The sequence below is a fragment of the Cydia amplana genome, chromosome 7, assembly GCF_948474715.1.
Source record: "Cydia amplana chromosome 7, ilCydAmpl1.1, whole genome shotgun sequence".
NCBI classification, from domain to species: Eukaryota; Metazoa; Arthropoda; class Insecta; order Lepidoptera; family Tortricidae; genus Cydia; species Cydia amplana.
The window spans coordinates 1,429,097-1,573,275 of NC_086075.1; the positions used below are offsets into that span (position 1 = coordinate 1,429,097).

Sequence of the window (144,179 nt, forward strand, 5' to 3'; positions counted from 1 at the left end):
ACACGCATCAGCTTTCAACTGCTAGTGTATTAATTAATATAATATAATAATAATATTTCGCAACTCCCATTTCTTGTAACAGCTAGCTTCTACTGCCCGCGACTTCACCTGTGTGAAATGATGATGATGATTGATAAAATAAAAACTACCCTATTCTGTCCCTATGTCCTTTAATTTTATCTCGGTTCAGCGATTTAAGCTTGAAGGGGTAACAGACAGACCGGCAAATAGACAGTTACTTTCGAACGTAGTGATTTAATCGGGTCTCTAATGTTTCCCAAATAGTTTTAAGCTATAATGTCGGTATTGTTTGCCCGCATTTTCGTTAGTCATAATTCATTTGGTTCAGAAGCGAGTCACTTTTCAGGATTGCCATAAAACAAACCTAACCTAAGGATGGAGGATAAACCTAACGAACCTAACGAAAATCCTGAAATGTAAACGGTTTCAGTTTTATGACTAATGATAATATGACAAACAATACATTATGATTATGATTAAAACTTTATGGGAAACAACGGGACCCCGGTTTAATTCTCTTTGCTTTCGCACTTATGATGGAATTTTATTGTATATGGAATTTTATTCTGAAATAAATTATTTGAATTTGAATAATACCTATTAGTAGTAAGAAGTACGGTTACGAAAACAAACAAATAATGAAAAGGAAATCCGCCAAACTCGCCCCAAGATACAAAGGAAGGACTACTAAATTAAGTACCTACGTGATAATGATAACCAAATGATAACGTCCATCGGGGGCAAAACAGCTAGGCCGGGGCCTTAACTATTGCGCCATGGCGTCTGGGCGCGAGCGCGCATGCGCGTACATTTTCCCGCCATACGCCGCCGAGCGTCCGCGTCCACAAACAAAACCTTTATTTTTTTAATTTAAAAATGTAAGATGTTATTGTTTTAATTTATTTTTGTGTTTTTGAAGTGCTGTGTCGTGATGTAGCCATGTTGTTGGGAGTTCTGCTGCTGCTGAGCGAGTGCACCGCACTGGCTTTTAATACCAGCTATGTTAGCCCTCGGGATATGGTAAGTGTATTATTTTTTAAGACACAAGAAACTATATTGTCTATAATAATAGCAAAACAATTTCTCATTTGAAAAAGGCGGCAAATATTTAAAAATATAGGAGCGACTAGACTTGAATTTCGCGCCATTTTCTACAGACAGGCTTGCAAATTTCGGAGAATTTTTATTGCAGTGAACTTATAAATTACCTACGTAAGTTTATAACTCCATAAACAATATTATACTCTTTAAAAAAAACTGTTCCAGGAACTTGAACATACAGATGTGCAAAAAAAAAAGTTGTGGAAAGTTTCCAAAAAGTTGGAAATGCTCTCGGGTTTTTTTTTCATAGAAATTATAAGAAATTTCCATTTTACGTTACGGAAAGTTTAAATCCACATACAAAAATGTGAGAAATTCCTTAAACCTAGTTCTTAAATATTAACGTTTCCGTTATACAGTAGTAGGTATAATACCTATAATTAAGCAATTTTATTACTACATTGATTATACTGCATGTTAGGATAGCAATATTAAATGCCGTTTATTAATTATATTTTATGCAACAGTAGGTAAATAATAAATTATAGGTAATAATTTAGTACATATCTAATACTAGGTAATTACTGTAATTAGTAATCGGAATGTATCGATAATTCAAGTCTAAATCGAGTGCCATATACAGGGTAGTCCAAAAAATTTTGGACGTCTATGTTTGGACCAACCTGTATAATCATGCTCAACTTTGCATGACATCAAAAACAGAGATTCCCTAAAAAGTTAGGTATTCTGGCATTTTTTATTTGTTGTAGATTTTCTTTTATCGTCAAATGTTGATAAAATTTGGTTGATAAATAGAGTTCTGTACGTACACAATTTCACCGTATGTCCCAAAAAATAAAGGAGGATGGGCAGATGTGTATGGATACTGGCCTATGAGCCAATAAGAATAAGCGACATACCATTGAAAAGGGTTTTTTATATACTCCATTTTTTTATATGACGGGACTTGTCAAATCTCTGTTTTAAAAAAAATTATGACACAAAAAACATAAGAAAACGAATAAAAAACTAAAATATCGTGACACCAAATCATCCACAATAACAAAACCTTAATGACCTGCGGCACAGGAACTTAGTATCGAAAAAAACTATACAGTCACGTTTAAACTCACACTACTTTCTGCGGGTTACGAAAGCCATTGATGTTTTGGCCTAGGTATATTTTTTTTGGCCATAATTAAGATTTCATATTCATTCCGCCTAGAACTAGGAGCTCTATAGCTTTTTTTATTTGTATCAAAAACTGTCGAAAAAAAAACAACTTATAAAAAATAGTCTTCTACATATACAATTCGTAATTTTCGTCGTCATTCTCTCATTAGGCCGGGCAATGTTTGGTAATGGAAAATTTGAGCAAGTTTACGGATTTTAGCTAGGCGCCTAAAATATAACGCCAACACTAGTATTTTATTACCTTGTCTAAGTGGTTCAAATCTGTCACATCGCAACAAAGTAAGATGCGAGAAAAACTACAAGATATCATTACGACATGCCATTTCCCGTGTCACTAGAGTCACTGGATTACCAGAATCTACAGTGTGATGTCACACAGATCACTCACTTCTAGATTGAGTGGTTGTAGTATAAGAGCGCCATCGCGTTTATGAGCGGTGGCTGCGTATGTAACTAAACTACAAATAGCAATAAAAAATCTATAGCGTAGGTAGAGAGATTCGCGGCATAGTATAAATTGGCTTGCGAAGACTATATGAAATCTATTTTTCATCACACTTGCTCATAAAGGTTGGGTACCTATTGCATGCGGGCTTAGCGTCAGTAATAGCAAATAAAATCCCCAGGGAGGTAATGGATATAAATCAAGCTGTAAGTGAGTTTTATTTTCAAAAATAGTGATATTTCGATTCTTGTATTTATAATTTAAAAAGTTAAAATATAATGATTTAACAGCTAATTAAATTAAATACATATATGTAATTTAGACCCAATTTTAATATACTTCGGACGACATTGTTAATTTAACCGTAATTAGTGCTAACCGTAATGTTTAGTTTTCACGGTTTAATTTCAGTTTTCAATGATGTTGAGAAAAGAAAACTGTATGACAGTTTTTACGGTTTAATTTCAGTTTTCAATAAGTTTTTGGCAAGAAAATCATTTTTGGCACAAGTTTTTATTGCTGTCTGTACTTTTTTCAACAAGCAACTAATACTCATCGAAACAATTCTATAAAATAACCCCAAAAACAACTAACATAACAGGGCAAGTTAAATAAAAGCTTGTAAAAATAGAGCATACGTCGGAATTTACCTACGTAGCGACGCAATGCAGTGTCTACGCGAGGCGGTCCCCATGATGTCATAAGCGGTTGCCTTGTAGGCTAGACCCGCAGTTTATATGGACAGGATAGGACAGTCTAAGGCGTAGAACGGGTTTCAATTATATAAACTTTATGAGTAGGGGACGGTGGCCTAATTTTATTCTGGTACGTGGTTATGGGTTTGATAGACATCTGGGTACCTACCTACTGGTTGAAAATAGAATGCTGTTTAATACCTAATATGTAGTATCTACATAAAAGACGTGGACAATGATATAACACTTGAGAATTACTGAATATGTTAACAGTCAACCTATGTGTTATCATAAGTGCTTGTTGCTAGGCCTACATGAATAAAGTATATTTTGACTATTGACTATGTATGCGTTTCTCCAGAAACTTTCTGCCTCGCACAGCTAAATTGTGGAATGAACTCGCCCGCGGTATTTCCGGACCGATACGACCTTCAAACCATCAAGAAAAGAGCGTACTCCAAATAGGAGTCTCCCATATTAAAGGTTGGCAGCGCACTTGCACCCCCTCTGGTGTTGCAGGTTGCAGGTGTCCATGGGCCACGGTAATTGCTTACCATTCGTCTGCTAGTTTACCCCCTAATACTTTTGGTGTGTTGTCAACTCCTATTGACGCTGACTGAACATGAACATGGAATCACCATCATCATCATCATTGGCCACAGCATCTTTGCACGTGATAGTTGCAGCTACTAAAGAGGTATTTTGAGGAGGTAGTCTAGAGCCAACAAATGGAACATGGAAACATGGAATAGGTGACTGAAAATGGATACCTACACCACCTATTAAGAGCCAACAGGAGCTAAGATTTAAATATTTTAGGTAAATATACCCGTCTCGCTAACGGAAGCGGCTCCTAAAACTAGTGCGATAAGGACAAGGCGAAAAAACCTGCGTAAAAATATCAAAAATCGAGGTTTCGTACTCGACTGTTTCCTCCTCCAAAACTTAAATAATCGTAACCAAATTTGGAAATCTAAATGATTATGACATTATCTGTGTCGGACAGTTTTGCTCTTTTGACTAATTGATGTCAGTTTTGAATAGCACGCCTCTCATTGCGGCATAGTCAATTAGGCCATTTTTGAAGGGCTCTAACGCCTTAAAAAACAAAAATATCAAAAAAAGCAAAACGGTCCGACACAGATATTGACAATATTAATCTGTGTTGAAAAAATCATTGCTCTAGCTTCAAAACCCACGGAGGAAACAGTCGAGTACGTTTGTATGGAGAAATGACCACTCCTGTTGGCTCTTAAACTAAAGTCTATTTTTTTATTCGGTAGACTAAAATGACATTTCATAGTATGAAATGACACATGATGTTCATACTATGAAATGTCATTTTAGTCTACCGAATAAAAAAGTAGACTTTACGTTATGCCATAATTTACCGATACCGTTAATTGGATTTGGTAGGTTAGCCTGACGAAAAACGTAAAAACACGTTCATAGTACAACAGTCCCGATGCATGTTCGGTGGGTAATTAAAATAACGTGAATTTATTATTTACAATAATTATTACGAATCGGCAGTGAACAGTGTGGACGATAGCACCAATATTTGGATGGATGGAAAGGAAAATCCTTGTTGGTTCTCTGACGAAACTGCCTTCTTAAAACTACTAAAACGTCAACAGAAAAGCCCGCATCGTAATCGTAAAGCCTATATTTCGTAACTCGAGATGACTAACAAACACTAAAACATGTGTTGAACAAGTCTTAAGTGATTCGCGGTTGGCGAGCCGTAGGCGAATAAAAAACACGGGATAAGTAATGGATGGAAGTAACAATGGATGTCCCCCCCCTAATATTTATTTATCACATTTTGCTTAATAAGCGCACTCGCAATGCAGATTGGATCAACAAATTGGACAGGTGGAATACCGCCCTTAAATAAATATGCGTAAATAATCTAAAGACAATATAGGTGTAGCTAGGTAGTAATCAAGAATATTAAACCCAGTGGATTTCTCATCGTCTGCGTGACAGGTTGATTGTCACCTCTCTTATTTATTGTCTGCCCTTTTACTGTAATTACACGTTGCTTCGAGATATTCTCATTTTATAAATGCATTTTTGCAGAAATTAATCATCGATATAAATCTGTTCTTACAAAGTATAAAGCTCCTTTATATATTTTTAGGGTTCCATAGGTACCTCAAAAGGAAAAAACGGAACCCTTATACCCTCCTTTATCTCCGAAACTACTGGGTCTAAAATTTTGAAAAAAATACACTAAATAGTTCTTTACCTTTAGATGGCAGGAAAACCTATTAGAAATCTGCAGTCAAGCGTGAGTCGGACTTAATGTACAGAACCCTTGGAACGCGAGTACAAGTCGCACTTGGCCGGTTTTTTAAGTCTGTTTTCACCAATATATCAATTTTATTCTTAATAATTACATACAGTAAACCCGAACTAGTCCACTACAACTGTGGTCCACGATTTCAATATTAAATTAAGTATCAATAGCAACGTTCTTTTTGGTTATTTCTATATTCTTCAATTTATAAAAATAGTTTGCTGTAGAACTACGACATTTCAATGATAGTCACTCCTGAACAAAGATACCTATTCGAAATTATTTTGGACTTCCTTGGTTGATACCTGGTACCTACCTCAATTTTTTGTCAGTACAAAAATATGAGTAGGTACCTAAAGTTGCTATCCTAATAACTAGTACAAACCTACCTAATGAATTTAATTTAATTTTTATACGAGGTATGTATTTTCTGTTATGCAATAAACATTAAATAATTAAACAAATAAGCGCGATACTTCTGGAACATACCTACAGCGATTTTAGTTGACGACCAATTACTTTAACTACTAACGAATAGTTAAAACTAATATTAATCAACACGTTTAAGATTGCGGATATACGCTATAAAATTACGTAAGATAAGATAAGATTGTAATATCCTGTGTAAACGGTGTCATACTTGTACTTCTTAAAACTGACACATATTATACCAAAAGACGTAGTTAACTATGTACCTTAGGTACCTCTCGCGTCAAATGGTAGTCTCGACTCCCTATGACATTTCCGTCAGATCTCTTTCGGTTCGGCTTAATTTAAAATAGGTAATTAAAGAAAAATGTTATTACCGTATTTTTAATACTTAAATGTTACATTTCTAAATAAATGTCGAAGACATTTTATGATTGTAGAACCGTACACTTTTTTTGAAATTCACTCTTACATTTAATTTCAAATTTATATATTTTAATCTCAATTCACTCTTACTTTAATAGGTACCTACATACTTTATTAAACTGAAACACAGTATGTCATTTTACAATACTTAACCGACAAAAACTAAATATTGGACCTTTATTTAGGAGTGCCTATCATTTCAATATCGTAGTTCTAAGGCTAAATTAATTAATTGGTCGAATCATCCAAAAAATGTCTAAAAACATTTTACGCCATATAAAAATAAACTGTCATTGGGACCATCATTCGAGGCGAGAGTTATGTCATTATTGTCATTAATATGGTACGTAGATGTGACCCTTTGGATGCAGGTAGCAGAAATACTAAAATAGCTTTTAACATGGGAAGTGTAAATTGATTTGCCGATTGAAGAAAAACTGGTTTGATTGAGGGCAGCAGAGGGCAGGCCGTGCTTCCAAAGTCATTCATGATTTCCCGTCGAGTGGTCCGAAGCTTTCGAACTTAAATTTGATCTTCAATTGATATGACATTGGAAGAAGCAAGAAAGCTGCGTGAACAACAAAGAATATCAAATCAACATTAGATTTTTATTCTTCGAACGCCGCTCCTGATCATCACGATCGATAAACGTATGGTTACGTTTGATCACGGGATGAACGAAAGCACCAACCATAATACCTATACTATACCTATAAGACCTACTTACCGCATACTTAAGACGTTTTTTATCGACTATACCTGAGAAGATTAATTAGAATTAAAGGCCAGAGCACACGGGCTGTGTGTGCGTGACGTGCACGTGCGCTAAAATGTTGGAGCCACACACGCACACGTCACGCAAGCGCTGTGCCGTCTCTCATATGGATCTGTATATTACAACGCGCCCGACGTACACCTACGCACACGCAGTCATTGTGCACATTTGCTACACGTTTGCTACTAAACGCAAGTAGGGAATGCTCCTGGTACTGAGTTTGTAAGTTTGTATGGCGAGAACCAGGAATACCCGGTTCCTTTACTGTATTTTTATGGAAAACCAGTAGGTACCGGGAACACTCTCTAAACGCAAGTAAATAGCAAATGGTTAAACTCTAACTATAAAACCGGCCAAGTGCGAGTCGGACTCGCGCACGGAGGGTTCCGCACCATCAACAAAAAATACAGCAAAACAAGAAAAAAAACGGTCACCCATCCAAGTAGGTACTGACCCCGCCCGACGTTGCTTAACTTCGGTCAAAAATCACGTTTGTTGTATGGGAGCTCCACTTAAATCTTTATTTTATTCTGTTTTTAGTATTTGTTGTTATAGCGGCAATAGAAATACATCATCTGTGAAAATTTCAACTGTCTAGCTATCATACAGCCTGGTGACAGACGGACGGACGGACGGACGGACGGACGGACGGACGGACGGACGGACGGACAGCGGAGTCTTAGTAATAGGGTCCCGTTTTTACCCTTTGGGTACGGTACCCTAAAAACAGAGCTTAGTGAGCTTATATTTTTCTTTTCTATTTTGTAAAAATGTTTGTGTCTCTTGTTTCATTTTGTATTGTTTGTGTACATATATTGTAGCAAACAAATTATCTATCTATATTTTTCCGTCTTTTAGGTAAAGGATTGACCTTTCACTAAAGACGAAATAGAAAATTTGAACAAGGCTGCGCCTGAACCTACGAATTAGATTAAAACGCGAGCCCTATGATTTATATAGCAAAGTAGGCTTGTATTGAACTGTCTCGGCGATAACAAAGAGAAATGGCACTGTTACACGCACAATGCCTAGATTTATTGTAGCTAAGCTGCGGAAAAGGAGCACTAGGTATACTAGGTACATAAACCTAAAATCTAAAATGTAAAAAATGAAAGGTTCTGCACGTTTATTGCCAAACCTTACAGTTAGTTTCGATTTCTATGACACTTGAAATGAAACAGTCGTCAACAGTTAAGAACATTAATAAGAACAATCCCCAATTTGAACGGGATATTTCTAAGTGGAAACTTGACTTAGAATTTTCTCACGAAATTCTCGAAATTTTTGAGAATGATGTATAAGTTCTTCAACTTGCATATTGCTAAGTATAGAGGTATGTGTGAATGACGTGAGCGAAGTCAACCTTCAGGAGACTAGGTACATTTTCGTACTATTTATCAAATGTAAAAGAGAAGACTGTTATCAAACTTTTAGTGCATCCAAAATAATACCTAAATGTTGCATCAACACATGTCATTTCATTTTACCTCGTCTACCTACCTATTAGATTAGATCGTGGTTTGTTGGTTGCCTAACTATTTATTGCCTAAATACTAGCCTTAATCATAGGTAGATACATGAAACTATTGTCATGTAGCCTCGTGGTTAAGACGATATTCAACCATAGTATAAGTAATAGTACCTACTACAGAAAGGACACTTCCTACAAAACCGAAGTATGACAGCGATGCAGGGTCGAATCATGATATCACTTTATAACTTATGGCACTATCCTTTTCGTGGTCGAACGGAGCCGAGTTTGCCCAAAGTCTGGAGTGTCTCCCCACTGATTCAACTTGAAGGTCCGATTGATATATTTACCAGTCGCTTTTTGGTGAAGGAAAACATCGTGAGGAAACCGGACTAATCCCAAATAATAAATAATATATAAAATATCCCAGACTGGAACCAATAAATACATGTATCTATTATTTATAAACGGTAATGAATGATCGTACCGGGTAAGCATACTCTACCGATTAGACTAGGAAGCGGTCAACACGCGCAATAGTTCAATTATTATGACCACATATTATGAGTAAGTGTGACTCGACACTTGACCTCTTGCCTCAGTAACAGCGAGTACAGCGACTGATGGAACCTCGCGCTAATTGAAGTTTACTTTTTCTAATCTTTACCTAACCTACATTTCGTACGTATTTCGCGATTTTTTGCAAGCAAATATGAAATTACTAAAAGTGCTCAAGTCAAGTTGCCGTAAATTTGCTCAACATTGCATCATGCCAAATAGCTTTTAAATATAGGTAGTGATTCTATGTATTTTCATTCTAATTTGTACTTTAAAGCGCAACTTAAGTCGCGTTTTATAGTAACGTGTAACCGTCACATTCCTGACAAAACGTATGGAATTTGACATTGACCGTCAGTTTTGTGACGATCAGTTACCTAGTGAAAATGACCGTATATTTTAAGACTAATAATTGGCCTTTCTTTCTTTAGGTATGTTTACAAAGGATGATTCATAATGCATGATTCATGAAACTTGACATGAATTTTCTTTGTAATTTTATGCTAAATTTTCTTTGTATAACAATTTTTAGCAACGAAAATGCTGCTGCTACATTTCGGCGAGTCAATGTTTTCTATAGAACAGCAGATTTTTTTTCTTGATTTCGGGGTTGACCTCATAGTAAAAGTTGTTCAGTATGACCTACATATTCACCCCTCAGAGTTTGGTCAGAAATAATAAAATTAACCTGTATACCTTCTCTACTGTCACTGGGCCAAGGACTTTGGTGTATTAACAAATAAACAAAAGCAATAGTTATTTGTTTTACAAGGGGGCAAAGTTGGTGTTTAACCGCTCGTGCTATTAATTGATACCCAAGCAAGCGAAATATCCCAAAATTGAACCATGAGCGTAGCGAGTGGTTCGAAAAATGGAATTTTGAGCGTTGCGAGGGTTTCAAAGCACGAGGGTTAAACAGAATTTGCCCCCGAGTGAAACACAAAATTTTTCACCACACCAACCCGAAGCAAATATTAAATGTAAAATATCAACAAAATCAAATCCAAATGAATGTTATTAAATATTTATCATCCAAAATCATCATTTAAAAGTCAATTCTACCAGCAAAGCAAACATAAGAAAACAACTCAAAATTTGCACTTGATTACTTTGCCTCACATGTGAATAAAATACAACTTTGCTATCAGTTTTTGAATTGCAAAGTAAGCCGTTCCGAGCTGGTGTGGTGAAAATAAATATCTCAACAAACAATAGGTAAATAAAAGTTAATTAAGCGTATATGTACTTAAGTGTTTGTACTGAGAACTCGTGTGTTAACTTTACATCAAGTAGGTAAGCCCATTTCAATATTTACCGTTCATAATTGTATGGCTAAACTGTTTGTAAAAGTCGATTTTTAGCAACGAAATCTATAGTTACCTTCGTACACACTGTTAACTAACAGTTCGTAAGCCTTATTACAAAAGGCATAAAGTCCACCGATGGACAGTAGACTGTTGCTGTTTGTACCAGACATATATAGACTCATATAGCGTTGTGTTCCTCCCGGTGAGTAAGGTTGCCAGAGCTCAACGAGGGTGCGGAGTGTTAGGGCTGGCAACGGAGTTGCAGGCGTCCATAGGCTACGGAGTCTGCTTACCATCAGGCGGGAAGTATACTTGTTTGCCACCGATGTAGTATAAAAAGCGGTCCTACATACAGTGACTGCCATTTGCACAACGAGTATAAAAAAATTAAGAAACAAGAAACAAACGGTCATTTACAATGTGCGTGATAGTTAAACATATATTGCAATATTCTTCGTTACTTAAATACGAATTTAATAATTGTAAACTTGTTTGTAGCAAACACGGTTTTAACATAATTATGATTTAAACATATATAATGTGTTTTTGAATTGCAACAACATAAATCTCACGAAGGGAAAGGTGCGAGCAATGTTAAAGGATGACTCACGCCTCTCGCTAGACCGCGCCGTGCCCGGGCCGGGGCGTCCGACATGTCATTTTCTATGACGGCTGATCGGTGATCACGTGGTGCTTTCCATAGAAAACGAAGCGCCGGAAGCTCCGGCCCGGCCCCGGCTCGGTCTAGCGTGAGTCATACTTAATGCCCAATGGATGACATTCTGCGGTCACCTCTATTGCTAATACCTGGTATAATGATGTAAGTAAGTTTAAAAGTTACTTGTACCACAGAATAAATAATAGTACTAAGTACAAAAGACTCACTCTCTAAAAAAACGCGTCTGGTACGATCAGCACAGATATGGCCGCTAGGTGGCGACAGCGCCACGCGCGGCTTATGGCTTTCCCCAAAATTGGGGCGGAACTAGGGTTTGAGATCCGGATATCCGGATATCCGAAATATCCGGATATCCGTCAAATCTAAGATCCGGATCCAGCGTCTCAAAGGATCCGGATATTTCGGATCTCACGGATCCGTTAAATATTGCATTGGTCGCGTTATTGGTACGCGATAACGTCATAAAATAAATACAAATATTGCTTAAACTAGACAGTAGTAACAATAACAGTCTTAAAATTAGCTACCTGCATGCAGTGTTGGCCGAACGTTAATCCCAATTACCATTAAAAATTAACCATTGAAAAGGTTAATTCGAATTAACCATTAACCATTGAAGGAAAATTAATTGTCAATTCGCATTAACATCAATTTGCATTAATATTAATTTATTTCGAACCATTAAAAATTAAAAAGAATTAATGGTTAATGCTTCACAAACCATTAAAAATTAAATCAATTTTTAATGACAATTAAAAATATTATTGATAATTATCAATTAACAAAAATATATCGTAATTTTATAAAGGCGCCCGTAATTTTTATCTAGCTAGTGGACCTCAGGTTTGGTGCAACATAGAAACACGCCGTTTGGTCATCCGACTCGTCTTGATGAGCACTTGGGAGACCAGTACACAAGATAGAGCTGATGCTGAACCCTGGGTGTACCTAGTGGAATTCAGGTTTGGTGCAACATACACACACGCCGTTTAGGCTATTCGACTCGTCACAATGAGCACTTGGGTGAGCAGTACCCAAGATAGAGCTCATGCTGAACCCTGGCAGTACCTAATGGAACTCAGGTTTGGTGCAACATAGACAAACGCCGTTTTGGTCATCCGACTCGTCTTGGTGAGCACTTAGGAGAGCAGTACCCAAGATAGAGCTGATGCTGAACCCTGGCTGTACCTAGTGGAACTCAGGTTTGGTGCAACATAGACACACGCCGTTTAGGCTATTCGACTCGTCACAATGAGCACTTGGGAGAGCAGTACCCAAGATGGAGCTGATGCTGAACCTTGGCTGTACCTAGTGGAACTCAGGTTTGGTGCAACATAGACAAACGCCGTTTTGGTCATCCGACTCGTCTTGGTGAGCACTTAGGAGAGCAGTACCCAAGATAGAGCTGATGCTGAACCCTGGCTGTACCTAGTGGAACTCAGGTTTGGTGCAACATAGACACACGCCGTTTAGGCTATTCGACTCGTCACAATGAGCACTTGGGAGAGCAGTACCCAAGATGGAGCTGATGCTGAACCTTGGCTGTACCTAGTGGAACTCAGGTTTGGTGCAACATAGACAAACGCCGTTTTGGTCATCCGACTCGTCTTGGTGAGCACTTGGGAGAGCAGTACCCAAGATAGAGCTGATGCTGAACCCTGGCTGTACCTAGTGGAACTCAGGTTTGGTGCAACATAGACACACGCCGTTTAGGCTATTCGACTCGTCACAATGAGCACTTGGGAGAGCAGTACCCAAGATGGAGCTGATGCTGAACCTTGGCTGTACCTAGTGGAACTCAGGTTTGGTGCAACATAGACAAACGCCGTTTTGGTCATCCGACTCGTCTTGGTGAGCACTTGGGAGAGCAGTACCCAAGATAGAGCTGATGCTGAACCCTGGCAGTACCTAATGGAACTCAGGTTTGGTGCAACATAGACAAACGCCGTTTTGGTCATCCGACTCGTCTTGATGAGCACTTGGGAGAGCAGTACCCAAGATAGAGCTGATGCTGAACCCTGGCAGTACCTAGTGGAACTCAGGTTTGGTGCAACATAGACACACGCCGTTTTGGTCATCCGACTCATCTTGATGAGCACTTGGGAGAGCAGTACCCAAGATAGAGCTGATGCTGAACCCTGGCTGTACCTAGTGGAACTCAGGTTTGGTGCAACATAGACACACGTCGTTTTGGTCATCCGACTTGTCTTGATGAGCACTTGGGAGAGCAGTACCCAAGATAGAGCTGATGCTGAACCCTGGCAGTACCTAATGGACCTCAGGTTTGGTGCAACATAGACAAACGCCGTTTTGGTCATCCGACTCGTCTTGATGAGCACTTGGGAGAGCAGTACCCAAGATAGAGCTGATGCTGAACCCTGGCTATACCTAGTGGAACTCAGGTTTGGTGCAACATAGGCCCACGCTATTTAGGTCATCCGTCACATCTTGAACCTGCAGGTACTGCCAGGGTTCAGCATCAGCTCTATCTTGGGTACTGCTCTCCCAAGTGCTCGTCAAGACGAGTAGGATGACCAATACGGCGTGTGTCTATGTTGCATCAAACCTGAGTTCCACTAGGTACTGCCAGGGTTCAGCATCAGTTCTATCTTGGGTACTGCTCTCCCAAGTGCTCATCAAGACGAGTCGGATGACCAAAACGGCGTTTGTCTATGTTGCACCAGACCTGAGTTCCATTAGGTACTGCCAGGGTTTAGCATCAGCTCTATCTTGGGTACTGCTCTCCCAAGTGCTCATCAAGACGAGTCGGATGACCAAAACGGCGTTTGTCTATGTTGCACCAGACCTGAGTTCCATTAGGTACTGCCAGGGTTTAGCATCAGCTCTATCTTGGGCACTGCTCTCCCAAGTGCTCATCAAGACGAGTCGGAAGACCAAAACGGCGTTTGTCTATGTTGCACCAGACCTGAGTTCCATTAGGTACTGCCAGGGTTCAGCATCAGCTCTATCTTGGGTACTGCTCTCCCAAGTGCTCATCAAGACGAGTCGGATGACCAAAACGGCGTTTGTCTATGTTGCACCAGACCTGAGTTCCATTAGGTACTGCCAGGGTTTAGCATCAGCTCTATCTTGGGCACTGCTCTCCCAAGTGCTCATCAAGACGAGTCGGATGACCAAAACGGCGTTTGTCTATGTTGCACCAAACCTGAGTTCCATTAGGTACTACCAGGGTTCAGCATCAGCTCAATCTTGGGTACTGCTCTCCCAAGTGCTCATCAAGACGAGTCGGATGACCAAAACGGCGTGTGTCTATGTTGCACCAAACCTGAGTTCCACTAGGTACTGCCAGGGTTCAGCATCAGCTCGATCTTGGGTACTGCTCTCCCAAGTGCTCATCAAGACGAGTAGGATGACCAATACGGCGTGTGTCTATGTTGCATCAAACCTGAGTTCCACTAGGTACTGCCAGGGTTCAGCATCAGCTCTATCTTGGGTACTGCTCTCCCAAGTGCTCATCAAGACGAGTCGGATGACCAAAACGGCGTTTGTCTATGTTGCACCAAACCTGAGTTCCATTAGGTACTGCCAGGGTTCAGCATCAGCTCTATCTTGGGTACTGCTCTCCCAAGTGCTCATCAAGACGAGTCGGATGACCAAACCGGCGTTTGTCTATGTTGCACCAAACCTGAGTTCCATTAGGTACTGCCAGGGTTCAGCATCAGCTCTATCTTGGATACTGCTCTCACAAGTGCTCATCAAGACGAGTCGGATGACCAAAACTGCGTTTGTCTATGTTGCACCAAACCTGAGGTCCATTAGGTACTGCCAGGGTTCAGCATCAGCTCTATCTTGGGTACTGCTCTCCCAAGTGCTCATCAAGACGAGTCGGATGACCAAAACGGCGTTTGTCTATGTTGCACCAAACCTGAGTTCCATTAGGTACTGCCAGGGTTCAGCATCAGCTCTATCTTGGGTACTGCTCTCCCAAGTGCTCATCAAGACGAGTCGGATGACTAAAACGGGGTTTGTCTATGTTGCACCAAACCTGAGTTCCATTAGGTACTGCCAGGGTTCAGCATCAGCTCTATCTTGGGTACTGCTCTCCCAAGTGCTCATCAAGACGAGTCGGATGACCAAAACGGCGTGTGTCTATGTTGCACCAAACCTGAGTTCCACTAGGTACAGCCAAGGTTCAGCATCAGCTCCATCTTGGGTACTGCTGTCCCAAGTGCTCATTGTGACGAGTCGAATAGCCTAAACGGCGTGTGTCTATGTTGCACCAAACCTGAGTTCCAGTAGGTACCTACTGCCAGGTTTCAGGGTCATTTTGTTGTCTCATTTTAAAATATCACGACTCGCGGGCTCAGCACGGATCCATTTTTATCCACTATCACTAAGCCCGTCACTTTCGCACTTACATACTTGTTAGAACGTGACAGGCATGGTGATAAATGATAAAAACGCGACCGTGCTACTAGGGCTGATAATTCACTGAAGCTTGTATTCATATGCATATTTTTAATTTTAATACCTAGCTCCAAGTTTCTAAGCAATAGTAACATTAATTATTAGTTTATGAAAAAATTGATTTAATTGCATTAAACGTTAATTTAGATTGACAATCAATGTAATTAAACGTCTCAAAATTCAATTCTAATTAACTTAATTTAAATTGATGCGTAATGCAATTGACTAATTGCGGATTTAATGGTTAATGGAAATGATTAATTGTTAATTAGAATTACACATTACGGCCAACACTGCCTGCATGCCTCCTGACTGGAATAAGGGTAATTATTTGTATGTTTTAAAGTAATTGTTATCAGATTTTCGCTCAGTCACCTTTGGGTCGTCTACCTGGAACATCATTAGTGCTTGTGCGTGTTGTTGTGTTATCGTGACTTTTTTGTGTTATCGTGTCGGTTCCCAGTCTTCTGTTAACATAAATAACATGTGCTTGATGTGCTGCTAACTGAGTAAGTAATATTGATATTACACACGGTTGCTGCGTCGCCAGTTTCTTTTTCTTTGAACTTGGCTGGACACGCTCCCGCTTGTCTAGATATTTTCTTCTCGTTATCTGTCTGCTCCCACGGCTCATATATGAGCCAGAACGCTTATGGTGACGTCACATCGTGGGATTTGACAGGTTAAGAAGCTGTAGCCCAAATTTCTTAATTTCGCGAAACTTTTGTAGTAATTTTACATTATTTTGCAGTAATTAACTGGATTTATATAAGTTTTATATATACCTATAATGGAAGATTGTTGTAATGGGGACTGAATAAATGAGTTAGATACTTTTTCTAAGCCATTTTTCTCAATCTAACGACTGAAGGTATAGCTATTATACCAAGGTAAAGTAAGTACGTTTTTTAATAGTATAATTATATCACATCACACAGGTATAAAATAATAAAAGTACATAAATGTAACTTTTTCTCCATTTTCTATTTTGTGAGCTTATAATGGTAAATTTAAGAAAAAACGCCGAGGTTAAAGCGGTGTTTTTAGGCACCTTTAGAATTAATTCTTCTGAGCAGATATATAGAAATAAATTTGCTTTAATTACTTCATTTTTGGCGTTTTCGGTTACAAATCGACTACGCGGCCTCCTAAAAGAAAAATGCATAATATTATTAATAGGAATACCTAATTAAGACTACACTGAATATATTATTATACTTATTTATATCGTTTTGAGATAATAATAATTATAATTAACTAAAATATAAACATTTTACATTTTACTAGCTGTTCGTTGTATGTAAGTTGTAAATTTCGTCACCTTTCTTTATACAGATCCGTATTATCCGAATTATCCGGATATCCGGATCCGTCAAATTTTAATATCCGAAATATCCGGATCCGAAAAATTGACGGATCTTGCAAACCCTAGGCGGAACGGACGTACTTTTAGCTACCTGTAGCAAAGCGACGAAATCGCGGAGTGAGCCACGCCTGCTTGTACTTGGGGTAACATCACAGGCACTCCACTTAAGTATTTGATTTCGTAAGTAGTTTGTATTCATATGAGAGCAAAATATCCTCTCTAAAAGTTATAATTTTCCCACGTCCTAGCTATAAACTTTGTGGTTTACTGTGAAATTAAGAAATTATGTATTGGGAATATTCTCAAATAATAAAGCAGTATAATAGCTGGTTCGTTAACCCTAGCTGGGGGTTGTGAGAAATATTACTTATGTCTCACGTTTATGTAATAGGTAGGTACTTTATTAGACATTAAAACAATGAAGATGTGAATAATCTATTATGAATACCTGCGTCCTGTGTATTTTTCTGTAGACAACTTACAATTTAGTTTTAGTCTTTTAGAATCTAATCATTTGTGATATAGGTACATTTTCTTCATCCTAATCAGCAGGAAAGCCACAGATTTTCAATAAAGGCCTCTATGTAGTTATAATACTATGTGAAATTTTTCATAAGTACCTAATTATTTGTAACACTAGAGGTGCACTATGATTTGTAATAAAGATTTACATACGCACTTACTTACTTATAAGTAAATAAACTTCACCAATAATTGCATGCGATTTGCATTGAGCAAATTGTTATTGACAACGCAAGCCACCTCATTATTCGGGTAATAAATCCCGCCGGCAGTTAATCGTCGCGACGAGTCAACGTGTCTCGTGTCACCGATGAAAGCTAATTGTCATGCAGATTGACAATCAGGCGCGACATTGCAAACGCTTATCGCATAGTCAAACCATGCTAAGTTGGCACTGACTGTTAACGCGATACTGGCGTTAACTATATTCTTGTCTTTGTTGTAGAATTATTGAAACAAGTTTTATGATGATAAATTAACAATATTTATTGTAGTTTTTACATTAAGATGTTGACATTAAGATGGTAGGACCTGTAGTTCAAGACGATTTACTGTCCATATTACTACGATTTAGACAAAATACTTATGTTGTAACGGGAGATATAGAAAAAATGTATCGTCAAATAATGGTGGACGAGTCTCAACGTCATCTTCAATTGATTTTATGGAGGGACGAGGAGAGTCAGCCACTCAAAATACTTAAATTAAATACCGTGACTTACGGCACTTCGTCTGCTCCCTACCTAAGTACAAGATGCTTGGTGCAAGTTGCTAATGAGTGTACGGACGATATAGTAGCTAATACAATAAAACACGATTTCTATGTTGATGACTTGAATACTGGGTCTGATTCAAAAACTGATTTAGCTCAAACTGTTAAGGGTGTTATTGACGAATTGTCTTGTGCGGGATTTCCATTGAGGAAGTTTAGGACAAACGCCATTGACATTTTTGACAATATCGATAGCGTACGAAATAATCCTCAAGACTTTTGCAAGCAGTCAACAGTGCTAGGGTTGAAATGGTCACCTACAAATGACACACTATAGTTTTCTTCAGAATTTGAAGACATTGAAAAGGTGACAAAACGCAATATCCTGTCTCGCTCATGTAAAATATTTGACCCGCTCGGTCTTCTGTCTGCTTGCACTATATTTCATAAAATACTGCTTCAACGGTTGTGGTTAAACAAATTGGATTGGGATGATTCAGTACCCAAGGAGCTTGAGATTTCATGGCGTGAATTCGTAAATGAATCGCGTCATTTTGCGGATCTAAACGTACCACGCCACGCTCTTTGTCACGCACCTGTCACGATTGAGATTCATACATTTACTGATGCTTCAAAGGATGCTTACGGAGCATGCCTGTATATGAAATCCATTGACAGTCAAGGCAACATATGTGTCCGCCTAATGTGCGCTAAGGCAAGAGTGGCACCACTCAAACCTGAGATGACAATTCCTCGTTTAGAATTACTAGGAGCATTATTAGGTGCTCGTTTACATGCCAAGGTTACGCAAGCTCTACGTGTGACGATTACTAAATCTATATTTTGGTCTGACAGCACAATTGTCTTGGGCTGGCTTCAGACGCAACCGAAAACATTGAAAACCTTCGTATGTAATCGAATAGACCAAATTCGCGAACTATCAGATCCAAATGCCTGGCGTCACGTGCCAACAAATTTGAACCCAGCAGATCTGGCTTCAAGGGGGGTCAAACCTCAACAATTACTCACCAGTGTTTTGTGGTGGGAAGGACCCTGCTTCCTTAAAAACCCAGAGTCTGAATGGCCGGCAGCTAAACACGTTGATACATTATTACCAGAGATTAAATCGTTTATGACTGTACAATGTGAATCTAATGTTATTCCATTTAACAAATATTCAAAACTACAAACCTTGCAAAGAATATTCGCATTTGTGCTACGTTTTCTTAACAACTGTAACAAAAATAAAGCCAAAATATCCGGAAACTTAAATGTTACTGAATTACAATCGAGTATGACAGTATTAGCGACTGCATCGCAAAGGGAATCCTTTGCTACAGATATTCATTCTCTCAAAACGACAAAGAATCTTAACCGCAAATCAAGACTATTAGGATTAAATCCATTCCTTGATGAAAATGATATCTTACGTGTTGGTGGTCGCATTGTTAATGCTTCTCACTGTCCATATGAACAGCGACACCCAATTCTCATTGATAGCAAGCATTTATTCACGAGACTTTTATTCGAAAGGGAACATATCAGGTTGTTGCACGGAGGAGCTCAATTATTGTTAAGTTCTGTGCGAGAGCGATTCTGGCCAATCGGTGGTCGGATTTTGGCAGTTAAGGTTGTAAATAGATGTATGAAATGTCAAAGATTTAAGGTAAACCCTATGCAACCAATTATGGGAAACTTACCCGCTCCACGTGTTACTCCTGCTCCACCCTTCACAAACTGTGGGACCGATTTTGCAGGCCCATTTCTGATTTTAAATAAGAAGGGTCGTGGGGCCAAGACTTCCAAATGTTACCTTTGTGTATTCGTCTGCTTTTCGACAAAGGCTGTTCACCTCGAGGTCGTTAGTGACCTAAGCGCAAATGCCTTTATCATGTGTTTACGTAGATTTATCGCTAGACGTGGTAAGCCAGAAAATATCTATTGTGACAATGGAAAAAACTTTGTAGGGGCTAAGAATGAATTGAACAGAATGCTACAAACGTGTAAACGGCAAATCGGAGAATTCGCCTGCAGTGAGGAACTTCTCTTTCACTTCTCTCCGGTTTACGCTCCTAACTTTGGTGGAGTCTGGGAGGCAGCAGTAAAATCTGCAAAATATCATTTGAAACGTATTGCTGCTAATACCAGTTTGACTTTCGAGGAATTAGCTACTCTGTTTACACAAATTGAGGCTATTATGAATTCACCTCCCCTGACACCTTTGTCTGAGGATCCATCTGAACTAGCTCCACTCACGCCTGGGCACTTCCTTGTCGGGCGACCATTGATGTCCTTGCCATCGCCTGAAGTGAAGACGATGACGGTCAATAGATACCAGCTCGTACAGCGACTTCGGGAACATTTCTGGACGAGATGGACTAAAGATTATCTCGCTACTCTCCAGCAACGTATCAAGTGGAAAACCAGTAAGGGATCCATCAAGATCGACGACCTAGTCCTTGTCATGGACGATCAGCTGCCACCAATGAAATGGCTACTAGGGCGCATCGTGAAACTGTATACTGGAAATGATGGAGTCTGCAGAGTAGTCGACCTAAAAACGAAGAACGGCATTATCAAGCGAGCCGTATCAAGGCTATCAGCCTTAGAAGGATTAGGCTCCCATGAGCCTCTTGAAAGCTAGGCTTTCAAGGCGGGCAGAATGTCAATGATCCAACCTTTATACATTAGCGCCGCCAGAAGAATCTACGATGCGGCGCGCATTCTAATTTTGAAATACTTGAAATATGTCAAGGACAAGAAAAAACAATTTACTTAATGTCAACATCTTAATGTAAAAACTACAATAAATATTGATAATTTATCATCATAAAACTAGTTTCAATAATTCTACAACAAAGACAAGAATATAGTTAACGCCAGTATCGCGTTAACACTGACTTTGATGTGATAAAGTGTGGCGATTTCATAATAAACGTCATCACTACACCTTAATAAACTAGTGGCTCTGTGAGCTGTAGACCTCGCGACTCGCGAGCATAGCTTATTGGGACCGTGCACGATGACAGCGCCACACAGCGGTTTGAACAATTGTATTTCTTTTTCCTTATTTTCTCGTAATGCATGTTAATTATAAGATGTAATTTTTTTTTTGAAAAGATGTCTCCCGCCGAGTTTGTTGCCGGTCCCATATTGGGATACCCTCCTCCAATTGAGGGGGGATTTAAATCTTCTCGGGGCAGAGGTGTAGGGTTGGAGCCGGTCTACCTAGCTTTATTTGACGTTCATAAGCGCATTGTAATTATGCCTACTTGAATAAACTATCTTTTATCTTTATCTTTAACAATACAAAGATTTTAATTTATTAAAAAAAATACGAAATTTAAGTGAAAAAAAAACAAAAAGTTATGTCTTACTGGGGATCGAACCCAGACTTTCTGTGTGCAAACAAAAAAAGCGATTGTTTACAAAATGCGCCATGATAATAGTTATTAGCTAAGCTGACGAAATTCAGCTACTCATTCTCGAGTACAAACTAAATATCTAAATACCGCCTAAACCAGCAATACAGTTTTTCTGCATTTTTTGCCATTTACTATGTAAATATGTCTCAAAAAGAATATACCTACTCTTATGATATCGATACGACTATTTGTTTAAGCGCGAGGTATCACAACTCCTCAATTTTTGAAAATTTCCAAAAATGGGATCGACAAAAAAATGTATTTACCTACTCATAGAATCTGGTCACAAAATTTCACAAGAATCGGTTGAGAATTGTGACCTGTAGAGGAGAACATCCGGACATACAAAAGCAAAATGCCCGAGTCAAAACGTAGACCTTCGCTACGCTTCGGTCAAAAAGTCCCCCGCCGCGTCTGTCTGTTTACTGTGTTTGTATGTTCGCGAGAAACTCAAAACCTACGGAACGGATTTTCATGCGGTTTTCACCTATCGATAGAGTGATTCTTGAGGAAGGTTCGTGTATAATTTGTTAACCCGTGCGAAGCCGGGGCGGGTCGCTAGTATTTTTATAGAAATTTGACATTTAAGTTTAAGGTACTCTTCGGATTAGGTACACCAGCTGTTGCCTGTAGCTGCCGCAAAGGTTAAAAAATCGGGCAGCAACATCGATTTTAGTAATGCAGTCGGCAAATGTCCCGCTCCAATACCGACTGCATTATAGCAACGTTAAAAAGTTCATTTTATCGAGAAATTGATATTAAATGGAGTATTTATGGCAGTAAATTCAGTCAGCAGCATGTAAGGATCTTGAGATGTAAGTACTGCATACTTTGTGTAGATTGTGGCTAAGACTTTAAGCACTTGGAATTGCATAGTGAAGTGATCAATGGAATTTACAACCGTGACGGAAGGGGAATTAATGGGATGTTAAAATATACGCAAATTGTTGCAATTAAGTTTAAATACTAGGTCAAACTTAATTACTAAATACTATTAGTTAGTATTACATAGTCACTAGACTATGACTATCTTAAACATAAGAATAGATATGAGCACTAAGAGCTGGTACCCGTTTCTCAAAAGCTTACACTTGTAATATACAAATGGAAGTCCCTTTCTAACAAAAGCTGTCAAAAAGTGACATCCGCTTGTACCTATTATAAGTTACAAGCTTTTGAGAAACGGGCTCCTAAGAACACAAACACGCAATGACAGAGATTTTTTGATTTTAGTATTCTTTTTTCGTACCGATATAGCAAGTTGAACCGCCAACTGCAAGATGGACCAAAAAGTTTCTTCAAGGTTTTTCTTTGGCTTAATACGAGTATCGTGCGCTTAAAGTCATATTCACTCGTTCATTCATTCAATACTGTTTTTAAGATTAGTATATACTCTGTATAGCTGCGTGTGTAATCATTCACCTCAACTCGCGGCGATAGGTACCTATCATACTAATCTAATATTATAAATGCGACAGTATGTCTGTCTGTCTGTTACTTCTTCACCTTAAAGAGCTGAACCGATTTAGTTGAAATTTGGCACATGGAGATAGTTTGAGTCCTGGAGAAGGACATAGCGTAGTTTTTATCCCATAAATCACCCTTTAAGGGGGTGAAATGGTGAAAAGGGGGGTAAAAGTTTGTATGGGGAATCGATAAAAAGCAGATTGGATAAAAAAAAACCCAAATTACTAACTCCACGCAGACGAAGTCGCAAGCAAAAGCTACTATGAAATAATAGCATACCGAATTTTCCATGGACACTATTTGACACGAAATAAACCATTCAGTGGTCAATGATGTTTCCATTGACACGGATCCACCGAACAAGGCCAACTGCCATCACCACACAACTTACGCCCTTATGCACATAGCCATAGAAGTGATAGTTGCATTAACGCGTCATCGCGTGCATTGTTTAGTAATGTCAGTTGCAATGTGCGAGCATTCGGAATACTGATTGATGTTATGTCAGAGGTTTAAACTTGGGTTAATTTATAGGCTACGCTTTAAGGTTTATTACTTGTAAGTATAGGCATCGCCAGGAGAGTTGAGGTGAATGATTACACACAGCTACACAGAGTAAGTACCTACTAATCTCAAAAATAGCATTGAATGAATGAATGAGTGAATGTGACTTATGCGCACGATATTAATCTAAAAAAAAACAAATTATGGTTGTCTGTAAAGTCGGTTTACGGACGATAATTTTGCGTGATAACGTCATAGGAAAACATTGCATACTTTTATACGTTACCTACCATAGAGATTTGTCCATAACGTTACCATGGAGATCCGTCCACAACGTGACACTTTTTCGTGCATGCTACCGGTGTTCATCGATTTATAACTTTTATAAGATGTTATCAGTATCACGTCAAAAAAACCTTGAAGAAACTTTTTGCTCCATCTTGCAGTTGGCGATGGCGGTTCAACTTGGTATCGGTACGAAAAAAGAATAGGGTGCATCATTCGGGATAACTACGAATGCGGGATAATTTTGAAAACGCACCTAATTTCAAGATCTCGCTGTCATTACATGATTTTGTTCTTATATGTGCTTGACTTACTACTATATTTATAATCTTTGATGATGAGTTCGTTTTCTATAGGTACCAGATGGGGCTTGTAGTAGAGTTTAAAGAGATAAGGCCTATCTCGAAGAGACCATTTAAAACTTATAAATAAATAAAAAGTATACCTACAAATATCAATCACATACATATAATATATTCTTTAATTTCCAATGCTAATACGATTGAAAATGATAAAGGAATAAGAAATGGAAGCGAAGTGACCATTTTATAATGGGGTGACATGAGCTATACGAGGGCCTAAAGGCCTGGGGCCTAGCCTAGTGTGATATTTCATAAGATTTCGAGTTAAAATAATGGTATTCAGTAGGTAGTGATTAAAAATATGATCTGTGTATACCCGAATATTTGTTAATTAATCTGTCGGTCGTCGCGAAAATGACCCTTCTCTCCTACCCGCAGATTGTAATGATAAAAGAGTATAAATATAATGTACCATGGGGTGGAAGGCTCATTCTCGCTCGGCGCTGGAACGAGTAACACTAAATTTAGCACGAAGGTTACTGCTTGTGAACTTAAGATTGTTTAAGAGTGTACGTAGAAGTAACTAGTCGGAGTAAATTAAAAGTAAATGATTGTACCAAGGACTTTGATTCATTACACTAGGTATCTAGACCTATGTTCTAGGTTTAAAACCATTGTTAAATGGTTATTTTTCACCCAGCACCTTTAAGACCCGTCCTATCCTCATAAGGAAATAAACAAATCTTCATAACCAACAACTAACATGTTAATACGCCTAATGCATAGTTTACACAAAGCGTACAATGTATCAATACAACTATTCACGCAAAATAAACAAACACGTTTTACATAAAATCCACTGTTTAAACTAACACGTCAATAAAACAAACAAATGCCGATTTACGAAACAAACGCGTACATATACAATGTGAGAATAAATAAATATTAACTATCAGTTATACAACGTTTGCCGATGTACGTGAGATACGCGTTTTCTGGGTTACTGGGTTTGGTATGGTGCTGCCAAAATGTTGCCATGTGTGTAAAAAAAATATTGCGCAAAATACACAAAATATTTAATGAAGGCGCTCTTTGTAGTCACCGACATTACCTACCTATGTACACTGAGAGAAAATTTGTTTGCGTAATAGTAACAAAATATTTTGTTTGTTACTTTAAATTTACATAAAATTATATGGAACTTGCGGATTCGTGACATTTGAATCGGCAATTCGGCACCTGAACGATTGTACTACTAATAAAGTAAATTATTAGTGCATGATATTTTCATATTGCTACGAGGAATCCAAATACAGACAGGTTTAGAGTACCTAGGTATCAATATTTATAAGATAGAAGAGGTAATAACAGGCGGTCTTATCGCTTAAGAGCGATCGTCTTCAGATTTTTTTTGAGTAGGGGAGACAAAATTAAAATATGCAGTGGATGGTGCTGTGATGCCGTCCAAAAAATATAAAAAAGCCGAACTGAATACAAACACAAAACATCAATATGAATACACAATTACACATACATAAACATACATACAAATTAGGAACATATTAATTATAGAAACAACAGTGTCAATAATTAAAACTAATAAGGAGACACAAATCGTGACTGTTTTGAAAAAACCTCGTATCTTGTTCTGTCAATCAAAAGAAAAACGTGGTAACTATGTATGGGATGCATACCTTACTGCGTTTAAACTTTAAATAGCAGTGCGAGATACGATATTTTTTCAAAGTAGTGACGAAATACTACACTTATTCTTATTTGCACAGTTACAGTAAATCAGTTACCATGGCAACACCGTCAAAGACACCAAAAAGTGTTGCGACTCGCCCAGTCGTCATGGTAATTTTGTCGAGTTAATAGATTCCACGGTTAACTTAAAACTTTTATGTCCGTACGCAATCGGAATCTTGGTCAGTTGTCAGACCGCCTCTGTTGTAAACTTCTATAAATTAACGGAAATATGATAAACATTCTTTGTAAAATGTGAATGTAACTTTTTGTTGGTCATAAGTTCATAACACGTTGTATATATTGGTTGTTTACTCAGAGCAACGATTCCTAAAGAAGCTACCAAATACTGTCAACATCTTTGACCTCTACCATTGATGATTACTAACAATGGTCTTTAGGTACCAGAGGTCAAATAATCATTGGTAGTGCTGTGCGCCCAAAGATTATAGCTTGCCACCAAATTGCTTGCTAAATGAGCACAAAATAATTACCAAAAATCTGAACGTACACGTTTTTTTCTACGCGTGCGTATACATACTTTCTAATATTCTTACTCATACGAGTATATATATTTTTTTAACATATGATATATGAAGTTTAGGTATGTAATTGTATCACGCCGAAGAGCAATCTTAAGAGACGCTTCGCTGTCATGACACACTTGCTTTAGAGATGCTTTAACTGTTACAAAAGTTCTATTAAATGTTGTTGGTGCACGCATTTGCAATACTTGTATACCTAATGTATATTCCTACAGTTATATACGTAAGTAAAAATACGTCCAATGAAACACCACGACAAACGATAATTATATTTATTTTGTAGGTACCTATATACTTACCTAAGTAACTATTTTTATTTTCCCTTCCGAAATGTTGCTAATTTAGTATTGATCTATTAGTTTTCCCTGTTCATTTTTAATAATGAAAATCTTTTCCCAGTGGTCACTGCGCTACCCGCCGCGGAAGTCCCACGTGCGGCGCCAGCGCACGATCCCGGCCAGCACTCCGTTCTTCTGCCAAGACTCCCTGGCTTTTGGCAAGAGCAGGCAGCCTCCGACGTCGGTGCACCGGCTCCGGCCCGGCGACATCGATGTGGTGGCTGCTTTAGGTACCTATAACTATAAGATTAATGTTTTGAAAAGATGTTGTCCCGCCGAGTTTGTTGCCGGTCCCATATTGGGATACCCTCCTCTAATTGAGGGCTTGTGGGGGTATTTAAATCTTTTCAAGGCAGAGGTGTAGGGTGGAGCCGGTGTAGCTTTATTTGACGTTCATAAGCGCATTGTAGTATGCCTACTTGAATAAACTATCTTTTATCTCTAGCTTTAGACCTAAATAGATAAACCCGTCTAGCACTAACGAGAGCTAGTAGAGGTAAGCTAACTACGATTTGATCGATCTATTAAATTGGTCGCACGTCAGTAGTCGTACCTATCTATCAGAGCGTTTACATTTTTTGCCGGTTAGGTACCTATTAGTACATAATATCTGGGAAAATATATAAAAACCCAAAAATGCGCGTTTTCCCAAATCGATTCGCCTCCCAAAACCCCCATATAGGAAATTAGAGTCATCTAAATCGTTAGAGCCGTTTCCGAGATCCCCGAAATATATATATAAATAAATGAATGTACAGAATTTAATCACAATGTACAGTTCTACTTAAAATAGTACAAAAAAAGACATTAAATTGCTCGTTTAAAGGTATTAGATAGATAGATGTAGTGTTTACACACCATGACATGGATTCATTCACGATGAAACGAGACCAATCTTACAATGCTAAAGTGACGAACCTTGAGTAGGTAATGTTGACATTTGATGTGTATATTTGTTTTACAGGAGACTCGCTGGTGGCCGGGAGCGGTGCCTTGGAGGAGTTTGCCCTGGGAGCTTTTGTAGAGTACAGGGGAGTTTCATGGTGTGCAGGTAATATTCATTTCCATCGGTCTGGGTTTATATGAAATCGAAAAAAGGATGACTCACGCTAGAATGGCCGAGTCCGGGCCGCGGTGTTAGTAAAAAGGAGTTTTATTTGGCTGTTTGCTGTTTCATACATTTTGGCTGGTCCACTTTCTATGGCACAGTAAATTCTTTTTTTCGCTCGTTCTTGGTTGCTCCCATAGTAAAAGTTGCTCAATGTAAATAGTATAATCCCAAAACCTCCCTGGCAACCGGGAATGCAGTTATTTTTTAGCCACTGTGTATACTGGTCGTTAAATTCGTCTAAACAAAATTAAATCAGGGTTCATATGCTAATTTAAAAGATTGGCTCTTGATTTGTATTTGTACGTTGTAATTGTCATAAAAAATCGGGAGGCCGATTCAGATTTCATAACTTGTTACGGGTTTGATCTTATTTTGATACGACCTAGAAGATCGCTCATGCCGATTGGTGCATGCGAAATGAACTGAATGTCGTGTGTCAGATGCGCGCTAATCACCAAGGCAACCGTTAAGGTCGTATCGAAATCAGGTTCCAACCCATAATAAATTGTTAAATTAGAATCGACTTGCAACCTTTCGTGAGTCAACCTTTTCTTACCGCCGTGATTATAGATAAATCATCTAAGTATTTGGGTTATAAATTAAAAGTTAACCAAATACTAAAATAATATATAGTAATAGTAATAATAAAATCATCAACTTCTGTACAGCTAGACAACGCATAGATATCTCAAAGCCTAAATGAGTCGCTGTGTTGTGGAGTATTACAGGAGTAAAAATTAAAAACGGCTTTCCTGGTTTTAGTACAAGTGTAATGTCTAAATTGACACATACATAGAATAAAAAGAAAAAGCGCCTGCACGTTTTGCAGAGCAATATTACGTATCAGTATAAAGTAAAAATGAGTTCTTAAATTTAAACATGCCCCCGGGGTTGAAAGGAAGCCTTTCAAGCAGAATCGGTAGCCACAGGAAGAGGACAAATCTTGCTGAAAGCGCGTCGAACGACTCCTCCAGCTGTCTTCACATCAGCCACTCGAGATATGCCATCCTGTCCAGGGTGAATGGCTACAATGCGTCCCAGTCTCCATTTCAACGGAGGAAGGTTGTCCTCCTTCAGAACAACGAGGGTATTATTCTTAAGGGACTCATGGTTGAGTCTCCACTTGATTCGTTGTTGCAGTTCTGGAACGTACTCTTTAGTCCAACGAGCCCAGAAATGTTGACGGAGTTGTTCGATTCGGTGGAATCGGGACAGATGCTGATAAGTATGGTCCCGCAGATCCTGCACCGGCAATGACGTCAGTGAGCGTCCGACAAGAAAATGTCCAGGGGTGAGCGCTGAGAGATCGTCCGGGTGTGATGACAGAGGCGTGAGTGGCCGAGAATTCAACAAGGCTTCAATATTGATGAGTGTAGAGTTAAGCTGTTCATAAGTTAAGTTACAGTTGCCCAACACTCGTTGCAAATGGAATTTAACTGATTTGACACCCGCCTCCCAAAGACCCCCGAAGTGAGGTGCATAAGCAGGCAGAAAATGAAATCTAGTATTTTCACTAGCTAACGTCTCAGCCAAAGAGTTGCAGTTTTCCTTCAGAAATTTTGTGATTTCATTATAGGCTCCGACAAATGCAGTGCCGTTATCGGAATACACGTTATCTGGCTGTCCCCGTCGAGACATAAAGCGAGACAGTGCTAACAAATAAGTTTTACTAGTTAAATCTCCCACCAATTCTAAATGTATCGCCTTGGTTGTGAAGCATATAAAAATAGCAACATAAACTTTTACTAGTGCGCAACCACGACCTTGACGGCTGGCTGCCATGAGTGGACCTGCGTAGTCCACGCCCACATTCCTAAACGGGTAGCCTCCAGGTGACAACCGAGAATTTGGCAAATTCCCCATCAATGGAGCAATTACTTGTCCCTTCATGATTTTACATCGCACACATTGATGGTAGCAAGCCTTTGCCAAATTACGACCCCCTATGGGCCAGTAGGTTTCTTTAATTATTGCTAACAACAGCTGGGGCGGTGCATGGAGAAGCCTTTTATGTTCCTGATTAAATAATAATTTTGTGAATCGATGTGTGGACTGTATAATAATGGGATGTTTTTTCTCGTATGGAAATTCTGAATTGGAAAGACGGCCTCCTACACGAATTAAGTTGTCGTTGTCTAGGAATGGGTTGAATTTCAAGAGCTTGCTCTTTTTTGGTAAATTTTGTTTTTTGGATAATATATCATATTCTGAAAATGATTCGCTCTGACTGAGTTTGGTAATTACCTTTAATGAATTATTTAATTCGTCATGATTGAGGTACGTGGACGACGTCGACGTTGCATTTTTGCGGCATTTTTTAATGAAACGGAGAGCGTATGCAAAAGCACGAATGAGCCGCGAGAGGTTAGAGTAACGATTGAAATCTATTAATGGCTCATTAATTATGTTGACGTGCAATGAAACCTCAACGCGGGTTTCAGGCAGCTCATCGCATTGTTTTGTGATAGGATTCGAGGGCCACTGAGCCACGTCTTGTTGCAAGAAACTGGGACCCGACCACCACAAATCTAATGAGTCTATAACGCTTGCATGCAATCCACGGGAAATTAAGTCCGCTGGGTTTTGGTCCGTTGGAACATGCCTCCAAGTACAACTGCCGGTGATTTCTAAAATGTCCGACACTCGGTTCCTAACAAAGGGTTGCAACCTACTTGGCATCATCTTCAACCAACCTAACACTATAGTCGAGTCGGTCCAAAATATCGTGCTTCTTACCTGAGCTCGAAGTGAGGTCATGACCTTATCATACAGATGAGCACTAACCAGAGCACCACACAATTCAAGTCTAGGTATAGTCGTAGGTTTAATCGGACTGACTCGACTTTTTGCGATCAATAACCTAACCAACACCTGACCTTCCTTGTCTACACTACGTACGTACACACAAGCGCCGTACGCGCGTTCAGATGCATCTGAGAAGATGTGTAGATCAAAGGCTACGTGTGAGTTGCAAATGACATGACGAGGGACTCTCACATCATTCAGCGCCGGCAATCCTTCCAAGAGTTCGAACCATTGTTTAGTGATCTCTGGAGACAGTTCTTCTTCCCATGTAATCTTTTGCAGCCATAATCGCTGCAGTAGCATTTTCATGGTGATTACGAATGGAGACAGAAGTCCCAACGGATCAAAGATCTGAGCAATCACTGAGAGCATGTCGCGTTTGGTATTTCCTTTGGAAACTAGTTTTCCTATAGGAAAATACAGCTCATCGGACACAGGATGCCAGCCTAAGCCTAACGTTTTGCTGGGCTCATTTGATCCCATATTCAAATCCACGGAGGATTGAGAGGGTTCACCTAGAAGGCGAGGCTCGTTTGACTTCCACTTACGCAGGTTCATTCCTGCGGAAGAAAGTGCTTGAGTCACTTTATGGCGAATCTCTTCCACCCCAGTAAGCTCATCTCCTCCTGTCAGCAGGTCGTCTACATAAAAATCATGAATGATGATTTCTTTGACTGTCTCATCTTCACAATCTAAGCCTATTTGCTTGAGACACCTGGTGGCTAGGAAGGGAGCACTGGCTGTCCCATAGGACACAGTATTGAGCTCGTGCACTAATAGTGGCTTGGCCTCCGAGCTGCGCCAAAGAATTTTTTGGAGGTGGCGGTCGTCAGGATGCACCCATATCTGACGGTACATCTTCTCCACGTCCGAAGAAATGATGTATCGGTGCTGCCTGAATCTGATAAGGATAGACAGAAGGTCGTCTTGCACAGTGGGTCCGACCATCTGAATGTCATTCAGACTGATACCTGAGGTAGACGGGCTGCTAGCATTATATACGACACGTAGCTTTGTCGTGGAGCTGTCACGCAAAATACCATGGTGGGGTATATAATAACCCTTTTCTACCCTTAAAGCCTGCCTACCATGCGACATGTGACCCAAACTTTCATACTCTGCCATGAAATCAGTATATAAACTTTTAAATGAGGGCTTGGTTTTAATTCTACGTTCCAATGATAGCATGCAATGCTTTGCGCGTTGGAATGAGTCGCCTAAAACACTTTCGCTTTGTTTTAAAGGAAGCCTGACACAGAATCGTCCGTCGGCTAGCCGCGTAGTATTTTCAACGAAATGTTCTTCGCACATTTTCTCCTCAGGTGAATAATGAGACGACTTATGGCTAACCTCTTCGAGTTGCCAAAACCGCGTTAATTGGGTTTGGATGTCGTCGTTACATTTTAAATCATTATTACCTGTGTGCGAGAGACCAGAAGCAAAAAAGCACTGCATACTGGAAGGCAGAAAGTCGGTAATTGCCCGACCAGCAACCAAAAAGCCAAACCGAGTTTCACAGAGCATCGGCAGTCCGGTACCTAGTCTGATGATCTGAGGCTGTGTAGGAAACGAGTCCCAAAACACTTCAGCTCCTAATATTATGTCGACAGGTGCAGGTTTATAAAAGTTTGGATCGGCCAAACAAATGTCGCTTGGGATATTAAGATCCGTCAAATCAATTTGACGACATGGGACGTCATCAGTAAGAGATGGCATGACGTAACAATTTACTGTTACTGAATATGTGTCATTTAAAGATTTAATAGGAAGTAGACACATTTCTGCTATTTTAGTAGTCTGTTTATTTATACCAAGAACAGACGTGTTAATTTGATTCGTTGGTAAATTTAATTTCTCACAAAAACTCTGAGATATTAGACATGCAAAACTACCATTGTCTAACATGGCGCGAGCGACATGCTCTTTATTGTTGCTATCGTAAACCTTTACTAACGCAGTCGCAAGCATACCATGTTTCCCTTGTCGCGAATTTGAAACCATTTGGGCCGATAATGCCTGTACAGAGGCGGGCGAGGAATCATATGAACAATTTCCTAAGCCAGAATGAGATGCGACGGGCGCGGCAGGTGATAATTGATTACCAGGAAAAATCGATTTATTATTTTTAGTTGAATTATCCTCCTCGCCGCGGCCGGACGCGTAGTCACCGCTCGATCTAGATTTGCAATCGGTAACATGAATTAACGTGTTATGTTTTCGCTTACATAACTTGCATCCCGGCTTTTTGCAATGATTAGCATAATGTCCACCGCGTAAACAGTTATAACAAACCTTTAAACTGGGTAACAATTCCAATCGCGCAGCGTTGCTAAGGGCGAGAAACTGTAAACAACTAGGTAAATAATGTTCACCGCTGCATTTTGGGCACTTAGCGACAGTGTTCTGTTTCGTATCTTGTACGGACATGGTTTTCAGTTTCGGAGTGTTTTTGTGAGAAGTGTTAACTCGACCGGCAGTGTTATTTGTGGACAGTTCCAACGTTTCTAATAAATCAGAGCGATTTCGCATGAATGTTAAAAACGCTTCGAGAGTGATTGGCTTATCTTTATCTAAGCGACCTTTGTATTCTTCCCATTCCCGATACGACTTAGCGTCTAACTTATGTGACACAATGTAAATGAGTAACGTATCCCATTGTTTTACTGGTTCGCCGAGTGATTCTAAGGCAAGCAAGTTTTTGTTCAATTGGTCGATCATACGTTTTAACGCAAATGAAGACTCCTTGGTAATTGTTTCGATATTAAAGATTGCTGAAACATGATTTTGTAGCAATAAACGCTTGTTATCGAAACGATCACATAGGAGCTTCCATGCAGTTTGATAATTTTTAGAACAAAATTCGACCGATTTAACAACCACTGCCGCTGAACCATCCAATGACGATCTCAAATAATGAAACTTATTTATCTCGTCAATTTCGTCATTTGAATGAATTAAGCTTAGGAATGTGTCGTGAAACTCGAGCCAATTTTCGTAAGAACCTGAGAATTTTGGCAACTGTATGACGGGAAGTTTAACTAGCTTATGATTGCTAGCACTTGAGATACTTGCACGTTCGCTACCCAGGTCTTCTTGATTTTTATTAAATGAAGTTAACATATCTTGCGCTTTAGCAATTGCACTGAAGTACTGGGTTTCGAACTCAGTTCGCTCAGATAACTGAATATCAATGCTTGCCGCCAAACATTCTAACTTTAGCTGCACTTCATCGTACTCACTAAATAAGGTTTCCATTCTACTTATTCTTAACTGCAACTCATTGGCGGCAACAGAGGTAAGTGAAGAACTTTCCAAAGAATTCATGTAGTTTGAAAAGTTAGTTAGCCGGCCTTTGTAACTGCCACGTTTTTTGATTAATTCCTTTTCTTCGGTCATTTTGAGAGGCGTGTGTTGTCAACTGAAATGTTATACAATGCAAAATTAACTTAAATGTATAAGCAATGTATGAAAGTACAGTTGTGCCTAAGTTTTACTACGTTAACAGTTTATTCACGTGTATATTGATTTTATTTACTTAGTTTAAATTTTAACACTAATAATTGTATATAAATTTAATGTTTTGAAAGAATTATTTAATACGATTCGAGGTGAAAGCTAACCTATTGTTTTATTTAACACCTACATAGGTATGTCTAATCGTCCAGTTAAATAATGATTTACTTATTTCACAGTTCGTAGATTTATTAGTTAATTAAAAGCCTAGGCAAATATCAGTGAATAACTAATACAGATTAACTAATTACGAAATAAATTTAAAGTGAAGTAGCAATCTGACGTGACAAAGGTTAACCTATCGGTTAGTTACGTGGTTAAATTAAACAATTAAAATGATACTAACCGTATTAAATCGTATCCTTATACTTAATTACTACCTGTATGACGAGTGATGGGTGAAAATTAAGAACACTGAAGGCTTAACTCTGTCTTCAAGTCCGGCAAGCCCACGTGAACACGATCCTCCTTTCCCAAGTCAGCTTGATCTCTTTATTGTCGGACGAATTTCTTAATTTATTCACTCGTCAACTCCTTTTATCATATAATCTGGATTATTTTCTGTATATTCTTAATCCGGCTCGTTCCAGGACCATGTTGTGGAGTATTACAGGAGTAAAAATTAAAAACGGCTTTCCTGGTTTTAGTACAAGTGTAATGTCTAAATTGACACATACATAGAATAAAAAGAAAAAGCGCCTGCACGTTTTGCAGAGCAATATTACGTATCAGTATAAAGTAAAAATGAGTTCTTAAATTTAAACACGCTGAGTAAGACTAACTACGAAGACTAACTAAGATTGACTACGCAACAAATAAGTAGGTAGTAGGTAATATCTTTAATTGTAACCCTCCACTTTTCCGCATATTAATCACTTAATTGGCATGTTTGACAGTTATCAGAGCGTTAAATACTATAAGCGGCAGGAGATGCCACTTGAGATGCAAATCCAAACATCCTGGCCTACGCAATAGTTATGCTTTCATACCTGGGGCTGCGCCGTAATGATTCATAGCTAGAGTTGGTACGTAGTTGAGTCTTTTGAGTTGAGTCTAAGTTAGAACTGGACTCAATATTACGAGACTGTTTGAAAGACTCGAGACAATTATGCTGACGAGGCTGGCATCAAAATTTAAGGTTTTACCTAAATGTACCTCGTGAAAATTGTAGTACCATTGCCCACACTGTTAACTGAAAGTTCATAAACCGTATTACAAAAGGCATAAGGTCCACCGGTGGACAGTTAAGAGTGTTGCTGATTGTGGGTAAATAAACTTTGTTTATCAAAAGCACGAATTATGTGAGCATTCCGGTTTTAAAGAAAACTCATGTTTTGACATAATTTAAGATTAACTAATGGCCGATTCGAACTTACTAAATGATGTCAATTTGATCTCATTTTGTGCATCCGGCTATTTTAGCTCGTACTTATATATTGGTCCGAGTGAGATGCGACGTTATGATACTTATGATAACATATCAAATAAACTGAAAATGAAAACAAAAAAGAAATATAAAACTTTAAGCTTCAATTAGTTAATTTATGTTGCATCCCTTTCTCTTTCTTACTAATAGGTACATAAGTCAAAATGACAGATAAAAATAGGTAGGTAATTCATGCTTGTAGCGCGTTTATTAATAACACCATAAGTATACTCTGAGGGGTCCCAAGACTCGTCTTTCCCAACACTATTCAAAATCGCAATGTGCGTTTGACATTTCTACATTTGACGACTGGGCCATTCCTCTGATTATGGCACATCAAATAGCGAGTCAAGTAGCAACTTTAACCCGTAACAGTCCCCCTGGGACAATCGTGATTGTAGGGCAATGCATTTATGCAACGTTGTACGGTGGATGTGTTAACCTTTCTCATAAGAGTGTGTGTGTGTGTGTGTGTGTGTGTGTGGTCAACATTAAAATCATAGATCGTCTACAAATCCTGTGGGGATTTTATTTATCAGTACTTTTATCAAAAGAAAACCTAATGCCTAGCTATCGCAACGCTGGAAGATCGACCTTAAGCAACGTTACGTTTGATATTTACAAGCACTGCGATTACCTTTTAGTTTTACCTAACCTACTGCCGTATTCGAACTTCAAGATATTCACAAGAGACGACACGTACTAGATCCATTCTAGATACGTTATAGTTTAGATTTCAACTAGTTCTCTTTTGCAGCGCAATTCGGGCAACCAATGTCACTTTTACGATAGATCGTGTTAGATATCTATTAGATGTGAATTAGATCTCTAAGTAATATCTTGTGGAAATCGTTCAAAAGTATCTCCAGAATCGCGGAAATGTCAAATTTGACAGGTTATATCTTAAACATATCGTTATGGTATCTTGGCGATGTCTATTAGATATCTATTACAAAATCCGAATCGGGCCCCTAGACTGCTTAGTATGTTTTATATTTCGTAATTAATATAAATAAACGCTGGCCTTGTCTAATCTGCTGGTCTTGTTTCTTCCCCCCTATCCCGTTCCTGCGTTTCGGTTGTGCCGGCCTGGGGTTTCCGCGTAGGCACCCGATCCGCTTCCCGCCTATCCCGGTCCTGCGTCTCCAGGATCGTCCTGTATACCTATCCGTCTTCATCCCCCTTACCCTTTGGGGATCCCGAGTATCCCAAATCGCGTGTAGCGTAGGGATCGCGTGCCGTAGTGACTAGCCGAGTCACCCCGCGCCGTCTTAGCCTAGGATACCTAGACTTAAGCCCTAAATAGTTTAGATTCAATAAACCGGCATAAAAGCCCGTCGATTTGCATTTTGCATCTGTGTTTCTATTAGCTACCCTGTACCCCTCTCTCCTCTGAGCTAACTAGGAAACCCTGGTTCCTGTCTGGAACTGGGGAGTTGTATGAGGCCACGCCCGCCCCGGCGAACGTGACCCCATCACATTTGGCGCCCAACGAAATAACTCACGTAGGAGTCTAAACGGTATCCTGGAAGGAACCGGTGCTCGAGAGGGACAGGAATAAATAAATAAATAAATTTTTGTACCGTAGGGCCCTTAAATGTGCCTTTAACAAGTTTATTTCAGGGTTATCCCGTTCCTGCGTTTCGGTTGTGCCGGCCTGGGGTTTCCGCGTAGGCACCCGATCCGCTTCCCACCTATCCCGGTCCTGCGTTTCGGTTGTGCCGGCCTGGGGTTTCCGCGTAGGCACCCGATCCGCTTCCCGCCTATCCCGGTCCTGCGTCTCCAGGATCGTCCTGTATACCTATCCGTCTTCATCCCCCTTACCCTTTGGGGATCCCGAGTATCCCAAATCGCGTGTAGCGTAGGGATCGCGCACCGTAGTGACTAACGGAGTCACCCCGCGCCGTCTTAGCCTAGGATACCTAGACTTAAGCCCTAAATAGTTTAGATTCAATAAACCGGCATAAAAGCCCGTCGATTTGTATTTTGCATCTGTGTTTCTATTAGCTACCCTGTACCCCTCTCTCCTCTGAGCTAACTAGGAAACCCTGGTTCCTGTCTGGAACTGGGGAGTTGTATGAGGCCACGCCCGCCCCGGCGAACGTGACCCCATCACATCATCGCGTTATTCCCCTTTTCTTTTCTTTTTTTTTTTACTTTCTTTTTTTTTCTTTTTTTTTTTTTTTTAATGTAGACATCTATACTAAATGTATGTTTATATTTTTCCTCTTCATGCTATGTTTTCTCTTTTCCCTTATGGTTGCTTTCGGTGCTTTCATTTCTGTAGGTAAGTAATGTAGATACCGGTTGGTTTTTTTATTTTTGTTTTAATTTTTCCTCATTTTTGTATTTTGGCGTTGAGCCTTATGTCGCCTTATTAAGGTTGGTTTTTGTTCGGTCGTGTTGTATTTAGTTTTATTGTGTTTTTTAATTTTATTTTATGTCAGTTTAATAATGGTATGGTTTGATATCTTTTATATGGGCGGTTATGATCTTTGTTCTTCTCGTGTTATCCCGTAGTAGGTATATCACTGGTGATTTTTGTTGAAACACTACGTATGGTCCTAGGTATTTCGGTGCTAGTTTTGCGGAATAGTTGCGGTTTGCGTTTGATAGGGTGAAATTTCTTTTTAGTACAAGGTCGTTTACTTGGGGGGTCCACTGGCGTTTGTTTCCGTCGCAATACCCTTTTTGTTTTCCCGATGCTTGTTTTTGATTTTTACGTATGATATTGTATATTTCCTGTAGTTTGGCGAATCCTTGTACTTGTGGCGTCGGAAAATCGTTCTGGTCGTCGGAAAATTGTTTGTTATGCGGTAGTTCTGTGTTGTGTCGGGGTGGTTGTTTGTTTGCTTCCACATGTCCTTTCTTGAATAATTTTACTAGCGGTGCTGTTATCTCAGAGTAGTTTGGTATGAATTTGCGGTACCGGGATGTCATCCCTATGAATGTTGTTACTTCTTTAGCGGTTTTCAATGTGTTTAGGTTCGTGATTGCTCTGATTTTTTCTTGGTTCATCTTGATGCCTTGTCTTGTTACTGTGTGTCCCAGGTATTCGATTTCTGTCTTGGCGAACTCGCATTTGTCCCTGTTTATGCGTAGACCTGCCTCTCTTCTCCTTTTAAATACTTCTTGTAGGTGTTTGATGTGATCCTGGAATATCGGGCTGTGTGATCTTTCGATTACTCCCTGTTGTAGCATCTCGTTTACTTTCTTGTTAATAATTTCTTGTTGTTTCGGGTTTCTCGGATAGTATCTTTGTTTTACAGGTTCTGTGTGTTTCAGTTTTATTTTATGTTGTACCCAGGTGTTCCCTTTTGGGCTTTTTTGGCAGAGCTCGAACTGTTGTTGTAGCATTTCTTGCAGTTGTGCCTGTTCCACTTCTGTGAGTGGGTGGTCTGGTGGCTGCTGCGCGGAGTCTAAGTTTGTGGACGTCTGGCGTTGCTCTTCTGGCTGTGTTTCGTGTGTCTCCTCCTTGTCCTCTGTGGCTTTTCCTTCTTCGCCTCCTCCGGTCTCCTTGTGTTCTGTCTGTGTACTCTTGCCATCGTGTTCTTCGGGTTCTTGGTGTGCTCCTGGCCATTTTATGGACATTCCGACTCGCTTCAGGATGTCCATGCCTATTATGATGTCCGTTGCTGTCGGTAGCACTCTCAGCCAATGTTGTATTGTCACTTTATTGATTTTGAGGTCAACAAGTAGGTTATTGTGGGCTCGGGTGCGGGTTCCATTCGCTAGAATTATTTCTCTTGTTTTTACCTTGTCTTGGTACGCGATGTGTCTGCATTCGTTGTACACCTGTTGGTTAATGTAGGAGTTGGTAGAGCCTGTGTCTATGACGCCTCGGTATGGTTTTCGCATTATCTGTATATCTACATACAGGCGATTGTCATTCGGTTGTGGGCTGTTTGATGCTCCCAGTTTTTCGTGACCTTTCCAGGTTGTTTTCCTGCAGCAGGCCCTGCTGAGCACCCCCAGCTTTCCACACTGGCTGCAAAATATCTGGCGTCTGCCTCTGCATTCGTCTGCGTTGTGGCCTGGCTTCCCACAGGACCAGCAACTGGTTTTGGAATCATATCTCGGATGCACTGTTTGGCTCGTACTGTCTCGCTGTTCGGGTTTTGGTCTCTGGTCGCTGTGTCGTCCGTTGGTCCTACCTTCGGTCGTGTGTTCCGGTTTTTTCTCATCCCTCCACTTTCCGTATTCGGTGGTTTGCCGCCACGTTTCTGGTGATGACATGGTGTCGTCCGTAGATGTTGTTATATTTTCATACTCCTTTCCTAACTTTAATAGTTCCGGTAGGGTCTTGTAGTCTTGTTTTTTGATGTATAGTTTGTAGTTACGTAGCATATTCTCATGGATGCGGTGTAATTTTTCTGATTCGTCAAGGTTCCCGTACCTGCGTACTAGCGTCTGTATGTCTGTGACATAGTCGGTGAATTTTTCTCGGACCCTCTGTTTTCTTGCTATGATCCTGGCCATTAAATCTTCTTCGTAGTTGGTTGGGTAGTAATACTGTTTAAATACCTTTAGGAATTGATCCCAATTGTTCCAGGTTTCCGAGTTGTTCCTGTACCATAATAGTGCTCTGCCTTGCAGGATGCGTGGTAAGGCGGGCAGTATGTCTCCCTTTTCGACGTTACTGGCGTTAATGAGTTCCTCCAGTCTCTCTATGAATTCAACGGCGTTGTCTGTGGTCCTAAATGACAGGTTCCACTCTTTTAGTAACTTATTTATTACCTTGGCTTTGTCTTCTGCCATGTTTTCTTCTTTCAGGATGTCTGCTAGGCCTTTTCGTATCTCCTCCACGGTTAGACCCTCGGTCGGGATGTCTCGCTTCGTAGCTTCTTGTATTAGTTGGGGCTTCTTTAGTCGGTATATCCAACTTGTAGGCATTTGCTGTGCCTACCGGTATGGTTGCCAGGTACCTGACGTCGTTACCTATATTCTGGTGCCTTCTGGGCTTCTGGTGCCTGCATATACAGGCCAGTTGTAATGTTCGGACGGGTAGCTATACGGGCGGGTAGCTGAACGGGCGGTTCGCTGAACGGGCGGTTCGCTGAACGGGCGGGTGGGGCGCAATATCTCCCCTGAAATAAACTTGTTAAAGGCACATTTAAGGGCCCTACGGTACAAAAATTTATTTATTTATTTATTCCTGTCCCTCTCGAGCACCGGTTCCTTCCAGGATACCGTTTAGACTCCTACGTGAGTTATTTCGTTGGGCGCCAGATGTGATGGGGTCACGTTCGCCGGGGCGGGCGTGGCCTCATACAACTCCCCAGTTCCAGACAGGAACCAGGGTTTCCTAGTTAGCTCAGAGGAGAGAGGGGTACAGGGTAGCTAATAGAAACACAAATGCAAAATGCAAATCGACGGGCTTTTATGCCGGTTTATTGAATCTAAACTATTTAGGGCTTAAGTCTAGGTATCCTAGGCTAAGACGGCGCGGGATGACTCCGTTAGTCACTACGGCGCGCGATCCCTACGCTACACGCGATTTGGGATACTCGGGATCCCCAAAGGGTAAGGGGGATGAAGACGGATAGGTATACAGGACGATCCTGGATCTAGGGTGCCTACGCGGAAACCCCAGGCCGGCACAACCGAGACGCAGGACCGGGATAGGCGGGAAGCGGATCGGGTGCCTACGCGGAAACCCCAGGCCGGCACAACCGAAACGCAGGAACGGGATAGGGGGGAAGCAAAGGAACGGGTGCCTACGCGGTAACCCCAGGCCGGCACAACCGTGGGAGAGCCGTGCTCACAGCAGAAGGCGGCGAGGACGACTGCCGACGGGCGCTCGTCTGCTTCTTTCATACCTCCCGAAGGGAGGTATGAGATGCCTTCCCATCCCTTTTGGGGATTTATGGCGGTTTCAAATCGCCGCCCGTGACTACGGGCGGGTCTTTTCAGTGCCCTATTCTAGGGCGGTGGCTTCATGGCCATAACTAGCCGACTGGCCTGTCATGGCATTTTTTCTCCTCTTCTATGTAGCCTCTCAGTGGCTTTGTGGCTGTGGGCCTCGTAGCTGCTGTGGGCTGACTCCCTCTGCCTCTAGCACCAGAGTCCCGGAGGGGAATGCTGGCGCCGACGGCGGCTGTCTGGTGGGCGCGCGTGGAGCGGCGCGGTGCCCGTTAGCTGGTGTCTTCTCCTTCGGCTTCTTGCCCCGGTGCCCTGGGGGCACCGGCGCTGTCGGTGGTTATCCGGGGGGCGTGCGTGGAGAGGCGCGATACCCAGTAGGCGGCAGGGACGCGAGCGTTCGGCGCGCTCAGTCGTTTCGTTTAGGCGCAGCTGCGACGGTTGCGTGGTTGTTGCCGGGGGCTGCGGGTGTAGATGCCGGCGCGGGGACCGGGGGAGCAGGTACAGTGGTTCCCGGCTTGGGGGCCACTGTAAGTGCTGCGTCACGGTTGGGGGGCCCTTTTGAGGGGCCTTGGTGGGGCTGCGGGGCGGCTCCGGGGCTGGCGCGGGGTCGCGGGTCCGTCGGTGGCGGGGTGGTGTCACAGGACCATTCCTGGTCCTGCTTGTCGGGCGTGCTGCACTCCGGCTTCTCCTCAACTGCCGAAGGTTGTGGAGTGACAGGGTGCTCGTCCTGGTGTCGTTGCGGTTGGGCTTCTTCCTGGGACGGCTCCACTGTCCCAGTGGCGTGCCCCGACAGCCTAGGGAAGGCTGTTGGCCATACTTCCGGGCGTGGAGGTATGTGACCGACTTGCGCCAAGCTGGCAGCCTTGATACGAACACGATCAAGTTGCCCGCGAGGGGAAAGTCGGTCTGGGGCTACCCATGGGGGTGGTGCGTAGGGGCGTCCGAGGGCTTCGATGAGGCCATCGAAGTCTGGTTTCCACGGCTCTGTGGGGCCGTAGGTGGGTTCCGGGGTCTTGGCTTCGTCGGGTACTTCGTAAAACTCGCGTTGCGAACTACCCACCCTATCCGAAGGGACCGGGGGGGTCGCGAGTTTTACCGTTGTGGCTGCGGGTGGATTGCGAAATCCATTTTCTTGTCTACCCACCCGCCCCGAAGGGTCGGGGGGGGACTTCGGAGGCTTCTTGTTCATGGTGCGGGACCTGCGCGACGCGTCACCGTCAGTCGATCCTGTTGGGCAGGGCGACCATCGGTGGATGGGTTCTCGGCGCAGCTGGGCTTCCCCTCCGGCAGGGCCGGGCGCGTTCCGGCTTCGATTTTCGCAGAAAATCGTCGGTCGGATAAGCAGGTGCTGGTGAGGTGCGTCCGTGCGAGGTTCCAATGGCTTTCCAACTGCTGGCCAACTGCCGACGGGCGGACGCGCGCTCGCGCTTTTATAGTGGCTCGCGGGGTGCGGTGCGCGGCGCGGCGGGGGGCCGATCGTCGTGGGTGGTCTGCGCGGCGGTGAAGCGCGATGGCTCGGTGCGTCGCGCGGCGGTGAAGCGGGATGTTGTGTGCGCGCTGTTACAGCGCCATCACAAATAATTAGTCTTGACGCTCCTTCTCTTTATCCGTCTAGTTGACCTTGCTTTAAATGCTAATGTTTTAACCTCTAGCCACGCAGAGATCTATAAAAAGGTCTCCTGTTCCATTCTAACAAAATAAAATTTCATTTTGCTTGGCAAGGTTTGACGTATGGGCTAAAGGTTAAACATCTGTCGTTTAGGATGCACATATTGCACATGCATTAATTGCATTGCGTTAATATTTCTGGCACGCAAGGACTTATTTTAATTAAACTAAACTTAAATAATTAGTTTAGCGACTGACTATCGATGTGTAAAAAAAGTATATCAGGGTGATTAGCCAACATGCCAATCGTTAACGCTCCGTAGCGTAGCGTAGTCATTTCTTTCTATCACACTTCCATATTAGTGTGAGAGTGACAGTTGCGTTTCGTTCGCTACGGATCGTAAACGATTAGCATGTTGGCTACGCACCTTGTACGGCTACCACCATGAGTTGGCATGGCGAGTTCACGCAGTTGCTAGCGTAAACGTCAAATGTCAACTCATGGTAGCCGTATTGGGGGAACATGACAATCAAATCGAAATTATCACGTGACTTTTCCACATTTTCATTGGAGTCTGTACCTAACGATTGTCATTGGTTACATTCACTGCTGACCATAAGAATAAACAACCAACGCAACAAGACCGCTTGTTGTAATAATTAAAGAATATTGAATTGTATTGTAAGAAAACTATTTTGAAACGAGATCGTCTGCCAATGGTCAGTTTCTAGCCCTCAATGTACCAAACCCTTCAACTTTCAGGAGGCGAAGGCACCTGGCGCGAGTACCTCACTGTACCGAACATCCTCAAAGTGTACAACCCGGGGCTCCGCGGCTACTCGACCGGCACGGGCGAGTGGCTCGAACGTAACGCTCGCATGAACGTCGCCTTCCCCGTGGCGTCGGACCAGGACGCGCTCAAACAAGCCAAGGTACATCGTGATTTGATCTTTCAGGGGGCGAAGTCACCTGGCGCGAGTACCTAAATGTGCCGAATATACTCAAAGTGTACAACCCGGGGCTACGCGGCTACTCGACCGGCACGGGCGAGTGGCTCGCACGTAACGCTCGCATGAACGTCGCCTTCCCCGTGGCGTCGGACCAGGACGCGCTCAAACAAGCCAAGGTACATCGTGATTTGATCTTTCAGGGGGCGAAGTCACCTGACGCGAGTACCTAAATGTGCCGAATATACTCAAAGTGTACAACCCGGGGCTCCGCGGCTACTCGACCGGCACGGGCGAGTGGCTCGAACGTAACGCTCGCATGAACGTCGCCTTCCCCGTGGCGTCGGACCAGGACGCGCTCAAACAAGCCAAGGTACATCGTGATTTGATCTTTTAGGGGGCGAAGGCACCTGGCGCGAGTACCTCACTGTACCGAACATCCTCAAAGTGTACAACCCGGGGCTACGCGGCTACTCGACCGGCACGGGCGAGTGGCTCGAACGTAACGCTCGCATGAACGTCGCCTTCCCCGTGGCGTCGGACCAGGACGCGCTCAAACAAGCCAAGGTACATCGTGATTTGATCTTTCAGGGGGCGAAGTCACCTGGCGCGAGTACCTCACTGTACCGAACATCCTCAAAGTGTACAACCCGGGGCTCCGCGGCTACTCGACCGGCACGGGCGAGTGGCTCGAACGTAACGCTCGCATGAACGTCGCCTTCCCCGTGGCGTCGGACCAGGACGCGCTCAAACAAGCCAAGGTACATCGTGATTTGATCTTTCAGGGGGCGAAGTCACCTGGCGCGAGTACCTAAATGTGCCGAATATACTCAAAGTGTACAACCCGGGGCTACGCGGCTACTCGACCGGCACGGGCGAGTGGCTCGCACGTTACGCTCGCATGAACGTCGCCTTCCCCGTGGCGTCAGACGACGCGCTCAAGCAGGGCAAGGTACATCGAGATTTGATCTTTCAGGAGGCGAAGGATGGAAGAAAGATGAAGGATTCCCCGTGGCTTCAGAGTCTTCAGACCAGGACGCGCTCAAACAAGGGGCCAAGGGCTTAGAACCGGTTTTTTTTTAAACCCGGAATAGCTCAATATTTTGAATTATTTTATGCTCTTTACGTAGGACTGAATCATGTATTTAGGAAACAACTTCGTATTATTAGATTCTCCCATAAAAAAATTAATAACAAACCAAAGAACGAAAAAAACGTAATAATACCGGTATTTTTAGTAAGATTTTAAAGACGCAAAATACCGTCCCATGTTTGTTCATCTGTCCCACACAAAACGTAGGATTATTTTTCGCACATGATACATTTTGTGAATGGGAATTAGAATACACACTCAAAATTACTGAGGCCCAAAATTACCTATAACATTTGTGACATAGTTAGGTACCAAAACGGCCTTTATATGTAGTTTTAGCCTAATTAAAAATTTTGGCCATTATTTTTACCATTTGCTTGCTTCCGGATCGAAATAGGACCCGAATCAGTGTACGACACACAATTTGTATTCGGAAAATAGGACCTAATATCTAAATAATCGAAACCTGTCCATTTTCGTTTATTATTATTATTATTATTCTTCTCTTTATTTGTCTTTAAGCATTTTATAATATGGATATAAAAATAGAATACAAAAACACTTACAAAAACAATACAAAATACATATAAACATATTATAAAAAACCTAACCTAGGGTGCCGCCAGCAGCTGGCAAGGCCCGAGCTGCCGGTGGTCAGGGCTGTAGATAGAGGAACCGGCGGACTATCCGCGCCGTGTCCAAGATCACCGCCTTCTGCATCTGACCCTTGACCCAACCACCGGTTATTATTATTATTATTAAAGCCTTTTTATTTCCTTAAATGTGTTAATCTCTAATTTAAATATATTTAGTTACATTATATATATATATATATTATATTAAGGACCCCTGTCGGGTCCTATGCCTCCTCCATGTTTTTCCATTTATCTCGGTCTTTGGCCTTAATTGCCATGCCATGCCATGCCATTTTCGTTTATCATCTCAATATTATGGTTTACTCACGAAAGAACCCATTACATACCATTACCTAGCATATTGTGCTATGTCGGTCAACCACTCACGAAATCTATACAATTCGCACGACCCATTTGTCCACCGCACTATTCGGCTAAACGCTTTTGTGAACATGTGATCGTCTTACTATTGTGTTGCCCATTTTGTAAGCAATGTCAACTGTCAGTAATTTTTGTAAGTGATGAAAACGTTTAAGAAATTTTGTAAGAATGTAAATAACCTAAAGTGCTTATTTGTATAAGTGCAGTTCATCCACTTTTAGTGGCCGTATTGACTTAATGTTCAAGTTTTTGTAAACATATTTAAATAAGGTAGATTCGGTGAATGTTAAGTAGGTACAGTCAGTATTAATAATAACAGATAGAACGACACGCCAAAAATACCTGCCTCTCTAAATGATCTATTAGATATTCTTATGTCTTTTTTGTGTAACACGTAAGAATAGCATATATTTTTAAGAAAATAAGTAAACTCAATATCAATATACTTAGCAATTTACCTCTATTTTTAGGTCAACCTAAATTTATTGTCCTAAGAGTATTAAAAACATATTTAAAAAAATTACAAGTTCGAAATGTCACGGACCGTGTAGTGTGACTTCCTCGGATTTTGTGTTTTTTTTTTTTTAATATGATGTTAGATGTTAGAGTGATTTTGCTAGAATTTATATCAAACACAAAACACTAATCTCTGTTCTACAACATGGTTTAAAAATTGTTTGGATATATAATGACTTTATACAATTTTAAACAATATACATTTTGCGCTCAGTTTTCGTGTCACCGCCGCGCGTGGTAATATAAACATGCGGTACTCGGTAGAAAATTATCTTTACTACTGGCAGCCTATTTAAAGTTTTTTAAGAACAGCAACACTGTGTTGTTGTCAGATTTGCAAATGGCTGATGGGAGAAGTTGTGACGAAAATTATTTATTTGTGTTAATTTGTAAAAATGGTCAACCTTAACCCATTCATGGCCACGAACCGCCGAGCGTACACAATACGCCAGGCCACCATACAAATCGTTTTTAGCTAAAACGCATGACTCAGCTTATGGGTCTCGAGCCTGGCGCGAACGGTAAATAAATCGCCGCTTATGAAGCCGGCCAGTTGGACAGCATTATGCAACATTTTTACTAACCACCGATTTTCTGTGCCTATCAAAAAAGAAACTAATTATTGCAGTTTGTAGGAGTGAATATTTTTACTTTCTACAAGCGTTTAATGTCTGACCAAGCTAAGTTGGTAGCAAATTTTATAGCCCAGCCTGTGCAAGTGTTCAGGGTTCCAGAATTCGTAGCCAGGTCATTCGGATGAAGCAGGTTCGGGGTCCAGTTCATAGCACAGTCGGTCAGGTTAGGCGGGTTCAAATTCCGGTAATCCATAGCCATGGTCACAAAATACGAAATCACTAAACAGCACAGGAGGAGTATAAAGTCGCCAACGAATAAATCGTGACTAAATAATATTTCCCATGTTACTCCAAAATACATCTCTAATAGGGGGGATGGGATGAATCACATCTTGAACTCTTGTGACAAATACCACATGAAAGATAATACCGCCGCCGCCGTTCGGATGCATTCCTTGTTTATTGTCCAAGTGTGTCCGATAAGCTTACACCTGGTCGGTCATTATCTTTGTTTTGGTAAACGCCATTATATTAGTAACAATAGAGAACTTAAAATGTATTATAGTACTTACTTACTTTCTAATCTGCCGTAGAAACCACGATGTTTGAAAAAACTTGTAAATATTTGTCACAAACTATTTGTTATACAATACATATTAGTTAGTGGTGACTGTTTCAACCGCCTTGTTCTATATTGAAACGAAAAAAAATTAACTTTAACATCATTGTTAGTAGGTAATTGCCTAAGATACAATACAACGATCACCAAATATTATGACATAAAAGTACAGTGGGAAAAAATCCTCGTTGCCTTACCCCTCATACAAAACAAAATATTATTATACTACGGCTTGGTTCCTACAAATTGTTGCTTACCATCATCCAAACAGTAATCAGTTGTAAAATGGTACAATATCAAACAGCTTCAACATGAAATAAGCTTTAAAACCAGCCAATAAAGTTTATTTTAGCCTGCTACGGAAACATTAGCAGTTTTTACAAGTAGCGCCAGGCCACGGTGACCCATACCTTGAGCCCTGTCAATAACTTCTGAAATATATATATTTTTTGTATTTTTTCAATATAGATTTTTCTGTTTGCTTGCATCGCATTATGTATCTAGAATTTCAGTATATTTACTATATTGCACTGATAGTAAACCAAACTTGAATATTCGAGACCCTGTTTTCATTAAAAAAAACGTGTTTATAATTTTTATCCTAATATGCCTTATAGAAATGATTGTTAGCTTATATGTTACTTACGTTATTACATCAAATTACGTTTCGTTTAAGTTTAAATCAGAATTTATTCAGGACTCACATGTGAGTCACTGGCCCTGCGGAACTGTTTGAGCATGACCCATACGCTGAGTCGCTGGCCCTGAATGGGTTAACGCGTCACCGCCGTGTTTGAAATTTAAAATAAGTAGCAGTTTTACGTTATTGTTTGTAACATAAGATATACGTCATACATTGAAGATTAAGCTAGTTATTTAACATTTGCAAAGTAGAAGGTAATTTTGTTGACATCAGTGGCCTCAAAAATCTGTCACCGCCACGGACTTTTGAGTCCACGTTTGTGACATATAGACACGTGGTCGTGAAATTCTTAATTCGTTTGATTAATTTAGAGGGATATATATATATATACTCTTTAGAAATGGTATTTTATTAGCTATAGATCATTTTCTATTATTCTTTATATTATTATATATATTTATTATCTATTATTATTTCTTTCTACTATTCTTTACCAAAGCAGAAAAATGTTTTTCGCGTGTATGTATGTATGATGTGTATCCACTTCTTTGTCACGCTCTACAGCATTTATAGTTTGACATATTTCAATGTATAAGCTGTCATTAGGTTTGTCGTAGTCATGGTAGTAACTTAGGCTATGTTAAAATAATTATATATATCAAAATAGTGGAATTGGCCGCCAAAATGCCGAAATGTCATGACTGAGGGACACTTTGTTACAACCGTGTTTATGTACTAAATTTATTTACCTATCCTGAGGGTATTAAGCTTAATCATATACTTACATCAAAAATTTGCTTTTTGTATATTCTTTTGATATATGGAACAATATGTGAAAAATAAAAACTTTTGTGAAAAAATATATTTCTGGACACAATTTAAGAATCACCCATATCTCTACATTCTCTACAGTTTGCTATCAAAAGTGTGCGCCAGATTCTAATTAAAATTGCACACGATTAATTAATACACGTCCCGAGCTCGATCATTACATAAAGACGGTGCAGTGCAGTCAGTGCTCCAGTCCAAGATCCTCAAAAATGGATCGAAACATGTCAAGCGTTTATTTTATTCGATGAGTAATCCGTTTCAAGTAATTTTTATATGTTCGAATGTCGCGGAAGTTTTATAATTTATATTATAATTGTTTTAAGTAGGTATATTAGTATTTTGATTTTGAGTATTTTGACTAACGTATAGACTCATCGGTTTCTATTACTACTGACTATAGTCAGCAAGGTATAGGTAACTTATGTGATAAAATTGCGGTTTGGATTGCGGTTGCGGCGTGGATTCTTCTTAAAAATAAAAGAAATCAATTAATAAATAATAAAATAGGTACTTATAAATAATTAAAGTTGAGTAAAATCTTGAAGTAAAATCAAACCCGGGGTGGCGGCAAACCTCGACGGCGATGGCGAGCGAGATGACCGTGACGCCTTTGACAGGAACTGGTGGGAGACGAGACGGGTCAAGACCGGGATACGTGGAAAGGGAGGAGGGAGGCCTTTGCCCAGCAGTGGGACACTCTAGGCTCATATAAATAATATAAATAAAAATCTTGAAGTACCTACTTCAGGGTCAGGTCATTGTTTCTTTATCCTTGGGTAAGTATTACCTAGTAGCTATAGGTACTACTCGTTGCTTGGTCAAGTAAAGCCTATCGGACACAAATAGATGATAACCACACGTTGAAATCATTGGCAAAGGCGCGCACGCGCACATGCGAGACGGCGTGATAAAATCGAAACTTGTTTTCGTAGTTTTCATTCAGTGATTCACGAACGCAGTCATTTAGGTTATCGTGTTTTGTTACTAATACTTAGTTTGCGAAACGCAACTATGTTGTACTGACAAAGACACATCGCTAGTGGATTAGCGTTTAAGTTAATTATTGTATCCGTGACTGCCGGTTTCGTAAAGAACGGGTCTTAAATAGCAATGTGCTGAAGAGAATTTTCAAAAATTGCAAATTTAACATGAAGTATGAATTCTCGGTATTTTTTTCTGCACATTGCCAAACCATCTTAGTTACTCTAGATTTCTATGACAGTTTGAAATACACGCAATGAGTGACGTAAACATTAAATAAAATAGTCGTGAACAGTTAAGAACATTGATTAATAATCCCTATTAGATTCTATTCTGAACGGGAATTTACTAAGTGGAAACTTGCATGGGATTTTTTTCATGAACGCTTCCAGTAATTTTGAAAATTTCATCTATCTCAGCACCTACCGCATCCTACAGTAGTAGGATAAACAATAGTTAACAACAACAACTATGTACGACTGTACATAGTACCTACATACGAATTTAAATGTGAAAACACCAAAAGTTATTACGCTCTCTTTTAGATTAGACTAGAAATAAGAATCACTACTTATTCTTATTTGTAGATACTATACTCAAAAAACATCTCTTGTCCTTCAGATCCTGGTGGCTCGCATGTTCGCAGCCCCCGACATCGACGTCGCTCAACACTGGAAACTAGTCACCATTTTTCTGGGCGCCAACGACCTCTGTTCCGCCTCCTGTTTGTCACCCATAGAGTGGTCACCGCTGGCACATGCCAAGAAGTTGGCACGAGCATTGGACTACTTGCACGCCAATCTGCCGAGAACTATAGTCAATTTAGTACCTGTATTAGGTAAGATTTCATCAGTCATCGACGTAGTTCAACGCTGGAAGCTAGTCACTATATTTCTGGGCGCCAACGACCACTTTTCCGCCCATCACCCATCGAGTGGTCACCGCTGGCACATGCCAAGAAGTTGGATCGAGCGTTGGTCTACCTCCACGCCAATCTGCCGAGAACTATAGTCAATTTAGTACCTGTGTTAGGTAAGATTTCATCAGTCATCGACGTAGTTCAACACTGGAAGCTAGTCACCATATTTCTGGGCGCCAACGACCTCTGTTCCGCCTCCTGTCTATCACCCATCGAGTGGTCACCGTTGGCACATGACAAGAAGTTGGCACGAGCGTTGGAATACATTCATGCTAATCTGCCTAGGACTATAGTCAATTTAGTATCTGTATTAGGTAAGATAACCTGATCCCCCGCCTTGCATAGAAACTTGTTTACAGGGTCAGTTATCTCTGCAGCTTACTGTACATGTAATTTTGCAGACGTATCCGTGTCCGTGCGCGTGCGCCGGCCCGCCATGTGCAGACTGATGCACCCGCTGTTCTGCACGTGCTTCCACCGCGGCGGCGGCGAGCTGCGCGCGCTGGTCGCCATGACCAGGCTGTACCAGAGGGCGGAGACCATGCTGGTATGCGCTTGATGTTGTGTAGGGACGCCTGGCTGGAAACAGGCAGTCGACCGATACTGACAAGAGGCGCTATCATTCCCTTTGGGGTGTCCATTGAGCGTGTTGTGACCTATGATATTACGGTCAGTAACCTCAGAGTTCAGGCGGGTACCATACTAATGTAGGATTGCCATACATCCCCGTACGCATGTCCCCGTTTGAAGCTTGGTGTCCCGGTGTCCCGGCCAATAAACCGGCCGGCTAAGAAATAAACATTTGTATTTGTATTTGTAAGAAAATTGTCCCGGTGTGAAAGTCACGGCACATGTCCTAGGATTATTTTAAAGGATGGGAAGAAGGAAGAAAAGCTTAAGAAAACACTAAAAATAATATTTAACAGTATTGTACTGTATATATTATACAAATACATGTATGATGGTACCTAGAGGAAATATACATATATATTCAAGAGCAAGACCTTGAAAGCGAAGAGAATGGTAACCAAATGGTACACTAAAAATTTTATTGGTCATAAAGTTAGTGTACAACTTGTAAATTATGTAAATAACTTATTATGAAATAGTTCGTGTGGTCATGTTTGCAGATCTGCGATATGTGAATCTGCGGTCCGTGACTCGAATGTGGATGGCGTGGAAAGTTATTTGGCAAACAAGAATATGATTTAAAATTTTCATTACATTCATATTTTGAGAACCATCGAAAACTAACGTATGAAACGTTTCCCATGCACATGCCATGCCCCCATGGATGTAACACGGAAATCAATAATCTATAGGATTTTATTATGCTTGGAGTTACGTGTGATATATGTACGAGATATTTCGTTTTATTAGCTACCTAATCTACCTATATTTCAGAGCAGGCAAAGAAAGGGCGGTACAAAAGTTGCATTCTAAACGAAGTAAATGGCCATGAACATATTTAATTTCTACTTTAATAAGTTCACCAAGTTGCCTAAGGACTGTTTTTGGACGATATATAAGTCATAACCAGAAATTAACGCCCATAACTTCCCTTACGTACAGTAATTTTTTCCATTTAGGGATCTCGCTAAATTGGACATTCCATAGCGTAAGTATGGAACAACCAATTTAGCTAGGACCCAAAATGGCGTAACAATCCCGTGTGGTGACTGTACCTATCCATTTACATACCTTTTTCAAAGTGTCGACATTTAAGGAGTTAATACATCCACATGTGGTATTTCCAGGTGGAGAGCGGCCGTTACGACACCCGCCCCGACTTCACAGTGGTCATCCAACCCTTCATGCGTCTGTTCAACGCGCCCTGGCCGCCCTCCGCTAACCTGCCACTGGTCATCCACCAGTCCTACATCACACACGACTGCTTCCACTTCTCGCAGAAAGGACACGCTCTAGGTACTGTCACGCGATAAGAAAGAAACAGTATTTAGGTAATGTGACGACACAGGGGCCCGAACGCCTCGAACTCAGATGGCCGGAACTACAGCACGCGCAGAGCGCCACAAACCGCTCAACATATTGAAGTGACGCCGCATGAACCCGGCGCTGGAGCGCGCGTGGTGCGACTCGTATGTCGGGCCGTGCCTAAGTTTTTTAATATAAAGGAGCCGCGGGTGCCCGACATTGGAGCGCCGGAAGCGCGCTCCTAACGTCGTACTTCGCTCGGTTTTTGATAATGAAACTGTAGGTGGACGGCGTTGGAGCGCGCGTAGCGCACTCCGAACGTCAGTATCTATTTTCTTATGCGAAATGTTATTAATATTCTCCCTATTATTTCAGCGGCTAACCTCCTATGGAACAACCTGCTAGAACCAGTAGGCAACAAGACCGACGACGCTGAACCTGTCTTACTCCGCTCATTCCGTTGTCCCACGAGAGAAGCTCCCTTCATCTTCACACACAACAACTCTAGGACGTACCTCGAAACTGGACGCCAAGAGGGATACGATGAGTTATGACAAAGGCGCGAAGATTTTAACACGAAAGGACTCTATAAATAAATAAATAAATATTATAGGACTTTCTTACACAAATTGACTAAGCCCCACAGTAAGCTCAAGAAGGCTTGTGTTGAGGGTACTCAGACAACGATATATATAATATACAAATACTTAAATACATAGAAAACAACCATGACTCAGGAACAGATATCTGTGCTCATCACACAAATAAATGCCCTTACTGGGATTCGAACCCAGGACCGCGGCTTCACAGGCAGGGTCACTACCCACTAGGCCAGACCGGTCGTCAAACCAACTCTATGACCAAAAAGTGTGAGGAAATGAGAATCAGTCTAAGCTTCTTTAACTATTTAGACATAACCGCCGTCTGAGTAAAATGGAAGGGTGTTTAGGCGCGCTCTCTTTTTAATTTTCTCTAGAACGTGCTGGAACTAGTTGACTACAAGAATGTTGCAAAACGTTTCTCCGTTTTCGTTGCTCGAGCAAAGCGCAGCTTTCCTCTGTTCACACACAATAAAAAAGTATCTCGCAACGGACCCCGATGAGTTATGACGAAGGGACTCAATAATGAGCAGTTTGGAGGACTTTACTCACACGAAATATACAGTGGACCCCCTAAAATCAAAAAGTGTGTGAGTAAAGGATGACTCACGCTAGACGGGGCCACACCCGGGCCGAAGCTTCCGACATGTCATTTTCTATGACGGCTGATCGGTGATCACGTGGTGCTTTCCATAGAAAACGATGCACCGGAAGTTCCGGCCCGGCCCCGGCCCGGTCTAGCGTGAGTCATTCTTAACATATAATAATAACTAAATATGCACTGTTTAAAAAAATGAAAATATTCTTGATAAATTGTTTTTGTTGACGACTTATTTTGTTTACTTAGGTAAATATTATTTTCTACAAAATAATTATATTGTTACCAGCGTAATGTTACCTGAATCATGTGATTATACATTTAGTTAGTGCGAGTGCCATGAGTGAAGCTTTTTGAAAGATAATAGAATAAGTAAGTACAATGAAATTAAATGAACGTGCTTGTGAAAAAATTATGGAATTAAATTAATTGTGTTTCATAAAGAGTCTTTTATTTTCTAAAACCGAAAATCCTCTCGGCTTTTATCCAAAAAAATCAAGAAAGGAACTCAAGTAATCTTTATTAAAACTAAAGACGCCTACATCTATAATAACGGCAAATTCTTATATCAACGTTCGAAAATCGTGGCCGAATGGGTGAATGTTACCACTACTACTGTTGCGCCGCAGATATCGTCTCTAATTTGTCTATTCAATACCATAATTCTTTCGACCATAATTTTGATACGGACCAAAACTACGTTGGGGTCATATTTTTGCCGCCATATTAGGTCTCAGCGTTTAGGAATAGAAACAGGAATAGTAACAGGTTGTAAGTTGGTTTTCTAAGTTACTTCGTGAATATTGGGTTTGCCGCAGCGCTGAAATGTCAAAAAACGCATAATAAACAAACGCAAGTAAAAGTTAAGTATGATAATGTATTTCAGTTTATGAAACCGATAGGTATGCGGTCATCATATTCCTCGCATTGTCCCGACATTTTGCCACGGCTCATGGGAGTGGGGTCCGCTCGGCAACTAATTGTATGCGGTATTAATTGTTAATGTTATTGTAATTAGTTGAATGACCACGAGCTAACAAGTTTAAAATTATGCATTCATGACATAAGCATCACAGATACCTACAGTTAATCAAGAAATCGTCAATCATCAAGTTATTGGTGGAGTACCCTGCCTAGCATTGTTTCGAGGTGCATCAATTTCACGGGTCACCGCGAGACGCGCCTTACCGAGCCTGTCGGCGGCTGTGGCTGCTTACAGCTGATATTTATGAACTGTATTTATCTAAATAAATATGTAGATTAAGTTCAACCAAAGGTTTCTCCAGTCGATCAGAAAAATATAGGTAAGTACCTACTACATAACCATACAACAAATAATAAAAATTGGCCTTGTTTAAGGAAAAAATACTTTGTAAAAAATGTGTGTGATGTGATGAACCTAGAACTACTTAGAGTTCATGGGTCTAAAAAACATGAAAAAAATGTGAATGTAAAGCGTAATAAATACTTTCAATGAAAAATATAGCGATCATCATCACTAAAGCCGTTTTTGGGTTACCTATCGCAAATAGTCTCCCCTTCTTAGTAAAACGACGTACAAAGCGAAGGTACTCGCTTTTGCTTGCTGTACATGATATTTACTAAAATCCTCCGATCAAGGCAGTTTATATATTATGACGGACGGGTACGGAACCCTACACTGAGCAATCTGAGCATGGCTCGACATGCCCTTGGACGATTTGTAGAATCTAATCGAGTCGAAATTTATGGAAAACTGTGATCGTTAGTGGGTTCACAACTATTTCACATATAAATAATAGTGTCTGAAACCGGAACCGGAACTTTGGTCGGATACTACCGAAAATACAGTTTCGACATGAAAGGTTTGCCCAAACCGAACCTTCGGCCGAAGCATGATTTTTATGCCGAACCCTGCCTAAACCGAAACGAAAACACTAGTAAATAGTGCAGTTTGAAAGCAACATGTTATTCAGCTGAATTGGTTTTAATAGTCCAATCGTTATAAAATTATGGATATTAGTATATTACTGTAACAAGCAGTAGTTGTTTCTGCAATTGACAGGCCACCGTCGTTATTATAAATCAATATTCGTTTCTAGATCGTTCTCTATTTTAGCCATCTATCAATTCAATTAAATGTAATTAAGCTATAGGGTTCATTGGCATATAATTTAGTACAGTCATCTGGCATATGTTACTCTTCGAAGGCCGCAAAAATATGTGACAAGCTCGTATGGCTCTACAAAAAAGATCGTGTCAAATATATTTGCGGCATTCGTTGTGTGACATATTATTGCAGGATTTGCAGGTGACTGTACAGAATATTTATTCTGTAAAAAGTTGTAAGCTTCATTTGAAGCTTACAACTTTTTTGAACTTGGTGACATTTGAACTACAACTCTGTTCTCAATTTAATGAGTAAACTCAATTTAGCTCTCAGTTAGAGATATACTCAGTGCAACTTTAAATCTGTTGCTAAGTGCGGAGTCATCACCTAAATATAAATATATGAATAAATTAACGTAAGTTACGAAATAACCGGTAATAAAGCACCAAAAACATACAATCATTTGATATCGGTCAACAAACTAGGATCCATCTGGTCAGCAACTCATGCTACTTAGCCGTAGGGCACGACAATGCGTGACCGCCCTGCCCTACATACTTACATTAATAGTAGTCATACTTAATTCGGGTGAATTGTTCTAAAAACTAGTGCGTGGGCCGCCCAGGGCGCCTAGACTGATTCAGGTCTTTGCCCGGCCTAGCAACGCGGGATATTTTTACTGAGTTTAATAAAAATTTGCAAAAGAAGCGTATATATTTGTTATCACAAATACGCAATCGCAAATACTTGACTTTCCCAACTAGGCACTTCCATCAATCAATGAATGCAAACTACCTTTAGGCTGAAGGCCATTTTTAAGTTTTATCAAAAAAAATATTTCACAATAAAATGTCGTATTTAATTAAGTGCCACGATAAGGTTAAGGAACCAATACATGTCATATGACCCAACACGTACTTGCCCGGTTTTTTATACATATGTTCGCAGTCAGTCTTTGCAGTTTGTGTTGAACTACGGCTAAATTTTTTGTATATGTAAATTAAAAGGCATTTTAGGATTAGTCATTTAGCAGTCGAATTAGCCCTCTCATGCAGTCTCCCAAAGCTACGAAAACTCGGACAGTGCAGGGTGAATCAGCTTGCCTATTCTGAAACAGTGTAGTAATACGATTCCTTAAGAAGAATGAATAAAATTGGTTGGGAAAAAAAACTGAAACTGTGAAGACCCAAAGATTGTAAATATAAATTAAATTATCAAAACAGCCCCTCATCCTTATTTCTATGGTAGGTAATAAAATAACGCTGTGTTACTGATGCCATTTTGGCTGTCACTATTTATTAGATGCTGTCTGTACCATCACCTCCGTCGTGAGTAAACAATAAAATTCGACAAGAGCTAGACTTGTAGGAAACCAAAGATCACCAACAAGGAGATCCAGGTTTCCTAGTAGTCTGGAACACGGAATACCTAGGTCCGCGGCGTTTATAAGGGCGGCGCGGCGCGCGGCGCTCACAGTCCGGCTCGGCGCGTTGCATAGCGAGCTCGCCACGCCATACTTACCGTCCGCTCTTCCGTCTCTCGTAGCACTACCACTTTTACCCGGACAACATGGTAAGTGCACATCTTACTATATTAAAATTCAAGTGCTTGAGCATAAAAAAGTTTTGTCATCGGGGGTGCGAGAAATGTATGACAATTTTCCCATAATTATCAAACTTAGGATTAGGGTGGAATCACATCTGTCAGCATCGAGCCGCATTTTGTATATGAGAAATTGCTCGTTAGTATGAAGATGCGTACGCATCGGAAAGCTGAAAGCACGCGTACGCATCTTTATACTAACGAGCGATTTCTCATATATAAAATGCGGCTCGATGCTGACAGATGTGATTCCACCCTTAGGACATACAAGGGGAGGCTGAAATATTCGCGGCCTAAAAGCTAATAGAAAAAAGAAAAAAAACTATGCTACTTTTACCCCCGCCTCTTTGGCAATTTAAATATTGCCGCGATTAATAATTAACATTTACTTTCATACTCTTTTACTTTTTTTTTCTAAGGCCGCGAACTTTTCAGTGGCCTCTCGTACGTAAAACTTGTAGTAAAACACTTTATTGTACAAAAATCAAAACAAAACAGGAAAAATAACATTAGTCATTAGTACAAAGGCGAACGGGATAAGTTCGCCTTTGTACTAATGACTAATGTTATTTTTATAAGGGATCTCTTCCAGTTAACTTAAGGTACTCGTCGTATTGTCTTCTTGTCTTAAACAGACAGACAGACAGACGCACGAGTGATCCTATAACGGTACCGTTTTTTCCTTTTGAAAATTTGAGGTACGGAACCCTAAAAATAGAGTTTTTTTTTTCTGTTGAGCCAACTCTTATGAATTTGGTTGAAGTCTGCCCTTGCAAATATAGTCTACATAGTTCCCATATTTTTTTATGGCTTTTGACCTTTATTAAAAGCTGTAACAGTTCGTTAAGGAATAAGCTGAAACCGTGCGTTAAACAAAAAGCTGAAACCGTGCGTTAAAGAAAAAGCTGAAACCGTGCGTTATAGAAAAAGCTGAAACCGTGCGTTAAAGCTACAATTTTGCTGTAGCACCCTCTTAATTTATGACCCCTTTCGGCTAGCAATCTGAACTTCTGAGAAATGATGCAAAGTAGTCTTAGACATTTGACTTTGCGAGTGCAGTTCAGAAATACTAAGCTCTTCCTCAGCGCCGGCCCGAGCATTCGATCAGGGTAGAGCGAGATTAAGTTTTGGCGCTCCATGCACAGTATTCGGTTCCGTAGTTACCCGTCCGTTTTCACAGTATTTGCCATTTTGGCGCCCCCCCTACCATTAGGCGCCTAGAGCGGCCGCTCCACTCGCTCTGCTCTTTCTAGTTGCAGTAGGTACCTAAAATGAATCGAACGCTAGGTACAATTATCGATGCATCGAACAGGCAATAATCGATTCCAAAAAGTAAAGACCATTGAAATGCAACCTGCGTTGTTGGATAATCATTAATAGTTAATGTTTAACCAGTGGCATGTCACGATCACGATGCAGAGTTCGTTTACCTATCGCGAATAGAATGAACAGGCCCCTAAGATGAACTATAGCCAATCCACAGGTCTAGTCTTACGCTAAGATAAAATTGAAGCGTGCAAAAAGAAAGTCATCACTTTGATGATATGTTAAGCAGACTAAAAATCAAAATTGTATGCGAATCAGATAAATAACATTTATTAAGTTTAACTACATTTATTAATAAAGAATGTGATCAGATAAAGAAAATAAAGAATTTTCACAAAAAAGACTCACTAGATTCTTCCTTAAAGTTGACCTGATTCTGAGCCTTATCTATTTATTGCAATAGGTATGCCTGACTTGACTTTTTGTTACTACACTTTGTATACCTACCTAATTAGTGTCATATTTATCTGGACTTTAATCTGGACACTCCAGGACACAGGAGCCACCTTGTCACCCTTATCACTAGGAGCGGTATTGCAACATGTTTTTGTCGAACGTTCCTTTGTCTGAACAACTTAATATTTTGTATGATGGACAGAATCATCATGTCATCAGTACTTAACAAAGTATCAAATAGACAAATTTTAAAGTTCATAGTCGGTTTTCTCCAGTCCTCCATAGAAATTCAATTTTGCAGCTTCAAAAACAAGGACAATAAGTTTCAACTTTGCGGAATTTTCACCGCTACGGCGGAAAATCTGCATAGAGGCATTAAGTAATTGTGCATACCTAGAGGCATTAAGTACTTACAATTACCATTATTAAACTAACTTACGAATACTTATTATATTCTGCAAAACGATCTTTGTCTAACCCACGCACCTTTCATCAAAATACCCTATTTTCAACTAATTCTAGTATAACTAGACCCCTTTAATCATAATAACTTCTAGTAATCAGGGGTCAGGCTTGGTGTTTTATGAATCTTAAATCCATCCCTGCGATCTGCCGATAGCATAACATACGGACAATATAGACGTGGGCGAGATGAATCACGAATCATTACTGATGAAAGCTAAAATACAGGGTTTGCTTGTATAAATAAAGGCTATCGAGGATCTGCATAGGCCCTAGGATTAAGACTAAACAGAACCCTTATATATAAAGCGGTTACAAACAGTGGTAGGTATATTTAATTTCACAAACGGGTCTACCGCGATATAATTTCATTGTTTTTACCTTAAATTCCGACGTTTCAGCTGAGTTGCACCAGCTGTGGTCACGGAAAAACTGACAACCCAGCAAATGTCAACAGAGATATTAATAAAACACCACTAAACTACCCGAAATTATTTTATGAAAATGTTCGGGGTAGACAAAGAAGAAGGGGGGGGGGGGGGTTAGTTCGGAGTAGTGGTAGGTAGTAGGTATTCATACATTGCTGTGATCATACTTGTGAATAATTTAGGTACCGTAGTATACGTACATTATTTATACATTTTAAATTTCGAAATTTTCCTTTTAATTGACCGACGTTTGTCCTTCTACATTTCATACTATCCCAAATGCCCTTGAAACTTAATAACCCATAAATTACCGCCCCACCTTACAAATTACGTTACATTATTAAACAATATCACCACAAAATTACGTGACATATCTTGACAAATGTGTCATGGTAATAACTTTAATTCGGAAATTGTTTTAAGTACTGGCCGCACCCGCCGCGTCGTATCGACTTGTATAATTGCTGAAGCGGGGGTGAATGAACTGAACCCAGGCGTATGGTGACTAGTTTTTTGGAAGATGGCTGAATACCTACGATGACAGTTTACCAAGTTTTGCGAGTGCGTTTAGCGACTGCTAAACTAAAGTACCCATGTTTGCCTAATTTGTAAGACCTAGTAGGTATATTCGCCGGGTCTCTATTGTTTCCCAAATATGTAGTTTTAAGTCATAATGTATTGTTTGTCCGCATTTTCGTTAGTCATAATTGATTTGGTTCAGAAACGCGTCACTTTTCAGTATTGCTATAAAACACACCTAACCTAACCCATCTATAGGATAACCTGACGAAAATCCCGAAAAGTTAACGGTTTCAGTTTTATGACTAATGATAATATGACAAACAAAACATTATGACTTAAAACAAAGGGAAACAAAGGAACCCCATATTCGCCTCCTCCCCCCTAGCATCTTTTGAAAATCCGAGTTAGTGTGACAATTACCTACCTAAGTACTTAAATGTTGTTAGTTATTTAATTATGTTTTATTTATAGTTTGTACCGAAATTAAATTCCTTGACAGTAAAAAGAAAACAGACAAATATAATATAGCGTGTACGTAAAAACTAGCCAAGTCAAATCCTGAACTTTAATTACACCCCAAGCGAACTAGAACATGGCACCCATATATGTATATTATTTTTCCGCTAAAGTTAACAACGACGACGCATATTCTTAAAATTTAACTTGGCTCTCAATTCACATTTGTGTTTCTGATGGGTCTTCATTACGTATTGAACTTGTAGGCGTGTTGTAGTACGACTAATAATAGTTGGGTGGTTTTGATGGAATATTTTCTAAATGTCTACAAAATATATTGTCACGTTTTCTCAGAAAAAGTAGCTAACCAAATTTAAAACATGGACTTCTGAGTAATCCACGATGTGAGTCACAGTGAGGCGAATTGTGTCTGTTTATACATTTTAAACGAAATGAATCAAATGGCTATCATGAGCCGACTGAAAAAGGAAAGGCTCAAGTTGCAGTCTTGCACATACAGCTGCCGTGATGAGATCATATTAGATATGGATATATATCTTTACCTAAATAAATATGTATGTTGAAATTAGATGCAAAAGTGCAGATCTAGGTATATTCATACGGGTCTTTATTGATTCACAAACAATTTTAAATCATAATGTATTGTTTTCCCGCATTTTCGTTAGTCATCATTTATTTGGTTCAGAAACGCGTCTCATTTTACGATTGCCATAAAACAAATACATAGGACCTATATATAGGATAACCTTACGAAATCCTGAATAGTTAACGGTTTCAGTTTTAGTACTAATGATAATATGACAAACAATACATTATGACTTAAAACTTTTATGGGAAACAAGGGACCCCATAATTGTCATGATTTTTGGTAATTATATCAAAAAGTGTAAGCAAATATGAATTTTACTTGGCAACTTTCTGAAAATACCTGAATTTAATATTAGGGTAATGGGTAATGTTTAATGACTTACCTGGCAACACTTGAGTTAGCAAGTGGTAGGGGTAAGTGGGAGTTAAACGGACGGTTGTGCAGACTCGTTCACTTGGATTGGGGAGTCAAAGAGAGAACATCTTGATGGTAACGGGTGAGCAAAGTTAAAGAGGCACCACCATTTTATAATTAGAGCAATCATAGATAAATTTATAATATTTCAGAAGGGTTAACGTATCACTAACCCACAATAAGATTTTTAGATTCGATCGGTAGAATAAAAACGTAAGTTGTCTTTATTTTATTTCAATAGTAGGTACCTAAGTGCCTACATAATGGATTGATTTTATGAACCTCGAGTAGTTTATGTGTTTTGAATGCAGTTTTGTAGCTGTAAGAAGCTTAGACTTTCTTTACATTGTTGCTTTGTAGTGTTGTTTTAAATTATCAAGATATTTTAATGCAAAAAAAAAATATAAGGTAGTTTTATTATACATGAGTGGTAGTTGTATAATCAGCGACAAAGTAAAATTTTACATCAATTCATTGTAAAAGTATTGAGTTTAGTTTGGTTTGTTTTAATGAAGGTAGGTTACCTACATTTTGCTAACGGTAAAAAGTTATATATTTAATTATATACTCTTAGATGGATGAGTAATTAGAGTATCTGATCTAGGTACGTGTTCTTTGCAAAAGTATTTGGAATATAACCATAATTTTCGATATCATTTGAATGGTACAATTATTTTAGTCGGTTGCTATTACGACATCTACCTACAATGAAATTATAATTATTGTATTAGTATTAAAGCGGCAGACTTTTGATTTTGGAATGAGTTCATAAGTTAATAGTTATGTACCCGTCGATTTAATGGCTATTTAGCACAGATTATTGTTTTATATGTACCTATTATCTACTATAAATGATCAAAATTATTGTCATCAAATTGCAACGTCGTAAGAAAATTGATACATTTATGAGTAGATAAGTACATATTTGAAATGCCTATTATTTTGATCTTTTTGTGTTTTATGATTACAGATTGATGTGTGGGCTTGTGCTGGTGATCAGTGATCGGAAATTTGTGCTATTGAATTATGTCTTATTTATTTCATAAAATATAGTACATGTGTAGCATATCGCGGTTAATTGGGACGGAATAAGCCTTGTTCATTGAAACTGAACTGATTAACTATAACCTATAGTTTTTGTCCAGCAATTTTTAGTGACAACGGTACTTTGTTCCTCTCGGTTAAAGCCTATTTGATTTTTTTTTGTCATATGCAAACTAATAATATTTTATGATACAATATAATCATTACAATTAATTTAAATGAGTACCGTATAAGTAGTATTGTGCAATGCAGTGCATTTACGAAATAAATATGACATTAGTAAGATAACAATAGCACAGGGATACTTTGATACCTGATACTTTAAATCGACGTTAATATGAGCTTGTGTCATTTGTGTTTGACGTGAAGGCGTCTTTTGTGTGACGTGAAGGCGTCTTTTGTGTGACGTGGAGGCGTCTTTTGTGTGACGTGGAGGCGTCTTTTGTGTGACGTGGAGGCGTCTTTTGTGTGACGTGGAGGCGTCTTTTGTGTGACGTGGAGGCGTCTTTTGTGTGACGTGGAGGCGTCTTTTGTGTGACGTGGAGGCGTCTTTTGTGTTTGACGTGGAGGCGTCTTTTGTGTGACGTGGAGGCGTCTTTTGTGTGACGTGGAGGCGTCTTTTGTGTGACGTGGAGGCGTCTTTTGTGTGACGTGGAGGCGTCTTTTGTGTGACGTGGAGGCGTCTTTTGTGTGACGTGGAGGCGTCTTTTGTGTGACGTGGAGGCGTCTTTTGTGTGACGTGGAGGCGTCATTTGTATGACATGGAGGTGTCATTTGTGTGTGACGTGGAGGCGTCATTTGTGTGACGTGGAAGCGTCATTTGTATGACATGGCAGTGTCATTTGTGTGACGTTGTGGCGTCATTGATGTTGTTTTGTATGACGTGGAGACGTCATTGAAGCTGAATTTTTGACGTTGGGGCGTCATTAAGGTTAAGTTCTATATGACACGAAAGTGCGTCATTTGTACTACTTAAGCATGCGTTATTGGAGTTTCGTTTTGTGTAACGCGGGTATGCGTCTGATGAAGATGACTTTTTATTTAAATTTGAAAATTTAGAGATGTTTGGAACAAGTAAAATACATAGTATAGCGCGCGTGTACGTTATTGAAAGTTAAAAAATAAACTGATGTGGATCTGACAGGCTAATGTTGATCATTTATTGCAGATCATGTTAAAATGTTTATAGTGGGAAAAAAGTAGGCATAGATATCGTGAGAGTGCAGAGGATTTATGTCGTACTAGCGACAGACCCACAGATTTTTTTATTAATATTCTGGTAGTTCTTGTTGTGTTTTTGTGATAACAAGCATTTTGAATCTATGTAAAGACATGAAAAGGGTTTGAGTACTTACATTTCAAGTATTTTAAATATTTCACGGATAAGTACGTGTATTATTTCGATCGGGTTGCGCAGTAAATGTTAATGTCTTATTCCTCTTTTAAAATGTCGACGTGGTTAATGAGAGATACGGCAAATAGTTTCAACATAATGAACAAATTGAAATAACATTAACAACAGTATGGGAGTAATTCTCTTAAAAAGGACAGAAGTTAATGACAAGTAAAACTTTACCAACCATATGACTTGGTCAGTCTAATAGGATGAGTTCGGAGTTGATTTTTTGATCCCTGTCTTGTGCGAGTGATCTGTTTGCACGGAAATGTAGTTAAGTTTTCATTAACGTGTTTTGCAAAGTCGTATTAAATGTATTGAGAAGGAAGTGTAAGAATTTTGTTTATTTTAAAATGATTATGTGCTGGAGTACGAGGTGGAACAAACGAGATACGAGAAACGTTGAAAGCATCAAAGGAAGTTGATATTGGTTTTGACCTGCTCAAATAGGAGTGAGGGGTCAAGGTGACTGAGAATTGTTGAATGAATTGTGAAATGGGGTCAATGAAAATTTACAGAGTTAGTTAAAATGTCACATTTGTGCTAACTTTATAACAAAGGTTAGAGAATATTTTTTTTTATACCAGAGAACTCTTGTCATTGGCGGAAGATTGAAAAGAGTAGTTGGTTTTTACCTCATCGGGTTTTTCTAATGAATATATTTTGACTATGAAATGAATTCAATAAAATAATATCTGTGTTGAATATTAAATACAATGATCTTTTTGAAGCTATAGTTGACTGATTGATGTCAGAAAACTGTTTGATTTAGAATTTTTCACACTAACGCAATTGGCAATAACTTATTGTATAAATTAAATTAGTATATGTACATGCCATAAGTGAGTGGTACTATGAAGCAGTAAATGTTCAAAAACTAACTATAAGTAAACATTTTTTTTTTAACATTACGAAATAGTCGTTTCAAAATTAGTGGTGATAATGAATGTAATTTTTAAAGTGAAAACTTCTTTGGCGGCGCCGAGCATTTTTTGTGATGAAAAAAAAAATGTTAAACTCGCGAGAGCGTAAGACGTAAGATTCGTAAAACGTGGGACGGGCACGTGGCCTGGTCGAGGGACTGTTACAATGTCATTGAGTTCTTCTTTGTTGATTTGAATTGAATGCCATCTGGTGACTTTCCCTCTAGCTGGTACTGGTATGGCTCGAGTACTGACAGCGATGTGTTTGGGGGTTTCAAGTGATGAGACGAAATAACGCTGGATGGCGCTGGCCTCAATTGAGACAATTGTCATTTTGCACTGGTCATTGAGTTTTCGCTGCTGGCGCTCCCTGGGTGCAGCCCGTTGTTTTTTTTTTGTCTTATACTGTATGCAGTTGTTTTTTTTTTCTTTAAGGTGCGATCGAGTTTGGTGTCATGTAGGGGTTGGGCTTGATTTCCTCTCTTACAAAATAGTATTTAAGTATCGTTACATGCGGTCTCGAAATATTTTGAAATAAAAATGTACTTTCTCTATGATTGAAAGTTTGATGCGAGTTTATTTTTGAAACTTAGAATATCCAAATGAAAAAAAAAAGCTTTAGTAAATTAGATATCAATGTCAAAAGGTATTTTATTTTTAGTTGTGTGTACGTCTATATGAAGAATATTTAGGGTTATATACAGTTACAAATCACGTTATAAAAGCGAAATTGTAGAAATGGCTGAGTTTGTGAAGAAGTTTAGAGCTACAGCCTCTAGATACGTAATAATATGTTTGAAGCATAGAAATAATAAAGTACATGTATAGTCGTAAATTAAAAAAAAAAATAGTTGAATTAGGTATTTGACTTAGATTTTGGTTAGAGACATGAAATAGGTAACATTCATTGCCTATGCGTGATTTCAGTAACTGATTTGCTTTTAAATTATGCGAATTGTGAGTTTAGTCGTATTTATGCCAGGGTCTAACTCTAAACATACTCTGCTTGATTATTATTGATTTGTTAATCGATTTAAAACAGTGTCTAGAATAATAGTTTATCTAAATGATGGGATAGCATTAGTAGTTGTTAATAACTGTTCTAGCATATCTAGAAAGGGTTATATAGGGTAACATATACATCAATGATCGAGACATCCAAAATTAAAACCATCCTATCTCTCTCGTATTCAAAGTTATGATTGTGATGTTTCGTTCGTATCAGGATCAGGATAAAAAAAAATGTAATTCAAAATTCATAATTTTCATAAGTTGTAGTTGGTATATCACATGACTTTCCACATTTCCGCTTTTAATATCTAGTTTCTGTATTATTTACGTTCTACTTTCAAAAAGTTAATTTCGTGTCATTGTGTCGTGGTTCATTTATTTATTAATGAAACACTTACATTTTGAAGTTCATCTTAACAGAGGTAATAAAATAATATTGAAACGGTTATTGATTAGGTACTTAACATATGTCGGTACGCTTAAAAAATGTATGTCACATAAAATTGATTACTTCAAATTGAATTTTAATACTGTCAATAGAGTTGAATATTATAATTGCCATAAATGGCTTTATATGCACTATAGATAGGTACTTAAAATCAATTAAGTTAGTATGAAAGAAGAAACCAATTGCACCAATAAGATTGGTTTCGTCAGAAATGTTTGCATTGATTTCAAAAATCTGCTATCTTTGCATGATTGCTGTGAGAAATAATATTGAAAGAATGTGAAGAAACATGTTTTTTTTTTGGAAAGCTTACTTTGATTAAAAACAAAAAAAAAAGATAAATTGCCATCTTTAGAAGACTGCTGTAACGAATGATATCAAAAGGGTGTGTACAAAATGCAAATCTTCCGTTTGGTCCGACGAGTTGATTTATTTCTGTTACAATAGATGAAATAAAATAAATCTTCAAGAAAAACTGGTAAATTATTAGATATATTGGGTGTCAAATAGACTTTGAAATTTAGAAAATGCATCAAAATATTGGACATTATACAATTATTTAATATTATTTGCAAAAATAAAAATCTACAATTATGCATGATAAAATTGATAAAGTCTGCGTTTTGCTACTGAAACCTGTCTCAAGTGTTTCTGTCGACTTTGAGTTTAATATTCGGAAACAGGTTAGCAAGGTTATATGCTAATAAAATAAAGAAAATATGTATATCTTAAGTAACAACACCAATAGCTAATTTATTTGTCAGGTCTGTTTCAGAGAAATAATAAAAAAAAAATAGTTTGTGTTCATAATATTAAAATTTAAACTTTTAAAGGTACAATATCATATTTTACTTGAAGACTATCGAATTCATTGAATAAAATCTATTTATTGCATAAACTTATATCGCTGTATGATGAAAAATGTTTTAAGCGTTTGTAAGACACGTAGTAAACATCAAGTAAATAATTAACTACAAGTCAAATTCTCATAAAGCTAAACATATGCAATTGACAGTAAACATAAAGAAAGGAAAGAACTGAAGGCCGAATGTCATGATAGACGCGAGCTCAAACATATTGATTTAAAACAAAGTTTACACATTTAATGTTATTGTTTACAACTAGGTATAAGAAGCTGAATAAGCATTTCGATCTCAGGGGAATTTCATGGAGTAGGTACGATTTATTTCGGTGTATAAGAAATGTTTTATAAGTGTTTCTAAAGGAGCTTTCTTAGCTATTTTCTTTTCAACCTTAAATTGAGTTTCGTGCGCCGGAGTCATGCACGAAGTAGGATGGCCGAATGTCATGATTTTTGGTAATTATATCAAAAAGTGTAAGCAAATATGAATTTTACTTGGCAACTTTCTGAAAATACCTGAATTTAATATTAGGGTAATGGGTAATGTTTAATGACTTACCTGGCAACACTTGAGTTAGCAAGTGGTAGGGGTAAGTGGGAGTTAAACGGACGGTTGTGCAGACTCGTTCACTTGGATTGGGGAGTCAAAGAGAGAACATCTTGATGGTAACGGGTGAGCAAAGTTAAAGAGGCACCACCATTTTATAATTAGAGCAATCATAGATAAATTTATAATATAATCATACACATTTTTGAACTTGACTGGACAAATACCTCCGTCGGTACTCTGTACTTGACTTCACGCTCACTGGTCGCAACGCAACCTTTCGCGAATCTCTTCTTTAAATTAATTCAATTATTTGGCAGTTTTAATTACGATGAATCGTTCCTACCAGGGATGTTGCGAACATCCGCATCCGCATCCGCAACCGCGGATATTCCGCATTATTTTCAACATCCGCATTTGCATCCGCATCCGCATTAAATCGATGCGGAGCTTATGCGGATGCGGATGTCAAACAAGTCGGTACAGGAACGTCTTAGCGGCGGCGTAAGTGCTAGGTAATTTCGTCATTACCTATAACGAAATCGTCTAGATCCAGAAAAGTCGGCCAAGCTACTGTTTATTAAATATAACGCACCTATATTCTTGCTCAAATACTAAACGTTTCGTTTTTTTAAATAAAAAAATACTAAAAATGTAGTATTTGACGTTTTCTAAGTACCTAATCTTGACATCCGCATCCGCATCCGCGGATGTGAGCCTTTAAATATCCGCATCCGCATCCGCGGATGTCAAAAAATCTGCATCCGCAACATCCCTGGTTCCCACCACGGATTGTCTAAAGTCTAAACTGTTCAATTATTCCACTTTATTTATTAAATGCCGGCAAAGCACTTGCAAGTCCAATACCGTCTTTACCATAAGGGCACACAGGGCCCCCACCCCCTTTCCTCAGGGGCGCCGAAGGACACACAGAGACAGTATATTTGAAAAGTAGAAAAATGTTACTTTACCTACTTAATTCGCTTTCTTTACTTTCCAAAAGGGCCCCAAATTCTTGAGTGCCCCAGGGCCCCAGCATAGTTTAAGACATACTTGCTTGCAAGTCTTGCAACTCAGGGGCCCGTTTCTCAAAAGCTTGTAACTTGTAATACGAGTGGAAGTTCCTGTCTAACAAAAGCTGTCAAAAAGTGACATCCGCTGGTATTACAAGTTACAAGCTTTTGAGAAACGGGCTCCTGGAGTTACAAGTGTCCACGGGCGACGGTAATCCCTTACCATCGGGCGATTTTTTTGTGGTTTGCCTCCTATACATCATATAAAACTCGCCGGAGCGGCGCCACAGGAATGTACATACACAGTCGAGTGAATAAAATTTCCTCCGTATAGAATATTTTTTAGAGATGCCACAAATATTCGGCAACTATTCGGTATTCGGCCTATTCGGCCACTTTGCCGAATATTCGGTATTCGGCCGAATGTTACCTACTATTCGGCCGAATACCGAATATCTGTTGCCCCTAACTAAATAGAAAATTTACACACAAAAAATAAATAATTAGGTATATTCAATATTTAATTAAAAAGTACATATTATTGGAAAGTTGTTAAATAAGAAGACCCTTTTTTAAGCATTTGTTGATTATGAAACATTGATATAGTATAAAGAACTGGATACCCAATCAGCCGCCAAAAATGGCCCCACAAAAGTGATGTCAAAACAGATCATGCATTACTTTTTCGTTTAGTCTTGTTTGAAACGCTCAAATGTGAAGTTGTCAACAATTACGAAATGTGCCGTTAAAATATGTAAAAATAACAATGATAAAACAAGGAAAAAGGATGGAATGTATTTCTTTCAGTTAGTTCTTTGGATAGCATTACATAATTTATGTAATCTGGTGGTAATTTTATGGTTTTGAATAAATTAATTTGTTAGTACCAAAGAAGGGATGTCAAGGAACAAAAATCTAATGAGTCGATGTGAGGTCAATATTTTTTTATATTATAATATTATGTTTAAATTCAAGATTTCCAAGAAAACCTATGCGACGTGCAAAGTGGACTGCTATTTAATTATAGCAAGAGATAGGGGTGATGCAGTTTTAAACAAGGCAAAACGGCACTTGTGTGTTCGGCCCATTTCCCTGTTTCCGACATATACACCACCAATAAGGGCTTATATCGACTAACTGTAAATGCTAAACCTGTCTGAACACAGTGACAACCACAGGATTTTTTTTATAAAGTATAGGTAGACTTTATAAAAAAAATCCAATCAGTATCTAAATGTCCCCGTGCACCCGTGTTATGAGTAAATGTAGATCTTAAATACACAGTTATTTAATAAGTAGAATTTATTTCAAGGAAATTAGTATTTAAAGACGTATACTTACGAATTAAAAATTTAATTTGTTTGAATTTGAACCACGAATTAATTTTATTTGAGCTCCCGATTAAATTAAATTTGTTTTCTTACTTCAATTGGTCTTCCTGTACAGTAATACATATTAAAGTGTACCAAAGTGACTCCATTCGTTCATTATTCTCGTTTGACGTTGTTTGACGTAAATACGTTACGTTTAGTGCCATCGGACTAAATTTTTTAACAGTGTTGGTGCTTATGTTTGCAAATTTGACACTTAATTCTTACGACATTAAGCTCTTTTCTGTACGAAACATTTATCTTGACTCAATATTTATGTAAGCGTTTTTATCATAAATGCAAATGGTGCGAAACGTCATTGGGATCCACATTTCTTGACGTTTTTGTTCTGCTTTGTGCGTCTATTTCTTTTATATTAAGTCAGTGTTATGAAATATTTTATTTTTATCATAGGTCTGATTTGATTGACTCTAACTACATTCATTAGTTCTGTTTTACAAAAAATATATCTTAGCAAACGTTGTGCTTTGTTGGCGAACAGTTTTCATAATAATTGTGACTCAAAATGTTCGCATCTCATGCCGAATATTCGGTGTTCGGCCGAAAGAGTGGCCGAATATTCGGCATTCGGTATTCGGCCAAAATCACTATTCAGGGCATCTCTAATATTTTTGTCCTGTAACATGAAGGTCCGGTGGTGGTGAGTCACGCAGGGTGATGTCACCCGACCCTCCCTGTCCTGTCTGTCCCCGATATGACACGATTGTACCATGTTATTGCTTACATTATGTCAATTTCGTTAATGTTGTGCAAAAACTATACCTCTAACACGCCTCTTCGTCCGTCCGTCTTTTTTCCAGTACAGTCAATTTCACTGAAAAACTACAAGAAGTTCAAGGCTACTTCAAATTTGAACGAATAATTAATTATTTAAACTGAAATAAATGTCATACTTATTCTAAGAAACAGTGACCAAGGCCTCCCTATGCTATGCCGCTGTGGCCCGTTGGCCGAATGGCACAGGCACCTGCCGCGATTGGTTCGATTTCAGTTTGGGGCATATGGAGGCCTTGGTCACTTTTTATTAGTATACTTATTACTTATGACATTTATTTCAGTTTATAATTTATAAATATAGTAATGTTCTACTTGAAATAAAAACAAATTCAAATATTTTCTGAAAATAAATAAATTTGTTCTAATACTTGTAATAATAATTAATTCGTTCAATTAAACTCATTAAGAGCTCTACATTTTGAGATAAAAATCTCATATTCCGAAATAAGTGACTAAACACGTTCTTTCCGTGTACCCTACCCTTCAATTATTTTCTCTTCTGCTGATTCAAATAACCGAAACTTGGAGGATACAACTAAACGGAGTAGCCATTAACAGGCTTTCCCCTCTGTCGAAAATAGGCGGCCAACGGTCATACACAATGTATGGACTGACGTTTATCTGACATGGCTATTTTTACGTTACGCATACATTTGACGTTCCCCTCCCCCGCAAATATCGGCAGACTGTTTTGTACAGAAAATTACAGACATGGCGTCTCCGTTTGATTATATCCTCCAAGAACCGAAAGGATAAATAGTTTTTATGTATAAAAAAGAAGGTTTAGAATCGATAATATTTAATTACATTTTGAACTTGATGTGGGCAATATAGTTGGGTGGTTTTACAAATAATTAAAAAGCAATCTAAATATTTTCGCAAAAGGCCGTCCTGTATTGATTAATCGATGTAGCTTTCCTTTATTGTTCATTCCATTAGCAACTACCAAACCGAAATGGATATTTCGATACAATGCAACACTTAACACGAATATTGCCCCAAATTACTCAGAAAAAAAAACATAATAGAGGCTCCACTTTTTAAATAAATTACTTTTATATAATTTTTTGCCACTAGCGGGCGTCATCGACACCTATTCGACAGACGTTCTATTGATTGTTTGATGATGTTGATTGAGTGATGGCAACATTTTAGAGGCGGTAGCTATGAACTGATCTCCTGCAGCGTGGAACTTATAGGCGAAAGTGGTTTAAGATTGAACACTTGAAAAAATGCTAAGTAGACGCTTAGATAGATACAGCTTATTTATGAGGCGCGGCGATGTTATCTAATGTGGTTATCGTGCGGTAAACCGGTTTCGGGAGTTGTTTACGCTAAAATGTACGAATCTAAAAGAATCTTCAAATCTAAATTAAAATATTGTCAAGCCAATCAAGATCAGATCCGAATGGATATTATTGCGCAGCTACATTCTAGTAAAAAATTTGGCAAATTTTGGAAATCAACTAATAAATTAAACCCGAAGGCCGCCTTGCCTGTGAGCATAGCTGGGCTGCATGAGCCGAGTGATATAGCCAATGCGTTTCAGTGCCACTTTAAGGTAGAATCACCGCTGTCGCCCCCGTCTCATATGTGCGGTGCTGAGAAACATTCCGAAGTTAATATTGTGAGATTCTCTGCTAAACAGGTAGCTTCAGTTATTAATAAGATGGTGCGAGGGAAGTCTCCTGGCAAGGATAGCTTAAGCATAGAGCATTTGAAGTACGCGGGTGTACACCTACCAAGAACTCTTGCATTGTTTTTTAACCTTTGTTTAAGTCATAGTTACCTGCCGGATGAACTTATGCATACAGTAATTGTCCCGATTGTTAAGAACAAAACGGGCGATGTTTCTGACATGTCCAACTATAGGCCCATCTCGTTGGCCAATGTAATTGCGAAGGTTCTGGACAGTCTGCTCGACAAACAGCTGGCTAAGCATATCCACCTCCACGACGCTCAGTTCGGCTTCAGACCTGGCCTATCCACCGAATCTGCCATCCTATGTCTGAAGCAGACTGTCCAGTACTACACGGCAAGAAAAACGCCTGTATATGCCTGTTACTTGGACCTGTCAAAAGCATTCGACCTCGTATCTTATGACATGCTGTGGCATAAGTTACAAACTGAGACTGATTTGCCGTATGAAGTTACCTCGTTGCTTAAATATTGGTATGGTAACCAAGAAAATAGTGTGAAGTGGGCTGGAGCGTATTCGGAGTCGTATAGGTTGGAGTGCGGGGTGAGGCAAGGGGGGTTAAGTTCGCCCCGCCTCTTCAACCTATATATGAATCAACTGCTCGAGGAGCTCAGCGGTGCCAGTGTGGGATGTTCCATAGACGGAGTGCGCGTTAATAACATCAGCTACGCGGATGACATGGTGCTGCTGAGCCCCTCAGTGGGTGGTTTAATTAGTTTGTTGCGCAAATGTGAGTCGTACGCGGAGGCCCATGGGCTCAAATACAATGCTAGCAAAAGTGAGATCATGCTATTTAAAGCGGGTAATAAGACCTATAATGTGCCCTCTGTGAGTCTTTGTGGCACTCCTTTAGCACAAGTGAAGCATTTTAAGTATTTGGGCCACTGGGTCACTGATGACATGTGCGACAATATGGACATTGAGAGGGAACGCAGAGCGCTGGCTGTGCGCTGCAATATGCTTGCCCGTAGGTTTGCACGATGTACAGAGAAGGTGAAGGCTACGCTTTTTAAAGCATATTGCCAGTCCTTCTACACGTGCAGCCTATGGATCAGCTATACGCAGCGAGCATACAGCGCTCTGCGGGTCCAGTACAACAATGCGTACAGGGTGGTATTCGGGCTGCCGCGACACTGTAGCGCCTCGGGTATGTTCACGGAGGGACGGATCGATGGCTTCCACGCGATCATCAGGAAGCGGTGTAGCTCGCTGTTGAGGCGGTGGCGCGCCAGCTCCAATACCATCCTGTGCACGTTGGCCGACCGGTGGGACTCACCGTGGCTGAAGCACTGGGTGCAGCTACATGCCCCAGTGTGTCAGAATTTGTTTTATGATTATGTTTGTACTAACCCTAGTTTTAAGAATTAGTATTTATGTTACTAACACATTATGGACTTTTGTTCGAAATAAATGATTTCAATTTCAATTTCAATTTCAATATGATAGATTTTGGTTACTATTTTGGGGATAGAGTAGCCTTGTAAAAATAACTGCATACGAATGTTGACTCTTTCTGTAAAGTAATTTAATGTGAATTACTTAAATTTGTTTTTATTGCTGTTTTTGTAATTGGCTTAACTGCATACGAATGTTGACTCATTCTGTAAAGTAACTTAATGTGAATTACTTAAATTTGTTTTCTTGCTGTTTTTGTAATTGGCACTTTTGAAAACTAACTTTAGAATATCATTATGTATCAAAACAAAACTAAACCAGACTTTTTTATAATTATTATGTTACACTTTTTACCCTATACCTATTTAGGTAACTGAACGGCGTACCTAACTTATCAAGTAACTATATTTACGTCGCAGTTTTTTATTGACTGCTCTCGCTGTTAAATAAGCTATGGTGACCGTGACTCCGACAAAGCCTGCAACATCTTCTTATTAGTTTTATTTTATTTTATTATTTAGACGCTAGAGTTCCGCAATAGAAAATGTCCGCAAATATTTTCTCCTATATCACATTGTACTTCACGAAAGTAACAAAATGGGTATAAAAAGCCACTATATGTATTGCTTGAACAATATAAATTATATAGACTTTCATAAGCTTAATATCTTTCACATTGATTTCAGAGCAACCACTGTACTATACTTTTCTCAATAAATTATTTGTATAATCTTAAGATTTTTAAGCTTTTTCTTGCGTCTGAATTATCTAAGTAACTACCTATATCTAGCTTCTTTAGAGGTTCAGGCGGAGCATGTCACTTTCTGACTTTGTCACTTTCTGAGATCGTCACATTCTGAGTTCGTCACTTTCTGACTTTGTCACTTTCTGAGATCGTCACATTCTGAGTTCGTCACTTTCTGACTTTGTCACTTTCTGAGATCGTCACATTCTGAGAACGCCACTTTCTGAGGACGTCACTTTCTGAGGACGTCACTTTCTGAGAACGCCACTTTCTGAGGACGTCACTTTCTGAGGACGTCACTTTCTGAGTTCGTCACTTTCTGAGTTCGTCACTTTTTTAGCATAGGTACGATTTAACAGTATAATATACCTGCACAAAAGATGTATACTGCCAGCAACCAGATTAGCTGTTCGACATACGGTTGCTTTTATTATATCCTACATACCAATACCAATCTCTGTTTGCCTTACGCCTGACTGGTAGAGAATTCCATTTGGAAAAACGTCCTATTTGTCGCGCAATAAAGTGAAAACAGAGAAATAAATAATAATAAAAAACAATCTAATTATGTTTAAATCAGAGTATTTAATTCAGAATAAGTACTTAGAAACTACAAGCACCAAAACATTTAGCCACAGATTGGAGTTAGGCCGGCAACAGCTTCGATTCAATACGCATAAATGTTTCGCACAGTAGGAACCATGATTTTATCATTCGTCGCTGTGATTAGCTCGTGAAGGTATCACGGCAAGCTCGCTGACACCAGTGGAAGGTCATTCCCACATATTTACATTTAAACGGACTGCCGCTCCTTTCGTGACAACATATTCTTCATACCGCGTCTTCTGTCATGTCTCCATAAACTCAAACGTCTTTTTTTCTGATGATAGTGTACATTTTGGATATAAAAATATGCATTAGCGTATAAAATCAGCATTGCTGCAGTTTTGTTTCAGACAATATTTCTTCTCGTGTCATCTGTGGAGAATAGGCGTCAATGGATTTTTTCTTCAAAGCGTTGCCGAATTTCAGAATATATGTTCAGCCATCAATCACTTCTGCGTATGGAGTGATCCATACTCTCATAGTTCTCATGTTCTTTATTTGTTTGTTTTCTTCCTATATACTTAGGTTACACGATGAATTTTTAAATTATTATTACATTATACTTTTAGCCTGACAATAAAAATCTTGCATGTCGCCGATTTGACATCGCTGATTTTTTTTTTCTATTTAAAATGCGAAACTACAAAAAGGTTATACATATATACCTAGTTTGTCAAAGGACTGTCTCATTTCAAACATAGACAGAGATAATCATACTATCTTTGTCTTTCTCTAGTACTAGTACCCAAAACAAAAGGATGAGTATAGTTTGTAGGTATTGTTCTCAGGGCTTGTTAACGTTACCAATTCACATTATAAAGTAACGTTACTTAACGTTAAAATCATAAAGTTACCTTATTACCGGTAGTAAATGGTAACGATACTTGATAACTTAACATTATTATAACGTTAGCTAGTTAACGTTAATTTTACCGGTAATTTTACTTTTTATTGCAGGGCTTGTTAACGTTACGCAATTCACATTATAAACTAACGTTACCAAACTAACGTTAACACTATCATTCTTTAAGCTGATATTTGCTTGTAATTTCATACACAATTTTAAGGCCAGTAGACCTTATTGACCATAAATACGGCAGGGCTTCTGTCAAATTGAAATAGAATCAGTCAAAATACATTAAAGATAATTATGTACGTTAGTAAAACTCAACTTTAATTCTAGTAGTTAAAGTTCATAGTCTTTTGTCATTATTCTTTTCTGTTTATCAAATGAAAGAGGTGGTATTCTACTTGTTTAAGATCTTTGTCCAATATGCATTGCGTCTCACTCTCTCATTAAGCAAAATGTGAGACGCAAATACACATTGGACCGAGATTGGACAGATAGAATACCACCCGGCTGTGTCGGAATATATTTGCCAAAATAAGAAGGTTGCAAAACGTCATAAATTAGTTTGTTAAATATGATGGTATAGCTAATTCGTTACTTGGTCGGTTTATATTAGGTACAGGCGTCTTTGATATAATATACGTCAAGATTATATAGGTTGGATAATGTCTTGATTTATTTTGTGAAATATGGAGGTGTTGCTGAAATGTAATTTAGTCGAATTATATTAAATAAGACACCTATTTATTGATGTTACTGCTTGCTTGTAAAAATGATTCGTTTTTTTTTTTTTTTTCTATTTTTGTGTGAAAATATTAATGCGGTTCACAGAATACATCTACTTACCAAGTTTCAACAGTATAGTTCTTAGTTTCGGAGAAAAGTGGCTGTGACATACGGACGGACAGACAGACGGACAGACGGACAGACGGACAGACAGACAGACAGACATGACGAATCTATAAGGGTTCCGTTTTTTGCCATTTGGCTACGGAACCCTAAAAACACGAAAAACAAAAAAAAATTAAAAAAAAGAAAGAAAAATGTTTATGGGTTGTATCTCCTAAACCGTGCGTCGTAGCGCAAAAATAATAAAATGTTCATTCCTCTGTAAAAAACCCCTAATTAATATTAAAAAAAAAAGAAATTAAAAGAAAAACTTTATAATGCTGTATCTCCTAAACCGTGCATCGTAGCGCAAAAATAATCAAATTTTCGTTCCCCTTTGAATCTTGCAAGTAATATTTAAAAAACACGAAAAACAAAAAAAAAATTAAAAAAAAGAAAGAAAAATGTTTATGGGTTGTATCTCCTAAACCGTGCGTCGTAGCGCAAAAATAATAAAATGTTCATTCCTCTGTAAGAAACCCCTAATTAATATTAAAAAAAAAAAAACAAAAAAGAAATAAAAAGAAAAACTAAAAAAACTTTATAATGCTGTATCTCCTAAACCGTGCGTCGTAGCGCAAAAATAATCAAATTTTCGTTCCCCTTTGAATCCCGGAAGTAATATTTAAAAAACACGAAAAACAAAAAAAAAAGAAAGAAAAATGTTTATGGGTTGTATCTCCTAAACCGTGCGTCGTAGCGCAAAAATAATAAAATGTTCATTCCTCTGTAAGAAACCCCTAATTAATATTAAAAAAAAACAAAAAAGAAATAAAAAAAAAACAAAAAAAAAACGTTATAATGCTGTATCTCCTAAACCGTGCATCGTAGCGCAAAAATAATCAAATTTTCGTTCCCCTTTGAATCCCGAAAGTAATATTTAAAAAACACGAAAAACAAAAAAAAAATAAAAAAAAATAAAGAAAAATGTTTATGGGTTGTATCTCCTAAACCGTGCGTAAAAAAAAAACAAAAAAGAAATAAAAAGAAAAACAAAAAAAAAACTTTATAATGCTGTATCTCCTAAACCGTACGTCGTAGTGCAAAAATAATCAAATATTCATTCCCCTTTATGAAACTCCTAAGTCATATTTAAAAAACACAAGAAAAGGAAAAAACTAATAAATAGAAGAAAAAAGGAAAGAAAAATCTTTATAGGGCCTGGATCTCCTAAACCGTGCGTCGTAGCGCAAAAATAATACAATTTTCGTTCCTCTTCAGAACCACACGCACTGAACAACCTATCGTATCACTTCCTGAAACGTATAAAACGACATCCATGACGACTTTTATGACATACTGCATGGTCGCCATCTTGGATTCCAAAATGGTCATTTTCGAAATCCTGCACACCTGATTCAAATACGGTGCATCTATATCTAATAAGCCAACATCAACAACATATTATTATCTACTATCGAAATGTACTTTTGATAGTAGGGGCATTTCACGCCAAGCGGGCAGCGAAAAAAGTGTCAGGTCATAGAATTTGCTGATATTTGGAATAATCATACTACTCGATGTTTTAAAAATACGCATTGTTTTAAAAAAAAAATATTTGGCACCGTTTCCGGTTTGGAAGCATTTAAAAAGTGGACGAAATTTGAGGAGAGCATTTTTCAAAAGCTGATGCAGGTATTATTTAATAAACTGAAAAATAAGTTGAATATTGGTTTGTATACAATTTTAATTGCTCTTTCTTGCAGTTATAACAATTTTGTTTTTTTTTTTCATACAAAAAACCGGAAATGAAAATTTTAAATCGAATTTATATTAATTCCGACACAACTCATTTCCTGTCAAGAATTCACAACAATTCTTTTAAATCTTGTGACAATTGTCAGAAACTTGGTAAGAGAAATATCTGTTTTTTTTTCGATATAATAAAGTTTTTTTAAATAATACAATGATGGTGGCAAACAGGAATACGGCCCGCCCGATGGTAAGCGGTAACCGTAGCCCATGGATGCCTGTGACGTCAGCAACAGTGATGTTTTACAATTGTCGCACCTGTCACCGTGGTGAAATTGGGGCCTGGTCTAACGTTAGTTAGAACTTAACGTTAAATCTGTCACCTTGTGATTGTTCTTATTTAATGACAAATTGCTTTGACCAATTATACTTACAGTCCGTTAACTCCGTTAACTCTCAGAATGAACTTCGTTTTTCGGGTAAAATCGGACGTAATCGCGTAATAGAAAATGACAGCGTCGTACTGATTTAGTTGCAATCCAAAATTTTTTTTAGATTCCTCATATCGGAGGCTATTAGAATATGCCCCATGTACTTTTTTAGGTAGGTTTTTTTTTAGGTTTTTTTTTTATAGTACACCAAACGAACACCAAAAATTGCCAATCGGGGGAAATAATACATTTATAAGCCAATTTTGGCATAGTTCTAGAATCTAGGGAATGGTGTATTCAGTTTCAGTTTCAGTTTCATTTATTTTATTAAACATAGGTAACATGAAAGATGGTAGATACATTAATTTATACATTTGATCTCTATGTTTTACCCACTATGCAGGACACAAGACAAGATACTAAAAGTACCCGGGGGTGGGGGTGAAGCTAACGGGTGGGGGAGGGGGGGTTGAGGTCCCTTTTTGGGTCAATTTTTGAAGAGGGTGTTTTTTCGACATTTGTATGGCAATTTTTTATTTTTGGAAAATTAGATTTATAATCATAGATTTAGGAAGTATTCTTAACAACAAAAAATATACTGTACGAGGCACCACTCTACTTTTTATAGTTAGCTAGATATGGACGTTTAAATATCAACATTTGTATGGCACTATTTAGCAATTTTTAAGGCACTTTTGACATGTATATGGCATTTTTTCGACATTAGGTATATGGAAGTATCAAAATGTTTATGTCACTATTTATTAATTTTGTGTCATTTGTAAGACCCTGCTACTTTTTTTCGCTAGGATCAACATTAAAAAAGATATTAAAGGGAGAAAATAAATTCTAAGGTCCCTTTTTTAGTATTTCGTAAATAACCCGTAAACGATAGCCAATAGCAAAAAATGTGTTATTCAATTAATTCAATTATTTATTTAATTCGAATCCGTAGGTAGATCCATAATTGTTAGTACAACAAATCTTAAAATTAATTAAGGTTAGTGACATTAAAATACAAAATAATAATAATAAATCAAATAACCCAGGGCAGCTTGTGGCGAGCTGTTGGGGAGTAACGACCCCACGTATCCGAGTGCTTCAAAGAGTCGGTCAGGGTCTCCGTCTCCGGCGTGTCTTCGTCGGTCGGAGTGGACCCCAAGGGGACCCGCAGGACTCTCGGCTCTGGCTTGCCTTTATTGGCCGTCCAGAGAGGAGTCGTTACGTCGTTAGAGCTATATGCTCCAGGGGTGGAAGTGAAAGATGCATAAGACGCGAGTTGGCACAGTGGCTGTTAACAGCCACTGGGTAGAAAGCGGCAGAATATTGATCCTATCGAAAAAAGTAGCATTAATTTTATAAAAAATCTCAAAAAGATTATTTATGTAATTATTTATTTATTTATGGCCTTTCAACCAGTTTTGTGTGCTCGTGGCGTAGATAAGGAGGGGGGAATGGTCATTTTTTGCCTATTTTCTTGAATAACTGCTAAACTATTTATCCTAAAATTATATTAAAAAAATATTTGAGATTCTTACAATGAGCTCTTTCATTTGATATGAAACACGATATAGTTTAAAGAACTTTATTTTTTAATTTTCTCATTTACCCCCCAAAAATGGCCTCCATATTTAAAATTCATTTGTTTACATTACACGTCCATCTTTGGGTCACAAACTTACATATATGTGCCAAATTTCAACTTAATTGGTGCAGTAGTTTCGGAGAAAATAGTCTGTGACAGACGGACGGACAGAGAGAGGCACGAGTGATCCTAATAAGGTTCCGTTTTTTCCTTTTGAGGTACGGAACCCTAAAAAAACGACTTCAGTGGGGAAAGCCGGTAAAAGTTAATTGTAAATTGGTGCTCTTCTAGATTTCATACAATACCATCTAATAAATATGTAATAATTAATATGGAAACACAATCCGTAGCGACTCTATTCATTCCATATTCGTTCGCTATTCGCTTTTGACGTAAGTCATTTGGATATGTTACAATTAAAGTCATTGGAATAAAAAGCTTTTACTGTATCGCAGTTCTTTTTGCAATTTTGATACTTAGTGTTAAAAACAGTATGTGATTTGAATGTTTTTCTTTGAAGTGAGCGTTATTACCATCAACAGGAACATCGTAGAAAAGTATTTTGCTGCCATACTTTTTTGTTTGGCTCTAGACGTCCATTTATAAAATGTCATTCATTCCAAATTCATTCTATGTAATGGCGTGGGATGTGTTGATTTGGTTTAATTACTCTTCAACTTATTCTCGTTACTAAGAAGTGTCCGTTGGAATCTAATATATGAATGACATTCTAAGAAATATGATTAAATTTATCGTATATACATATAGCATGCTTATCGAATGGTAGGCCAAATTCGGCATGAATGATGAAGGTCGAAGCTAGCGCACCATATTATCTAATTATAGTTGGTCAAAGCCATTTGTCATTAAATAAGAACAATACCTACAAACTATACTCATCCTTTTGTTTTGGGTGCTAGTACTAGAGAAAGACAAAGATAGTATGATTATCTCTGTCTATGTTTGAAATGAGACAGTCCTTTGACAAACTAGGTATATATGTATAACCTTTTTGTAGTTTCGCATTTTAAATAGAAAAAAAATCAGCGATGTCAAATCGGCGACATGCAAGATTTTTATTGTCAGGCTAAAAGTATAATGTAATAATAATTTAAAAATTCATCGTGTAACCTCTAAGTATATAGGAAGAAAACAAACAAATAAAGAACATGAGAACTATGAGAGTATGGATCACTCCATACGCAGAAGTGATTGATGGCTGAACATATATTCTGAAATTCGGCAACGCTTTGAAGAAAAAATCCATTGACGCCTATTCTCCACAGATGACACGAGAAGAAATATTGTCTGAAACAAAACTGCAGCAATGCTGATTTTATACGCTAATGCATATTTTTATATCCAAAATGTACACTATCATCAGAAAAAAAGACGTTTGAGTTTATGGAGACATGACAGAAGACGCGGTATGAAGAATATGTTGTCACGAAAGGAGCGGCAGTCCGTTTAAATGTAAATATGTGGGAATGACCTTCCACTGGTGTCAGCGAGCTTGCCGTGATACCTTCACGAGCTAATCACAGCGACGAATGATAAAATCATGGTTCCTACTGTGCGAAACATTTATGCGTATTGAATCGAAGCTGTTGCCGGCCTAACTCCAATCTGTGGCTAAATGTTTTGGTGCTTGTAGTTTCTAAGTACTTATTCTGAATTAAATACTCTGATTTAAACATAATTAGATTGTTTTTTATTATTATTTATTTCTCTGTTTTCACTTTATTGCGCGACAAATAGGACGTTTTTCCAAATGGAATTCTCTACCAGTCAGGCGTAAGGCAAACAGAGATTGGTATTGGTATGTAGGATATAATAAAAGCAACCGTATGTCGAACAGCTAATCTGGTTGCTGGCAGTATACATCTTTTGTGCAGGTATATTATACTGTTAAATCGTACCTATGCTAAAAAAGTGACGAACTCAGAAAGTGACGAACTCAGAAAGTGACGTCCTCAGAAAGTGACGTCCTCAGAAAGTGGCGTTCTCAGAAAGTGACGTCCTCAGAAAGTGACGTCCTCAGAAAGTGGCGTTCTCAGAATGTGACGATCTCAGAAAGTGACAACGTCAGAAAGTGACGAACTCAGAATGTGACGATCTCAGAAAGTGACAAAGTCAGAAAGTGACATGCTCCGCCTGAACCTCTTTAGATATATGTATTTCTTTAAATACATATAGAACATGCCAATCGAAATTAACGATAAACTTTTCACATCTGTTTTCAATATTTTTACTCTTTGATTGGAGTTTATCGAAATTTTTTTGTCATCTTAGCTTCTCGGTACGAAGTGAAACATGTCGAGCGTTTTTCGACTAAAAATACGTGAGTGACCCGTTTCTAATAATATTTTATCGCAGTTGAAAAGGCATGCAATTGTTTATCGTGTTATTTTTGAATAAGTTCTTTATTTTGACGATGTTTGTTATGCAAGTAAGTAGGTAGGTAGGTACTGCACATACGATAAGCAGGGCGGGGGCCAGTTTCTAAAAAGCTTGTAACGTGTAATACAAGTGGAAGTCCCTTTCTAACAAAAGCTGTCAAATAGTGACATCCGCTTGTATATATTACAAGTTACAAGCTTTTGAGAAAAGGGCCCCAGGATGTACGTACCTACATGTTTTTATGCATGCATGCAAGTTTAATGTATTGGCTACGGAACCTCTCTCCTGTAACCTCTGCGGTTAGACGTTTTTTGCTGCTATCTGCCGGCACGGTCAACGGCCGGAACATGCAATGTTGTAATCAATGCGGTCGTTGTCTGCTAATTACCGCACTTTTGGCTTTGGATGTCTAACTTGAACCGGGCCGGGCCCGGGCCGAAGCGTCCGACATGTAATTTTCTACGACGGCCGATCGATGATCACGTGGTGCTTTCAATAGAAAACGATGCGCCCGGTCTAGCGTCTAAGCTGTCATCCTTAATGGTGGTTGTATTTTTTTTAAGACTCATACGTCGTCGTTCTCGCGCTTACATGGACATTTATGGCAAGTTAATTTATGTAACCCAGTAACCTAACCCTAAGCCTAGGGGTTTCGAAAACGGAAGTAGCTGTTAAACGGAAACGCTAAGGCTTACTAGCCGGAAAGCCTAGATTCTAGATTGACCGTGAGGCACCCTGCCTATAATTATATTGCCACGGTAATTCAATTCCTAAGTTAAGTAGCTGTTGGGTTTGAGATACCCCTATTTTGGAGGTTATTATTATTGATATAGGAGGCAGACGGGCAGACGATTGCAATGAATTGCCTGATAGTACGAGCAACAATTAACGGCCGTCTATGGACACCTGCAACACCAGAGAGGTTCCAATTGCGTTGCCGACTTTTGAGATGGGAGTAAGCTCTTTTCTTGAAGGTTTGAAGGCTGTATCGGTCCGGAAATACAGCAGGCGACAGTTCATTCCACACAGTTTAGCTGTGTGAGGCAGGAAGTTTCTGGAGAAACGCACAGTTGAGGACTGCAAATCATCCAAGCGGTGAAGATGGTAATGCATTGGTAACGCATTGTAATTATGCCTACTTGAATAAACTATCTTTTATCTTTATCTTTAATGTTGTTGAATGAAGTTGAATGAACGGTATTTACATAATCGATTTTATCAGTAGGTAGAGTAGAGAGTAGATTTTATTCTTTTGCTTCCGTATTTTTTTAAATACCAGCAATATATACATCACAGCAAAAACTTCGTCACATTTTGACGCCACTTTGTTCTTAAAAGTACCGAAAAAGAAAAAATATTATACTTAGGACAATTTTACACAGATCAACCTAGTAATCTCGATAAGGCTTGTGTTGCCGAAAGCAACCTAAATTAAAAATAGTAGTAAAACTATTTCAGATATTATTGAGACATTTTATAAACATATTGAGCCTAGGTACTTATCCATCCCAAAACAAAAAGCCAAGGCATTCCCGATTAAGTGAAGGCAATAAAATAAAAGCGACTTTGGTTTAATTAAATTAAACAAGTCCAAATTGTCCATCTATTTCAATTAACAAAGACAGTTTGGTCCAATGAGATCGTTTTCCAATAAATAGCCCCAATAAAGTTTGTACCATAAATGTTCTCCGAAGATGGGAGTAACTAGCGTGGGTGTCTAATTGGCTATTACAACTTGTGTTTACAACAATGTCCAGTTTCTCCAATCAGAACAAAGACTAAAGCGCGGAACACTCCAGAGGGCCTACCTATCTATCTACATACATAGGGCCTCTCTATCGAATATGCAAGAGCGATAGAGAGGCAGATAAAGAAATTTCGTTTTTCGCGGTAGGCCCTCTGGCTCGGTCGCCCAAGACCATCTGATCCATATTTTTTTTATAAATTAATCAATTGACATCAGAATCAAAATCAACTCAGAAGGTAGTTTTGACGCTAGTACGCTACAGTGGAACACGTTAAGGATACGAACATTCAATAGTCCATATACCTAGAGTCAGACCACGCTAAGTTTTCATGACTAGTGCTACGTCAAATGTGGAGCTTATAGGGATATTTATGCATTCTTACTCCCAAGTTTGTGCTAAATAACTTAGGATGGATTGGATTGCTAAAATCATAATCATAACTGTCACTTTTCGCTTCCATTCAAAGTCAGCACTACTTAAAAATAACTTTGTAACCATCTTTAAACACCCACGACATTAACTTAAACTTCCAATTAAGTACTGTCGCAATTGGCAGAAACGAATGGAAGCCTTTTGCCATCTTAGACCAAAAGGACGTAAGTTACTACAAAATACCATAAACATTAAGACTTTTCTGTCTAGGAAGAAGAGATTATGGCTAACAGCTGCCGTTCCACTCGAGAGGCCAGAGACAATGCTGTCGGATGGATGACCTAATGAAGCGTTTCGGGATTTGTCGACGATCTATCGGCATAAATCTTGCCTTTTTAGGAGTTAGAGCTTAGCCCCGAGGATTCTATCTTATTCAAGTACTAGCGACCCGCCCCTTGAAACCTTTCTCTTGAATCACTCTATTAAAAAAACCGCATCAAAATCCGTTGCGTAGTTTTAAGGATCTAAGCATACATACAGACAGACTGACAGACAGCGGGAAGCGACTTTGTTTTATACTATGTAGTGATTTAACAAACTTATGCTTTTTCGCACGTAAGTTCGGAAAGAGAAAGGCGACTGTCAAATATAAAAAATTATAGATATACTTAGACAGTTGTTTTGTATAATAATCAATGTTATTTTCAGCCAGGCAAAGAATTGTTAAGAAAGTTTATGGTATTTTTGTTACACGCACCTTTAGTGCAAGAAATGAAAAGCTTAATTAAAAACTCGTTTAGTTATTTACTACATATTTGACACTAGGTAATAAAGGAAAGGATTCTCGTGATTAAAAGCTTTCAAATGATTCAGCAACAATATAATATAAAAGCCAATTCCAAAATCAGTCATTACACACCATAAATCACTGATTGTTCTATCCAGGTGGTTGTTACTGATCGCTACTCGCTGAATCTGAATACCGCTTTCCGATCAAAGTATTCAGGCTATTGCTAACAATTTCACTCATGTGAATTTCAAACCTAAACCATCGCGGTAAAGTCTAGTTTAGGATAAAACTGATTTACGAACATGTGGATGTGGAAACCCTTTTGTACATCATTTCGCTAAACACAATACGTGATAACGAATTATAAATTTTTTAAGATACGTTGCATTTAAGATACAGACTTTGCAAAAGTTAATCCATAGATCCATACGCACGGTGCTACCGAAAATGCATTGAATTTTAAGCCTTATCTCTTTACGTTACGATCAAGGTTGTAGTCATATTTGTGTACGACTTTGTGAAACATGTAACAACATAATTTTCATAGTAGGGTATAGTTGATAAATGAACGTTCATTTACGGAACCGTGCCATGCCGTATCGCTCTCCGATTTTTCAGTTTCGTGCTCAATATCGTGAAGGCTTAGTTGGCTATTAACGATCTTATGAATCTATATTTTTACTTCATAGAAAGCCTATAAATTAAACTCAATTTGTACAAAATGGAACTAAGTTGAAACGACATGATCTCTCGGAAGTGAAACTTAAATATGAGTAACTCCATCTTTTATCGCTATTTTACAAGCTTTTATTTAGTTTCACCTGTCCCGTCGTCTGTAATAAAATCTTACAAGTTAAATTTGATCCACTTCCCGATTTACGATTGAGCTGAAATTTTGCATACACATGTAAGTCGGGTGACAATGCAATATTATGGTACCATCGAGCTGATCTGATGATAGAGACAGGAGATGGCCATAGGAACTCTGAGATGAAACAACGCAACCTAATTGTGTTAGGGGTTTTTAGAATTGTCTTGATGAGTATTAGTTGTTTGTCGTAAGAAAAGTACAGGCAGCGATAAAAGATTGTACCAAAAAAAAAACAAATAATATTCCCTCTTTCGCTTGACTGCTAAAATATCTCAGATGAAATGGGTCACATTCAACAATTGGCCTTGGCTAACTAATAGCAGATTGATCATAGTTCAGCTTTGTAACTACCATACGTTTCGTGGATAAATTCTCAAGAATTTATATATATACCTATACCTGTTTTTTTAAATCCATTTTGGGCTGATTAACAGATGATTTGAACTTCCAGTAGATATCGAAATAGCCATAAAAATCTACTACCTACATAATATATTTACATTTTCACAAAAAATATTCCACGACTGCTCACATAATGACCCAAATAATATTTTAGATATTATCTTTTTTATTGCCTATTGTTGTTTATTTAGGTACATACTTGCACGAAAACATACAAAGTACCTAAACCAGGATAGTAATGATCATAAAAACAATGGGAATACGAAGGAAGGTCTATGGTATAGACAAACAGGGATGGCGTGACGGATAAGCATTTAACAAACGCTAAAAGTCTTCAGCAAACTGTGTTTTATTGAGAAAGTTGACGAATAAAGAACTTAGTAGGTACCTAATTAAATGGCAAAACAAAAAATATTTATTTATTTAATTAACTATCGACATAAATACCAACACATTTTCCATTTCAAGTAGGTACCTAAGTAGGTCTATCAAGTGTTTCGAGCAGAATTTATTTGCTTGCACATCCTGTAGATTATGTAGTTAAGCTAGAGTAGTTTGTCTTAATCCCGTTTTTTATAAATTAATATTAGGAGATTTCTTACGGCTATAAGATCAATGCTCGTTGGTCTCGCCCAAGTTTCTAAATAGATGTAACAACAGCTACCAATTCATCTTACTGCCTAATCTACTTATTACAGGCCAGGCCGACCGTGCTCACTCGTGCGTATCGAAAACTATAAAGATATAAACTACGAGTACATACCTACGTACAGGATTAAATCACGGCTTATTACCATCATTACTATTCATTACATTCATCATAATTACGAGAGTTATAAACTTATCTTTGTAAGTATAAGAACATGTCGAAAATAACAATAAAGTTTGGTAGTAGAAGTTTCAGATTTAATCAAAGTTAGACTACGTTTGAAGGCTAGGTTCATCAGTTATTTCCTTAGCTCACGATTTACTAATGTCTTGAGTAACTTTCGTATGACTTGCTTGTAGTTCTTTACTGAGTAATTCCATGCAGTAGATACCAACATGCGCTGTAGAAAATTGGCAAACATGTAATAGGTCCCTATTAGGTATGAAGGGATTAATTGTTGTTTACTTAAAACCTTACAAAATAGATTAATTTCTGTACCCGAAAGTTAAGAATTGGATGAGAGAAATATCAACAATTTTGATACTTCCCAAAATTACATCGGAAAAGGTCTTGCAACTATAAATTAAGCTACTGTATTTTTAAATGATTTTTAACATTATTTCTGTGTATGGTCATCGCCCTAATATTATTATAGAAAATTTTATGAAAAGGGTGAAGTAGGTATATTTATTCCGTCTTAATTTCCATAATTACCCTATCATTTGTCAAGTCTGCCTTAACAAAAGTTCGGATGTGTAATAAAGAGGTCACGGGGTGAATTTGTGTTAATTTATGGCATAGTTCAACCATTTTCACCCTGGTTTCTAAGGGCGGAACAATGAACGTTGTTGTGAGACATTGAACCATATAAAATACTATGCGGTGCTACGTTGCTGCTTTTAGAATGCGAAATAAGTTTTTATTTATTAGGTGTTTTAATTATTTCCTGACTCACTGTAATTAAATACAGAAATTAAGTTAAAACCACATAGCTTTTCAACACGCCAGTGCTTAAAAGTTAATTACAGCAATATTTTAAAGTAATTTCCCCGCTATTCACAACTAATCAAGTTTTAACACTCGACCGAATGACTGGCTTATTTTCGCCTGAAAGCAAAGTAGTGAGTCACCCCGAAAGCATTAACTGTCTATTGAATTTTATACCTTTTGCTGGTTTCTAGTTGTGGTAAAATAGCATAGATAAAAGAACGTTTATTATAAATGAAAATGATTTAATCTTTCTGTGGGCCCTTTCCTGGATAATCAGGGTTTGTATTGAATTACTTCCATTTTAAACACATTTTTGTAAAAGTGTAGTATTTACAGATCATGATAATGTAAAATAACGAGGTCATACGATATCATCTTCCTCGCGTTGTCCCGGCATTTTTTTTGCCACGGCTCATGGGAACCTAGAGCCCGCTTGGCACCCCAACGATATAATATACGATATAATGCCATCAAAATCTACAGCAAATTCGGATAAATTGTGTAGGCGACGAAATGATAGGAAACTAGCAAGTTCTTAAGATACAGAACAGATAGATAAAGTTGTAAATTTGTTTGTCTTCTGTTTCCAAAAATTCCTTGTTGTCCCGATTCGCGATGTAATTTTGAACTGTACTAAAACTGTATCCTAATTATTGGCTATAAAAGAAAAAATCAAACCTTAAATCCATATAAAACCTAGTTGCTAAGCACCTGCTTTTTCCGGGATTATGTTAACTTATCTTTTTTCCTTCCAGAGGGAATGCATCTCAGTCCACATCGGGCAAGCCGGCGTGCAGATCGGCAACGCCTGCTGGGAGCTGTACTGCCTCGAGCATGGCATCCAGCCGGACGGTCAGATGCCGTCCGACAAGACCCTGGGCGGAGGAGATGACTCGTTCAACACCTTCTTCAGTGAAACCGGTGCTGGCAAGCATGTGCCGAGGGCTGTGTTTGTTGATTTGGAACCTACTGTTGTCGGTAAGTTTTTTATAATGCCCTGCTGCAAGATAAAAGGCCCTTGACTTCTCTAGGTGCTGAATAAGATCAGCATATACATATAGATCAGCCGATATATAGAACACATCTGTCGGTCTGCTTACCAACACCACGCTATATATAGACAAACTTTGGCCTGTCATATTACAAATGGCAGACATATTTTGTCTAACCATCCATCCGACATCAGCTATTGAGTTTAGCCTGTCATGTCATAATGCATTTAGACCATCTATAGCGTCATTCTATGGAACTTGCTAACTATGTACACAAAAGTCACTAGTCAATATTTTTTGACAGTTTCAATATGACGGTTTGTTTACATACTTATAGTTAGCAAGTTCCATAGAATGACACTTTACTAGACATTGATGCTGACTGTACTTCACAGTCAACACATAACTATGTTTCAGTCTTTGTTATTTCCTGTTCCTGTCATTAAACTATAATTGGAATCTCGATTCTAAACTCAGGCTAGAACTAGGTATTAACTGAAATTGCTGTCGGTTGCGGACGTTGAACCCAATGAACCTGTCATTATGGATTGTTAAACCGTTAGGCAGAGTCGGGTGAACCACCCTGTTCTATGTTTCACAATAGTCATCATAAAATAAATTTGACATTTACGAGTACATTTAAATTACGAGTAAGTAACTTTAGAATGGCGCCAGACTTCTTTCTGGAGTGCAACAAATATTTTCCCATAGCTATCGCGATCGTGGTAATATATAAAAATAGTATGGAATATATGGGTTAGTCAAGTCCCCTTGTTTACGACTAGCGACCCGCCCCGGCTTCGCACGGGTTACACAAAACCTTAACAAATTATATAGACAGGTGGAAATCGGCCTGTTTCGAGAAAAGTCGTCGACATCTCTTCTAAATACCTAAAACTGGTATGGATGTGTTCCTCGTGATCTCTAGAATACGAAATGACCGGTTTTAGTTTATGGAGTGGGGGACGGGTTGAAAAAAAGGGGGGCAAAGATGGCGGCCGACCATTATTGATATTTGTTCACATCTTGAGTCCTATGGGACCGATCGGTACGTGTGAGGTGTCGTTTGAAAGAGTATTAAACGTGCTATTATTGTTTCATAATAACCGTAGTCATAACTGTAGTCGTTTACAAAATATTTTAAAATATTTGATTTTATACCGTGCATGGATGGCATAAGTACTGATTAAATATGCGCCAACTCAATAAATTACAACAATACCGCAATTATTTTATTACAAAATATACGAGACATTTCATTAGCTTACCAAAAACATAAGTTTTATTGGCGTATGATATTATATAACCAATTAATAACGAATTTTGTTCAGCATGGGTCACTACGCACCGTCACGTAAATGGCGGGCGACCGACGTAAACTTTTCATTATTTCTCGGGTTCTATTTTATTGATCAATTGCTGATAGGTACCATTTGAAAGGTTATTAAACGTACAATAAATGGTTTCTAATAGCCGTAGTCATAACTTTAGTAATTTACAAAATATTTTAAAATATTTGATTTTTTTACCGTGCATGGATGGCATAAGTACTGATAAAATATGCGTCTAACTCAATAAATTATAACTTTACTCCAATAATATTCTTACAAAATGTACGTGAAATTTCATTAGCTTTCCAAAAATATAAGTTTTATTGGTGTATGATATTATATAACCAAGTAATTACGAATTTTGTTCAGCATGGGTCACTAAGCGCCGTCACGTAAATGGCAGGCGATCGGCGTCAACTTTTCATTATTTCTCGGGTTTTATTTTATTGATCAGTTCGTGATAGATAGCATTAGAAAGAATATTAAACGTACTATAATTGGTTTTCAATAACTGTAGTCATAACTTTAGTCATTTTCAAAATAATTGAAAACATGATTTTTTACCGTGCATGCACATAAGTACTGCTAAAACATGGTTCTAACTTAATAAATTATAACTTTATCGCAATTAATGTATTTACAAAATATACGAGACATTTCATTAGCTTTCCAAAAACATAAGATTTATTGGTGTAAGATATTTTATAACCAAGTAATAATGAATTTTGTTCAGCATGGGTCACTGCGCACCGTCATATAAATCCCAACAAACAATTAGGCGACACTTAGCACCTATTTTCTTACCTAAAGACAGCCTGGCTCTAGAATAGCTACATCTATAGTCTTAGTTTACAGTTTACAGGCTCTGGTGAGATAAAAGTGTTTAAAAGGTTCATCTAAAGATTTAAGATCTACAGTAGCTGTTTTGGGCGCTATATTGCATGTTAAGCTGCTAGTATTATAGCTTATAGCTCAAAGTGAATTGAACAACCTTAACATCTATATGAGTAATAATCTGCAATTTGCACTTAAGGTTCTAAACGTGTGATAAAGCCTTCTACTTATAGATTTTTATATCGCAATCGCTACTTAACTCTCTTGTATGACTTACAGTCGAACAGAGAAGTTATGAGTCGCTATTATAGATCTAAGATCATGTAGTTACAGACGAGCGTTATTTAAATACCGTAGTACATCTTATAACTGTCAATAGAGTCATACTTACAAGCTAAAACTACAATGCCAAACGCCAATGAATCAATAGGTAAGCAAAAACTATAAATTAGACCGTAAAATAAAATAGTAAATAAATATAATATAGATAGTTTACTCAATATTGACCTTATCTTACTATTACTATACTTAAAACCGGACTTCACGGATAGTTATTATGTGGACATACGCTGCTACTCAAATAGTAGTCACTTATTTTGCATCCTGGAGCGTGCGGCGACAAATATCTCTTTAACGCCACAAGCCTCAGATCTCACTAAAAAGGTGATTTTAAATTATTAACTACGGAGTGGGTTTGAAAACGTTTTACGTGTAGACGCGTGAGTCAAATAACAACACAGATATTAAGTACTTCATATGCAGTGGTTTTGCAATCATGAAAGCTACGAACTTAACGATGTTATGAACCTAGAACTGGGCTTTTGTCAAAAGAGTCAAAATATACTTAAGTTTCCTGTGATAAAAAAACAAAACAAACAAACCATCATTTATATCGATATTTTATCATTTTGGATACCTACATTATAAAATGTACTGTCAAACAATAATAGAATGCTGCTGGTCTACCAGGCGCTCGCCGCGCCGTGTGTTTGCTTGCTTGGCGAAATTGGTCCTGGCATACCTATATAGTTGTACGGTAACTAAACAATATTTTTGGAAAGTTAATAAATAGTTTGCTGATTTTACTCTAAAAATTTCACGCTATATTTACTACATTATCTCTTTCTCAAATTATTTCAGTCACTAAGCAAACCTCTAAGGTAAAAATTAAACATTTTCTTTAATATTTTTAAAATGGTTATTTTGGGCCTCAGATTTCAAACAATCGAGTATTCACAAAAAATTTAATATGCTTGCAAATGGTATCCACCATGTATCAGAAAAATAGAACCTGAAATATAATGAAAACTCAACGATGGCCGGGCTCCATTTACGTGACGGTGCACAGTACCCATGCTGAACAAAATTCATGATTACTTAGTTATACAACATTATAAAGCAATAAAACTTATATTTTTGGATAGCTCATAAAATTTCCCGTATATTTTGAAAATATTTATTGCGGTAATGTTATAATCTATTAAGTTAGAAGCATGTTTTACCAGTACTTATGTCCATGCACGGTAAAAATCATATATTTTCAATTATTTTGTAAATGACTACAGTTATGACTACGGTTATTAGAAACCAATTATTGTACATTTAACATTCTTTCTAATGGTATCCATCACCAATTGATCAGTAAAATAGAACCCGAGAAACAATGAACAGTTGAGGTCGGTCGCCCGCCATTTACGTGACGGTGCGTAGTGACCCATGCTGAACAAAATTCATCATTACATGGTTATATAATACCATACACCAATAAACCTTATGTTTTTAGAAAGCTAATGAAATTTCTCGTATATTTTGTAATAACATTAATTGCGGTAAAGTTATAATTTATTGAGTTAGACGCATGTTTTGTCAGTACTTATGCCATCCATGCACGGTAAAAAATCATATATTTTAAAATATTTTCTAAACGACTACAGTTATGACTACAGTTATTATGAAGCAATAATAGCACGTTTAATACTCTTTCAAACGACACCTGAAACGAACCGATCGGTCCCATAGGACTCAAGATGTGAACAAATATCAATGCTGGTCGGCCGCCCACATTCCCCCCCTTTTTATCGACACGTCCCCCTCTCCATAAACTAAAACCGGTCAATTCGTATTCTAGAGACCACGAGGAACACATCCATACCAGTTTTAGGTATTTAGAAGAGATGTCTACGAAAATCGTGAAGGAGACGACTTGTGTTTAATTTAACTCCAGACTAATACACTTAAACCTTCCTCAAGGATCACTCTATGGATTTTAGAAAAACCGCATAAAAACAGTTCTGTAGTTTTCGAGTTTATCGCGAACATATGATACATGATGAACATATGAACATGTGATGTAACACATGATTATAAATGCAATAAATGAATTAAAATGAAGTAAATGAATTACATACATACCTAACACACAGACGGACGCCTTAGTTTTCCATAGGTAAATTAACTCATTAACACCTAGAAAAAGTGGAACTGTCTATAGAAATCTGATCGCCACGCATGGCCACATGTAACAAATGAACGCAGTTGCCTTAGCCATAAACATGTCTCTCGTATTCAAAGTAGGTTTTTGTGGAAACAAGGTGTTGGTATAACGTATTGATAATTTTCTTACGGTCCTAATGGTAATGAAGGAAGGAAAAGTAACATTCTTGTTTACATCGTAAACTTAGTAACATTATTGAATGTTTTTATCTTTAATGTATGAATTGTGGCGCATGTTGATGATTTTACTCGACGAAAGGATAGTCAAGTTTTTTGAGTAGTTAAGAAATGTTTGTTAGGTAGAAAAGAAAGTAAGACGTACCTCGGGGCTTAGCCATGATGAAAAATAATAATTCTAGTTCTATCAAAAATTATCGCACGACGAGTCATGACATCGGAATATACACACGCAGAATAACAAAAGTTGTCTATTTTGTTTCCCACAATTAAGGACAATATTACCTATAACAGAATGGAGCCTAATTCGCGGCTGGTGGTGGTGAAAGGTATTTCTTTCTTATAGTTTTTCGTTTACCTACCTACCTAAAGAAATAAAACTGTCGTCTAAGGATGAATTGAAACAGATATACGTCAAGCCCTCCACAAGATACTGCCCATCTGGACCAGTAACCGAAACATGATGAGTACTTAATAATTTCGGACCAAAACATATCGCTACCATCGCTACTTAATCTTAAGACCTCTTTATAATCTCAAGTGTGTCGATACCATCTGCATACCACTAACTCACTTGCACTAATTCTTCGGGTTAGTGCAAAAAACAACAAGCACGATTTTGTACATATATTCAGCACAGTTAACTGATTTTTTGAAAACCTTATTCCAAGGAGATAAGGTTTGTTATTGGTCAGTTAAATGTTGCTGTTTGTAGGTAATTTTATAACACGGCTGTAATGGATAATGTTTGGTACCGTTATAATTTACAATGATTCAGCTACCGACAGCACCAACTAACAATTCACAGTTCGGTTACTTATAGTTTTTTAATTGGTTTATTTATAGTAGGTACTACCTATAAGTAAATTCGTCATGGGTCCCACAAAGTTTTAAGTCATAATATATAGTTTGTCCGCATTTTCGTTAGGTATAATTTGTTTGGTTTATAAACGCGTAATTTATCAGGATTGTCATAAAACAAACCTAACCTAATCTAACCTATCTATATAACCTTACAAAATCCTGAAAAGTTAACGGTTTCAGTTTTAGGTCTAATGATAATATGTATGACAAACAATACATTATGACTTAAAACTTTATGTGAAACAAAGGGACCCCCATTCATTTTTAATTGTTGGCTGCGCAAGGCTTGACGACTGCTTGGAGCAGTTTTTGAGGATGCCACCATGATGCCACACTCATTCGCTAACTTCTCTAACATGGGTTCTAATTTAATGTTAGTTGCCACTTAGAACGTTTTCTTATTAATTGAAGCCACTTCGCCTAAAGAACGCATGCCTGTAGGTATATGAGCCCGATTCGGATTTTGAACTAGACATCTATTAGATGTCTATTAGACATCATCAAGATACGACAACGATATTTTTAAGATCTAGCCTGTCAAATTTGACATAATTTGTGCGATTCTGGAGATACTCTTGAACGATTTCCACAAGATATTATTACGATATTTTAACGTAAAAGCATAGAGAAAAAAAATACATAGAGTGCTCACTCCATACATCAGTTTTAGTACCAAAAAGACTATTAGCATCTAGCATCGAGTAGCGGAACTATCAGTACTGCTACTTGACAATAGATGTAGCACCGACCGGAAAGTCTTATGCTGTTGAGATAAGACTTTCCGGTCGGTGCTACATCTATTGTCAAGTAGCAGTACTGATAGTTCCGCTACTCGATGCTAGATGTAGATACTGAAATTAATAGTCTGAACTGATGTATGGAGTGAGCACTCTTGTCTTACTTATTTCTCTATGGTAAATGTGACATTTGTTGCCCGAATTGAGCTGCAAAAGGGAGCAAGTTGAAATCTAAACTACAACGTATCTAGTACATATCGTATCGTTCTCTTGTCTAGAACGGATCTTGTTTTCCGAATACCGCGGTATAACGGTAGGAACACAAACGTAGTGGTTAGGTATATTCTCTTTGGGAACACAATCATCATTACATTCCTAACATTTCAAACGCATGGTGAACGAACTACAAATAGCAATTAAGTTATTTACGAGTAAACTGCAGCCGTAATACAGGCCACTTATGACTGAGTGCTCTCTCCAATAAAGATGCTAATCTTGCCTGATACACTTGGGATTGACTTTACGAGGAGCTTGTTTAAATTAAACATGTTGGTTGAGCTTTATTGTTGTTACAAAGTTTTGGAGAGAAATAGTTGGTAAGGTAAAGTAGGTATGATATGATTCACACTGGGTGAATTTAAAAATATTCGCAATGATGTTCTTCAAAACGCTGTATCGATAACCGATAACCGTTTTCACATATTTTTTGTTGTAATAAGATGACAAGTTGACAACTTATATCAACTCGAGGGTCAAAACTAAATTGCGGCACAGTATTTTGTTGCCGTCTTTGGTTGGTCTGTTAAATAGAAATGATTTTGTGTTAGAGCCTAGCCTAGACATCTATCTACCTATCACACCATCCAGAAAAAGGATCAGCTTGATAAATGTCTAAGTCTTTTACTCTATATAAATATACCCATTCTAAGTTAATTGTCTAGTACAACTTCACTGAGAATAAAGAGCTATAATACATTATACACTTAAGTGTATAAATATATACTGTAAATTTATAAACATGTAAATAATAATTAAAAATGTGGTATACATAAATCATAAATCTCAATAAGCCCATGCGCAGGGCCGGATTTGAACGCTCAAGTTTTCGGCAAAATTATATTTTACTTTGCTTAAATTATTTTACTTTGCTTTTATTTTAGTTTTAAGTTTTAATATTTAGTTTGATATGGGTGTACTATCTACTGTACGTGATGCCTGAAAATAAAACTTTATTTAATTTATTTAATTTAATTTAATTTTATATAATCGGTTTACTGTAAGTAAGTTACTGTAACATATGTTAACTATCTGTAATTGTATAATGACGTATAAAATATAATTTTATGAATAAATAATTGAAATTTAAATAAAATGCTATTATAGAACTGGTCAACTTACAACTTACGTGGATGATGCCAACATTTCAGATAACTTTTATACTTAAGCCATCATCCAAAAATCTGGAAAATATTACTTCTTCGCTAATATGATTATTCTTCTTCCCCAGACGAAGTCCGCACCGGCACCTACCGGCAGCTGTTTCATCCAGAACAGCTTATCACTGGCAAGGAGGACGCCGCCAACAACTACGCCAGAGGACACTACACCATCGGCAAAGAAATAGTCGATGTGGTCCTTGACAGGCTTAGGAAGTTGGCTGACCAATGCACGGGTCTTCAGGTGAGTCAGAACTTTTTATGGTAAAGATGCGACTAAAACTAACCGTGGTAACTATCGAGAAAGAAATAGTGTCCTGACTGACTAAGTACTCTAAGCAGGCAAGTCAGAACTGCCATGCCAGACGACACTATACCATTGACAAAAAATAAACGACATTGTCCTTGACAGGATTAGGAAGTTGCTTCAGGTCAGTCAAACGAACGTTTTTTTCCAATCCCATTTAAGTAGTAAGTTGCTCAACTGCTGTATGGCATTCTCGAGCAGATGCTTCAATAAGCTATGAGCTTTTCACTGGTGTAAATCGAACAGCACCTTGCGGACACTGAACTGTTAACAAAATTGCCTATTGACGGAACAACAACAAGAAGGTACCTACTCTTCTTGACTTATCAAAGTTATCGAAGGATAAAAAAACTCGTCGTCGACTTACAAACCGCATTGAGAATGAATTTCTAAAATTCCAAAGCATACAAATTCTACTGCTTTATATGTATCAGGGTTTCCTGGTGTTCCACTCGTTCGGTGGCGGCACCGGCTCCGGTTTCACCTCGCTGCTGATGGAGCGCCTTTCCGTCGACTACGGCAAGAAGTCCAAGCTGGAGTTCTCTATCTACCCCGCACCTCAGGTAACATACTTAATATAAAGACAACTGAGCATTACATCCCTCTCAGGTCACGAAACAGACTGTGGTATTCAAATTGTTTAAATAATTGTTTTATTCATGGGATGAGAAGAAGAGAAACATTTCATAAGAGCCAAACTTATCCAATCTCATCAGTTTGTCTACTCGTAGTTAGCAAGTTAGAACTACAAGAATCTTCATCATACAAGTTACAGCTGCAATAAAATCCTTATCGGTCGTGAAATACAGTTCAACACCTTGTCAAAGTGCTCATAGCTACCGTCTGAAAAGTATTTAAGGCCGCAGGACTGGACGTATGCGGCGCTAAAGGACGCTGGCTTTCTGTCTTGGCATAAGATAAACTAATCCAAAAGATCAGTGGATAATGCTTTATCCTTCAGGTGTCAACAGCAGTGGTCGAGCCGTACAACTCTATCCTGACCACGCACACCACCCTTGAGCACTCGGACTGCGCTTTCATGGTCGACAACGAGGCCATCTACGACATCTGCCGTCGCAACCTGGACATCGAGCGCCCTACGTACACCAACCTTAACAGACTGATCGGACAGGTAACTGCAACTATACCACAAATGAAACTACTGACTGCGGTTTCATGGTCGACAACGAGGGCATCTACATCTGCCGTTGGGACTGTACTTAGCTGTACATCTGTTACCAAGAACTATTTCTCTACCTATTATAAGCACTCCATAAAGTACTTGCTGGGTTGACAATGTACAATGTTCCTACAAGTCTGGTACAAGGAATGTGCGCGTACAAAGGAAAGAGTGCGAATCTTTAGCCCAATGAAAACAAAAATACGTTTTAAACCTTTAGGACTCCGGAGACCCGCAGGCTTCTCGAAGTGACCCCGCGTGTAGATAACAAACTGTTTCCGATTTCCAGATCGTATCCTCCATCACAGCCTCCCTCCGCTTCGACGGAGCGCTCAACGTGGACCTGACGGAGTTCCAGACCAACCTGGTGCCGTACCCGCGCATCCACTTCCCTCTGGCCACCTACGCTCCCGTCATCTCGGCGGAGAAGGCGTACCATGAACAGCTGACGGTTGCCGAGATCACTAACGCTTGCTTCGAGCCTGCCAACCAGGTGAACATTTACTAGAAGGTTTTATTTACATTTAATAGCTGACCATGTCCTACTGCTGAGAAAGTCTCTTTCTGAAGATCTCAGCCTGAGATGGCGGAGGAAAGATTGGTCTAATATTGACATAGACAAAAATGCGTGGAAATTAACATAAGTAACATAAATTGCACAAAGTAGACATGAGTACAACTTCAGTTTCCAAAGAGAAGTCATTGGGACTTAATTTGCATTTTTACTGTTTTAATCGTGATCTTTTATTATGTGGGTCCGTAAAAACCACGGTGGGTCTTTAAAAAAGGAGTAGGTTTCTAGCTTGGTAAAAGTGAAATCTATATAGGTACGCACCTATATAGAAAGACTTCTTGCATCGAAGACTGTTTGCCTGTTTCCCGTAAAACCGCTAAAAGTCCACCTCCTCAATTCAATGCTGAGTTACGATTCCTCTCAAGTAGCGTAGGTCATTTTCACAGCCATTTACTTTTTTGGCATCATTAAAGTGTAAATGCAAAGTGCAGCATAAAATACACTCAAATAAAAGTGATCAAGAAGGTTCCTTGTATTCCAGATGGTAAAATGCGACCCTCGCCACGGCAAGTACATGGCGTGCTGCATGCTGTACAGGGGAGACGTCGTGCCTAAAGACGTGAACGCGGCAATCGCCACCATCAAGACCAAGAGGACCATCCAGTTTGTGGACTGGTGCCCCACAGGGTTCAAGGTAACTGACATGAATATGTATCCCTTCGTGCCCAGTCACAATCAAACCACCAGAGATCTCATATAATTATCGCGGTTTAGGTGGAGTATGTCACATTCTTAGGAGGTAATTTTCGAGTTAGAGGTCACGTTCTGAGTACGTCACTTTCTGAGTTCGTCACATTCCGAGTAGGTACGTCACTACGTCACTTTCTGAGGACGTCACTTCTGAGTACATCATTGTATTAGATACAAAATTAAACAGAAATTAAAATATAGATTTACAAGGTAACCACCTTCTGTGACTTTATAACAAGTCGATTTTTCTCACACGTGCTCACTTAAGCGACGGCAAGGACGCGCGCGAGTGCAAATTTTCGTAATTAGAAAAACGGATTTTGGACCCCTGAATACATGTATTTATTTGAAGAGAATTAATTCAAGTCCCTGCGGTTAAATCATAGTATAATTAAATTATACTTGTGTCCAGGTGGGCATCAACTACCAGCCGCCGACGGTGGTCCCTGGTGGTGACCTGGCGAAGGTGCAGCGCGCCGTGTGCATGCTGTCCAACACCACCGCCATCGCTGAAGCCTGGGCCCGGTATGTATGCTTGTCTGTCTGTAGACATCTACTACTGAAGGTTCCTCACCCGATGGTGACCTGGCGAAGGTGCAGCGCGCCGTGTGCATGCTGTCCAACACCACCGCCATCGCTGAAGCCTGGGCCCGGTATGTATGCTTGTCTGTCTGTAGACATCTACTACTGAAGGTTCCTCACCCGATGGTGACCTGGCGAAGGTGCAGCGCGCCGTGTGCATGCTGTCCAACACCACCGCCATCGCTGAAGCCTGGGCCCGGTATGTATGCTTGTCTGTCTGTAGACATCTACTACTGAAGGTTCCTCACCCGATGGTGACCTGGCGAAGGTGCAGCGCGCCGTGTGCATGCTGTCCAACACCACCGCCATCGCTGAAGCCTGGGCCCGGTATGTATGCTTGTCTGTCTGTAGACATCTACTACTGAAGGTTCCTCACCTGATGGTGACCTGGCGAAGGTGCAGCGCGCCGTGTGCATGCTGTCCAACACCACCGCCATCGCTGAAGCCTGGGCCCGGTATGTATGCTTGTCTGTCTGTAGACATCTACTACTGAAGGTTCCTCACCTGATGGTGACCTGGCAAAGGTGCAGCGCCTTGTGTGCATGTTTTTTTTTAATAAATATTAATATGACATTTTTTACACATATTGACTAAGTCCTACGGTAAGCTTAAGAAGGCACAAGCCTTCTGCCTTCTTCGTGATGGCATCGCAAGATGTGGGTACTCAGACAACGATATATATAATATATAAATAATTAAATACGTATATACATAGTAAACACCCATGAATTAGGAACAAATATCTGTGTTCATCACACAAATAAATGCCCTTACCGAGGTTCGAACCCGGGACCATCGGCTTCATAGGCAGGGTCACTATTCTAACCACTAGGCTAGACCAGTCGTCAAGTCAATGTTGTACAACACTACCGCCATCGCGAGGCCTGGGCCACTATACGTCATAATTCCACAAAAGTTTGACATTTAAAATAACACTTGCACTGCGTGTGCTATCAAAACCATTGCAGACATATTATGGACATTTTTTACACAATTTGTTTAATACGAAAGAGAGTTGCCTCGCTGCTCTGCAGAGTGCATTCCCGCTCCAACCCCATCCTGACTACTGTAGCGGGCCGATACGACTCACCTATAATGCGGCAGTTTGAGTGTGTCATAACCGCTACTAGGTGATAGATTGTTATTGCTGTCTGTTTTTGTTCCACTAACACTTAGTTTTTAGGGTTCCGTACCCAAAGGGTAAAAACGGGACCCTATTACTAAGACTCCGCTGTCCGTCCGTCCGTCCGTCTGTCACCAGGCTGTATCTCACGAACCGTGATAGCTAGACAGTTGAAATTTTCACAGATTATGTATTTCTGTTGCCGCTATAACAACAAATACTAAAAACAGAATAAAATAAAGATTTAAGTGGGGCTCCCATACAACAAACGTGATTTTTGACCGAAGTTAAGCAACGTCGGGCGGGGTCAGTACTTGGATGACCGTTTTTTTTGCTTGTTCTGCTCTATTTTTTGTTGATCGTGCGGAACCCTCCGTGCGCGGGTCCGACTCGCACTTGGCCGGTTTTAATCTTAATTGTTACTAACCATTATGGGCCATTGTTGTCTCTTAAATAAATTGAATTGAATTATGGTCTCCTGTTTCTCCGTAGACTTGACCACAAGTTCGACCTGATGTACGCGAAGCGCGCGTTCGTGCACTGGTACGTGGGCGAGGGTATGGAGGAGGGAGAGTTCTCGGAGGCGCGGGAGGACCTCGCCGCGCTCGAGAAAGACTATGAGGAGGTCGGAGTGGACTCCACTGAGGGGGAACTCGATGAGGAGAACGAGTATTAGGGAGAGGAGGTACAACATGGACATAAGCGTTGAATTGAGTAAAAACTAGACTTATAACGACCGGGATATAAAAAAATAATAAAATAAAATCATTTATTTACCAATAAACTATGGTTTACATATTTACCAGGGGCCCTAGGTGAGACCTGTATCGCGGGGAACCAGTTAGATTTGTACAGTATCTGGATTTAGTTACTTAATAGGTAGATATACTTAGCATGCAAGTTATAAAATTACTAAAAATTACACTTAAGTTTTTGCGTACATTATTATAAAATATTACTTAGTATAGCTTCTGTCTCCAAGTAGTTGAGTGATTGAAGAAGAATGTAGGTAAGCTTTTTGGCCTCAATAACTGATTTGCCTTTGAGATGACAATGCTTTAGCATGGCATTGTAGGTTGAAGCCTTAAGGTGGTCCCCAAATCGTTTACCGAAGGCGGAGAAGACTTTCGGAACAGGTAGGTTAAATAAAATTAAAAATATGAACCATGATTAACCTTTTTTTTGTATTGTTTTGTTACCCGTGAACAAGATGCATGTAACTGCCTCGAAATATCGAAAGCTCGAAAACAATACAAAAGGTAATCACGGTTCATATCCCGGTCGATATAAGTCAAGTGAAACTAACCGTTAATTATCCAAAACTGTTGAGTAAAGACTAAAATCTACAATACCCATGATTTTTAATTTTTTATACATTTGTGTACTCAATGGTGGTAAAAAGATAGAGCAACCTCTAGCGCGTTTGTGATGAAATATCCTCTATAGCCAAGGCGCCGTATAAAAACATACATTGCATTGTGTTTTGAATTTTTATTCCGTCTAATCAAAATTACATTTGACTTGGTAAGTGTTCGTGGGCGGCTACATTATAGAAATTTGGCTAAAAACTGTAAAATATCTCCTTCTATACATTGAATATTCTTTAAAATGAGGGTTAGATATAATTACCAACCGTAAGTCAACGCTTATGACTCATAATTAACTTCTACTTTAGAAATAACAAAGGAAATACCTAATTTTACTAACATTAAGTACCATCTTGTGAAATTAAATTGAACATTCAATTGTCATCGAGATTTTTTGATATGAATTGTAAATTTTCCTTTATTTTGGCGTCCATCTAAATTATAATTAAGATAGAATTAAGAATCGAGCTTGACTGAAACGCTAACAGTGAAAACTTTCGGAAATTAAGTATTTTCAAATGAAAGTTTATGTCTGTGTTATGTTTAACTGCATTTATTAATTGTAACAAAAGTGATAATATAATAACTCTGTTTTAATATAGTTTAACGCTAGAGCTAACTTGTTTGAGTTCTTGATTATGTAATGAGAATTTTTGTACGTAGGTTTACCGATGTTTGTAATGCACAATAAACAATTTACACATTTAAGTATTCTTCTTTCATTTTTCCTATACTCTTGCTAATAAGCAAGTCCCAAAACAAATCAAATGACACCTTAGTCGTGGTAATATTGGCTTATTAGCTTTGAAGTTACGAGTTTACATAGCATACGAGTGGCGGCGCGTCAAACAAATCCATAGGCACCCATAGGCAAGCCGGGGCTAATTTGGCTTACATATTTCCTTTACAACTCTACTCAAACGTCCAAAAACAGGCAAGCCGGTGGGAGTCGGCTTTTATGGCCGCGCCGCCACTGATAGGTACTTATTAATTAAATCATAACTCTTTTTTTCGTGGGGGTCCACTGATTACCAGTTCGCCGGACGATATTAGCCTGTTGTTCAGAGCTGTCACCTTCTTCGTTTAACTGACAGGCTGATATCGTCCGGCGAACTAGAGCTCAAAAGCTTGTAACTTGTAATACAAGTGGAAGTCCCTTTCTAACAACAGCTGTCAAAAAGTGACATCCGCTTGTAAAACAAGTTACAACCTTTTGTGAAACGTGCCCCTGGTAATCAGTGGGCCCCTTAAAGTGACACACTTCGAGCAGAGGACAAAACAAAAACAGAAAATAAAAATAACACTCATTCGAATACAGTTTATTTACATAAATAAATGTACAAAACTACGCAGCTGCGCAGTACACACTTAGAGTTCATATATACCACGTAAATATCGCGTCATACAACATTTCATACATTTTTATAAACCAAGTCTAAGGGAAAGATACCTGTATTAAGAGATCTTGTTACATCCATTATAAACATTTATTTGAGTCATAGTGACCCACAGACAAGACATCCTCTAGACTGAGCATAGTAACGCTACCCCCTCTGCCACTTATACGGTAGTTTTACTCCATCTTCGAGTCAATCCCGTGCCGTGATTGGTCCGTGTCTTTGAACGGACCAATCACGGCACGGAATTCGCTCACCTCGTCCCCCCGCACCCCCGTATTTTTGGCAGCATCGGTTTCATGACATAATTGCTCTAAACTCAGTCTAGAGGATTCCTAGTCTATGTAGTGACCTAACTCTATATTAATATATGTACTTAATGTACTTATATACATTCTAGGATACACCTAACCTTTTTAAAATTGAGTGTATATTGTAAATCGTATTACTGAATTAGAAATTCAGTATAAAATTAATGGCATTGCATTAAAAAATAAAATATAAAAAATAGGTAATTGTATTTGCATTGCACCATTAATTAATAACTTCCTGGGTTAATTATAAGTATTAATTTTTGACATGTAAAGTTTGTAATTTTATCAATAAAGGAATATGAATATGAATATGCCGTTGGCGGCAAACTAAACTTAGTATCAATACGACGTTTAATTTTTAATAAGGTTTAAATTAAAAATCGACATTGAAAATGGGTAACTTTTGACTGAAAACGTCATATGAAGTCTAAGCTAAAAAAATTAGTTTGAGCAAGTTTGTAGACCTGTGTTGATTACACAAGTTTGATATCGCACTTTGCTTTTTTAAGATTGACTGATAGTGAGTGTATTGAAATTGGAGTAAATATTAATTTATTTCAGCAGTGATATCATTTGGATTAAATAATCACTCTGTAATCAATTAATGATAATAATTACCACTCTTTTCGGGATTATTCCAAACTATAAACTGAAATATAAATACTGAACAAATACAAAGCACTAATCTATTTATTCTAAGTACTATTACTAACTAGGGTACACCGAGGCAAATCGGATCAAGATGAAAAATACTGCATTTATGTGAGCACACTAAACTGCGCTGTACGTAGCATGAGTATGTACCAGGGATGTTGCGAACATCCGCATCCGCAACCGCGGAACTTCCGCATTATTTTTAACATCCGCATCTGCATCCGCATCCGCATAAAATCGATGCGGAGCTTATGCGGATGCGGATGTCGAACAAGTCGGTACAAGAACGTCTTAGCGGCGGCGTAAGTGCTAGGTAATTTCGTCATTACCTATAACGAAATCGTCTAGATCCAGAAAAGTCGGCCAAGTTACTGTTTATTAAGTATAACGCACCTATATTCTTGCTCAAATACGAAACGTTTCGTTTTTTTTTTAATAAAAAAATACTAAAAATGTAATATTTGACGTTTTCTAAGTACCTAATCTTGACATCCGCATCCGCGGATGTGAGCCTTTAAATATCCGCATCCGCATCCGCGGATGTCAAAAAATCTGCATCCGCAACATCCCTGGTATGTACGTAGCCCGTCAACCTGCGGCGCCAGTCAAAAGAAATATTTAAAATTTGAACGGATCATAAGCCTAAAAAAGTCTGATCGATTCACCCTGTGATCCTAATTTGTCGCGGTCTACTCTATATAACTAGCTGTCGTATGCTCTTGGACGATAGTACTAATTTATATAGACACTTTCTTTGTACAACATAATGTTTATTCTGAGTACAACAACATATAGTCTGTGTGGACAGAGAAGAGTCGTGGAATGTATGGGGCCCGATACATTCACTTATTTAAAACTAAAAATTACTACAGCCTCTAGTAACTTTTAGTTTTAAATAAGTTTTGTGGATTATAAAGAACATACACGCGGTTGCGACCATTTACGTTTACAAAAAAAGTTAACCCTGTCATAGGGAAATATAGTAAGACAAGAGTGCTCACTCCATACATCAGTTCAGACTATTAATTTCAGTGTCTACATCTAGCATCGAGTAGCGTAACTATCAGTACTGCTACTTGACAATAGATGTAGCACCGACCGGAAAGTCTTATGCTGTTGAGATAAGACTTTCCGGTCGGTGCTACATCTATTGTCAAGTAGCAGTACTGATAGTTCCGCTACTCGATGCTAGATGCTAATAGTCTTTTTGGTACTAAAACTGATGTATGGAGTGAGCACTCTATGTATTTTTTTCTCTATGACTCTGTGTATCATTCATTGTAAGAATACTTTCCGTGATGACAGAGCCGGATCGATCAATCGACCAATAGGGTATTTGACTACTAGTCAAATCAGTTTCTTTTTTCGAACTGTCAAAACGATTTTGCTGCTATGAAATGTATATGAAACGCTAGCATGTGACGTCACAATCAAATAACCTTTATAGTTTTATACGGGTTTTAAAATAGGAATTGTGTCTAAAAATAACTGCTGTCTACGTTTCTTTATTAATCTTCTGGTGTTTTATTTCATGCATGGTGTAAAATAATTTATTTTAAATACAGTCAAATACCCTACTACGCAGATGCTTTACCACATCTAGAAAGGGCTTGTGCACAAATCACGCGAGGTTTGTTAGGGGGGGGGGGGAAATCATCACGAAAAAATCACGAATGATCACGTTCCGGGAGGGGGGGTACGTGTAGGTATTTTTCTACAGTGAACGAAACTAAGAAAAAATACCTACCACATCATGATTAGATACTTTTTCTCGGTCTCGTTAAACATAAATCTCACTCCGCACTTCAAAATAGCTCGCTATTATCTTATTTTACGAAATTTTGAAGCGCGTAACTTAAAATTAGGTCGAATGAAAAAAATTTTAAAAAATACACGTGAGGTTATGTGGGGGGGGGGTGTATCAGTAGCCAAAAAGCTCACCAAATATCACCAAGGGTGAGGGGGGGTCAAAAAGTAGCCGAAAACACCTCGTGTGCTTTGTGCACAACCCCAAAGAACAAAACATTCGACGGATAAATTCGGGGAGAGGAGGGCACAGCGGTCTAGATGCGTTAATCCGGGACCGTGTGCCGGCAGTGATGAAAAAAGAGGTAAAAAGACACTTCAAGAGCACAAAATATTGATTGTAGAAGTGTAGTACATTACATACTGAGGTGAATTCGTAAATGCCCCAGATCGCAGGTGTTTGTGGCCCGAACCGAATGTGAGGGCCATAAATATACGATCTGGGGCTTTACGAATTACCGCCCGTGGTTTGACTAAAGTTTTACGTCTTGCCTTGCCAGGAAGTGAGTTTGTATTGGCCCGCTTCGCGAGAAGAAAATCCCACTTACGGCCCTAGGGTGACGTAAATTCACTAAGTTACTAGGTAATGTTACCTCTAGTATATGCTAGGGCGGTGTCCTAGGCCTAGTCACAAAATAGATACAGTACAGAAGTCAATCACATGTATGTACTTCACTTTTCATACCTACGCTCGGCGGTCGCTCTAGGGTTGTCAACTATGATTTATGCACAAAAAACTATCGTGATAGTGGCACTCGTGTGTAGTAGTGGCCGGGGCGGGGTGCATATCTACCTACCTAACTGTTCTGTTTAACGTTAAAACGAACCATCGAAATACAAGCAGATATCTACTTACCTCTCTGAAACCACTGGTAGCTTAAAAAACGACAATTCACCGTTTAATGTTGAATTTAAACAGCCGTCCACTGAGCAGTTATAATAACTTTTTTTTTGTTTCTCCATTATTGCACAAAAAAGTTCACAGACGCGTGCCTCAAGCGGTTGACACTCGCGCTCGCACTGGTCCCAACCGGTCCGAGATATCGTGTCCGTGAGCAGGGTCTATGTGTGCGTTGCTCGAGCGCACTTTGTATGTAGATTGATTTCTGTACTGTATCTATTTTGTGGCCTAGTCATGATGAGGCTTGAGCAGGTCGGTAGGCACGGCTGCGGCGCGCGGGAACCAGCCGCGCGGGCCCCGACCCGCGTCGGTCTCCTCCACGCGCTCGCCGAACAACCAGTGTCTGGAAATGTCACGTCAGAACTTTGTTACAAAGGTTGGGATAATAGATCATTTCAAGAGCGGCTTTTCATCTGACGGAAGTAATTTAAAGACTTCAATAACATTTTCGAAAACCAACAACCTGTTGGACCATGCTCAAATACACTTTATAAATAAATTGCACTTATCTTTTTTAGGGTTCCGTACCCTAAGAGTAGAAACGGGACCCTATTACTAAGACTCCTCTGTCCGTCTGTTTGTCTGTCACCAGGCTGTATCTCATAAACCGTGATAGCTAGACAGTTAAAATTTTCACAGATGATGTATTTCTGTTGCCGCTATAACAACAAATACCTACTAAAAAGTACCTATCTAACGATATCTCTCACCATAGGGTTAGAATGAAAAATAAATTCAATCCTTTAGTTCACAGGGAACATCAAAAAAATAAACATAAAACCGAAATCAGTCTCGCTTCGTCAGTCAGAAAAAAATACTCACTTCCTCTGCCTCGTAGCTCTGATAACGTCACCCGGCTGCAGGGGTAAACGGGGCTCGTCTGTACACGGGGCCGCCAGCGCAGCCCTAGGCCTGCTGAAGAGAGGCACCCAGCGACCGGAGTAGTTGGCCACGGCTGTGTAGAGACGGGAGCGGACGCGCTTGTCCGCTTTCTGGGCTAGCTGTTCAAGCTGAGATAAAAAAGAGATATTATGTTTATAAATTTTATATTAAAGGAAAAAATCCTTTAATATAAAATTTGGAATATCGCTCGCAGACGTAATCTGCATGTTAAAAATTGATTTATGTTTATAAAGTTACATATCGAAGAAAATTGTATATTCACACAGTCAACCGCTTTTCGCTACCAATTAGATTTTTTCCTGAATGGGCTGTATAGTTTCTTATGTTATTTAGGACATGACGATCCTTGTAAAGTCGACGTCAAAGATTTGTTTACACTTTTGCACCTTCCTTTGTAATAAAGCTAAAAATGTAAACATATCTTTGCCGTCGATTGTAACAGTTGTAACAAATCCGATGACGAATCAGATGACGTGTCATATTCGATCCAAATTACATGAGTTAGGTATCCGTTTTTGAATATTGTAATGTTTTCCATAATCGAAATTAAACTTTCGTGAGACATATTTTAAACTGTTTAGACGACAACGGTTTCACTCACTTGAATTTTTAGTCGCTATTGGCGACTTGTTTGCACGTGTTGCAGCCGCCGCGAGCACTCGAGCCTGAGGAAGGACCCCCGAAGGGCCCGAAACATGTCGACAATAGCGACTAAAAATTCAAGTGAGTGAAACCGTTGTCGTCGAAACAATGTTTTTCATAGTTCTCAAAATTGTGTTGTTACATTTCGCTGCTATACTTACTCAACCTCGTATCTGCAACACACATTTGATGATAAAAACACCCGTATTCCGAATGAAAGAAAAGCGACATTTCCATCAAATGATTGTTGCAGATATGAGGTTGAGTAAGTATAGCGACGATTTGCCGGTGCCGTGACCAGGATTCGTCAAAATTCAACGTTTTAATTTAGTGGCTTTGCTGTTTTTTTCTGCAAAATGGCATTTAATGGCTTCTGGCCCTTTCTAGCTTCCATAACTAGTATACAACTTAACAGTCCTTCCATATTTTGCGAAATAAACACCAATACTATGTCGATAAAAGGATTTATTTATTAACCCTTTAACCGCCAGAGTCTGATATATAAGACATTAAATACCCAGCTCATTTCGCTAGTCTGATAAATAAGACAAAGATTTGATTTGGTTTTTACAGCACATTTATAACTCGCGTAACTATGCCAACCTTACTCTGCGTGGTACAATTACTGTCGGTGGTGACACGAGCACGCTCGATCAATAATTGCTGGCGGTTAAAAGGTTAAAACAGAGATTAAACAAATGATCATAAGTCTAAACCTAAATTAGCCTGAGGCATTGTTCCCAGGACACTGGCCGCATTCCCTCTCTGCATAGTGAGCCTCAGATTTAGCGAAAAAATGCGCCAGCTCACACACCCAGACTAGTTTGGTATAAACTTTAACTAGTTTTTTTTTCGATGTTCGATAATATGCTTAAAAAATAAACAAACACTTACTGTAAGATCATACTGCCCGCAACCCTCCTTCACCGGCCAAGTAAGGCCATCATACAGATGCCCCTTGAACACAATATGCCAGTTGTCCGTCCAGCCCCGATCGTAAGGAAACACGAAGTCTGGCAGACCGGCTTCCTGGCGACGGGAGACTGCTTTCTCTAGGATCCAGTCTTCTATTGTGGTGCGGTTTCGGAGGATGCTTCGGATCTGGTTAAACAAACGACAACGGTTGCACTCCGGGAGTGCCGATAGAAGTGAAAACTCACCTCACTATGTTACCGACGCCCGGTAACACGATACATGAGCGTTTTCCAAAAAAGTGTACATTTCATGTGTCCAAAAAATTCCTTTCCAGATCGTCACATTCTTGTATGAAATTATTTTTTATTTGTATGAACGTGACGCACTGGAAAAATTTTTTTCATACAAAATTTTGGGACACATTTTTTCATGTATGAGGCGTGAATGTACAAATGATTCTGAGTAAAATGAGTCCAAGAAGTCAATATTTTGAAGACATGAATGAAATGTACACTTTTTTTGGAAAACGCTCACATATGTTTAGCGGAGGTATTCTATTTATTTATTATATATTATTATCATTCTCAAATAAGATCACACTTTTTCATTGACATGTTTATTTACATACTGCCATGACAACGTAAAATTATTTGAACATAGGTAAAGAGTCTTGAAAAGGAGTCCGCAACATAAATGTCAAATAACATTGAGTTTTTCTTTATTGATTTAAATGCCATTTAAATTATGAGTGGCCACCTTACGGGGCTTACGGTCACGTGATCGCCTTACGCCCCTTACGGTCACGTGATCGCCTTACGCTGTCTCGAGTTTATCATTTTTTCCCCACCTCAAAAAGTGCCCAGCGCCGCTAAAGAAGTTTTTACTTCAAAAATTGAAATGCCAGCTTAAAGTCAACTGTTATCTTAACAGCTTTCTATTTTTAACTATTTTTAGGGTTCCGTACCCAAAGTGTAAAAACGGGACCCTATTACTAAGACTCCGCTGTCCGTCCGTCTGTTTGTCACCAGGCTGTAACTCATGAACCGTGATAGCTAGATAGTTGATATTTTCACAGATGATTTATTTCTGTTGTCGCTATAAAAAAATAATAATAATAATAAAAATCATTTATTTCAGACCTTGAGTCCATACACTTACAACTAACTACAAACTAAATTTAACTATAATAACAACTACTAAAAATAAAATAAAATATTTATGTGGGGCTCCCATAAAACAAACGTGTTTTGTTTTGCCGTTTTTGCGTAATGGTACGGAACCCTTCGTGCGCGAGTCCGACTCGCACTTGGCCGGTTTTTTTTGTGTATCTATGTGATTTTCTTAAATGTCGTTGTGATAATATTTATTTATAAGTTTTGTTTGATAGGGCGAAACATGTATTCAAAGGTAGGTATGTTTTTTTTTTAAATAAAGAATAATGGAAAAATATTACAGTTAAACAAAGTATTTGACCATGATTTACTCCAACTATGTAACTAAAAACTAGTTATGTGTTATGACCCCGAACTTAGTTTAACCTGTAGGAAGAGCAGAGTACCGACAGCAAGCACGACGCCGACACACATGCCGATGGCGAGTAGGGTCAGCAACAGCGTCGGGAGCGTCAGCAGCACGCGAGGAGCGCGTATGCCGCTCTGGACGTACCATGCGCGGTTTAAAGCGTGGTACATGCAGATTGACAACACCTGAGAACAGTACAACAATAAGTAAGTACATAGAGAAAAAATATATAGAGTGCTCACTCCATACATCAGCTTTAGTACCAAAAAGACTATTAGCATCTAGCATCGAGCGGAACTATCAGTACTGCTACATCTATTGTCAAGCAGCAGTACTGATAGTTCCGCTACTCGATGCTAGATGTAGACACTGAAATTAATAGTCTGAACTGGTGTATGGAGTGAGCACTCTTGTCTTACTATATTTCTCTATGGTAAGTATAGCTTCCAGCATAGAGAAATATAGTAAGACAAGAGTGCTCACTCCATACATCAGTTAGACTATTAATTTCAGTGTCTACATCTAGCATCGAGTAGCGGAACTATCAGTACTGCTACTTGACAATAGATGTAGCACCGACCGGAAAGTGTTATCTCAACAGTCAACAGCATAAGACTTTCCGGTCGGTGCCACATCTATTGTCAAGTAGCAGTACTGATAGTTCCGCTACTCGATGCTAGATGCTAATAGTCTTATTGGTACTAAAACTGATGTATGGAGTGAGCAATCTATGTATTTTTTTCTCTATGCTTCCAGACAATCTTAAGCCGAAGCACGTCTACACTGGCCGTTTTGTGCGCGAGGAAATTGCCTCGCGCCTATCCTCGCTCTGTGTGGACCCGACTAGTAATAATAAGTCTTTTTTTTATCTTTATTATATTTTTAAAGGGGTTTTGTCACACAGTGACTATGTCGCCCCTGTACTGAGATCAAGTAATAATGTAGTAGTGTAGCATTACTTACACCACTACATTATTTTTAAGTATAGGTTGCACATCATTACTGGCCTCGTCTGATAGAGGCGATGCCAGGACGACGTTACAACTACCTAAGTTGGTAGTTTTGATAAGTCTTTACATAGAATGTATAAAACATTAATCGTGTGATTAGCAGCAAGAGTAATAATTAGTATAAAATATCGTAAATCGCACGCAAAAATACACAAGAAAGTATAATGGGTTAGCACTTATAGTCGGTGCGGAAAGAAAAGAGTCGTAGAATGCATTGGTTCCCTTACATCCCATGACTCCTCTTTCCGCACAGACTCTAGCATTGATTGACCAGGGGCCCGTTTCTCAAAAGCTTGTAACTTGTAATACGAGTGGAAGTCCCTTTCTAACAAAAGCTGTCAAAACGTGACAGTATTATTATTTCGTGTATATTAGCAAAGCAATATTTCCGCAAAGCAACGCCTGATTCTAAGTGTAAGTAAACTTACAATGGCGGCCTGGAGACAGCCTAGCACTGCGAACGCCAGGAAGTGCGTGAAGTATGCGTGGTTGGCGTGACCCACGCAACAGTTGATCCACGGACAGTGGTGGTCCATTTTTAATATACATCGCCCACCTGTAAGATAATAGTACATTACTATACAAGTGCGAAAAGTAGGACATGCGCAATGTGTGGCATATATTGGCAGTATATTGAAACAAGACCGAAGACCGAGGGGGGGGATTATTCGGCACGAGTTTCAATTCAAATTAGTACAAAGTTTTACAGTACATAATAGACCTTTAAATTTTCGACATAGCTATGTAATGTGCTATTAGATCGCACTAGTGCTGATTGATTGATTAAATTAGATGGCATTGTGAATGAATCTTTTGGTTTGGCTGAAGGTTTTAAAATGATAAATGAGTATGTTTAGAGCAAAGAAAATGAGAATAATTTATATAAAATAGGTGTCAGTTTATGTATTATTTATAGTTTATATATTTAAAAAAAAGTTTATGCATTGTGGAGCATACTTACATTTACTACAATGGTGTGACCGCGGAGCTTTGTATCCGTTGCAGATTGTGCAGACCTGCAGCTTGTCTGTGTCCTTTTCATTTGCCTGAAAAAACAAATTATGCAAAAACTAGACAACACTCCAGCTTTTTTAATTTTTAACAAGCAGAAACGTCTGCAAACGATGCTATTAAGCTGAAAATAAATTTATAAGTGGAAAAATTACTGTCTTAGGTGAGACTTGAACTCACTGCCTCTGGATGGATACTCCAGCGTTCTGCCATCTGAGCCACCAAGCCCTCATCCATAGCCAGCAAATGCATTGCAGCTTTTACTGTCATGTTTTAATTATAATGAAAGGAAATGAGGCTTAAACATTGTAATCCATAGAAATACAGTTCTATAGAAAATTTCGACATCAACATTGTGGTATCTGTCAGCAGTGAAGTGGATTTATGATCGAATGTCAAATATTTCAACTTTCAACTCAGTCAATACAGTCAGCAGCAGAAGTTGCTAAGCTTGAGGTTTTCAAAATTACCTTGACACACTCTTATTCTCTTAACAGCAAAGTCGCTTCAAGATCATTTTGAAGACCTCGGCTGCTTAGCAACTTCTGCTGCTGACTGTACCAAAGTTCAGTAATCTTGATCATAATCAACACAACTAAGAAAAATAAACTTTTCTCTAAAAATGTAGTATACTAAACTAAAATTAACTTACTGGTCTCCACCCCAAAGGCACATATCCCGGACCCTCGAGCAAAGACTGCAGGAAGTAGTACAAAGTGCCTCCGGACAGGAACAGGAACAAGCAAGCATGGATGGCGCCACCGAGGGAACCCTGCGGCGGCCACCACATGCCGATCAGGTGCACCATGGACCATGTCACCAGCTTTATTATACCTGGGAATAAGTAATTCTAGTTACAATGATAATATTTAATGAACACATCAAGAAATTTGAAGAATAGGGACTGTTTATTCAAATTTCTGTATGAAAACTTGAAAAACAAATGCATAGGGCAGTAGATAGATTTCTCAGATTCTACATAATTCACATCAAGTAAAAAAGAACCTGCCAGGAACGGTTCTTTACCATAAAGCTCTTAAGTCTCATTAGCAATTTAGTAGATAGTCAAATACTTAAAAAGCATTTTACTATACAAATTCATACTTAGTTATACAGCTCTATAGTTTAGATAACATCTATAACGATTCAGGAAAGGATCTTATAATCAAATACATACCCAAAACACAAATGGGACCCCAATGCAGAATTCTTCGTAAGGAACCAAACATTTTAGGTTATCTAAGCTATTAATTAATGGCTGAAATTATTTCAGAAGCATTTCTCCTCATGCGTTCTCTTCTCTTCACACAGTGTGTGTACGTAAATAATGGTCCAAAAATGTAAAAAACAACACTCAACACTCAACGCAGCGACCGACCGGACCGACTGACATCTGTCATCGACGACAGCTACAGAATGTTACCTGATACACTTTCCTAATTACCCTAGTCCTAAAAGATTTAACGTCAGGGAAAACTTGTATTATTTTTTCGTGATGGACTTGATTTTTTCACGACAATCCATGTTAAAATATTCATGGGCCAAATAAGAACAAACAAAATCCTTATGATTCTGGGAAAATTTGTAAGCTGGCAACTGCACTCCATAGACAACGTGAAGTCAAAGAATAATCGTCTCGAAGGGGTTAGTCACTTAATTTATGTTATTTCCTTCATCTTTCGACAATCTATTGATATTTAAGAGTGTACTTTATTTTAGTCGCTTCATGTTTTGTTTTATCATCGTTATAAAGCCCTTACTACACGGTCGCCGACAAGCCTACTAACCGTCTGACCTTGGTCTGACCTTGGTCAGTTTTGAGCCCTTGCTACACGGTCGCCGACAAGCCCCTCAGACCGCGTGGCCTTGGTCTGGACGGACCGTGTAGACAGTTGTTTCCAACAAAATTTGACCAAAACTGACCAAGGACAGACCAAGGTCAGACGGTTAGAAGGCTTGTCGGCGACCGTGTAGCGAGGGCTTTGGTCAAATTTTGTTAGAAACAACTGTCTACACGGTCCGGGACGGACCAAGGCCACGCGGTCTGGGCGCTTGTCGGCGACCGTGTAGCAAGAGCTTTAGAAAACAGAAATATAGCTGGTCAACCAAATCTTGTCAGTAAAAAAAGGGGCGAAATTAAAATTTTCTATGGGACGACATCCCTTCGCGCCTACATTTTTAAAATTTGCCGCCTTTTTCTACTGTCAAGATCTGGTTGACCAAGTATAAATTTGTACAGTGCACACCGGCAAAGTTTTGAAATAGTGTAACCCCAATTTTGCCAGTTGACAGATATGACAACACCGGTTACCACGTCACGCAGTTGTCTTGTCTGTCACATCGCGATATTTTTGTGGCTCTTTTACGTTTAGGGTGTGTGCATTCTTTATGTGTTGTGCTACTTATGTGGAAAATTAGGTGATATTCTTCCTTTTCCCGGGTAAGTACACTATTTTCACAGTTCGATATCCATGTAAAGTGCTTGTTCGCGGTTCCATTAAGTTACCCTAGATTCTAGTTGAAGTTTTTCTGTGCACATTACACGACCGCCGGCGACTATAATTTTATTGTCATCGCATCAATACGAGTAGATTCTGAGAAAATGCATAGAATAGATCATGTTGCAGCGTGTAACATGCACTGCGCGCGCTCGTAGGCGCTAAGTTATTCACAATTTAGCGAGTGTATGTCACGCGGTGAGGTACATGTCGCCTGCTTAGTTTGCACTATTTGTAGTGGGATGTAGACGGTTTAGTTTCTCTAACGTGTGCTGTGTTGTTGCAGATAGTGATCCTAAACCGCCAAGATGCCGAAATCGGTGAGTTTCGCTTGTTTTTCATGTTATTTCGAGTAGGATAGGCTACGAGTGCCGTAGTGGCGAAGAGTGAGCGCGGGCTGCATGTAATCGTGATTTCACCATCGCTATGTGATCGAGCGACAGTACAACTACTAACACACATAAATTCCTAATGTAAACAACTGATACAGGTGCATTTGCGACCATAACATAGTTTTTTAAAACTTTTAACACTTATCATTCTTATAGGTGTGTTAAAAGTTAAAAGTAAAAGTGTGGCTAATGGATGATAACAAATGTTGTAACTAGGTTCTGGGTTATCTGTTTGAAGAAAGATAAGATCAAGATAATTCTATTATGATATGCCAAACATTTCACTTAAGATGGAAATATACCTAGTTGGAAATTTTAATAAAATTAAATGCTCTGGTTGGCATCAACAATTCTTATCATTTTAATGCAGACTTTTTTATCAGTGCATCCTGTATGGCAATAGCATTGATGCTTACTCATACTTGATTCATAAAATTAGTGTAGTTATTTCGAGTAATTGATGACCAAACAGTACCTGTGACTGTTTTCTTGTTATTTTCCAGTGATTTATTATGAATATGTTGCGAACGAGTTTGTAACAATTGATAGTTAAACATAATATGACATCACTTAGTGCCAACAACTTTATTTATGAGTCATCAAATAAAATTGTGAAACTATATCAAATTGAAATGTGCTTAATGTACCATTTTAATTTATGAAGTAAGCAGTTAATAATTTGTTGAGTTACATAAATTAATGTTTATTAATTTGTTATCATTCATAAGCATACCATATTCTTCAATACCTAACTTGCATGTGAATATGGCTGTCAAATTTACTTTTTAATGACTTGGAATTTTTATTTATTAATTGTAGAAGAACATATTAATTGTGTAACAAATACATGAACCAAATTAAACTCCCTATTCAAACAAGAATAGCATCATAGCACATTAAACAGGTATTTCAACATTATAATTCACATTTACATTGAAATAATATTTAATTTTTGTTATCATTTGTCATTTTTAGGGTTCCGTAGCCAAATGGCAAAAAACGGAACCCTTATAGATTCGTCATGTCTGTCTGTCTGTCCGTCTGTCCGTCTGTCCGTCTGTCTGTCCGTCCGTATGTCACAGCCACTTTTCTCCGAAACTATAAGAACTATACTGTTGAAACTTGGTAAGTAGATGTATTCTGTGAACCGCATTAAGATTATCACACAAAAATAGAAAAAAAACAATAAATTTTTGGGGTTCCCCATACTTCGAACTGAAACTCAAAAATTTTTTTTTCATCAAACCCATACGTGTGGGGTATCTATGGATAGGTCTTCAAAAATGATATTGAGGTTTCTAATATCATTTTTTTCTAAACTGAATAGTTTGCGCGAGAGACACTTCCAAAGTGGTAAAATGTGTGTCCCCCCCCCTGTAACTTCTAAAATAAGAGAATGATAAAACTAAAAAAAATATATGATGTACATTACCATGTAAACTTCCACCGAAAATTGGTTTGAACGAGATCTAGTAAGTAGTTTTTTTTATACGTCATTAATCGCCTAAATACGGAACCCTTCATGGGCGAGTCCGACTCGCACTTGGCCGCTTTTTTTATATTGTATACAAATTCTGCCAAAACCAGCAGAGTACAGTACAGGCATGTACAGTTGCCATTAAATATATCAAAGCGACCATTGTGCTCAAAAATATCTGAACATAGACTTTAGTGCCTTGACAATAGAGGCTACGTTCAGAACTAGTGTAAATTTCATTCAATAGTGACGATTTACGCTATATCTATTTTTGTATGGGATTTTGAACAGCGCGCGTACGTCACGTCACACTACAGAATGAAATTTACACTCGGGGTACAGATATTTGTGGACACTTTGGCCGCTACGATATATTTGAAGCCTACTATACATTTCAGTCATCATGTTATTCAATATTACATGTCAGCTTTTTCACACAAAGCTGTATTCACACTAGCCTTATGTTTTGCAGATCCTTGGTTATTTAAGCAACGCGCTTGACATAGGCGGCAGTGACAATGTCTTGGTTAGTCACGGTTTTAAACATGTAGTGTTCGGTTTTATTTTTAATTTGCTAGATGAATAGCATGCTAGTTTGAGTTGTGAGATTTGTAGTTTATTTTTTGATTTGGAGTTGTTTTTTTGTATATCTCCTGTTACATTGCATTGTATTGGTATACTAGTGGTATCTTAATTTTTTTTATCAAGTAATTTGCTCTTGCAATTTAGACGAAATTTTAGTTTGTTACATTTTGTAGACAATGTAGACAATAGTTTGTAATAGGGATGTTGTGCAAAAGTAACAAAGTTACATTATTCAAATGGGTTTGATAATAGGAAGTGCTCAATTACTATTTTTATTTTAGAATTGGCCACTGGTTATATCCATACAATAAGTTAGTATGTGAAAAGTTTGAATTAACCATAGCTTATTTTTTTTATTAACTTGTTTGGGTATTTTTTTTTTCAGCTTAGCTTTGTTTTTAGTTTTCAGGACAATTTTTTATCCTAATTTTCTATTTGTTACAAAAACCCAATATGTGCCAAACATAATTAAACAGGCTTTGGAGCTTGCCCTATACTGCGGCGGTAGGTAGGACGGTCGCATGTTTATCGCTTGTCACCATGCCTGTCACGTTCTAACAAGTATGTAAGTGCGAAAATGACGGGCATAGTGACAGGCGATAAAAATATAACCATACTGCGCCCCAGCGGGCGCTATACATATACATATTACTATACCCGATTATCAATTCTCTAGAAGTCAAGACTGTGGTGAAGTTGTGTTGTTTTTATAGAGAATGTTTTTTTAGCCCAAACCAAAGCTTGCATGAACTTTATTGCAACATGAGGTCTACAATGATTTCTTGTTACTTATTACGATATAGAACGATTGGTAACATACAGTCAGCAGCAGAAGTTGCTAAGCGGGCGAGGTGTTCAAAATTATCTTAACCCAACTTTAATATTAAGAGTATAACCGTGTCAAGGTAATTTTGAACACCTCGCCCGTTTAGCAACTTCTGCTGCTGACTGTATGTTACCAATCGTTCTGTAAATATCCAACACAGAGCCAGCCCACTTCCCTACTTCCTACACGCTGCCACATTGGTTTTAGTGATACAACTTAGATCATTGGTGACCCTTATGCCGTTGAAATAAGGTTTACGATTGGTTAGCTTTATGATCCTACTGGTCAGTTGTGCAAAAGTCCAACACTAGGGCGTGCAATAACCAGATAACGCGCGGCCCACTTCCCTACTTGCTTCCTACATGCTGCGTTGACATAACGGCGTGTACACGATTTTAAACGATGTTCTATAACAGCAACTACTACCATCATTGGACCTTAATATTATGTACTATACGGTCCCTTGTCGCTTGCATATAAATCCCTACAAAGCGGTGCGCCGGGTCGCGGCTGCCGGGTCGCGACTGCTGTGATCCGAACGTTACCTTTAGCCTCACAAAAACCTTTACTTGTCGGTTACCGTTGTATGAAGCCGCCGAGCCGGTCTGGTCTGTCTGTACATGGAGCTGCAAAAGTGCTTACCCACTTTATGAATGAATTAAGTACCACCATAACAAACAAGATTACAGCCCGCATCATGGAAATCATTGGATAGTCCCAGGACCAACATATATAGTCTGACGAAGCAATTTGTCAGAAAAAGGCGAAAAATTTGAAAAATGTAGAAGCGAAGGATCCACTTTCCATAATAATTTTGAGTTTCGCGCATTTTTCTACTGACAATTGGTCAGCAACACAAATTGCTAGACTATAAAATCATTTTTTCTACTCCCGTATTTTTATTTGTCATTTAAAGAGTCGTGCACACACCTTTAAAACCATACCTTATAGTTGTCAAGACAAGTCTTTAGTCTATTCCCCAAAAAAGAATTTGTGCATACACGCAGTATCTTTTTGGCGATTTTACGATACTTCGATGTAATGACCACTTAAAAAATATTGAATGAAATAACACACACAGTGTTGTCAGCCTTATTTTAAATGTCATCTCTGACAAATAAGTGAACCATAGACATGTTTTTTTTTATTTCATTCATTCATTCATTCTTTTCCCGCCCGTACCCTCCATTTTTGCCACTACTTGAATTAAATTTTTTTGTTAAATTGACAATTTTATTTCAAAGTAAGTGCTTGGTTGTAGAAAAAGTATTGTATGCAACGTTGTTTAACTGAGTCAAAAAATACCCGTGGCGTCTTTACTCACGCCACTCGCCTTTTTTAACCTCTCTTAAACAACGGCAACCGTATAAAATACTATGTATGTGCTATCACTTATCTTTATCACGCCCTTGTCACTTTAACTCTAAGATACGGACTAATATTCTGGGGAACTACAACAAAAGTTGATTATATTCAAAATGTGTTCAAGTACTTAATAGTAACAGTGTTTTCATAGTACACGCGTCTGAAGTATGTAACTTATCAATTATCATTATCGTGTAATCGCCATTTTGCGTAACGTTTATCGACTAGTACTAATCGATTTATCCAAAGGTCGCTCTTATCTTACTCTAACTTTTATTATTATAGAGCATGAGAGGAAAACAAAAGAAAAACCACTTTATCAGTAGGTTGTAGGGGGAGACCGGGAGAGTTGCTCAGGTGGGAGAATTGAACCATGATTTTGACACTTTGTTAACCTTGATTTTAATACTTCATTTTATTAAAACAAAAGAACGAAAAATTTACTTCAAAAAAGGATAAAATAAATGCACTTTTTTGAATTCAGATGCTTGATTTGTTGATGAAAAAACAAAAAGAAATGTGTGTCTAAAAGATTTGAGGAGTTTCTTCAATTCCTCGTTTATCCCATCATAAAAACTGGATTTGATATCTATCACTCTGCCATCTTCGGAATAACAGAGACAGGTGTACATTAATTTGAATTTAAATATGGTCCCCTGAATCGAATCACCTTGTACATTAGAACGAAAAAGACAACAATACACTCGAAAAACCTTACCCTCTCTTTTTTAATCCGACTGCGAGACGCAAAGAAGGTTACATTGTATATTAAATTATAAATTACACTGTAAATGCTTTATGTGTTAATGTGTTTACCTTTTAAGTGACTGATCTGATAACACTAAAATTCATCATGAGTCAACAATGTTGCATGAGGCTGTGCGAAAAAACTTAAGCTGTGGCTGGTTGGATCACGAGTCAATTTAGACGCGACTATGTATTAAAAAAACATGCAAAAGTTGTGTCTAGGGTTGCCAAACGCTTGGCGCAGACGGTATTATAGTTCCGAAGAATATTCTTATATTCAGGGGCCTTATTCGACATGCCACTTTTGACGTCGCATGTTGAAGTTCATTTGAATCTGAACAATCATGGGTTGTCGAATAGGTAAAGTGTGTCACCTGTCAGTGAATCTCATGTAAACAAATCATTTCATCGCTAGACTTGGTTGTCTATTGGTATGGCCGCCATGTTTGGATTTATGACATTTAAAAGGGGATTCTATGGCATAGAGTAAACTGCATTTCTATTTTCTATAGTTTTTTGATTCCCCTACTCGACGCAAGATGGAGTTAACAGTCAAATTTCGATCTTGGCGTTATAAAAATAAACCGCAAGAACATGACATGCAGTTGCGTTGGTGTAGATCTATCATGAAAACGAATATATGACAATTGTCCAGAATTAAAAAAAACTTGACAATAAACATACAGCAATACATATACCACTAAATGTCAAAAAGAAAACAGATGTAGTATAATTACTAGGTAACAAATTATATATAAAGTTTAAATTTTAAACCAATCGTCGTGGGTCCTAACCCCGGCTCTTAGCAATGAACTCTTGTAACTTGTGTGAAAAATATCATTTGATATTACACCAATTACTTTATGGTGAAGTAAAATATCATGAGTCATGAGGTAGACGGAGTAGCCAGTAGCCACAATAAGCTATATTTTTGTCCTCTGGGTTAGATGGCAGTGAAATAGGGAGAGATAGTGAAGAATGCGGCAAAATAAGCATTTATTGTGTTGTTAGTAGTTAGTAGACTAGTTTTTTTTTTCTAAAAATGAAAATTGACGCAACAGCAAGCTCATAGCCCCCTATGAGCCAGTCTGTTAGGTGCAGGCTTAAGGGCTAATCCCGGGGGAAGCGGAGCGTCGGCGACTAGCTGGTGCATCTGCTTATTAACCTCTTCTCACTTTTACCTCAGGTCCTTTGATTAATAAATTAAGGTATGCCTGTGTCATATTCTAAATTGGACGCTATGCCTAATTAGTTGTTATAAATTAAATACAATAATTATTTATTTAATTAAATTTATAACAACGCAACGTAGGGTTATTCATGATGAATTTTAATGGCTTATATAAGACAGCGGTCGTATATTGCCTCAGAAATTTGGATTTTGTCAGTTTGAATGAACAGCAAACTGGAGACATTGAGATTAATTTTAAACTTATTATTTTAGGTGTTCGTAACAAATATGGTATTGACAGACATTGACGGAAAATCGCGAAAACCCGGCCAGGTGCGTCGGACCACGCAAAACGGAGGAGGATTCCATACTTACTTCTTCTACTATGTATCCATATGCCAAAATAGCAACAAAAAAGCCGAACAAAAATACCGTTTCTTCGCAGCACTAGATTTCAGTCCTTTTTTTAGAAAAGTAATATGTTTAGGTACATAATATATATATATATATATATATGTGTAAGTAATTTTGTTATGTGAAACTTATATGTTGTGTTACGAGACTTACGAGTAGGTAACTTTAAACTTTAACAGCCTAACAGATCCCAATAAGGCCTAGTTTACCCTCTGGGTTGGAAGGTCAGATGGCAGTTGCTTTCGGAAAAACTAGTGCCTACGCCAATCCTTGGGATTAATTGTCAAGCGAACAATAGGTTCTCATGATCCGTGGCAAAATCGAGATAACGCGAGGAAGAATAACTTTGTCACAAGAATATTTGGCCAAATATAAATCCTTACTCTCGTGTATTTGACCTACCTACTCGTATTGAGTCGTATTTTGCCACCTAGTAGCCTCGAATTGGTTGTTATATGTGGCTTTCCATAAATTAAGGGTCCTTATGCTTCAATAAGGACGTTTTCATGGGGTCCCGTTGTTTCCCATAAAGTTTTAAGTCATAATAGATTTGTTTTATGGCAATCCTGAAAAGTGACGCGTTTCTGAACCAAATGAATTATGACTAACGAAAATTCGAGCAAACAATACATTATGGCTTAAAACTATTTGGGAAACAATAGAGACCCCGTTTTCATCTGAAGTTGCAATAGAAATTGAAAAAGCCACATTTTTTCAAGCTTTTACTTAGTTTCATCTGTCCCGTTGGTTGTCTGTCTGTTCCAATGTGGTTCCAATCAAATCATGCAAATTAAATCCCAACAAAAACATAAATGTGAAATGAGAGCCAAGTTCAATATTGAGAATACGTGTCGTTGTTGACTCGCCGACAAAAGAATTGAGATCTATATGGGTGCCAAGTTCTGTGCTGTGTAGAAAATCCTGAAATTATAAAGGATTTGTCTTGGCAGCAGCAGTTTGCCTAAGCTGAAAAGGAGACCCTCGCTAACGCGCGGTTAATTGTCAAAAAGTTTCAGTTTCACATTTTTTCTTTTGTATACGCCTTATAGTCTACTTTCATTCCAAATATCAAGTTTCTAAGTAATCTAGAAGTGGGTTAGGTTTTTGGTCTATAAGTATTTTTTTTTCCATCGATATATCAATAATTTCCAGTTTTCAGATTTTTCCCTCTATATGCACCTAATAGTCTACCTTGATGCCAAATATCAAGTTTCTAAGTCATCTAGAAGTGGGTTAGGTTTTTGGTCTATAAGTATTAATTATTTTTTTCCATCGAAATATCAATAATTTCCAGTTTTCACATTTTTCCTTCTATATGCACCTAATAGTCTACTTTGATGCCAAATATCAAGTTTCTAAGTGATCTAGAAGTGGGTTAGGTTTTTGGTCTATAAGTATTAATTATTTTTTTTCCATCAAAATATCAATCATTTCCAATTTTCACATTTTTCCTTCTATATACACCTAATAGTCTACCTTGATGCCAAATTTCAAGTTTCTAGGTCACCTGGAAGTGGGTTAGGTTTTTGATCTATATGTCAGTCAGTCACAAAAATGCCGGTTTTTAAACGTTAATTTATCAATAACTGTTTGAGCTATGTTTATGAAATAGTGTATTTTGAACAAGCTAAGGGACTTGAATACATGTGCCAAATTTCATGTGTGTAGGTTAAGTAGGTTTCAAGTTGTGAAGGGGTCAAAAGTAGCTCGAAATGGTTCGTGTAATATTACACACGGTTGCTGCGTCGCCAGTTCCTTTTTCTTTGAACTTGGCTGGACACGCTACCGCGTGTCTAGTTTGACCCACTTCTCGGGTGTTCAATGAAGCTGAAAATTTACATAAGTACATAATATGTAATATGGGTGACAATACAATATTTTTATGGTTACCATCGAGCTGATCTGATGATGATAATACAGACAGTGGTCTTTTAAGTCTTTTTAACTTTGTGATAAAACAACGCAACTTAATTATATTTGAAAATATTTAAAGAAAAATACAGTCAGAAATTAGAAATTTTGTTATCTAACCTCTCTATCACTCTTGCATATTCGAGCGATAAAGAGGCAAATAGCTGAGTTTCGATTTTCGCACTTCCCGATAGGCCCCTTTGTAAACAAACCGCCTTGATGTGTCTATGTCAAATTATTAATTGTCTGTGAAAACTTGTTAAAAAAAAGTTTAAAACAAAGGCGTAGGCAAAGAGTAGTATAATATGTATATAGCTGGTCAACCAAATCTTGTCAGTAAAAAAAGGCACGAAATTCAAATCTTCCATGGGACGATTTCACTGGGGACGATATCCCTTCGCGCCTACATTTTTCAAAATTGCCGCCTTTTTCTACTGTCAAGATCTGGTTGACCAAGTATACCTATCAGGGATGTTGCGAACATCCGCATCCGCATCCGCAACCGCGGAACATCCGCATTATTTTCAACATCCGCATCCGCATCCGCATCCGCATAAAATCGATGCGGAGCTTATGCGGATGCGGATGTTGAACAAGTCGGTACAGGAACGTCTTAGCGGCGGCGTAAGTGCTAGGTAATTTCGTCATTACCTATAACGAAATCGTCTAGATCCAGAAAAGTCGGCGAAGTTACTGTTTATTAAATATAACGCACCTATATTCTTGCTCAAATACTAAACGTTTGGTTTTTTTTCATAAAAAAATACTAAAAATGTAATATTTGACGTTTTCTAAGTACCTAATCTTGACATCCGCATCCGCATCCGCATCCGCGGATGTGAGCCTTTAAAAATCCGCATCCGCATCCGCATCCGCGGATGTCAAAAAATCTGCATCCGCAACATCCCTGATACCTATATAGCGCTGGCGGTACACCGAGAAATTCAGTAAAATGTGCAAATGATGTTAAAGGTATGAAAATCGGTACGATTGATCTGTAGAACATTTGAAACAATTTGACCCGAAGCACCAACAAATAAAAAAAAAACGAGAGGAGTTATGACGTCATCTTTTTTTGTAAGGAATAAAAAAATATTGTTTAAAAACCTATCATGTTTGGTATTAAACGAAAGGGCTTTCTGAGCCGATTCCAAACATATATCACATCATTACATTTCAGTATTTTTTTTTTAAATTATAATATAAATAATTTTCAAAACATACCAATTAAGTTTGGGTTTCTCCAGATACAATACGGTAAGTTTTTTTTGTAAAATATACCTCTAATCTTATACCTAATATCCTCATATCTAACCCTAATAAAGCAATTTTGAAATTATATACATTTAGGTTTTTTTATTTTTCAATTTTACATAGTGTGATCTATGAATCTCTCAATTAAATATTTAAAAAGAAAGCATAAAATTAATATATAACGGTTTTTTTCAGAAAGTCGCTTATATCTCGGAATCTATAAGTCGTAGTGAAAATTGTCTATGTAATAATTAAGAAAGAATTAACCGAAAAAACTCACCTTTAACGTCCCCCCTTTCCCGAGTTCTCCACCCCCCACTCATCAGAACTTTTTCTTACTTAAAGCTTAGATATTACCAAAGGAACATGTAATAGTATTTTATGCAACTGTTGTTTAAGAGAGGTCAAAAAAGGCGAGTGGCGTGAGTAACAATAACAACAAACAACAACCGAAAATTGTTAATAAAGACGCCACTAGTATTTTTTGACTCAGTTAAACAACGTTGCATACAATACTTTTTCTACGACCAAGCACTTACTTTGAAATGCAATGAAATAATAATAAAAATGGATGATGATGATTGTTTCATGTCCTAATGTGATAGGTTGTTCAGTGCGTGGGATTCTTAAGGGGAACGAAAATTTTATTATTTTTGCGCTACGACGCACGGTTTAGGAGATACAGCCCTATAAATATTTTTCTTCCTCTTTTTCTTTTTTTTTCTTTTTTTTTTCTTTTTTTGTGTTTTTTAAATCTTACTTAGGGGTTTCTTGAAGGGGAACGAAAATTTGATTATTTTTGCGCTACGACGCACGGTTTAGGAGATACAGCATTATAAAGTTTTTTTTTGTGTTTTTTAATCTCTTTTTTGTGTTTTTTTTTTTAATATGAATTAGGGTTTCTTACAGAGGAATGAACATTTTAATATTTTTGCGCTACGACGCACGGTTTAGAAGATACAAAAAAAATTATGGTATTGTATCTGGAGAAGCCCAAACTTGGTATGTTTTGAAAACTATTTTTATTATAAATTATAATTTAAACAAAATGACTGAAATGTAACTATGTGATATATTTTTAGCATTGGCTCAGAAAGCCCTTTCGTTTAATACCATACACGATAGGTTTCTAAACATTTTTTTTTATTTCATACAAAAAAACATGACGTCATAACTCCTCTCGTTTTTTTTATTTGTTGGCGCTTCGGGTCAAATTGTTTCAAATGTCCTAAAGATCAATCGTACCGATTTTCAGACCTTTAACACCATTTGCAGCATTTTACTGATTTTCGCGGTGTACCGCCAGCGCTAGAAGTGGGCAGCAAAGAGTAGTATAATATATAGAACAGTCGGCAGTCAACGTTTGTTCCTAATAAATATAACATTGATGAATCAAGGCGGTTTGTTTAAAGAGGGCCTGCCGCGATACCAATTTCGTTATCTGCCACCATTAAATTTCGCTCGTATATGCAAGAGTGATAGAGAGGCAGATAACGAAATTTCCCCCCACCCCCCTTTGGATGGTTCTTGTTTGAGTTATAATGTCACTGTATTGAGGACTCAACCTTTCCATTTTTAAAGTGTTTTTATATCGACATGACACTGGCTACTGTAGTAAATGCCAAAAAAGAAAAAAAAAACGCTGTCATAGTAATCGTCAATCGAAATAAACAACGTAATATCCAAGAAAAATTTGCAAAATAGTATATGATAAATATGTAAAACATCATTAATTATCGAATTAAGATTACATACAACTTTGTGTAAAAAAAATTGAGGCAATTATACAGCCCGATTATACGGGTTACATTTTGAAAAAGATGATTATCTTGGAAAGAAGAGCAAATATACATAGGTGAACATAATGGTGAACAAAGGTATAGTAAAATAGGTAGGGACATAATTCAGGGTTTGCTTGTCTGGTCCACGCATGCTGTACCTATCACGACCACGGCACGGCCGTCTCCTGCTAACTTTTCGCTATAATAGTAAAATCGTAGGTCTAATACCTATGATTTTAATATTATAGCGAACAATATTTCATGTTCATGATCTCGAATTTAAGACTTTAGCTTAGATTTATGGCGTGCGGCCTAACGCGCGTTGCCTCTATGAGGAGCTGTCAAAGCGCTTTATATCTGTATGCTTTTGATGATGCGGATCAGCATTCTTATCCAGCGGGGCAAGCGGCCAGCCTGCAGAAGGGCACCCTACCGCACTTGGTAGGTCACTACACTCACTACCAGGATTTAGGGCTAATAATTTATTTATAAGTTTTTAATACCTTTAAACGAGCAATTCTTGTATATTTATTTATTTATTTATATGTATATATATTTCGGGGATCTCGGGAACGGCTCTAAACGGATTTAGATGAAATTTGCTATATGGAGGTTTACGGGGGCGCAAAATCGATCTAGCTAGGTTTTATCTCTGGGAAAACGCGCATTTTTGGGTTATTATATGTTTCCAGAGCAAAACTCGGTCTCCCAGACATTAAGTTTTTAATTTAAGTGTTTTTATCATGTTTCATATTTAAACTTACAGATGTGAATCACCAGCAGAGTTTTTGGAGAGGTGTGGTTTTCTTATTTCCTGTTACCAACCTGAAACACCATACCTACCTAAATATCAGAAAATAATAAAGTGAAGAAAATTAAATAAAGTTGAATGCTTAAAAACTTTAATGTTTTATTAAAATTAAACGAAAAAAAAATGTGTAAACTGAAATAGATCTAATTTTTTTATTTGTAGTTGAATAACATATATGTATTTAATCTCCTTTAATTAAAAATCATCTCTGAGTAGATACATATTAAACAATAGGTACTTTTAGGTCTTGGTAGTAATGTTAGGTCTTATGACCTACTGTATTTGATTATATTACTTACCAAGACCGGAGCCTAACCTGTCAGTCACCAACTATTTTGATGCTCTTTGTAGGTAGCATCAAAATAGTTGGTGACTGACAAAGTTACCAAGTTACTAAGGTAGTAGGTACCTATATAGTAGGTAGCAGTAGCGCAATATTTAGTCAAAATATTTTGACTAATTTAGATTATTTTTATGCCAAAAAAGTAATACAAGCTATTCATGTTCCACTTAGTAATAAAATACGGACTTTTCTGAATATGTGGTTTACGAAATGTGTTAAGGTACAACTTGTGGTTTATTAACGTGGTTTAGAAATAGGCAGCTTGAGTTGAGAGAGGTGATGAGTAAATTGTTTAATTTTTTTACGATTTTGAGCGTTTATAGGAGAATGTGTGGAGCAAGCATTATTTGACGTGTAGGTGTGGGTTCAACAAAAAGATCGCTTGTCAATAAGGCATTCTTGCTGTTAAAATTCAATTATTAATAGCCTTTATCGACCATCAGCAATGTAGTCCCTTTTTGATTGATGGAAATTGTCACGTAAGTTCCACTACTCGCCGCCGCATCGCCTACAGCGCATTCGTTAGTCTATCGCTCACAAGATGTCATTAATTCATGTAAACTTACGTACTGAAAAAAAAAAGTTTTACTCTTTGCTATAAATTACCCTTTCGCACGTCAAAAACTCCAAGATGGAGCCGAAGGTCATAGAGAAAAAAGTCTACATTTGGAATCATTACTTGTCAAAATTTGACATTAGCAATCCACAGTTAGGTGACAACCAAACCAAACCATTATAAACCTTAAAGTAATAATAAAACAAAGTTGTTTTTTGTTAAATTATTGTTTGTACCAAATGAACTTCAGCACTTGATGAACTTCAAATGAACTTCAACAGTTGAATTTCAAATGACGCGAAATTTGACAGTTGCACATGTCGAATAGGGGCTCAGGTCGTATGATATGGTCAGAAGTAATCCTATTAATGAAGGTTACTTATACAGTACCTCTACAATAAATATACATATGTATTTGTAATTTTGTACACATTTCCCGTCCGTTTGTCTGACCAGAAAAATTGCAAGAATTCGTTTTTGAAATACGGTCAGGCAGGGCGAGGTGTTCAAAGTAATCTAAAAACGCTCTTTTTCTCTTAAAAATCAAGTTGTGTTCGGATCATTTAATCATATTATCCACTTAGCTTCTTTTGCGAAAGACTGTTGTACTTACATTAGATACGTGTGTTATCGGTTGATTCACGAAAGCTGGCGCGGATTTTACAATGAGAATTTTGACAATTACGTTACGTTGGAGCTCTTTTGAATCGTCCTAAAATTATTCATTATTCAAACCGGTTTAACACTTTCTTAATTTAGGCATTAGATTAGATCCACTAAGAACACTCTTGACATTTGTTAATGATGACCAGTTGTGGCCATTGACGAGCAATAATCCGTTTATCCGTTAATATGTAATGTGCGGCGAAGTGTGAAAGCTGAAAGCAAACGCCCCTTGACCCTTCTGAGAATTCTATCCAGCGTGTAGAGCCACAGAGTATATAATACTATATTGTAGAATAGAACTTAGTAGGTACCTTTAACCCGCGACGCTTCACGCCCTAGTATCACACGTGTGATAATAACTCAATTTTGGTCGCAGCGTCTCAGTATCACACGTGTGTTACTACAGATCAATATGGGTCATATTGCTTTGCATTAATTTGTTATATGGTGATCGTTCGACGGGTTAAATACGTACATGAGAGGATTTGGACGACACGAACTTTACGTTCTTGTAGAGACAGGGACTTAGAAGAATACAGCTATTTATTAGGTCGTCGAACTCGTCGAATTGGAATAGTAGGAAGGAAAACAGAGTGCTTCTTCAATTCCGCGCCAAAGAGTCAGGAAAGATATTAAAGGGGAAACCAGCAAAATCCATAGGAGCTTTTCACAAGAATTGAGAGAAGATGGATAAGATTAGATCCAATTTCATCGTGGGCGCATTTAGTTAGCCTACCTCGCTGTCAAAATCTCTTCTTTTAATTCTAAAAAATGTATTTCACCTGGGAATCGTAATCGTACCTAGCAAATGATATATGATGATGAAGTATGAAGCACGTAAGACGGCTCTATATTTTTAGAGTCGAGTCATTTTTGTATATATTTACAGCAAAATACATAAGACTCATTTATTATTTACCTGCCAACTCCTCTTTATGCTTGTTAATTATTTCTTGCTATAATCATATGACGTCAATGTTTTCCAAGGAACTCCATTTAATAAAGCTTGCCTTATTACAATTATTTTGAAATGATGAAGGAAACCACAAACTACAGACTTACAGTGACTTCGTAAGTTCTATTTATGACGATGCTCCCTTCCGCGTCGCGCCGTCTTGCTAATTGACAGAACATAACATGTTACGTATAACAGGTTGAAGGCACAAGATGTAATATTGTTATATTTTGTGTTTCTAAGAAATTGTTAAAACTTTTCCCTAGAAAGCTGTACTTAAAATATCTAAAAGCTCAAATAATTTGGAGGTTTTTGATCTACAAAATTGATATTGAATGCAATTACATACTGTTCTCAGAATGCTTATTCAAATACGTTTTAATTCCCTACCTTTATTAGATAGAGTCGGACAGAAACTATTATATCTTATTAGACAAAAAAAAACAACAATTTCTAAAATTTTTTTTTTCATGCCACTGTCATATTTTAATAAAAGTAAAATACCTGTCATGGTTTACTACGGTTTTAGTGGAACCCTTAAGAAAAATTCAGCTGAAAGAAATTCTTATCTTTCGTTAAACTATTTATTGTTTTTGTTTATCAAATAAAGATGTACTCTCACCCCAATTCAAACCACAGTTGCCGTCGTTCACCATCCAGTCTTAAAAAAAAAGCGGCCAAGTGCGAGTCCGACTCGCCCATGAAGGGTTCCGTATTTAGGGGATTTATGACGTATTAAAAAAAAAACTACTTACTAGATCTCGTTCAAACCAATTTTCAGTAGAAGTTTGCATGGTAATGTACATCATATATTTTTTTTAGTTTTATCATTCTCTTATTTTAGAAGTTACAGGGGGGGGGGGGACACAAATTTTACCACTTTGGAAGTGTCTCACGTGCAAACTATTCAGTTTAGAAAAAAATGATATTAGAAACCTCAATATCATTTTTGAAGACTTATCCATAGATACCCCACACGTATGGGTTTGATGAAAAAATTTTTTTTGAGTTTCAGTTCTAAGTATGGGGAACCCCCAAAATTTAATGCGGTTCACAGAATACATCTACTTACCAAGTTTCAACAGTATAGTTGTTATAGTTTCGGAAAAAAGTGGCTGTGACATACAGACGGACAGACAGACAGACATGACGAATCCATAAGGGTTCCGTTTTTTGCCATTTGGCTACGGAACCCTAAAAAAGTAGCACGTGTCATCCTTCGTCACCGTCTGCCGAATTAAAAAAGCACAGCAGGTCCTCCTATCGCCAACCCTGCGCAGGTGCGCGGCCTTGAAGGCTCGGGCGGCGCTCGCGCATCCCCGCAAGCAATGGCCGCCAGTTCAAACTCAACCGCCGCGTCAGACAGACGCGGCTAGTGTCCTAGTGTAGTGAACTGTTGAACCAGTGCGTGTAAAACCGGCAAAATGGTGGCAGGAGGAAAACAGGTAGATTTAACTTGGTTATAATCTATAGGTGTCGAACATCCACTACTTATGTACAAAATGTGTTGGACTTTCTTTTTGAGAATCACGTGCGTGAAGAGTGCGTTTTTACACACCCTAATTCTAGCTTTTTAAACGTAACGAACACCAATTTCTCGCTTCGATTATCATAAATTGTGTGTTTCAGTCATGTCGACTTTGCCCTTGTAATCTGCCGTAGCAACACGTCAATAATCGTCATCACGCTAAACACTTTGTCAAACGAATATATTACTCGTACAGGTTTTCGATGATGTTGACTCAAATCATAAGCTACGGTGATGTCATCCTCGCGGATCCAAGATGGGGTCGGTTCGTTTTATTATTTACTTTGCATGGTGCAAACGGTTGTAACCGTCTTTTTTAGCGTCCCTGTCTGGCGAAGGGACGGGAGCAGGACGGAAAGAGTCCCGGCCCGAGCCTACAGCCCGATCACAGGAAGAAGATAAATCAACCTATAATAGTCCTTATTGCTTGAACATAAAGTTCCATCTGATCTTGCAGTGATCTATAAGCTTTATTTGAGCGCTAGTTTATTTCTACAGCACTCCAGTTTATGCGCGAATCTCTACATAAATTAACTTCTGCAATTAATAAAGTTTCAATTCTAAGGATGCGAATAGGTGGAAACTAAAGTCCTTATATATAAGTAGTATTAAACCTGGTACTCTTGGTCCTGTGAGAGCGTAAAACTTATATATGTAGTAATTATCACCCCCCTCTAGCAGATAACTGCCTCCCACTCTTGCAGTACTTCAAGCAAGATCGTAATAAGTTCAACTTCACTACTGCATACCTGAGCATCGTGATGTAATCCTTTTCCATATCGTTATCGCCATGGCCTCTTTTATAGCCGCAATTCTATTATACTCGAATTGTAAAATCATGATTTTATTCCATATTCCACAATCTTATCATGTAATTATCGAATTTCAAACGTGCTCAATACACGTAAAATAGCGACATGAATACATTAGTAACAACTGGTAACACATGGCCTTCTGGAAATACCTCGTATTGTAATCATCATTTACCTCATCATTAACTTTGATCCGGCTCAAGGTTTTTGAGGCGACGTTTGTGGTAGAAAAACTAGGTATCATCTAACTAGAAACGCTAGAGAAGCTAATTAATACGTGCTCCTTAGCATTACTGAAGGCACGTTTTCTGTTTCTAATCCTGAAGACAATTACTTGAACGCTTGTAAAACCATCACTATGCTATATTTCTAATGTTAAGAGCCAACAGGAGTGGTCATTTCTCCATACAAACGTACTCGACTGTTTCCTCCGTGGGTTTTGAAGCTAGAGCAATGATTTTTTCAACACATTAATATTATCAATATCTGTGTCGGACCGTTTTGCTTTTTTTTGATATTTTTATTTTTTAAGGCGCTAGAGCCCTTCAAAAATGGCCAAAATGGCCTAATTGACTATGCCGCAATGAGAGGCGCGCTATTCAAAACTTATATCAATTAGCCAAAAAAGCAAAACGGTCCGACACAGATAATGTCATAATCATTTAGATTTCCAAATTTGGTTACGATTGGTTAAGTTTTGGAGGAGGAAACAGTCGAGTACGAAACCTCGATTTTTGAGATTTTTACGCAGGATTTTTCGCCTTGTCCTTATCGCACTAGTTTTAGGAGCCGCTTCCGTTAGCGAGACGGGTATATTTACCTAAAATATTTAAATCTCAGCTCCTGTTGGCTCTTAAGAGCCTTTAAATTGGTACTTAAACTCTAATAAAACATATATTATACTATCTGAGATGGGCGCCAGGTATGCAAAGAAATAGACGAACAATAGTCAATTATTATTGTACTTTGATTTCTCTATGGAAAACTACTTTTTAATAACTTTCTTGGTAACTGTTATAGTAAATAAATTGCGAGAGACTTAGGTAAAAACGTTTCCATTTATCGATGTGGTAGCTTATCTAAAATCCCTAAACCCAACAGGGTTTCGAATTTAGATCTTATTGCTTAGTATGATGATGCTTGTCGTGATTCACTTTCGATTCTGCAATATTCAACATACAGGAAAGAAAACGGTTCTAAAATTCCTACTTGCAAATTGTCTTTGGACCCTATGACAGACCCTTGGGATACTCCAGATATAAACTCTATTATAACAAATGAAAAACCTGGCCTAGCCACTCGTTATTGTTACCCACATTTTAAAATAAGTTTTCCAATAAACGTTTTCAACGATTTTGTTTTATCCAAACGCAAAATAAGTATATACGCCATTACGCATAATAAAATTTCATGATGATAGTATCATTTGCTTAACACTGGTCAGTGATTATTGTACCTAACTTGCCTTTAGAAAGGCGCAACGGAGTTGTTATTGAATTGTGACATACCACTCAAGACAGTTGTATACATGAAAGTGTTATTAGCGAAATTGGTTTATCGATGTATCGCTAATCAACACAAGTATGCTATTTGTCACCATCTTGAATTTTTTTTACGAAGTTTGTAATATGAGTCCTTGATTTCTGTACTTTATGTACTGTTACCAGAATATTTAGGGTAGGAATACTCAATCTTTTGGGAGTCTTACCCAAAATCTGACAATACTCACTGACATAAATAGATTTATTGCTATTGTGGAATTTCGCCACCTAGGTAATCTAGGTACTTATTAAAATTAACGATTTGTACATTATATTGTTGATGTGCGTTATCCTCTATCTCGACAAATACATAATAGAAGACAACAATGATGTCGGAATTAACTTCCAAGAATTACCCAAACAAATGCTCATTGCTCATATACGTATTAGATCTTATCACAATGCTATAAAGTTTGACATTGGTTACTTTACCTTTTTCTGTACTCTATCGTCCGGAATGATCTTTACAAAAATATTATTCTATGAATCTCATGCGCAGCAAAAAACAGACCTTGCAAAAACCAGACACTGCAATATTTTGTCAACGCTCCCCTTGAAGTCAATCTGCTTACCCCTATGAATAGATATCCATAAAGCTTTATAGTCCCCTTTACTTTGCAAAAAGCGAATTTCTAAATCCCTTGGTCATTTTTCATAGGATTATTATACAGCATATCCCCTGTTTCTACAAAGAACAATCTTTAGGGTTTAGGGCCCCTTTTACGACTTAAGTTAGGAAAGATTCTATCAAAATAAACATCCAACTATTTTACGTACTGGTCAGAGCAGAGGTCTCGGAATATAAAAAATAACATCCTTGGAAAGTTTTGCTCTTAACAAAAAAATTATATGTACGGTATCAGGTATTTTATTTCGATATAATGACCCTTTGAACTTTGCAGCCAATAGAATAAACAAACCTTACTTAATGTTGCACTTATTGCAACATCAAAATTTGCTACACTATGCTTGCTTGTGCCATGTAGATCGATTTTGACAATATCAGGTATCGCGACTATGTACGTCAGTCATTAGATCATAAGTTTCTTTTGAACTAATCTACTGAAGTAGTTCAGTCAAAACAATCAATGTAAGTACTAAAAGCAGCATTCTTAGTTGACCATGCATCGACCTTACTTGCAATAAAGCTTACTGACAGTGTTAACGTTGGTAAGGCAACATAGTCTAAACACTGCCGTCATCGCACGTGGTACAATTTGACGGTCGACATGCTGACTGCCTATGTGGCGCCGTCGCACTCCGTTTGGCGCTGCGATTTCTACGTTTCTCTGCCTTGGCCAAGGTTCCGTTCTTTCTAAACTTTTCAACCTACGTCAGAATTTCGAAGCAGGTTCTCTATCGGTTGAAGTCTTTTTTTTATGTTCCTCTATTTCTCGATGACGTTTACGGGATTATGCAACTTGGAAAGATTGAAAAATTCCGGAAAAGGTAAATGTCGTAATCTTTCCTTCCTAATTGTCACTTCCTTGGGTCGGACCTCGGACTGTAGCCTGTCCACTTATTAGCGCATATCGTGTCTTTAGAGTAAAGGTCTAGCTTCAAGCAGATACCATTCAAGTGATTCGTCATATACCCTTTTCCATCGTTATGTCTGTTTTTTTTTATATTTGACATTGTAAATCCCTCCAGCTAAAGCTTTTCTTGTTTGTTTGACTCTTATAGTTCCAATAAGTCTTTCGTTTTGTCATTAAACACTGCATAAATTCGTAGTCGTATATCATGTGTATCAGTAGAGCGATTATCAAGTTTATTTTCCGTGTTTTTTTTTTCGCTTCTCTATTAGTCTTAATTTTCGGCCCTTATTTAATTACAAAATACAAAAAAGATTACTATATTCACAAAATAGTATGACACGACGCGACGCCGACCTCAGTTTTGTTTGTACTTCACCCGCGTGTCGTTTCCTTGAAATAACAAAAATACGATAACTCTAAAGATTCTCGGTACGTCCGTATTGAAGTTCAAACCCGTTGGTTGCTAACTGAAGAGCCAACATAAGTATTTATTTAAAAAATGAGAGATCTCTTTGGATGTTTTTCAACCTAGAATAATATAGTGGAGGTTCGTTCGCATGTAATATATTAAGTACCTAATTCGTTTTTTTGGACGTCATTCATCACCTTCCTAATGTCAGCGAACAGATCACCATCATCATCATCATCCTGTCCTAGCCGATTTCGGCCTCGGCGACTGGATATTCACTGGCTTTTGAGAGCGACGATCGTGAGCTCTCAGGTGGCTGACGTAGCCTATTTTTGCGGCGAATGTACGTCCACACTAGTGATGGGTAGGACATCAATTTAAAATGAGTTTGTATGAGTACCTCATTTTCTAAAATGAGGTGTTACAATGTCTTACTTCAAATGAGGTGAGGTACTAGCATATTTTCAGCGTCAACTATTCCATTAATTCCAACAGCGACAATTTTTTTAAAGATGTATGAAAGCTTGCAGCGCTTACGCTTGTTGTCTTTCGTGTTTAATTGTTAACGTATTTTCGGTGGTGACGCGAAGCGATATTGAAGTACGTCGCGTGTCGGTCTCACTCCCTCTTTGGGTATTTCTAATTCATTGTTTCATTTTGAAAGGATTATTGAGGGGTTCATGTCACAGAGAGGCGGTGAGTGGTACAAACTCAACGCATTTCTCGGTGGACCTTTTGTCGTTGCAATAAGGTTTGTAGTTCGGCAGTTGACAGTGTGGATCATTACTCGTTTCTTCAGTTGAGACATTTGAGTTTTGAGTGTCGGCGAGCAGGCGAGCACCTAGCGCCTCGCGCGATCCAGGGACTCTGTTGCGAGTTGTGAGGAGTGTATGACTTTTGAGGGTCGCGAGACTCGCGAGTGAATTTGAACGGATAAGAGTTTTTTGGAAATTTGAAGTGAGTGAATGATTTGTGTGGCAAGAGGTGTTTGTGATGCGCGCGAGTAAATGAGTAAAATGAATAGAGGAGTGAAGTAAGACATTTTTGTGGTACGAAGTACTGCGACAAATTAACAAAATGAGTGGTACAAATGAGGTGCCTCACGAGTGAGCGACTCAACACTAGTCCACACTCACCGCAGGTCAGCACCCCTCCTACAAAATTGTAGTTTACCACCGACAGATAACCATTGTTTAATGCAGGCTTCTATCAATTATTCCCACGATACTCGGTTCCTTGCTTCCCCCATCGAGAAAAAGTTTTTGGGAGTTTGGGACACTTTTTAATTCCTGATCCCTTTGTTTGACACAATTATTGAGAGTCATAATGTAATGATTGTCAGATTATCATTACTTAGTCATAATTCTGAAACCGTTAACTTTTTTAAAAGGTTTGATTAGGTATTTTATGGCAATCCTGAAAAGTTACGCGTTTCTGAGAAAAAAAAAACAAATTATGAGTATTATGACTAACGAAAATGCGGACAAACAATATATAATTACGACTTAAAATTTTATGGGACACAATAGAGACCCTTTTAATTCGTATTGCGTTGTAACTAGTAAATCCCTGTTCCCACACCTAAGAAAGATGGCTCAAAATAATTCATCTTTATACACTTTGTCGCTATAAAAAGCAGCTTTAATAGGCAGCGCCTATTATGTCATAACTACTAATAGTTATTATGTCATTCAGCATTGTTTTCACTTTAAAATAATATTTAAAAAGATCTCAATGTCGTCGGTCGACGCAGTGTGCCATGTTTTTGATGAATTATTTAAACTGACAGCAATTTTAAATAAATACTCGTACGTTATACATATGGCTTGGTTCATCATCTTCCTCGCGTTGTCCCGGCATTTTGCCACAGCCCTAGGGAGCCTGGGGTCCGCTTGGCAACTAATCCCAGGAATTGGCGTGGCCACTAGTTTTTTTAGTCTCTTTGATCTCAAACAAAACCTATGGCTCACGACATGTGGCCACGTGGTAAAATCCGTTACACCCCCTCGCCACCTGTCGCGGCACCTGTTCCTTCATCCCTTAGCACTATTGACCGAAAACAAGCTTTATTATAAAGAAGTAAAGCTTAGAATTGACATGACATGGTACAATTTAACACCATACCCTCCGATCTGATTGAAAACTTAATGTAAGGCAGTAGAGGTCAGAATTGAATTGGCAAATCCGACATCTACCTAATGATGATGTACCTAGTTAATTTTTTTGTTTTCCAAAATATCGGATTCACGGATATTTATAAATTGAGTCCTATATTTACATATTTATAGAAACCTTACATATGTAAATCAACTTTACTCAGGGTTAGGTTATGACTAGACATGTTTTGACTAGAATCGGACTAAGTACACAAACAGTGACAGAGTGAGGATTCGCAATCATATTAAACATCGAATTCCTATGAAAATATGACCTTGACAGTTCCACACTTGTGGCTTAAATCAAAGTGTGGCTCTATTATCTACTAAATCTACTTCATCAGTCTTAGATTATAATTGTACATTTTATAACCTTAATAGCTAACCTTAGATCCCATTTATTGCAAAAACCGTGAACTGAAGAGGCGATCGGTCAATTAAATGCAAGCTAATTAGGCCTTTAGTACGGCGGCCAATAAGATTATAATAGCATGTTAGAATGTCATAAGATAACATTGGCCGAACTGTTCTTAAAGGATTTCGGAGTTAAGTATTTTTGGATTAAATCTCAAAATCAATTTGTTGTGAAAATTTAAGTTTCTTTAGAAAATACTTCTCCATTTCTCACATTATTATTAATATCTGGGAGATTGCTCGGAAAACATAAAAACTAAAAAATGCGCGTTTTCCTAGATCGATTTTTCGCCCCCCAAAACCCCCATATAGCAAATGTCATCGAAATCGTTGGACCGTTTCCGAGATCCCCGAAATATATATATAAATAAATAAATAAATATACAAGAATTGCTCGTTTAAAGATATTAAATAGGTAGTTTCACTAGTTTTACTGATCTAAACCTAACTTCACTTCATCGCCTGAAAACTCGACTTACATACCTACACTATCTGCTATAAGAATAAGACAGAACATTAAAAGAATGGTTAGTCGTAATAATATTACAAGTGATGTAATTAATATAGGTATCTAGGCACTCTAGGTAGCCTTGAATAGACTAATCTCCTAGTCACTTCCGAGCATGACTGTCATCACCATTACACGACATTTGCATGTGACTCCTTATTAACTGTCATGTGCATTAGATGAAACAGTCATTCAAGATGGCGTTTCCAGTTTAACGGAAAGATGATTGAATCAATTTACTGGCCATCTGATCTGTAGACCGTATGTCTTGTAATAAGGTGTACGAATTGTGAGTTAAACAGGGTTCGAAAGGATAATTATCAATGATAGTTAATTATAGTGATTTTTATGCCTGATAATTATCGATTTGATAATAACCTAATATAATTTGTAAAAACGTCAAATTATTTTTTACTAAAAAGGATTCAAAGAAAATGAATATAGCACCATCCATACCTGGGATAATTATCCGATATTTATCGGATAATCGATGTATTTTCCCAGTTAGGTACTTTGTCCCAGAAAAGCAAACTCCTAAATCTAAAATCGCCACGAATTTGGCGTTCTCATTTATACTATAAAATTAAATCTTATTAGAAAAGTACAAAAATATATTGTAACCAAGCAACAGGACAAGGATAGCAGGAAATATATTTTCAATGTAAACACAAACACACTTTAGCCATTGAAAGATAATTTATGAGGTTAACACATGACAATACCCTGACATAGAAGTTGACAATTTACCGACACTATAAAAGGCGATATCGTGTCGTGCGTGTTGTGCCATAAAAGTATGACAAATAGAACCAACACAGTGTAATCTACCCTCACAGCCTTATTCCAGTTTTTAAATCAGGGCCGGTTATCTCATCATCAAGTCTTATAGCATGTGGAGAGAATCATAATGACGGGTATTAAAGGAAAGAGGATTCATGAAATCATGACCAACCCACTAGATGCGCTTTTACTGCACCCTTCAAATTAAAATTATACGAGGCCATGCACTGCGAGAATAGCGAGAAGCTTACGGATAAATCTGGTTTCCAATATGACGTGATGCTTCAATCCTGAGTATTGAGGCAATGGGTGGTGATGACCACATTTCAAGTGTGTAAGAAATGTCGGACCAACTTATCAGGCTTTTCTTTTACAATGACGACTATAAGGATCTCAGTTATAGAAATATCCCATTGTATAAGCAATAAACTAGAGCCTAACTTTGTAGACACGTCGTAAACCCTATTGAGTAATTTCGTGTCGAATCAGTAGTATGATGTGCAAGGACGAGCATTGTACATGTACAATGCACATAGCAGTGAATACCGGATTGACACGAAAACGCTTTTCAA

General features: G+C 38.4%; 3 protein-coding genes and 1 long non-coding RNA gene across 4 annotated transcripts; 3 read left to right on the forward strand and 1 right to left on the reverse strand.

Annotated features, from left to right (window-relative positions):
• The first annotated feature begins 793 nt into the window (after positions 1-793).
• LOC134649409 (phospholipase B1, membrane-associated-like) lies at positions 794-54,068 on the forward strand. Its single transcript, XM_063504159.1, has 8 exons — positions 794-1,041; positions 27,045-27,213; positions 27,948-28,034; positions 44,072-44,241; positions 51,152-51,368; positions 51,851-51,996; positions 53,207-53,375; positions 53,760-54,068. Exons 1-8 carry the CDS (start codon positions 961-963, stop codon positions 53,936-53,938), a joined length of 1,218 nt encoding a protein of 405 aa, XP_063360229.1. The 5' UTR covers positions 794-960; the 3' UTR covers positions 53,939-54,068.
• Positions 54,069-58,150: 4,082 nt separating this feature from the next.
• Positions 58,151-104,407, forward strand: LOC134649382 (tubulin alpha-1A chain). The gene is made up of 9 exons (XM_063504115.1): positions 58,151-58,242; positions 91,167-91,389; positions 99,347-99,519; positions 100,017-100,145; positions 100,544-100,714; positions 101,052-101,255; positions 101,818-101,970; positions 102,439-102,551; positions 104,224-104,407. Exons 1-9 carry the CDS (start codon positions 58,240-58,242, stop codon positions 104,405-104,407), a joined length of 1,353 nt encoding a protein of 450 aa, XP_063360185.1. The 5' UTR covers positions 58,151-58,239.
• A 5,991-nt stretch (positions 104,408-110,398) lies between these two features.
• LOC134649723 (palmitoyltransferase ZDHHC6) lies at positions 110,399-117,525 on the reverse strand. Its single transcript, XM_063504553.1, has 8 exons — positions 117,350-117,525; positions 116,825-117,006; positions 116,123-116,207; positions 115,590-115,717; positions 114,169-114,336; positions 112,610-112,816; positions 110,993-111,180; positions 110,399-110,513 (listed from the first exon to the last, which is right to left on the reverse strand). Exons 1-8 carry the CDS (start codon positions 117,399-117,401, stop codon positions 110,399-110,401), a joined length of 1,125 nt encoding a protein of 374 aa, XP_063360623.1. The 5' UTR covers positions 117,402-117,525.
• Positions 117,526-118,430: 905 nt separating this feature from the next.
• LOC134649413 (uncharacterized) lies at positions 118,431-121,181 on the forward strand. The gene is made up of 3 exons (XR_010096957.1): positions 118,431-118,612; positions 118,957-118,990; positions 121,012-121,181. It is a non-coding gene; the product is annotated as an uncharacterized LOC134649413 (long non-coding RNA).
• Positions 121,182-144,179: the final 22,998 nt, after the last annotated feature.

What these genes read in the sequence shown, in the direction of transcription:
- LOC134649409 (XM_063504159.1), top strand. Translation starts at nt 961, where the DNA reads ATGTTGTTGGGAGTTCTGCTGCTGCTGAGCGAGTGCACCGCACTGGCT. An exon ending in CAATTTAGTACCTGTATTAG is followed by an intron (nt 51,369 to 51,850) that starts GTAAGATTTCAT and finishes GTAATTTTGCAG; the next exon opens with ACGTATCCGTGTCCGTGCGC. An exon ending in GCAGAAAGGACACGCTCTAG is followed by an intron (nt 53,376 to 53,759) that starts GTACTGTCACGC and finishes CTATTATTTCAG; the next exon opens with CGGCTAACCTCCTATGGAAC.
- LOC134649382 (XM_063504115.1), top strand. An exon ending in TTAACAGACTGATCGGACAG is followed by an intron (nt 100,715 to 101,051) that starts GTAACTGCAACT and finishes TCCGATTTCCAG; the next exon opens with ATCGTATCCTCCATCACAGC. An exon ending in GGTGCCCCACAGGGTTCAAG is followed by an intron (nt 101,971 to 102,438) that starts GTAACTGACATG and finishes ACTTGTGTCCAG; the next exon opens with GTGGGCATCAACTACCAGCC.
- LOC134649723 (XM_063504553.1), bottom strand. Translation starts at nt 117,401, where the DNA reads ATGTTTGGTTCCTTACGAAGAATTCTGCATTGGGGTCCCATTTGTGTT. An exon ending in GGGTCCCATTTGTGTTTTGG is followed by an intron (nt 117,007 to 117,349) that starts GTATGTATTTGA and finishes ACTTATTCCCAG; the next exon opens with GTATAATAAAGCTGGTGACA. An exon ending in GCGGGCAGTATGATCTTACA is followed by an intron (nt 111,181 to 112,609) that starts GTAAGTGTTTGT and finishes TTTTTATCTCAG; the next exon opens with CTTGAACAGCTAGCCCAGAA.